The sequence below is a fragment of the Rattus norvegicus genome, chromosome 1 (genome assembly GCF_036323735.1).
Source record: "Rattus norvegicus strain BN/NHsdMcwi chromosome 1, GRCr8, whole genome shotgun sequence".
Taxonomy (NCBI): Eukaryota; Metazoa; Chordata; class Mammalia; order Rodentia; family Muridae; genus Rattus; species Rattus norvegicus.
In genome coordinates this window covers 27,824,019-27,968,197 of record NC_086019.1, presented here as the reverse complement: position 1 = coordinate 27,968,197, position 144,179 = coordinate 27,824,019, and the positions used below count along the sequence as shown (strand labels likewise).

The 144,179-nt window shown below is 41.6% G+C and overlaps 1 protein-coding gene and 1 long non-coding RNA gene across 2 annotated transcripts; both read right to left on the bottom strand.

Annotated features, from left to right (window-relative positions):
• Nucleotides 1-15,741: 15,741 nt before the first annotated feature.
• Nucleotides 15,742-21,405, bottom strand: LOC134484976 (uncharacterized). Its single transcript, XR_010062840.1, has 3 exons — nucleotides 20,293-21,405; nucleotides 16,805-19,702; nucleotides 15,742-16,614 (listed from the first exon to the last, which is right to left on the bottom strand). It is a non-coding gene; the product is annotated as an uncharacterized LOC134484976 (long non-coding RNA).
• An 18,987-nt stretch (nucleotides 21,406-40,392) lies between these two features.
• Nucleotides 40,393-132,457, bottom strand: Rnf217 (ring finger protein 217). The gene is made up of 6 exons (NM_001106204.1): nucleotides 132,036-132,457; nucleotides 69,583-69,816; nucleotides 56,114-56,278; nucleotides 44,995-45,196; nucleotides 42,306-42,377; nucleotides 40,393-41,227 (listed from the first exon to the last, which is right to left on the bottom strand). Exons 1-6 carry the CDS (start codon nucleotides 132,141-132,143, stop codon nucleotides 41,154-41,156), a joined length of 855 nt encoding a protein of 284 aa, NP_001099674.1. The 5' UTR covers nucleotides 132,144-132,457; the 3' UTR covers nucleotides 40,393-41,153.
• Nucleotides 132,458-144,179: the final 11,722 nt, after the last annotated feature.

Below are 144,179 nucleotides of genomic sequence, written 5' to 3'. Positions count from 1 at the left end.
AAGACCAAACCCAAGGATAATATCTATAGAAAAGGGTGAAGATTCCCAACTTAAGGGGCCCGTAGAGATCTTCAACAAAATTATAGAAAAAAAACTTCCCTAACCTAAAGAAAGAGATGCCCATGAACATATAAGAAGCCTACAGAACTCTGAACATACTGGACCAGAAAAGAAATTCCTCCCATCGAGTCAAAACATCAAATGCACAAAGCAAAGAAAGAATATTAAAAGCAGTAAGAGAAAAAGGTCAAGTAACATATAAAGGCAGAATTACAAAAGACTTCTCAACAGAGACTATGAAAGCTAGAAGATTCTAGACATACGTCATATAGACAAGAGAAGACAAATGACAGCCAAAGCTACTATATCCAGCAAAAAAAGTCAATTACTGTAGATGGAGACACAAAGATATTCTAAAAAAAACCCCAAATTTACACAATATCTTCCCACAAATTCAGCTCTACAAAGGATAATAGATGGAAAACTCCAACACAAGGAGGAAAACTACACCTTAGAGAAAGCAAGAAATTAATCTTCTTTCAACAAACCCAAATGGAAACAACCACACAAACTTAATTTCACTTCTAACAATAAAAATAACAGGAAACAACAATCACTATTCCTTAATATCTCTTAACATCAATTGGCTCAATTCGCAAATAAAAACATACAGTAACAGACTGGATACTTTAACAGGACCCAGTATTTTGCTGCACACAGGAAATATGCCTCAGTGACAAAGACAGAGATTACCTCAGAGTAAAAGGGTGGGGGAAAATGTTTTCAAGCAAATGGTCCCAGGAAACAAGTTGGAGTAGCCATTCTAACATCGAATAAAATCAACTTTCAACCAAAAGTTATCAAAAAAGATAAGGGAGGACACTTCATATCATCAAGGAAAAAAAATCTATGCTCCAAATGCAAGGGCACCCACATTCATAAAAGAAACTTTATTAAAGCATACATTTCACCTTACACAATAATAGTAGGAGACTTCAACACCCCAATCTCATCAATGGATAGATCATGGAAACAGAAACTAAACAGAGACACAGTGAAACGAACAGTAGTTGTGAATCAAATGGATTTAACAGTTATCTGTAGAACATTTTATCCTAAAACAAAAGAATGTACCTTTTTCTCAGCACCTCGTGGTACCTTCTCCAAAATTAACACTGTAATCAGTCACAAAGCAGGCCTCAACAGCTACAGGAAGATAGAAATAATCCCATGCATTCTATCAGATCAACATGGACCAACACTGGTCTTTAATAACAACAAAAATGACAGAAATCCCATATACCCATGGAAGCTGAACAGTGCTCTACTCAATGGTAACTTGGTCAAGGAAGGAGTAAAGAAATTGAAGACTTTTTAGAACTTAATGAAAATGAAGGCACAACATACCCAAACTTATGGGATACAATGAAAGCAGTGCTAAGAGGAAAACTTATAACTGAGTGGCTCTGAAAAGAAACTGGTCAGAGCATACACTAGCAGCTTGACAGCACACCTGAAAGCTCTAGAACAAAAAGAAGCAGATACACACAAGAGGAGTAGATGGCAGGAAATAAACTCAGAGCTGAAATCAACCAAATAGAAACAAAAAGAACTATACAAAGAATCAAAACCAGGAGCTGGTTCTTTGACAAAATCAACAAGATAGAGAAATCCTTAAGCAGACTAACCAGTGGGGACAGAAACAGTACCCAAATTAACAAATTCAGACAGGAAAACAAAGATAAAACAACAGAACCTGAGGAAATTAAAAATTATCAGATCCTACTACAAAAGTCTATACTCAAGAAAACTGGAAAATCTGGATGAAATGGACAATTTTCTAGACAGATATTAGTTACTAAAGTTAAATCAGGATCAGATAAACCATCTAAACAGTCCCACGGCTCCTAAAGAAATAAAAGTAGTCATTAAAATCTCTCAACCAAAAAAGCCCAGGACCAGATGTCTTTAATGCTGAATTCTATCAGACCTTGAAAATAGACCTAATACTAATACTCTTCAAACTTTTCCACAAAATACAAATAGAAGGAAAACTATCCAATTCCTTTTTTGAAGCCACAATTACACTTATACCTAAACCACACAAAGATACTACAAAAAGAGAGAACTTCAGACCAATTTCTCTCAAGAATATCAATGAAAAAATACTCAATAAAATTTTTGCAAACCAAATCCAAGAAAACATCAAAATGATCATCTATCATGACAAAATAGGTTTTATCCCAGGGATGGAGGGATATTTCAATATATACAAATCCATCACCATATTCTGCTATATAAACAAACTCAAAGAAAAAGCCTACATGATTATCTCATTAGATGCTGAGAAAGCATTTGACATAATTCAACACCCCTTCATGATAAAAGTCTTGAAAAGATCAGGAATTCAAGGCCCATACCTAAATATAGTAATAGCAATATACTGCAAATCAGTAGCCAACATCAAACCAAATGTAGAGAAACTTGGAGCAATCCCTCTAAAATCAGGGACTACAGAAGGCTGTCCAGTTTCTTCCTGTCTATTCAATATAGTACTTGAAGACCTAGCGAGAGCAATTGCACACCAAAAGGAGGTCAAAAGGATACAAATTAAAAAGCAAGAAGTCAAAGCATCACTATTTGCAGATGATATTATAGTATACATACTGTGATCCCCAAAATTCCACCAGAGAACTCCTAATCCTGATTAAAAAAACTTCAGCAAAATAGCTGGCTATAAAATTAACTCAAACAAATCACTAGCCTTCCTTTACTCAAAGGATAAACAGGCTGAGAACGTAATTAGGGATATGACAACCTTCATAATATTCACAAAACATATAAATACTTTGGGGTGACTCTAACCACATGAGTGAAAGATCTGACAAGAACTTCAAGTCTCTGAAGAAAGAAATTGAAGATCTCAGAAGATGGAAAGATCTCCTATGCTCATTGGCAGCATTAATAGTAAATATGGCCATTTTGCCAAAAGCCATCTACAGATTTAATGCAATCACTATCAAAACCCCAACTAAATTCTTCATAGAGCTAGAAAGAGCAATCTGCAAATTCATTTGGAATAGCAAAAAAAAAAAAAAACAAAAAAACAGGATAGTGAAAAATAATCTCAATAATAAAAGAACTTTTGGGGGTTGGGGATTTAGCTCAGTGGTAGAACGCTTGCCTAGGAAGCTCTAAGGCCCTGGGTTTGGTCCCAGCTCCGAAAAAAAGAACCAAAAAAAAAAAAAAGAACTTATGGGGCAATCAGGATCCTTATACTTCAACTGTATTACAGAGCAGTAGTGATAAAAACTGTATGGTATTAGTACAGAGACAGACAGGTGGATCAGTGGAATAGAATTGAAGACCCAGAAATGAACCCACACACCTATGGTCACTTGATCTTTGACAAAGGAGCCAAAACCATCCAATGGAAAAAAGATAGCATTTTCAGCAAATGGTGCTGGTTCAACTGGAGGTCAACATGTAGAAGAATGCAGATCGATCCATTCTTATCGCTCTGTACAAAGCTCAAGTTCAAGTGGATCAAGGACTTCCACATAAAACCAGATACACTCAAACTAATAGAAGAAAAGGTGGGGAAAAGCCTTGAAAACATGGGCGTAGGGAAAAATTTCCTGAACAGAATACCAAAGGGTTATGCTCTAAGATCATTAATAGACAAATGGGACCTCATAAAACTGCAAAGCTGCTGTAAGGCAAAGGACACTGTCATTAGGATAAAATGGCAACCAATAGATTGGGAAAGATCTTTACCAATCAATCCTACAACAGATAGAGTGCTTATATCCAATATATACAAAGAACTCAAGAAGTTAGATTCCAGAGAATCAAATAACCTTATTTAAAAATGAGGTACAGAGCTATACAAAGAATTCTCAGCTGAGGAATATCGAATGACTGAAAAGTACCTAAAGAAATGTTCAACATTCTTAATCATCAGGGAAATGCAAATCAAAACAACCTTGAGATCCCACCTCACACCATTCAGAATGGCTAAGATCAAAAACTCAGGTGACAGCAGATTCTGGTGAGGATGTGAAGAAAGAGAAACACTCCTCCATTGTTGGTGGGATTGAAAGCTGGTACAACCATTCTGGAAATCAGTCTGGAGCTTCCTCAGAAAATTGGACATAGTACCACCCTAGGACCCAGCTATACCACTCCTGGGTATACCCAAAAGATGCTCCAACATATAACAAGGACACATGCTCCACTATGTTCATAGCAGCCTTATATATAAGAGCCAGAAGCTGGAAATATCCTTCAACAGAGGAAGAAAACTTGGTATATTTACACAATGGAGTACTACTCAGCTATTAAATACAACGACCACATGAACTTCTTAGGCATATCGATGGAACTAGAAAATTTCATCCTGAGTGAGGAAACCCAGTCACAAAAGAACACACATGCCATGCACTCTCTGATAAGTGAGTGTTAGTCCACAAGCTCGGAATACCTAAGAAACAATTCACAGACCATATGAAGCTCAAGAAGAAGGAAGACCAAAATATGGATGCTTCAATCCTTCTTAGAAGGGGGACCAAAAATTATCATGGGAGGAATTATAGGGACAAAGGGTGGAACAGGGACTGGAGGAAAGGACATCCAGAGACTGCCCCATCTGGGGATCCATCCCATATGCAGCCACCAAACCCAGTCTTTATTGCTGATGCTAAGAAGTGTTTGCTGACAGCAGCCTGATATGGATGATTCCTGAGAGGCTCTGCCAGAGCCTTACTTATACAGATAAGGAAGCTTACAGCTAACCACTGGACTGAGCATGGGGACCCCAATGGAGGTGTTGGAGAAAGGACTGAAGGAGCTGAGGGGTTTGTGGCCCCATACGAAGAGCAAAAATATCAACCAACCAGACACCCCAGAACTCCCAGGGACTGAACCATCAACTAAACAGTAAACACATGGAGTGGCTCATGGCTCTGTCTGCTTATGAAGCAGAGGATGATATTGTCTGGCACCAATAGGAGGAAAAGTTATTGGTCCTGTGAAGGCTCGTTTCCCAAGTGGAAGGGAATGCCAGGGTGTTGAGGTGGGAGTGGGTGGATGGGAGTGGGAGCATCTTCATAGAACCAGGGTGAGATGGGTGGGAGATGGGAGTGGAGCCAAAAAGGATAACAGTTGAACTGTAAATACATAAAATATCCAATAAAATTTTTAAAAATAAAAATAAAAATAAATCAGTTTTAATAGATATATTTAAAACTCACAGCTCATCGGGACATGGCAAAATTGTTTGTGAATGATATTTTGAAGAAGTTCAAACTAAGTTTATAAACCTTTTTTTTCTTCCAAACTCAGGTTTATTTTTTTTCTCATTGACACTGTGGCCACCGATGTAGAAGTTATCCATTGCCCACATCTTCAAGACCACACACATACTTTACTAATGCATAAGTCCTCACATGCTTTGCCCATGCATAAGTGCACTCATGTTTGCCAGTGCACTAGTAACACACATAAGCTTTTCCATCACACTAATGCATACACGCATGCTTTACCAAAACTGTGTCCACACATGGCTTACAAATGCACATGTTCACATAGGTTTGGACAATGCATGAGAACTCTTAAGTTTTGCCAATGTACAAGTACATACACGCTTTACCAATGCACAAAAATTTTCATGCTTTGCAAATCTTTTCCCACCGATAATTGTGTAAACTTTTTTCCTGATTTTATTTTTTATTTTTTTGAAAAAAAACCATGATTTTTATTTTAAAAATTATATTCATATGAGTGCTAAAATTTGAAAGATCTATTTTAAAAAATCTTTTTTTAAAAATTTTCCCCCACTTTATTAAATTGTGTATTTCTTATTTACATTTCAAATGTTATTCCCTTTCCCAGTTTCCAGGCCAACATCTCCTAACCCTTCCCCCTCGTCTTCTATATGGGCGTTCCCTTTCCCATCCTCCCCCCATTACTGCCCTCCCCACAACAATCCAGTTCACTGGGGATACAGCCTTGGCAGGGCCAAGGGCTTCCCCTTCCACTGGTGCCCTTACTAGGTTATTCATTGCTACCTATGAGGTATGTTCATATGGGGTCTCAAGCCCCTTCAAGCTCTTCCAGTCCTTTCTCTGATTCCTTCAACGGGGGTCCCGTTCTTAGTTCAGTGGTTTGCTGCTGTCATACGCCTATGTATTTGCCATATTCTGGCTGTGTCTCTCAGGAGAGATCTACATCCAGTTCCTGTCAGCCTGCACTTCTTTGCTTCATCCATCTTATCTAGTTTGGTGGCTGTGTATGTATGGGCCACATGTGGGGCAGGCTCTGAATGGGCATTACTTCAGTCTCTGTTCTAAACTTTGCCTCCATATCCCCTCCTAAGGGTATTCTTGTTCCCCTTTTAAAGAAGGAGTGAAGCATCCGCATTTTCATTATCCTTGAATTTCATGTGTTCTGTGCATCCTGGGTAATTCAAGCATTTGGTCTAATATCCACTTATCAATGAGTGCATACCATATGTGTTTTTCTGTGATTGGGTTAGCTCACTCAGGATGATATTTTCCAGTTCCAACCATCTGCCTACGAATTTCATAAATTCGTTGTTTTTGATAGCTGAGTAATATTCCATTGTGTAGATGTACCACATTTTCTGTATCCATTCCTCTGTTGAAGTGCATCTGGGTTCTTTCCAGCTTCTGGCTATTATAAATAAGGCTGCTATGAACATAGTGGAGCACGTGTCTTTTATATATGTTGGAGCATCTTTTGGGTATATGCCCAAGAGAGGTATAGCTGGATCCTCAAGTGGTTCAATGTCCAATTTTCTGAGGAACCCCCAGACTGATTTCCAGAATGGTTGTACCAGTCTGCAATCCCACCAACAATGGAGGAGTGTTCCTCTTTCTCCACATCCTCGCCAGCATCTGCTGTCACCTGAGTTTTTGATCTTAGCCATTCTCACTGGTGTGAGGTGAAATCTCAGGGTTGTTTTGATTTGCATTTCCCTTATGACTAAAGATGTTGAACATTTCTTTAGGTGTTTCTCAGCCATTCGGCATTCCTCGGCTGTGAATTCTTTGTTTAGCTCTGAACCCCATTTTTAATAGGGTTATTTGTCTCCCTGCAGTCTAAATATGGTACATGGTATTTGTCTAGGGAATTGTCCATTTCCTCCAGATTTTCAAGTTTTGTTGAATATAGGCTTTTGTAGTAGGATCTGATGATTTTTTTTAATTTCCTCTGAATCTGTAGTTATGTCTCCCTTTTCATTTCTGATTTTGTTAATTTGGACACACTCTCTGTGTCCTCTTGTTAGTCTGGCTAAGGGTTTATCTATCTTGTTGATTTTCTCAAAGAACCAACTTTTGGTTCTGTTGATTCTTTCTATGGTCCTTTTTGTTTCTACTTGGTTGATTTCAGCTCTGAGTTTGATTATTTCCTGCCTTCTACTCCTCCTGGGTGTATTTGCTTCTTTTTGTTCTAGAGCTTTTAGGTGTGCTGTCAAGCTGCTGATATATGCTCTCTCCTGTTTCTTTCTGCAGGCACTCAGAGCTGTGAGTTTTCCTCTTAGCACAGCTTTCATGTGTCCCATAAGTTTGGGTATGTTGTACCTTCATTTTCATTACATTCTAAGAATCTTTAATTTCTTTCTTTATTTCTTCTTGACCAGGTTATCATTGAGTAGAGCATTGTTCAGTTTCCATGTATATGTGGGCATTCTTCCCTTATTGTTATTGAAGACCAGCTTTAGCCCATGGTGGTCTGATAGCACGCATGGGATTATTTCTATCTTTCTGTATCTGTTGAGGCCTGTTTTATGACCAGTTATATGGTCAATTTTGGAGAAAGTACCATGAGGTGGTGAGAAGAAGGTATATCCTTTTATTTTAGGAAAGAATGTTCTATAAATATCTGTTAAGTCCATTTGGTTCATAACTTCTGGTAGTCTGTCTATGTCTCTGTTTAATTTCTGTTTCCATGATCTGTCCATTGATGAGAGTGGGGTGTTGAAATCTCCTACAGTATCGTGTGAGGTGCAATGTGTGTTTTGAGCTTTAGTAAGGTTTCTTTTACATATGTAGGTGCCCTTGTATTTGTAGCATAGATATTTAGGACTGAGAGTTCATCTTGGTGGATTTTTCCTTTGATGAATATGAAATGTCCTTCCTTATCTTTTTGATGACTTTTAGTTGAAAATCTATTTTATTTCATAGTAGAATGGCTACTCCAGCTTGCTCCTTCAGACCATTTGCTTGGGAAGATTTTTATCAGCCTTTTACTCTGAGGTAGTGTCTGTCTTTGTCACTGAGGTGTGTTTCCTGTAGGCGTCAAAATGCTGGGTCCTCTTTGGGTATCCAGTTTGTTAATCTATGTCTTTTTATTGGGGAGTTGAGGCCATTGATGTTGAGAGATATTAAGGAATAGTGATTGTTGCTTCCTGTTATCTTTGTATTTGGAGGCGAGATTATGTTTGTGTGCTTGTCTTCTCTTTGTTTTGTTTCAAAATGATTAGTTTCTTCCTCTTTCTAGGGTGTAGCTTGCTTCCTTGTGTTAGGCTTTACCATTTATTATCCTTTGTAAGTTTGGATTTGTAGAAAGATATTGTGTAAATTTGGTTTTGTCATGGATATTTGGTTTGCTGTATATAGGAACCTGGGCTGGCATTTGTGTTCTCTTAGGGTCTATATGACATCTGTCCAGGATCTTCTGGCTTTCAAAATCTCTGATGAAAAGTCTGGTGTAATTCTGATAGGTCTGCCTTTATATGTTACTTGACTTTTTTCCCTTACTGCTTTCAGTATTCTTTCTTTGTTTTGTGCATTTGGTGTTTTGACTATTATGTGACGGGAGGAGTTTCTTTTCTTTCTTTTTCTTTTTTTATTAACTTGAGTATTTCTTATATACATTTCGAGTGTTATTCCCTTTCCCGGTATCCGGGCAAACATCCCCCTCCCAGGAGTTTCTTTTCTGGTCCAATCTATTTGGCGTTCTGTAGGTTTCTTGTATGTTTATGGGCATCTCTTTCTTTAGGTTAGGGAAGTTTTCTTCTATGATTTTGTTGAAGATATTTACTGGTCCTTTGAGCTGGGAGTCTTCACCCTCTTCTATACCTATTATCCTTAGCTTTGATCTTCTCATGGAGTCCTGGATTTCCTGTATGTTTTGGACCAGTAGCTTTTTCCATTTTCCATTATCTTTGACAGTTGTGTCGATGATTTCTATGGAATCTTCTGCTCCTGAGATTCTCTCTTCTATCTCTTGTATTCTGTTCGTGATGCTTGTATCTACAGCTCCTTGTCTCTTCCTTTGGTTTTCTACATCCAGGGTTGTCTCTCTTTGTGTTTTCTTTATTGCTTCTATTTCTATTTTTAATTCCTTCACCTGTTTAATTGTGTTTTCCTGTCCTTCTTTCAGGGATTTTTGTGTTTCCTCTCTATAGGCTTCTACTTGTTTATTTGTGTTTTTTGCATTTCTCTAAGGGAGTTCTTCATGTCTTTCTTGAAGTCCTCCAGTATCATGATCAAATGTGATTTTAAATCTAGATTTTGCTTTTCTGGTGTGTTTGGATAGTCAGTGTTTGCTTTGGTGGGAGAATTGGGCTCTGATGATGCCAGGTAGTCTTGGTTTCTGTGGCTTCGGTTCCTCCTCTTGCCTCTTGCCATCAGGTTTTCTCTGGTGTTACCTTGTTCTGCTATTTCTGACAGTGGTTTGACCTTCCTATAGGCCTGTGTGTCAGGAGTGCTGTAGACCTGTTTTCCTGTTTTCTTTTAGCCAGTTATGGGAACACAGTGTTCTGCTCTCAGATGTGTAGTCATTCCTGTCCACTGGCTTTCAGCTGTCCCTGTTGGCAGGAACCAGAAGGGCCTACCCCTACTTCTCCTAGGTCCCTGCGTGCAGGGGTCCCAGATGGTTCTAGGTGTTTTCCTCTAGAGTCAGAAATGTGGGCAGAGAGTAGTCTCCTCTGGTTTCCCAGGCATATCTGCCCCTCTGAAGGTTTAGCTCTCCCTCCTATGGGATTTGGGTGCAGGGAGCTGTTTGACCGGGTCCTTTCAGATCCAGGCACAGTCTGGAGCACAGGGTTCCTGCAGCTTGACTGCTTCCATCTTCCCATGCCCAGAGGCACTATATAGTTTCCTCTTGGGCCAAGGATGTGGGCAAAGGTGGGCAGAAGTGGTGGTCTTTCCTGCCCACACTTCTGGGCGATCATCTCTCTCTCCCATGGGGTTTTGGAAGCAGGGGTTTTGTAAACCTTTAATGTTTACTAATAGATTCAAAAGTGTGTTTTCCAAAGTGAACGCTAGGGGCCGCCAAATCATAAGGATGCTAAAATAAACCTGTAAGCAAGCCCTAGTTGGAATGGAATTCCCAATGAGAATCAGAGCCAGCATTTCTTGATTATGTATTCCATTCTAAGCATTTTCCTAGTCAATTTTCTTATATAAGCTCATTTTTCCTCACAATACCCTTAAAATGAGATGTTATTATCTGTTTTGTAGATACGATATGTCAGATGATAAAAATGGTTTTGTTGTTTTGCTACAATTTGTGGCTAACATTGCATCTAACCCTATTCCTTGCATTGTCCTAGGGTCTGATATGGATTAGCTCAGCTATAATTTGCAATAACCGCATGATTCACGTTGCATTATACCCTTTGTTCTCAGTGTCTTGATTGAAAGCTAGGGAGATTCTTGAATTTCCTCCAAACTCATCTAAGGCGTAATGGTATAAACAGTCTATCTGAAGCTGTAGGCTCAGTTTTATTCAGTTGAATAAACTATAACAGATGCACAATGAAATCATTCTCCTTCCCTTACCCTGCTTTTTCTCATCGGACCCAGGTACATGTCTGGAATATTCATGATGTGTGCCATTTCCCAGTCTGGTATTAAGTTGGGTTTCAGTGGCAACATACAATCCAGCATGTGGCTCCAAACGTGTGACACTTATTCCATTTATTTGTTTTATGGTTCATATGTTTACATCCCTATGCACACTGTGGAAACAAGAGAATGAGTCAATGGACTAATTTCACCACTACAGAGGACACTCACACCATGTGTTCATTTCACAATGGGCCAGAGAGACTGCAACAAAGGGAGAAAAGTACGAAGAAAATGGCTTTGTAGGATTCTCAGTCTCTCTGGAAAGGGGATGGTTACATTTACCTGTATTGGCTCAAGAAAGCATCCTATAGAGGAAGGATGGAGGAGAGGAGGAAGAAGGAGAGAGGGGTAGGGAGAGAGAGAGATATGCAGAGAGACAAAGAGAATAGACAGAGACAGACAGAGAGACAGAGACAGACAGAGACAGAAAGATAGAGACAGACAGATTGAGAGGAGAAAAGAGGGAGGGAGAATAAAGAGAGATCCTAGACCACTGGTAATAATTGTGGCTTTAATTTGCATTTTGATTTTTCACAAAAGCATACATGTGTCCACTCAAAGAAACTTACATTAAAAAAACATGGGGGATTAAAAATGCCATGAACAAAATTTAAAGTTATAAAAATTTAAACATGATAGTAGTTCTTCCTTAGAATGTATTACACATTTATCCTCTTGGCGAGTTTGAGGTACAAAACTTTGAGCATGTTAGACAGTGCGATACCATAACCCTAGCCTTTGGAATGTTTCTTTTGCTAGTAAGTGTCTTGGGAAGAGTAAGCAGACAGGCATGATTTACAGCACTTGCCTTCTGAGATTGCTTGGCTTTCCTGCTCTGGGCTCCTGGGATGAGCTCCCCCATCCAGACCTGGATTTCTCCCTTCCTTTGGCAAGGCAGAGCTCAGCCTGCACTGGCTGAAGCTTGCTAGGGCTGCACATGCAGGGAATAAGATCCCATAGGTTTTAGAAAGTTATGAGCAATATGCTGGGTTCAGGAGCTGCAACTTAAGCCATAAAAGTGACTTATGAGTTCTAAAAGCACAGTTGTTAGTGTGGATTTGTTTTTCACGATTTATTTTATTTTTATTTTATGTATATGTGTATGTAGGTCGCCTGTGTGGGGCAGTGCCCAAGGAAGCCAGAGGAGGCCTTTGGATCCCCTTGAGCTGGAGTCACAGGCTGCCGTGAGCTGCCCCAGGAAATAAAACTCAGAGTAACAAGCACTGCTAAGGTCTGAGACATCTTTTCATCCCTAGTACAGTTTTCAATGGAGAACAAGGATGGGGAGCTACTTTTGCACTGTGCCGCCTTTCCTAAAACTCTCACCATCATTTTGACTTTCTGTTTGTGGCTGCTGAGAGAGAGAGTTCAAGGTAGATGGCCTGGCCTTTCCTCTGTTGTTCTTCTTCTCATTGGCAAGAAAAGGATGAGTCCTCAAAACCTCTCCTGCCATATGGCCTGCTCCTGTCCTTGCCCACTGTCCCTGTCTGGCATGGTTATCTGTTTCCAAGAACGTCACTTTGTGTCCTAAACAATGAGAAAGCTTAATTTTTTTCATGAGTCTGTACAGTCCGAGATCACAGGTAGAGGGCTGGGGTTGGCTCAGGTCTCTCTCTGCGAGTTGTGCTCCCCCCCCAACCCCCAAACCCACCACCGTTTTCATATTATCTTTTTTCTCTGAGCACCTCACCCCTCTCTTGTGACGATATCAGATAAGACTGAGTTAACATCTTCCCTAATGATGTCATCAGAGCTTAACTGTCTCCTTAAAGCAATGATTCATATATATATATATGAACCATATATATGTATATGAACCATATATATGTATATGAACCATATATATGTATATGAACCATATATATGTGAAATATATATATACACACACACACATATATATATATATCCTTGTTTTGTAGTCACCCCAACCATAAAATTATTTGTTGCTACTTCATAACTGTAATTTTCTACTGTTATGAATCATAATGTAAATATCCAATATGCAGGATTGCAGGATGCAGGATATCGGATATAGGACACCTGTGAAAAGGCTGTTCTACCCCTTGGAGTAGAACAACAGACTGGTTGAGAAACACTGCCTTAAAGACTTCATGTATACATGTAGTCACATCTGGGACAGTAGTAATTAGGGTATAGACTTGGAAAGAGAGGGCACAAATCCATCCAGTGGCAGGTCATTTTTATAATGTGAATATTTTACTGGTAAATGTTTTGTTTCCTTCCTAAATGATGTTTGGGCTGACAGGAATAGGCTGGAACACTTCCTCATGTTCTAGATCTCTTCCTTCACATCCAGGTTTCTGTGGAGAGTCTCATTTTTGGAGCTATAAAATACAAGGCCAGGTGGTGGTCACATTTAATCCCAGCTCCTAAGAGATATCTGAGTTCAAGCCCAGCCTGGTCTACAGAGTAAATTCCAGCGTAGTCAGGGTTACACAGAGAAAGCCCGCCTTAAAACAATAACAAAGCAACAACAACAACAACAAACTACAAAACAGCAAAATCAAAATGTGCATACTTTTAAATTTTCATTAATTTTGTCATTCATTGTACACAAATATATAAATGAATCATTTGTATTTGTGCATATTATGAATATATGCTCATAGTAGTGTTGGATTAGAAAACCAGGTCTCCACCACCTCCCAAAGTTTCCCCCTCCACTAAAATGTCCTCTGGTTTATAGTTTGCCGGATTTCTATAGTGTAAACATATAATTTCAAGATGATAGACAAAGCACATGTAAGGTGCATGTGTGGACATTTAGAGAATAATGTAATTTTTTTCTTGCTTAAAGTGTTTTTGGAATTACCTTAGTTCTCATTTTTGACATGTGTATCCCCCACCTTTCCTTGACCCATCTTTTCATTTTAACCCCACAGAAGCAATGTGCTTACAACAAACGTAACCTGGCAGGGACTTTCCTGGGATTTCCCTTTGGGATTCTTTGCCTCTCCTGTGTAGCATGTCTTGTACACATTGTAAAGTCCTTGAGTCTTTTATAGAGAAGCAGAATCTTTGACTAATGAAGACCTGAACTGGTGAATCAGCATCTTTTCTGTCTGAGGGGTGGACTGTCCCAAGGCACACTTTATGACTCTGCTAGGTGTCCTGTGGGATTGAGACATTGCTACTCATGGAGGCAACCATCTTGGCAATTTGTCCTTGATTAGTCTTCCCTCCTGTCCTGAGGCAAATTTTAGGACTCAGTTCCATTGTTCAGTTTCACATCTCAAAGTAAATTATTTCCTCTGTGCAAGATCTAATCTTGGACTCTGCCTTTCTGGGGAAAACTCTTTAGACTAGACTTGTTTCTGTGACTGTGTGATGATGTCAAGTTGGTGAGGTGTAATTTCAAGAAGCAGCACTGACCAGGGTTGTAATTAAACTTTGCCTACAGACACTTAAACTGCTTGCTCTTTGGTTGGATTCCAGATGAAGGCAAATTGGCTTAAATTGCAACTTCTAAGTAATCCAGTCTGTACGTTAAAATCCAGATGAAGTCAATTAAAAGAACAATTTTGAGAGAACGTAGTATGTAAAAATCCGTGATCTTGATACCCATTTTATACTTGCAGATTATGAACGACAGTTTCAAACACATCTATCAAGTAATTCGTTTCTTTTGCCCATGTTCTGAGGTCTTACCGTCACTTGGTAGAAATAACATATATAAGAACACACACACACACACACACACACACACACACACACACACACTTCTTGTTTCCATGTCGCAGCAAAGGGACTATGGAAACATTGTTCATCGCAGAAGCAAAATATTATGATTATGTTCATTTTTACATATGTAAGTACATTAAAGATCCCAGAAGTTGCTTAAATATTATTATTATTAGTAGTAGTAGTATTAGTATTATTGTATGATGTGCATACATGCATGCATGTCTCTCTCTCTCTCTCTCTCTCTCTCTCTCTCTCTCTCTGTATCACGGCAATCAGGAAATTTCAGTGTACACACGGGTTTTTCCACCTGTGCCCTAGTTTCTGAATAACGACTTAGAGGCTTATTTATTTATATATAAATGCCTAGACCATAAGCTTTGGGTAACTTCAACTAACTCACAACTTACATAACCCGTTTAAACTATTTGATGTCTTCCATAAGGCTAATTATCTCTCCTTAGTATCTTGCATCTGACTTCCTCAGAGTCCGGGAGGAATCTTCCCACCTCAGACTATCTCCCAGAGTTCTAATCTCTCTACCAGAACTGCCACCCCCTACTTCCTGCCTTTTGCTAATAGGTCATCCATTTTTTTTATTGACACGTGATGCTTCCGCACAGTGGACAAGAGATTCTCCCTTCACTTCAGAACAGAGTCCACTCCCTCCTGCAGCAGGTGGAGCTCATGTCAACAGGCTTGTGCTGTTTCCTTTGTCTGCTGAGTCCCCTCACTGGCACATAAGGGATTCTAATTCATATTTGTTCTGGGTATTAGTTGGACTTGTTATTTGGGGCTTCAAGTTGAACCACACATGTATTCCATGACAGCTAATTTTTGACGAGTATATTTCTGTTTTTCTTAAATTTCATACTTAAACAGAGCCATGTTTAGCTTGCCAACTTAAATGAAATATTACTGAAAGCACTTTTAAAACACATTTAAATAAAATCAATAAATATAAGAAACGCGAAATTTAAATCTTCTTTAAAATGTTGATGGGAATAACCCAAAGCATATAAGCATGTAGTTTACATATTTAGAAAAAAAATTAATTTCCTTACCTTAAAACAAAATCTGCACAGAAAGACACATATAATATAAATTCAAAGAAACAAACAAAATAAGAAAATAAAAACAATTCATTATTTGTATGGTGTAGAAGCATTTATTTTCTTTTGTGTGTGCATATACATTTTATAAATTTTAAATAATTTAATTGGGCTCTAGTTGAAACCAAGTTCGTATTTAATGTGTATCACAGGGCCAATCATTACTATAATTGATAACTTTATAGACAGTTCTATCTGAACTCTATTTTCTGTAGCCATTAGCACAGCAATGCAGACTAGGTAAGGGATAAAGAAAGGAGGTCTAATGTTGAGGGTTAGTCTTTTGCTTATATTGCAATGCTAAACATTGGCCCACAAGACCTGGTTGTCCCCAGGGACTAGAGAGTCCCCAGTACCCAAGTGAACACTAGGTAACCTTGTCCCACAAGTTATCCCTCACTGGTGAATATAGATGCCTACAGCCGATAGCTGGGAAGAAGACAGATTGGCATTCCTGGGTTCCCGGGCTTGGGATCTTAGGAGACTGGCAAGCAGTCCCTTATACAGCATTAGGTACAGCTGGCTGTTGTCAGGCAACTGTGGGGCAGAGCATACCTGGCTGTTGTTAGGTAGCTGTGGGGGTGGAGCTTAGACAGAATACCAACATTCCCCCATTTTGGTTTAGTTTAAAAAGATAAACTAGAGGTGATGGTGGAGCAGGAATAAGGTCGTTGTAATCTCTGACTACTTCCTGCTTGCTTTGGGGTGACATGTCTCTAGGGAACATAGAGAAGTGGGTATGGGATGTTTGTCCAGTCTTAAGAGTTGACTGTTTCCTTGTGGTCCAAGGTCTGTGTAACCATTTGAGGATAGGTCAGGTCCAATAGAAGCGTCTGTGTCTGTGAGAGGAGACTGAACATCTGGAGGTGGCTTCTCTGGAGCTCTCCCAGGTGTAATAAGTACCTGGACTTGACAGGATGCTGGAGCGCGTGTACACACACACACACACACACACACACACACACACACACACACACACACACTATAAGTAGAGCATAAGATTAAGTGCATTTGGGAGAAAAGAAATTTTTTTCTTAGATGTACATTTGAAACCCAGAGGAATCCCACCCTTTGGAATAGGTAGTAAGTGGGAACTTTAGGCAGACGTACTTATCTGGGTGGAGTCTATTTCGTCCATGAGAAGTAGGTCCGAGTGGGTTTCCTGTAGCTTATAAATTTACAAAAGAGATAACAACATGAGTTAAGAGCATGAACACTCTTTAAGATAACCTTTTGTGAAGCAGAAGGAAGAATTTGTCCTACAGAATGTTGTCCTGGATGTTTTAAAACAGTTTGACATGACAAAAAGACAGACAGATAAAGCAGTTTTCAGATCCTATTTGGAAAGACTGTTTAGCAATGGAGGGTTTCTGGACATCCCAGACTTGGGGGGTCTACCTGAAAAGCTGGTAAAGGAAGCAACATGTCCGTGTGAGTAGGTTGGTTGACTAGAAGGAGCAGAAGGGCTGCAGGCGAGCTTGAGTTTGGGAAAATGGGTGGAGCAAAACAGAGGCTCCGAACTTAGTTAGAAGATCCCTTCCCAATGAGGGAACTGGGAGTGTCATTACTACCAAAAAGGAATGGGTGAGAGGTACACCCCTAAAAGTGTAACTAAGCGGTGGGTTTGGTGAGGAAGGTAAGGTTATCCTCTTACCTCAATGATGGGGAAATGCGAGAGAGAAGTGGGTTCCCAAAACTCCGTTAGGACCAACTAAGTGGCCCCAGTACCCAAAAGGAAGGAGATGGGCCCACATTCCATGATAGTTACTCGGGGATCCCTGCTGGTGATGGCAGTGGTCAGGTCTAGGGAACTCAGGCTCCTTCTTTCATCCATAACCAAGCCTAGGAGATGCACTGGAGGGTTATCTGGACATGATGTCCCCCTGTCCTGTGCAACACAAGGGCAATCGACAGCGCAATGTCCCTCTTGATGGTACCTAGAACATAGCCCCCTTGGTTTGCAGGGATTAGGGAAAACCCTCCCCCAATGACCTTGTCAATCATATTTGTAGCAGGAGCTTGGTGGTTCCTTAGCCTTAGAAGACCAGGAGTCCGAGACAATAGCTGGGGCTGTTCGGACAGCCTTTGATAGCATATGGTATTTTTTGCCTGTGAGCCTTCTTATCTCTCCCATGGTACATTTTAAAGGCCAGTGCCAAAACTTCTGCCTGTGGAGTTAGGGGCCCCCTCTAGCTTTTTAAATTTGTCTTTTAGGTCGGGGTAGCTCTGGGAAAAGAAATATGTTATCAGAAGTTGCTTACCTTCTGAGTTTTCAGGGTCCAATTAGTGTATTGTAATAAAGCCTTCATAAGGCGCTCTAAAAATTGGGATGGGTTTTCCTGTTTTTCCTGGATGACCTCTTGTAGTTTTTCAAAATTCACTGGTTTTTAAGGCTGCCCTGTGGAGACTGGCCAGGAGACAGGTTATAAATCTATCTCTGGCTAAAATACCACCTGTGGGATTATAATTCCATTGGCGATCTTGGTCAGGAACTGCCTCAGATCTAATTGGGTGTGTTCCTTTGCATGTATTCTCGCCTGCTCCCAAACAAACAGCATTCCTCAGGAAACAGATTATTAGTAAGGATCCTATGTCAAAACAGGGTAGGAATGAAAAATCTGCAGAGCAAGGGAGAGGTGCGGGCACAGCTGAGGCACTGGCTCATGAGTGGCAGTGTGAGCATGTTGGAAAAGACAGTATAAAAGCTGTTTTTCTGGAGGCTGTGGTGGGCTGAGCAGAGGAGCAAAGCAAAATCCCGTACAGAACGAGAGAGCTCACTTGCACACCGGTCTTAGCAAGCAGAATCCCTGGCAGAACGCAAGGGGCAGGGCCAGGTTCACTTTTCCTGCTGCTTCAAACCAGGGGCTGCAGCAGCAGGCAGAGCACAGAAGCCCCTCAAGAGAGAGTGCGCCAAGTATAGGGGTCGCACGAGCATGGGAAAGCAGGTCTCACAGACAGAGTCCCTGGCAGACTCAAGGGACGGGGCCAGACCTGCTTTTCACAGGGTGGCAAAGACCGATAGACCCGTGGGTGAGACTAGGGATTATTAATTGTCCCTACCAGTGCTGGGGCTACACTCAGAGGTGGTACTCCTAAGCCAGAGAGCAGTTTATTCAGGCCTGGCCTACCATTTTAAACTGCTTCAAAAAAAGGGGGGGAGGGGAATCTCACCCAAGGGAAAAGGTCCTAGAACAAGGGTCAGTGAAAAAAAAATCCATCCCCAGGGGCAGCACAGGGGTAGCTCCAACCTCAAGAACACTCCCCTGAGACCATACGTACATCATGGAAAGTCAAACTCTGAGGTAAAGAGAGTGCACAGAGGTAGAGTAGGTCACCTCTCACCAGCACATGCTTGAAGAAGGCGCTTTCCTTGGCAGGCAGCTGCACGCAGGGTATCACGGTGATGGGGAGGCCTGCTGGACTGACCAGCCAGTATCCAGGACACGGGTTACCTCAGCGGGATGCCACAGGAAGCCAAACACAGAAAGGGGTTAGAGCGAAGGTATATGGATGTTTGGACATGAAGAACCTCCTTCCACTTACCAGACTGCCAGCAGTAATTGTGAAGATCCTGTAAAATTGAGGAATCTCTGGTAGCAGGAGAAGAGGGACCCTGTGGTTGGTGAGGGCCTAAGTGACCCATGTGGCAAGAACTGGCACCACGTGGTGAACCACGGAGGGCAGCACCAGCTGCAGCAGGAACTCACGTGCAGCCAGCTGGTGGTGTTGCCCAATGGCACAACAGATGTGGTGGGAACACATGGTAGTGGGCACTGTGGCGGGAATGTGTGGCTCCGTCCCTCCCAACTGCGGCTCCACAGCTCCTCGAGACTGAGACTGCGCTCTGAGGTCCCACAGCAGGCTGGGCAGAGTGACAGCAGCAGAGGTATGTGGTGGGAAGGGTCTGTTCTCCGCCCTGTGGTCTGCTTGACGGTGGGACGCTAGGCCATGTAGTCACGGGGAGATCAATCACTGTGTAAGAGCAGGGTTTAAATCTCGGCTTGCTTCCTGGACAGAATACACCAAACCAACGTGGTTCCATGTGGAGAGGTTTAATGAGAGAAGGAGAGTAGAAGGGGGGATAAGTAAAGGCCAGCCATGAGCATGTGGAGGGAAGGGGTGGAGAATGGGGAGAGAAGGTACAAAGGGAAGAGGGCAAGAGAGCGGAGAATAGAAGAGCAAAAAGAATGAGGACAGGGGCAAGCAGCCACTTATATAGCCTCAGGCACAGCTGACTGTTGCCAGGCAACTGTGGGGTTGAGCATACCGGGCTGTTGCCAGGTAGCTGTGGGGGTGGAGCTTAGACAGAACACCAACACCATGGATAAGGTGAGTCATAAAAATATGGCCATGAGGGCTAGCCAATTGAAGTTAAGAGCAGCCCAGACGGAACGTAGCAAATCATAAAATGGGATTAATGATAGGGAAATAGATTCTAATAGCATAGAGAGTAGATATCTGCCCGGCTGCAGTGCTGATTAAGACATAATATAATAATAAAGTTGTATGGTTTTTATCTGGAAATTTAATAATCAAAGGTGGGGTAAAAGCACCATTTGAGATGAAATAATTTTTACAGCAGTCTAATTCTTCTGTACCTGTAGATCGGTCTCACTAGCCTTCACCAGCAGTTTCCTCCTGAAGTAGATGGGAACCAATACAGAGACCCGTAGCTGGACAATGTGCGCAGACAGACCTTGGACCACTCAGTCCTAAATTGGATGTCTCCATTAAACTCCTCCCCTCAGGGCTCAGGGAACTCTGCAAAGGGAAAAGAGTGTCAGAATGAGGGCAGGATGAATGAAAGCAGAAAACAGTGTCCCCCAGAGACACCAGGGAAGATGCACCTTCACCCATCACAATTTCTCTATGCCCTTGGCTTCTCCACCCACTGATTTCCTGCTGTGTGGGAGTATAAAGCACCTAGGTACTCAAACTTTTGATATGGGGCCGGAGAGATGGCTCAGTGGTTAAGAGCACTGCCTGCTCTTCCAGAGGACCCAGCTTCAATTCCCAGCAACCACATGGCATCTGTAACTTTCTAATTCTGGGGGATCCAAGATCCTCGTACCAGTGCACATGAAATAAATTGTTTTAGAAGCATCGGACTGTGCAGAGTTTCAGTAGAATGCTACAGATGCTTAAGGCTCTATTTATTTTGCCTCTGTTTTCATTCTTTTCTTCTTTCTGTTTTTCAAGTTTTTTCCAAGTACTGTGTTACAGGCAGTTCCCACGAAGCCCAACTAGGGCAATGGGTTCTATTAATCTTAAAGCTGGCCAAGTCTCACACTCTGATCGCTGCTATATTATTGAGTCCATCCCATAGAAAGATAACTTCGGCCATTGCATTTTTTCAGTTTTCAAACCTGTATTCGACTCATTTTTAAACAGAGGTTTCTAGTCCCTGTTGAGATGTCCTCTGTTTCTTCCTGTTCAAGTCTCTTTCACCTGGGACTCCAACTTCATAGTTCACAAGTTTGCCCTGCCTGGTTTCTGCAATTGCAAAGGTGGGGAATGTAGCCCAGGTGCTACTGGGATTTTAGCGACTCTGCCAATCGCACTTACACCTCTGGCAAATTGCCTAGAGGCTAGCCCAGGTGGGCTTCTCCTCCACTTTGATGTATTAGATCAGCCTGGTTCTGCCCTTTGCTCCTTTCGGGCAGCTGTCTATTGCTTTGCAGTCAGTGGCAGGGATGAGCTGTAGAGAGGCTGCATCCCCTTATGCAGAGTCTTCTGTGCCTCCTCGGGGATGTTCAGATTAGTTTAATAAAACCGATTTTACATAAAAAGGATTGAAACTATTATGGAGGGATCTGGACTTTACCTGAAAAAACCTTCGTCTGGAATCTTAAATGCATTTGTTTAGTCTTAAAGAGAGTGGGCGTCTGAGAGGATTTGGGTATTAACAGCACAGCCCCAGTAGGGTTCAGTACATAGACCTATGACCACTGTGCTGGGAGGCTGAGGTAGAAGGATCTCATGTTCAAGGCAGCCTGGACCACCTAGTGAGTTGGAGACCATACAGCAAGACTCTGTCTCAAAACAAAGACCCAAAAACTGAGCATACAGAGAAGTATCATCACCAAGTTAAAACCCACGCAGAAGGCCATTAAGTCACCCATGTTACTACTCAGCTGTGTTCCTAGAGGTTTGTCTAATTAATCCTATTACGGGAATTCACAAATCTTTATTATTTCATCTGTAAAAAAGATAGTAATAGGAATAATGTCCTTAAAGGGCTTTAGAGAATATAGAAGTGATACTTGATGCTGCTTCTTAACAACATGACCATTGCATAAAATAAGGTGTGAAGTGTCCCCAAAGAAACCTCATTGTTTCTGGTGACCCTAAGGACTCAGGTCTTACCTTTTTTATTTTCATCAACATTGTTAGGCCAACCCTGGGCTAAGTGTAAAGTAACAGAAGGTAAGAACAATTTGACCCATCATTAAGCAACAACGCTTCTTTATTTAACCAACCCCCTTCCACAGCCAAGGTATAGATATTTAATAAATAATCACTGGGAAGCAAGTAGAAGAAGAGGATTCTGGGTGCCTCTCATGCTCACAGGCAGTTTTACAGTGTTGTGTGTGGTGTTTAGATCACAGATTTTTTTCCTTAAGGGAACTGAATGGTTCCAACAAGGCGCTAGTGACATGGCTCCAGAAGCTGTTTGAGTGGCCTTTATTCTTTTGCTCGGGATTCCAGCTTCTGGCCTCCTGGAGCTAATTGGTGTCACCAGCCTTTCCTGCAGAGCCAGCTGCCTTTCTTTTTAATGGTCAGAGGAGATAAACAGAGGCTCAATGGGAGATCTATTTCTGGGTATAGAAAGGGCCTCTGTGCTGCTGGTTGAGGGAGGAAATCACCCAACCTCCATCAAGGGATGCCTGGACTGTTTCTTATGGCTCTCCTCCACACTCTGGCACTTCCTGTCCTCAGTTTAACTAGGAGATAGTCTAAGAGAAATGGAGTTAAATCATAACAAGCCCTAAAGTATGAAATCGGGTCGAATTTGGCAAACAGACAATTTTAACTTGACAGAACAGTGTGTGTTCACTCAGCGTTGAATGCATGGCAGGTATAGAACCCATTATTGATTTGGGGTCACAATTACAACCCAGAGGTGGTCAATAGCATTCTCGGTTCTATAATGATTTGCTTGAAGGAAGGGACATGTAGCTTCTGTGTACAGAGAAGCACCCTGAGCCTCTTGTGTAAGCAGAACTCACTGCATATTTATTCACATTACACAGTTGACAAAGCCAAGCTTAATGTCAGATAATTATGATGGAGGTTGATTTATAATTGGTGCCATTTGAGTTTATTACACATTACTAATCAGATAGTACGCCACACCGTGTCAGAGTATTGGTTTTCCCCTGAACAAGAGAAGGAAACACTGCAACAAAGGACTGACCACTTGGTGTGTGGGAACTGGCAGAGGTCAGAGGTCATCCTCCTGGACCTAATTCCCTCCTTCTACTGCATGTACACAGGCTATAATGATGATGTTTCTGTATGAAATGACTTTGTCAGTAGACACCTTAAGATAATCGTCACCATTAACAATTGAGAAGAACACAAAAGATAGTATATGGAGCTGGGGAAATGTCTCAACAGTAAGAAAGGGTACTTGCTAAACAAAGACAAGGATCTAACTTTGAATCCCCAGCACACATGTCTTAGAAAAAAGTCAGGCATGGCTGTGCATGCCTGGAACCCCAGCACTGGGAAGTGCAGACAGAGAACTTGCTGGCTAGCCAGCCCCGCTGTCATTTCAGGGCAAAAAGGCAGAGAATGATAAAGGAGGAGCCTTGATACCTTGCCTTAGCCTTCACGTGTGTGCAAAGGCACACACACACACACACACACACACTCTCTCTCTCTCTCTCTCTCTCTCTCTCTCTCTCTCTCTCTGTGGGAAACTGCAATGAAAACTGTTTCCAGCACTAGGAAAAGAAATGTGCTGCTCAAATCATTGTTGAATTAAACAGAATTGTCTGTTAGAGGAGAGGGGAGCTCAACCCTACAAAAAGAACTATAGGCAACTAAGAAACGTTAAATCTAGGGAAATAGTCTTCCGTAGAGAAGGGCACACCAACTGACTTTCTAATACCAAATGCTCAGCCCTGAAAACATATATAAGTAACACTGTAGATATTGAGCGATTATATTTAGGAATATATACATATAGACATAAGCATTGGTGTACGAAACAATGACTAATGAAAAGAGACCATGAATTTGAAGAATTATGGACAGGGGTATATGGAAGAGTTCAAAGCAAGGAAAGGTAAAGGAGAAATGAAGTAATTATAGTATAGTCTCAAAAAAAGAGAGAAAAATGTATGTGTGCCTTTTGTCTGCATATATGCATATATATATGTATATGTATATATACCATGTCCATGTCTAGCTAGAAGAAGTCACTATATTTCTGAAACTGGAGTTACAGATGGTTATGAGTCAACATGTGGGTGCTGGGAATAGAATCTGAGTCTTCTGGAATTGCACTAGTGGCCTTCACTGCTGAGCCATCCCTCCAGGCCTCTATACTGCTTTCATAAGAACTAGAGTTATTTGTACAAGGCAGACTGTCCTTCCCAAATAGGAGAGTATTTCAAGTCCAATGCAATGCACGCAGCAGTAGGATCCATACCATTGATTTGAATTTTAATGTAAAATGTAACTAGCTTTGGACTGCAAAAGGACATCGCGGTTCTTAGAAGCAAGAGTGCTTCTAGTTGTAATTGGTCGTATCCCTCAGCATGCTCAAAATAGAGGATTCTGGGAAAGAGAATATTGAGGGAAATTTTCAACATGAGCACCTGGTTTCTCTGAGGATTCGCCCTGGCCTTTCTTGGGTCCTTTGGTATTAATGGGAATGATTGAACATCATGCCAGGTTTCCTAGGGAATTTTATATAGGAAACACCAGACAGTGTTCTAGGGTTCTTCCAAAAATGAACTGTAGGTTACTGTGCACCATATGTTGCTTTAGTTACTGAGAAATCAAATAGCCACATTTTGAACTCACAGTTCTTCCCTGGGACTCTACCAAGATGTTACAGATGAAGAGCTTAGAACAGCCCTTGTATGTGAAGGTAGAAAGCAAAGCATATATTTGGTACAAGAAATGTGTTTGTTCTTTCTATCATGCCCAAGTCTCTTCCATTCATCCTGTCTTTAAATACCTTATCTCCATATGCAGTCAAACTTTGATGTAACATAAGATTTCAATCAATAGCAAGATGCACTCCTTGAGATGGGGTCATACATACATCCAATGATAACACCAGTATCATTGTGAAGATGCTACCAGTCAATCAACTGGTACAGAGACATGCAGGCAGCACCAGAAACCAGGAGAAGCATGGGGGCAGACTCCATGCTGGTCTCCCCTGTGGAGACATTGACTTTAGATCTGTGAGAGAATACATGTCTGTTGCTTTTGAGTCACCTAGTCCTCTGACCCCAACAGAAGAGCCTTGCTCAGTAGTGACTTGTGCAGAGTGTTTAACTGAGAACTATGACAGTTATAGTGGCCTGTGTGGGTACAGGCAAGATGCTGGATCTGAAGAGGATAGAGAGGTTAACAGGGAAAGTTTGTCAAGTTGTGCCTCCAACTTGAGGTCAGAAAGTAAAAAATGGGTATTTACTTGTCCAACTTTTCTCTCCTAGCCTCTCCACTATGTAGGTTGATGTCATTATGCAGATGAAGGCAGGTACAGGATAGAATGAGGCCTGTCATCAGATGAGAAGGAAGGCTATGTGGGAGAAAAGTTTTAGAGGAGGAGACTGGAGGAGAGAAGAGCAGCAGAGAGAGAACATGGCAGCGGATGTTAAGATTTCTCTCTGCACATCTACAGGTTGTTTTGAATATTCTTAAGGGATGGATGTATACAGGGCTTTGTGTGTCTAGATGAGCAAATTATATCTTATCAATTGGATCAGAGGTTATTTTGTTGTGTGTTCTTTCATATGGCAATATGAGTTCTAGAAAGTGTGTTGTGGCTGGACACACTGGGCTGCCATGGAATTGGGATGTATATGTCTGGTATGGTGGCAGCCTGCCTTGGGTACTAGATGGGTAGAGAGATTGCTGCTGGGCTCAGAGGGTAATCATCAGCTGTGTGATATGGGATGGAGTTTAGCAGGTGAGACAGTTTGTTGACTGAGATGAAAATATCCAACAGATGCCACGTGGTCCTATGGTGCTGGCTCTAGTGTGGGATAAAAGAAACCTTTTTTTTTCTTTTTAATTTTACCGCAACACTACTAAGCCCAGGTTAGAGTCTTGTGTCTTTTAAAAGAGAAGCCATATGTTCAACAAAATATAGTGAATGGAATAAGTAAGAATGAATAAATTTTCAATGAATGAACATCATATAGTACACACCTAGTGCTATAAAATGCTTTCAAATACATGTTGTCATTTGATGGGAACAGTTCTATTCTTATTCCGTAACATAAATTATAGGACTTTGGGTATTGTGATGATTAATACCATCAACTCAACAGCTAGGACAATCACCTAGGACAAGCCTCTGACCATGCTTGCATGGGATCATCTAGTTCAGTAGTTCTCAACCTTCCTAATGTGGTGACTCTTTTTAATATAGTTTTTCATGTTGTCGTGACCCCACCCACAGAATTATTTGTTTCTATGTCATAACTGTAATTTTACTATTGTTATGAGTCATAATGTAAATATCTGATATGCAGGATATTTGATAGGTGATTCCCACAAAGGGTCATGGCCCACAGGTTGAGAACCACTGATCTAAATCGGTCATGACAGGAAGACCCACCTTGACTATAGTTGGCACCATTGTCTAAGCTGGGATCTTGTATTGAGTAAAAGGAAAAAAAAATACACCAAGTACAAGCATGAGCAAGTCTAAGTTTCTTGTCTGAAGACGCAATGTGACCAGCTGCTGTAAGCTTATGTCACTTCTGTGAGGGGCTGAACCCTGGAACCGTGGGCCCAAACCAAACTTTCTGAAGTTGTTTCTGCCAGATGTTTGATTACAACAATGAATAACTAATGTGGGGGCCCTGTTCTGTACTGCCAAGATCAGCTCTCTACTCTATCCTTTCCAAACTGTGTACAGAAAAGTTATTCATGAATAATGCAACAAGGCTAATTCCAGAATGTTAAACAAAGAACAAACAAACAAACAAACAAACAAACAGACAAATGTGAAAATAAGCTCTTGACGGTAATCACTGAATATGGTAGAGAGAATTCAGTTTACTATTGGGATAAGAACATCTCATGTTCTGGGGACTGAACAAAAACTGCTCAGGTTTATTCTGCCCTGTCCTTACTGTCATCTTACCTGTTTCATCAACCCCACTCATCTTGCCTACCCCACTTCAGGAGGGGTTTCCCTTTGCCGTTGAGAGTGCTGACAATGAACAACTTTTAGTGATCTTCTAGTGACCGCAGCGGAAGACTGCTGCCTCTTCTAAGTGTCACATTACATACATTTCCAGGAGCTCACACCCAGTGTCTGGTCTGTGTAGAGCCTGAAGTTCCTCTTGCTGTAATGCAGAACAGTCTTTGCTGGGCTTCTCCGGACTGGTGGCCTCTTGCTGACAGACTCACTCCATTGCAGCCTTTCATTCCTTTCCCGATCCTGCTTCCTGTATTCTCTCACAGACGTGGATGATGGTAACTCTGGGCAATAGCCATCTTAAATGCAAATCTTCATTTCTGCACCCACCCTACAGAGAACTGTGTCCCTTGAAAATAATAACACCAGACTGTGGTTTGTGTAGCATTATTCTGCAAACAGTTCACTGTAAGGGACTATCTGTCATTCGCCAAAGACACAGAGGGTAGTTCTTATGGGCCAACCACTGTCCTAGATATGAGGCAGGTGGAGAGGAAGGCAGGGGGCACATCCAACACTAAATGTGTTGCTCTGAAGGAGAACTGGGCATCCACCTACAGGAAAACTTGTGACTAAGGAAGTGTTTAGGTGTTGAGATAGATAGGGCCAAGTGACAGGCTAGAGGAGTTAGCTCAGTGAAAGACAGCACGTGAGATAAATACCAGATACCTTTTTTGGGCAACTTGGATATTCTGAAAAGAGACAACACTTCTCAGGTTTCCTGTGAATATGGAAACAAAACTAAACAAACAAAACAGCCAAATGGCCAATCAAAATATTTTGTCCAAAGACAAAAGTGCCATGAAACATTTTTTGGGACCATGTGCAAAATCTCCCCCTTACACTGTGGTTGTAGCCAGCCAATGCTTAAAGAGACTGCACTCAGCCTCCTATTCTTTCCCCTATGTATCTGTCGGCCCAGATTTGCCTTTATTTTCCTTTTGAGGATCTAGGAAATCAGACATCTTTGCACAGGTGCTCAATGGTTGTCTGCTGGATAAACAAGTAGCTGAGATTGGGGAATGTTGGGGACAGTGCATGAAAGATGAGACAGGTGAAGCTCGATAAAGCAACACTGGAGCACTTCGCACTTAGGACTGTCCTCTGACTGGTCGTTACTACCGCTTTTCCCATTGGGACAAGTTGGACCAATTGAGAACTCCATGGTCTTTCACTCTTATTTTTCTGAATTTTAAGAAAAATCACGTTTCTTGTTTCTCCCACTAAAATGTTTCCTGTTAAATATCCTGGTGCTGGCTCTCCAAGCACACCCCACTTCCAGAAAGTGCACACCAGGAGCAAGCTAAGGAGACACAGGAGTGTAGCCAGGCAACAGAGCTGTGGCTGTGGCTACTGGACTAGTTATGAATTTTGCAGGAGTTACACAATACACAATACTGTACGTGTACAGTGGGCTGCTGAGCCACCAGGTTCAGGCCGAAGACTGTAAAATGTGTTCTGGGGTGGTCAGACAGTCCAGGCATTGAAGTGTGACACTTGAAGTCCTCGAATGCACTGATATAGGGTCATCCTGCTATCAGAATGTCCAGGCTGGTTGAGGACTTGCTGTACTGAGGGCTGAGAGCAACTTGCTTCTCCATCACACTTGCAAATCCTGTTAGATCTACATTGGAATTTGACCAATTCTCATTTTATCTGCCCTCATTACCATCTATGCGCAAGTCATCCTTAGGTCCTGGTATCTATTCCAGCTGCTGTGGAGTCTTGTCTGGACCCTGGATACTACTGTCACTAGGCTCGTCTTACAGATGCCTTCAACTCAATTCCTTTAGCTTTGATCACACACTATAATCTCAGAAGCCTATATCCATGATGCCCATTTTTCTTCTGGGATTTAATTTTCCTCATCCCTATAATTTACATTTGTAACTTACTGGTCTAGTCCAGACAAGCATAAATATCATGAAGGCAGGAGTTTTTGTCTTGTTACCTGATATATCATAAGAACCTAGAATAATAGTCTGGCACATAGTAGGAACTCAAAAGGTAGGGGATGAGTGGACGAGTGGCAGGTATGCCCCCACGTCAGTCTCTCTAGCCAGGAGACTGGAGCAAGCCTCAGTGATGTGCTGCGACTGTTTGGGGATTCATCTGTGATGGATCAATTCATTGGCCAGGCCTTAAGAAAACGGTCGTCTTCTGCTTCCTGGCCAGTTGGAAATGTTTGCTCTCAGAACTCAGTTACCACACTGGTAGGAAGTCGAAGAGACTTACTGTATTATGGGAAAGAGAAGCACGGTTTGGGTCATATAATGCAACACTTTAGAAAAACAGCCAAACACTGAGGTCTTAGAGGCTAATGTACATCCTTGAGGATGTTGAAAAGTTCAGTTCTCAGCTTCATTTAGCAGCATCGTTCTAAACTGAGTGGGTCAGAAAAACAGAATCTTGTTTCGGAGTCCTGGAGGTCAAACTATTGGCACTGCCATACTCTTTCTGGAAGCCCTAGGTCAGGATTCTGCAAGTCCCTTGTGTTCGTTTGGCAATCACTGGCTGGTGGGAGCTTTACTCCAGCCATTTGATCATCTCTTCTAGACTACTGTGACAAATGTGTGACAAATGGCATCTGGAAGCTCACAGGCTACACTCCAGCTAAACTCTTAAAGGAGGAAGGGAAAAGCTTCCAGTGGAACTAAATTCAAAAAACTGTTGGGCTGGAAGACTGACTGGCTTAACTCAAGTGCCCCATCTCTGAACTACTTGGTTTTCTTGATATGGTGGAGTGTGAGAAGTAATGTTATCCTCCTACAGGAACCGCAATGTTAGGTGAGTGACACGGAATCTCTTAGGGTACAAAACAATGTGTGTTGAATGAAACGAGGTAACTGGACCCTTGAGCAAAATTATATATTTAGTCAATAGGAAAAGTCCAGAAATGTGTTAGATATTAATCACTAAAATAACTTGCTTCTTGGGACATTTCAAATGACATCCTGGACTCAATGTGTAATAATCAGAGTAAACTAGGTTTCTCTAGTGTTCATGCCTGTTATTAAAGATTCATCATGTGTTGGCTATGTTACAAATGAAAGTCATTAACTAAAGCTAATATTTACTGAACGTTTATGAAGAACAAGGTAATATGGTGTGCACGTAAATACATATTAACCTGGTTAAGCCTTAAGACTGCCTTCAGAAATGTATTATCTCCGTATAAAAAGGAAAACCTAACCACAGGAAAGTTAAGTACCACGCCCTGAACTCCGTAGCCGGGAAGTGTGTAATTCTGTTTGGGAATTGAGCCAAGCACTGAGATACGTACATACCATCTTCACAAGCCTAGCTCAACCGTGACCTGAGGGTTAAAACCTGCACCATGAGTAAATTTCTGAAGGACATAATCATTAACTTTTCAACAGGAAACTCCTAATGATCCTTGGTTGAAATATAAATTAATTATTAAATACATGGAACAGACAAATATGCAAAGACAGATAGGAATGCCCATAATGAGGTACCTACTGTGATGAACCTTTCAACCGTAAGCACACTATTCCCCACTCCAAACAACTTTAAAATATGGTGCCAAAATTGAGCAAAAATTAGAGGATATGAAGTTTAAAAAACACTACTACTAGGACACATGGTATCCGCTCAACACTGGTAAAGGCAGAACTAGAATTCTAGAAGAAATAGAATTTTACAATTCAAAGTGTTTGTTTAGCTTGGAGCATATGTTGCAAACATTTGTGGTATGTTGTGTAAATGAAATAAATTTCTACAGTGGTATGCATGTGTGTTGTTGGCAACTGTTGCTGTAGTGAGATGTAGTATCTGTTTTGAATTTAAATTTACAGCATGGGGCTTGGAGATGAGTGCTTACTAAAACTGGGTTATCAAATGCAATCCAAAACTCAGTGCAGTGTACATAACTAGCTTAGCTGTCATTTAAAAAGATCAGATGGGATTGATTCTTTTCACCCATCGGATAGCAAATACTGTTTTAACGTTTTGGCAAGGATTGAGCAGAAAGACTACTCTTTTAAGTGGGCGCCAGGAATAGAACTTGGCATCAACTTTGAACGGTGCCACCTGAATGTAACCCCCAAATCCATTAAGAATGTGTGTCAGAATTTGTGTTCAGGAACAGTCCCCTTGTTCTGCTGACAGTACTGAAGTACATATAGCTAAGACCCATGCTAGCTGAAAAGGCAGCTAAGGTTTACCTCTCAGCAGATGCCATAGCTAAGTCACCTTTGTCCATGTCTGGACTATGGATGACTTCTTTCTTCTGGAATGTTCCAAGTGATCTGCTTTTTCTCCCAGTGTGTGTGTGTGTGTGTGTGTGTGTGTGTGTGTGTGTGTGTGTGTGTGGTGTATTTGGTGTAATGGTTTCTATTTTCCTTTGTTCATCCATTTCCCTCAGTGAAAGCATAATCATTACACAAATAATTCCAAGTTAATTTATAATAGGTGGGTATTGATTGATCTTGCCTTTTAATTTATTTGGAATAAAAGTCTATTGGGAAAAACGACAGGAGTCTTCTCTGTTGACAACTTTTATTAGGTATCACTAGATGACGCTGCATGACATCTGCACACATCATGTGGTACACAGCACTCCACAGTAATCTACACTGTACACACAGAGACAACTGGAGCCATTCAACCCCGCTACTTTCATCCAAGCAGAGTGTCTCTTTACATTCTTCCAAGAGACCTACTATCATAATGAATATTATCCTCCCAACTTAAAACAATAAACCCAAAATAGTGGCTTTTTTTAAAGCCACAGTTAAAAGGCTATAGTGCCATTACTGAGTCTGCAACCAGACTCCGTCGTTCCAAAGCGTATCTCCACAGTTTGTGTGACCTGATACTTGGGTTGCAGCTCACAAGTGAGATAGTACTTACTCAGAAGGAACATGGTTGACATGACACATCCACTAAAACTTTTTTGAGGTAATGGATTTTTAAATTTCATTGTTTTAAAACACAGAAAAACAAAACCGAAAACAAAAAAAGCTCGTCATTTCCAGCAGGGCATGGAGGTTGGCAGGAAAATTTTTTCCCTTTTGTCAAATATGTGTACACTTCTTTATATATAGCCCATGTCTTTGTCTTTTCTCCACACCTAGTTTAAATTAATTTAATCATTTAATCATCATTATCGTATCTATTTAGACTTTTCATATATATGAAATACACACACATATGTGTGCATATCAGTCACAACAAAGCCAGCGTTTTATATAGCACAAGATAAAAGGCACAGAGCTAAAAGAGTACATAATGTACAGAATGGCTTCAAGTTGCTACAGTCTACTGTGAATGGATACTGTGTAAATTGTGACAACTACATTGTTTTGCATCTGTTAGAAACAATGATTGAATATTGTCAAAGTCAAGTTATAGATGAAGATACATTTATAATAAGTGCCACACTTATATTTACTTTGAATGATATCTGTAAAGTTTTGAGGCTTTACCCTCCTTGGAGCTGCAGACAAGCTCATCCATTGTTTCCAATTTATTCAGCCTGTGTGTGTGTGTGTGTGTGTGTGTGTGTGTGTGTGTGTGTGTGTGTGTTTAAAAATAAAAATTAATTCCAATAACTTTGATTTCTGGTATTTAATATTAATTTTCTTTCTTTAGCTTAAAAATAAACAACATACTTAAGAAAAATACAGCTAATTTATTATTCTAGAGACATTGTAGATTCAGTAGCAAATGCAGCCTAGGGACATCTATAAAGACACCTGATTAGCATGCTTTACATAGATCAAAGAACACTAACAGGAAATTTATGGCTCCTTTGATAAGAAATAAAGTCACGTAAAAGAAATAAGGCACTAATACCATACACAAATGTTACATCATCACACAAGCACCATGTGGAAGGTTTAGTGCTGCAAAGTAGCATTAGCATTACTGGGTAATGGAAACAATGTTGATCTCCCTTACTTTCTTCCGGAATTCTTTCTTTTCAATGATCAGAGCAGACACTTTGTTCAGTAAAAGGAACCAGCTGTACAGAGCACTTCTCTAGAAGGTGACCTCTTCAGCAGTGTGTGAAATCGGGGCTTTTTGAGAGATACCTTTGTTTTTCTACCTTTTAATTTTGGCAAAATTGGTTTTTCCCTTTTCCAACTTCTTTTCAGGGATTAATTAAGAATATCAAGGACTTCTATTTTGTTATTTCTACCTGCCTACTTATTAAAAATACATTCAAAATGGCTTCTTCCATGTAGTTTTATGAAGATCAAAATTAGCAGGACAACTACTGGAATGCAGAAACAGTTTAAAAAATTTTAAGAATCAAAGAAATATTTTCAACACAAAAACATTATTACATATTATTTGGAAAGGGGCTATAAAGTTTACAGAAAAATTTAAACTGTACAATAAAAAGAAGTGACAAGACTTTTTCCGAATATGTAGTAGCAACAGATGAAAGACCCAATATTTCTTTGTATCATTTTTAACACTGTGAAAAAAGAAGGCATGGATAATATAAGAGTCCTTAAAAGTTTACAAGGTAAGTAAATGACCTCTTTCATGAAAATCTCTTAACAATTTTGCCAACCACCCAGCGCTCCTGTACAGATCTTAACAAAGGATGGGTCTGCATGCTGCTAGTTTCTGTTTTGTTAGCACTTGTTTGTCTGTCTGTTTTTGAGACGGAGTCTGACTATGTAGCTCTGGCTGTCCTGGAATTCACTGTGTAGACCAGGCTGGCCTGGAACTTACAAATGCTAAGATAAAAGCGGTGTCCTGCTGCCATTTTAATTAGGTTTTTCTAACACTTAAAGATGTACTCCTCATTAGTATGGGAATAGTTGTTATAGTAAGCAAAGAGAGTGCCAATGTTTTTCTTTTTCCTCCTGTAAGGGCCTAAAAGAGTCTGTATTAGAAGGTGGCAGAGGTGATCCTAAAGAACAGGGTTTAAAGGCCTTAAATTTATTGTGTCATGGGAAGCCAGGGCTGGAGAGGGATATAAGGATGACGGTCACTGCAGACGCCTGCAGCAGTGACACATGTAATATGCTTTCTGCCTTTCAGCACAGCACAGAAGCAATTTTTAAAGGGCAGGGGAGAAGGAAACACTCGTTATTGATTATATATATATATATATATATATATATATATATATATATATATATGTAAGTGGAATGGCATGGCCTGTTTAAAGATTCCACTGTGAGCTGAGAGGAGTCAGAAGCAAAGCCAGCCAACCCCAGACCTAAGACCCTGGCTGGGTCACCCGCCAAGCATCCTACCTGGATGCCTGTCAGTTTTCATAAAAATCTGCACCAGATCGTTTCTGTTTTGACAGATGGTGCCTATCTATGCAGGTATTTATAACCAATTACTATTCTGAATCCCATATAAAAGTAAGGTTTTTCATAAGGTTTCTTTAAGTTTTCAAAACACTAGAGAAACATTTCAAAACATTAGAGAAAATTGATTGTGATGAAAATGGCCCATAATCAATATTAGCTATTGAGGAGTTACCCCATGTGACTTCAAAAATGGACATTAGGAAAAGGATCTGCGTTCAGCCAATAAACAGTAATGATAATAGATCTAGGATTTCTTTGTAAAGGAACATAAAACATGCCAATTTTCTAGAGGCTAAAAATCAGATAGGTGCATCAGATATTTAGATGTTACTTGTTTGAAACAATATATTTAGCTATGGAGGGAGTAATGCTAGTGCAAACTGGTATTTTTAAGAATTTAACTAGAATATTAAGACAATTTTCCTAGCTGTCCACGAGGTGACCCTGGACACTGAAATGGACCAGAAAGTGCAGCATGGCCTGCCAGTCACAAGGAAAACACCTGAAACGAACATTTCTGTGATTCCTAGAACCACTTAATGCTGACTCTGGCTCTCCGAATGTCTGTTACACAGTAAAACTACACTAAATACATTTTGAATGTGGCTGATGCATAAATCCAATTAATCAAGATCTTTGAGTATTTTTAAACGATAAATGGTTTCTCTAGAATGGGGCCAATCCTGGTTATAGATTGGCCTGATCTACTTTTAGATTAGGAAACTGTCTAATAATAACCAAAGAGTGCAAATCATCCCCTGCATCCTATGTACAATTGCTAGTGGGTTTATGTCCAACCTAAGTTCAAGCTAGAGGATGTGTTTACTTAAAGACCAGTGATAATAACTGTAACTTATTTTGGATGAAGGATAAAAGACTGTGCCAGGTTGTATGAATGCATATGTGCTTTTCGTCCATCAGATATGCAGACGCTGCACTAAGCTTCCAGTGATCATGAATTTCTCAAGTTTGGCTCTAGAGTATTGCTAACCCCTTGATCCAATTGGCATCTGGTTTGTCTGACTTAACCTGGCAGAAGGCTAGTTCCTCAACTCCTATCAAGAATCAGGAAAACTGATCCGGGCACTCTGGATCCATTTCAGTGAACAAACAAAAAAGATAAATGACACTTTTACTACTAGAGTCAAGTCACAGAGACCTTTTGGCATAATTTCATTCATTACAGTGGAAAGAGCTAATGGTTAAGACAATTTATTCCTCACTTGGCCAAGATGAGAAGGGGAGGGGACTGGGAAGTAAAAAGCAAGATAGTGTGGAAAGCTAAGGAAGGCAGTAGGTCTGTGGAGTTGAGATACAGGAGTATTGGTATACACAAGGAGAGGCAGAGTGGTAGCCTACGGCTCAGAGCTAAAAATACAAACATCATTTATGCTAATGAGTCTACGCAATCTAATAAATCAAAGAAGTATCTTTTAGAGACATAAAGAAATGACCCTCAAAGGGGCATTAGTAATATTTCATGTATTTTTCAAAGATGTTTTTTGCATTTTAAGTCATTATTCTCAAATGAAGAATGACTTAAGTCACTCTTTAGTCAAAAGAAAAAATATAATTTCTTTTTTTTTTTTTTTGGTTCTTTTTTTTCGGAGCTGGGGACCGAACCCAGGGCCTTGCGCTTCCTAGGTAAGCGCTCTACCACTGTGCTAAATCCCCAGCCCCAAAAATATAATTTCTAATATGCAAGATTACATGCTTGCACAACGGACAACATGCATAAGGATGTATAAGGTATATATAAAGGTATGTTTTAACGAATCAGCAGACAGACGGTTACAATAGTCTCACACTACTGGCACTCTGTCTGTTGAGTCTGGATAATATCAACTAAAACTGTAGACTCACAGAGTGATGCATAGAAGTCCTGCACAGCACATGGCTTTGGAATCAGTCTTAGTTGTCTACTCAAAGGAGGAGTTACAATGGAGTCCTATCCATTGATTTGCTTTCAAAAAGTAACATCACACCATCTTAAATACCTTTTCAAGTTTGGAGTGCTCGTTTTGACAATACTGTTTCTGTATAAGTATCTTAGTTTTATTGATATGATGATCACTGTAGAGACACACTGTAATATGTCATCTTGGAAGTTAGTGTCTATAGCTGTAGGAAAGTGTACAATTAAATTATAATTTGAAAAAAATGTGCTCCAGCGATTTTTATTTATTGTGTTTCTAGTAAGAAAAATTCTTGTATAGAATTCATGGACTATGAAATACAGTTAAATACAATTAAAACTTTCACTAGGAATTAATATTTTAAACAAAGATTCAAGTGAAATTATTATGTAGCAGCATTATTTGCTATGAGTTCTAAACATAGCAAAATTGTTACAAAAAATTCCAGGGTTACTAAAATTTTAGTAGCAGTTCTATATTTGAGTGTTTTATATTCAAACCATACTTAAAACTATTTACATAAAGTACTCAGCTTCTGGTTCCTCACGTTTGAAGAATTTAGACATATTTGCTGGCACGAATCCACTCTTGCTGCTGAAAAACACATTTCTGTCACTTCTATTTTACCAGTTTATTATTTAAATGGCACAGACACTGGGAAAAAGTGCATCCATTTTAAGGCTAGCAATTTTAGCAGACATTAGCATAAAACAATAGTGGAGACAGACTTTAACCACTGACATGGAAGGGCTCCTGTTAAGGCTTGTTTGCAGCTTGTTTATAAAACTAACATCCAAAGTGGTTTGTGACATAGATTTTCTTGATTTTGTACTTACATGCCACCAAATATTATTTAGACCACTTTTTTTGTATAATCAGAACAATGGGCATCATAAGTCTCTGATGCTAAAACAGTTTCATCTGTTGGGGAGGGGAGATGTGTTAGCAGATGCAGTGAAATCTGAGAGAAGCCAGGAGAAGCACTGAGGCCACACAGACCAGGCTGAGGTGCTGCCCCTAACTTGCCTCTCCTCTTCTCTGAGGGTGGCTGAAGTGTGGATAGAGAATGACTGCCGAGGTGTAGCGTATTGCGGAACACTGGGGCATGTTTCTGGGCAGTGAAATGAAAAGATAAAAGACTCAAGCAGGGTCCTGGGATTCCGGATGATGCTACGGAGTTGGGCATTTCCCAAGAAGTCCCACGGAATCCCGATCCCACAGCAGAGACACAGATACCATGTTGCAACACGTTTGGTGTCTAACTCTTCTTTAGTTGCTTTCCAATCTGTTCTTGTATGAGATGGTAAGTGACTAAGAGCTGGACCATAAACGTGGGAAGAGGATGTTGCTGTGTTACAGGGTTTGATGCCTTTTCTTTCTCTCCTACCTTTCATAAATGAGACACATGAAGATGGGCAGTGTTCCAGACCTTCGTCCATTTAACTGGAGCACTCAAGTTAAAAGGAAGCAATCTGAAAACCAATTCCTCTTTTTCACACTGTCAAAAAGACAGCTCACTATGTTTTAGCTTCACTGGGAACAGATTAACTTCCTCCTTTAAATTCTGGTAAGGTATCTGGCTAATCTTTTAAGGAGAAAGCCTCTCAAAAGATGCTCTGCTTTAAAATTAGGCACTCTCCACTGTTTACTTACAAATAGGATCTTTAATATATCATTTCTATGGTCTCATTTTTCGGATTATATCTTAAAAATCTTTTTTACAAATATTGTGTAAAAATAAAATTCAAAATCCCATGGAAAGTCCCATAGTAGGTGATAAAATACATGGAGGCAGAAGATGCTTACTTTGTGACAAGTGAAAACTACCTTGTATCCCATTTAACTAACTAACTAACTAACTAACTAACTAACTAACTAACTAACTCAGTCAGTCAGTCAGTCAGTCAGTTAAAACATAGCTCTATGTTGAATTAGACAGTAATTTTCAAATGGATAGAAACACTAATCAAAGTTATTTTTCCAGTATTTCAAAACATGAAAAAGAGACAGAGCTAAGGATGTCAATCTATTTGCAGACAACTAACACACAAGGTTATGTAATCCACCAAAAGGATGCACACTTATTTGTATATTGGAAGGAAGGAAGGAAGGAAGGAAGGAAGGAAGGAAGGAAGGAAGCAAGCAAGCATTTGGAAGGACAGTTGTCAGATCATTGATAGTCACCCCCAGGAAAATAAGGGGTAGGTAATCAGAGGACCTTGTATTTTATAGTTCTATATGGTTTGGTTCTTTTTAGGAACACGTATACATTTACAATGGTAACATATAAGGACAAGCCACAGATAAAGACACGCAACACGTATACTTCATTTTGTAAAGGAGTTTTCAGAATAGACTCTAAAGGTTACTATTGTTCTACCTTCAAACTTGGCACTGACATAGAAACACGTTTTTTCATTTTCTGACTCTGCTCGAGATTTTTAAGATATTCACAAATGATTACTTTTACGTTACTACCATGGAAAGGACACACATCTGTGTGTATGTGGTTGCACATTCTTTAAAAAGACAAAGATGCACACAATTACTTTACGAATGTATGCACTTGCGAATGAGATGTCAGTTCAGCACTGTGCAGTCTCCCAGCCTCTGATGGAACAAACTTTCCTGGTAACAAATACCGCTTTGTAACTCATGTATTGGGAAAAATTCAAATCATATAAAAATACCTGTAAAAGGTAAGTTATTTAAAGACTAGAATAAAAATCCCTGAGTAGGCCAAAGACAACAGGCACGATAACCCAAGAATACAAACTGTCTCAGACCCCAGAGTCTCTGTTCACTCAGGGGGTGTACAAACACGGTATGGTTACTGTGACATACAGATATGTGCACACATCAATACACAGACACATCCATCCACTCACATCAGGCCAAGCTGATGACCAAGTCCAGGAAAGGTGCATTTCTAGAAATGAAGCAATCTTACAGCAGAGACATGTATTTGGTCTAGACGTTCTCATTCTTCTGGTCTACGACCAGCACACCTAAAGCGGACAGTAAACACTTGCCAGACGGATGGCTGAAGGCACGGGAAGATGAATCTGTGCAACCAGAGACCGCTGCTCCTTACCTCATACCACAGTCTAGAACATGTGGCCAGCAGCGCCGCGTGCTCCCCTCACCAGACTCTCCCCTTAGCGGAAAGCTGTCCAACTCTTTGCTATTGGTCGGAAGGAACACCAGCACGCTAGCCTAAACTTGGACTGTCCTTCCCAGATAGGGACTTTTTCGGTGTGAAACAGGAGGGTATAAAGTTCTTACACTCTGGCTTCCGAAACCATGAAAAACCATGGCAGTGAGAGTGTCTACTTCAAGTCAAACACGGTTACCTATCCAGTAACCACTACTTCTGAGAACTCAGGGGCGAATGGGAAGCTCAGGCCTCTTCACATCTCGTCTTTGTTGTGGTAAACTTAATGAGAAAGCAAGGGGACAGAGCTGTGCTGTTAAATTCCATTTTCTTACTCAAAGGAAGTTTCTGAAAATATTTTCATTTGCTTCCTTTTCCAAAAGCCTTTTATGTTGTGAAGGAACTATGCACATAAAAAGCTGTTTCCAAGTTGTCTCTGTATAAGGAGATATTGACATAATAAACCCACATAGTAAACACGGGCAAAATCCTCCAAAACTAGTATTTATTTTTGTAAAAAAAAAAAAAACTTGGGGACAAATAAAAAAAAAAAGACAGAATAGGGAAGGAGTAGAACATTCAAGAAATTTTAAAAACATGACCTAAAGCAGAAATCTCTACGATTATAAGGTGGTAATAAATAATGAGCAGAATGGGAATTAAATTAGAAGTTTAACCAATTTTCTTCAAAGCAAAAGATTTGTTTTTATTAAATAACCCCAGGACAGGCTAAAGTATGTGTGTCAAAATCCAAGGAATCTGAAAAGAGCAAGTGTCGGGAACTTGGGGACTTTCTGAAACCATCCGTTCAGTTTTGTCAGTTTACAAAGTTTAGTGTATGTCTCAGAGTGACATTACATACATCACCGTGTGTGCATGGGACCATAGGAAGGGCAAGAAACAGACATTTACCATGGAAACAACCTGTTGTTGACACTGGCTTTAATTCAGTACATTACCAAGTTAGGCCCACGGAAATAACCATCATGGCTGAAAGGCTGTATGAGAACAGACACGGAAATGGACGAGCACACGGTTACGGAGCCTGGTTTAATACGTGTTTATATACACACATTCACATCCTTACATACACGCACCAGGAACTCAGGTTCTTCTCATTAATTTAGTTTCATTAATTCCCTTCTGGGTGCTGAGATTTTTTTTTAAAGCAATTACAGTATCCAAAGAACAAAATGACTATACCATTTGGGTTACAGATGACAACAGGTGCATTTGATGAACTTTGATTTATCTTCTGAAAAGTGGCTTTGTTTGTTGAGACGGGCAGGATTCAGCTATGCATACCAAGTCTCAGAGACAGCCTGGGGAAGCACAAGGTTCAGACAATCCAAATAACACTCCTGTGAGGTGTCCTCAAAACACATCTGAGGATACCCTGTTCTCAAAGTATTTTCTTCCGAGAGCCACAAAGGCCAGAGTTACTATGTAAATGTCTATAGTTAACGAAAGTGACCGTTTCATTTTTCAGAGCAGCAATTGTTTAGGGAAAGGACAGGATACCATGGGAGTGCACCGTAGCTAGAGCACTGTGGCCTGCAGAGAACCACAGGACACGAGATGGCACAGGTTCCTCTTGGTGGTTTGAAGGATCCAACTCACAGACAGGTGCACAACCCTGCACGGCTCCTCCTGGTACCAGCTGACGTCATGTGAAGTCCTCTGTGGATTACCAGTGCATACCTGTCCGTGATCGCTTTCTCTGTTTTTTACAAAGGCAATATATAGGAAATACAAATAAACCTAGAAATTGAAAAAATGAAGGCAATTAGGTAGGAAAGCACTGAGGGGTGTGTGTGTGTGTATACATACATACATACATATATATATATGTGTGTGTGTGTGTGTGTATATACATATATATTTAAATTTTCCTAATTTTACTTATATACAAACTAATTACAACAATCACTATCAATAGTTCACAACATAAAAATACATGGGATGTGTTTTTTGTAAGACTTCATTCTTTCTAGTTTCCTGTAGTCCTCTGTCCCCTTTATCACCCTCAGTCATACAAGTCTAATTAAAAACAACAACAAAAAACAATGTTTTCTAGTGAACCATATAGCTTTATGTCCATGTCTTTACTGTCACAATCCTATAATTTGCACACTATAATATTCATTCCATTACTTGTTGTTATAATATTGCATTTAAGAACACACAGTTCCCTGTTCTAACAAGTTTGAGATTTTAATGAGACCGGAGTCCCTCTACTTATAGAACAGATAGTAACATCTGTTCTATAAAGTCCCAACTGACTACAATGACTTAAATGTGAGATACTTTGTAATTCTCTCTGCCCCACACATTCATTATCTGGAAGGAGAAGTTTACATGTGGAAAATCATTCAATTCAGCAAAAGCATCCCATTTTCTATAGGGAATAATGATCAAAGTAGCTTTTATCTAGAATGTTTAAGTTGAAATTTTTTAAAGCAATGCTTCTCAAAGTGTGCCCATGGGCTAACAGCATTAGTAGCATCTGGGACCTTTTTAGAAATGTGAACTCCTGAGTCCAGCTAGCACACTGTGCTAGAAACTGACAGTAGGATCTAGCAATGTGTGTTTTCAACAGCTCTACAGGCTAGCTATACCATGCTAAGCTTGAGAACTAGTCCTTTATATGTTCCTATATTACAGCCTCATAAACACATTCTATAGGAAACATGACTTACACATCCCAAGCTGTATGGCTGTTTGAAGCAAGGTAGAGCAGAAACCACACACACACTGACTGATTCACGCTACTCTATGTACACTCACACTGTCCCTACTGCCATGGAGAAGTCTAATTTGAAATATGCCATGTTCTTACCAATTACAACTGCTATGGCCCCTAGTGCCAATCCCAAAACCAGGATAAGAGGCGCAATGAAGAGCTTTCCAGCTGGAAAACAAAAGGATAAAGATGAAAGGTTCTCACTGCTGAGTTACCGAGCAGTTACAGTAATCCTTACAGCAGCACAGGTACAAGTAAGGGCACATGTAGAACTGACACACAGAACGCAGTGCCACAAAGCCATGGGCATATGCTGACCACCCACAGGCCCCTTATTGTTTATAACCAAAATAAGATTATAATCTTTTACGTTGACACATTTCATTCTTTGTGCTTTTTCTTTTAGATTCCTCCTACTTTCAATATTCAAAATGTTGAATGATTAAGGATGGAGTGATTCAGCAAACAATCTATTAAGCTCACCAAGTTAGAGGAGCTGGTAGGGACCAATGAGGGTGTCTGACCAGGCCGGTGTCTAAGAAAAACGCTGTATTGACTTGCTAGATAAAGAGGGAAGTCATATGAATGTCTAGCAGACTGAAGACAGCTGCTGAGTAAGTGATGGGCTGGAAGTGACCCAAGTGAATCACTGAGACAAATGTTAACAGGAAGCATTGTAAGACAGCTCCGTGCTGGCAGGCACGGCGTGCTTGGCAGGACCAGCGGCTTCTGTGCTGAATGAATAATTGATTGGTGATAATAATCACCACTGTTACGTGTAACTGTGGCCCAGAAGCCACCAGTGGAATCCCTGACTCTGGAAGGCAGCAACGCAGACAAAACCCCAACAGCTACTTATGTCTTGTTCCTGTGCTGCGACTTTTGACATAACTGTACAAACGAAATGTCACAAAAGTGTGAAGGGAACAGGAAGCCTGCAGTGGACACACAGTTACTTAAGAATCACACAGCAATACCATCTGTGTTATGGTCATTGACCAATGAATGAAAGACAACAGCCATTTGCTGGGAATTGGTCAGGAAAAAACTAACTTTTTTAATTCATAGAAAAAAGTTTTGGAATTCAATGTCTAGCTATTGAAAAAACACAGCTTTAAATATCAATTTAACAACATTGCTTAATATTTAGTAAATTTAGAAATGAATCATTGTTCGTTTAACATAATACCTAGACATACTCTTTTTTTTTTTTCTTTACATCAATGACAAAACTCAGTGCTTGTACATCCAATGAGCTGTAGGGAAGAATCTAGAATATAGTACCAAGGTTTACATATTTTAAGAGTCTGCTTTTCTTTCCTTGGCCCTGGCTTAGACTCTTTAGTAGTATATCTTCTTAAAGTACCCGCTAAGACATTTTCTTCACAGCAACAGAATACAGCCGTCAAGTAACAAGAGCACTGACTTTCCCAACCGTCACTGAGTTCAAGGAGCACATGCCTGCCTTTAGGAGGAATAACTTGACAGTATAGGACATGGTTAGGTCTACTTTAAAGATGATTTTGACTTGGGTAAGCAAGTTTATTCTTATTCCAAGAATAATTCTCTTAGGACCTCATTTTTAATCATCAAATATAATTTTTCACAGTCATAAATTATCTTATTTAAAGATTTTTAATTTAAAATTTTATTTAACTTCTGCTCTTACAATAAACCATTGATTGTATCTCTAGATTTACTGTTTTATTTGTTCATTGCTTTGGTGTGTGTGTGTGTGTGTGTGTGTATGTGTGTGTGTGTGTGTCTGTGTATATATGTGTGTATGTGTGTGTATGTGTATGTGTGTATAAGTGTATGTGTGTATGTATGTATGTATGTATGTGTGTGTCTGTGTATATATGTGTGTATGTGTGTGTATGTGTATGTGTGTATAAGTGTATGTGTGTATGTATGTATGTATGTATGTATGTGTCTGTGTATATATGTGTGTATGTGTGTGTATGTGTATGTGTGTATAAGTGTATGTGTGTATGTATGTATGTATGTGTGTGTATGTGTATGTGTGTGTGTATGTGTGTGTATGTGTGTATGTGTGTGTGTATGTGTGTGTATGTGTGTATGTGTGTGTGTGTCCGTGTATGTATGTGTGTGTGTCTGTGTATGTGTGTATGTGTGTATGTGTGTGTGTGTCCGTGTATGTATGTGTGTGTGTCTGTGTATGTGTGTATGTGTGTGTGTCTGTGTGTCTGTGTGTATGTATGTATGTGTGTGTATGTGTATGTGTGTATAAGTGTATGTGTGTATGTATGTATGTATGTATGTATGTGTGTGTATGTGTATGTGTGTGTATGTGTGTGTATGTGTGTATGTGTGTGTGTGTCTATGTGTGTATGTGTGTGTATGTGTGTGTATGTGTGTATGTGTGTGTGTGTCTATGTATGTATGTGTGTGTATGTGTGTGTGTTTATTCATCATTGTCTGTTTCATGCTGTACTGTACATATTTAGAAAGAGTCAATGGCAATCCTTGTGTTGAGATACCAGCTAAGTCCATACAAAAATTAATATGATATTCTTGTTTTCACCACTTGACTTTCACTCAGTGTTCCAGATGTGCTGATCATGGAAGAGTGTCATATTAACAATCTTAACTTTCCAATTTTGTTCACAAAGGGAGTGATTCTCTTCTTCCTCTATGGTAAGGACCTACTAGAATCTCTGGCACATAGCAAGCCCTCGGGATTCTCATGCCTGGGACCCTGCTGCTCACTGTCCTTCCTCGGATGCTGAGGAAGCAGGGAAGAGCAAGCGTGTGTGCTACTCACCACAGACTGACCCTCGAACTAATCTTCTTAAGTGAGGTCTCTCTGGGAGGTAGCGATATTTGCATCCAAATATACTGAGGTTTGATGTATGGTCTCCGAAAAACCGGAGCTGGCGGTATCTCTCTCCACATCGATAGCAAAAATTAGTGTTACACTGTGAACAAGTCATATGGTCACACCCTTCTGTCCTCTGGATATGGATCTGGATAAAGGGACAAACAGAGGGAAACACAATGTCTTTAAAAAGTAAAATATGTCAAGAAGTAAAATATATCAGTTTTATGAAATTAAAAGTCTTATGAGTATCCCAGAGTGACATTTTCAACTTGTTTATATTAATATTTATAAGTTTTCCAATATTAATTTTACCATTATGAACTTGTAATGTAGCTTTAGGAAATGCACACTGGGGAATATTTTAATGTAGCTGGGAATTTTATAGTTAAAACAAGAGTTGAACCTGCCAGAGTTTGTTGTTTGACTCTTAGCAGGTATGTTGCTGCCAGAGTCTACAACTTTACGTATTTCACTTATGACTCTACTCTTTTTCCTCAAGTACACAGAGTTAGCATGTGGTCAAGGGCATATGAGCAGTTACATTTTTTTGGGGTCCCTACTAACCCAAAGCTGATGATCCTTGCTACTGGTCACCTCCCCCTTCACAGCTATACAGTTTTCTCTTTGTCTATGCTGGTCCATAGACTTTGTCTATGCAGGCTTTGTATGGCCTATCAATTATCTGAGGGTCCCTCATTAAGGACAGATGTAAATTGTCAATAAAAACCTGGATACAAGGCCTCCTAGTCTCAGCTGCTGGCCCAGTGACCACGCTTCTTGTGCCTATTTGTGAATAAGAAGGAGATCACAGCCATGCATCCCAGGTGGCACTAAGATGGCGCTCAGACCGGGACTGGGAGTACAGCGAATAGGCCTGATCCAATCAATTGCACCTCATGAACTGAGCACAGGCCTGTACTGCCAACACGCAGGGGACTGGGAGGTGAGAGAACCGGAAGTTCAAGATCTTTCTCCACCACTAGGAGAGAAATCAAGGCTAACTTGACCTGCACGAGGCCTTCTCTTAAAAAAAAAAAAAAAAGTAAAGAAAGAAAGAAAGAAAAAAGAAAGAAAACAACAAAACAAAAGCAAACAACAACAACAACAACAACAACAACAACAAAAAACTCCAGTAGTATAGGCCAAGGCACTTGTGAACCATTTCTAAGCCTTCACACTCCAAGGTCCTAGAAGGCATGTGAGAAATCCACCCTAAGCACTCAGCACCCACCGTCAACCTTTGGACTGACTGATCCATTGAGACAGAGATAACAAACAGTCTGTGGTGTTTGTGAGAAGGTGGCCGCATCACTGGTGACCTACAGAGACTGCTCCTGCCACTTCTAACCACACAGTGTGACCATCGTTCTTATTCCTACCCGAGCTCTGAAAAGTATTTGGACTACAGAACCTTGGGAAGTGGGACGAGCTGAGAGGGTCTTTGAAGGTTACAGCCCAGGCCTTGGTTCTGGTTGTACTCTCTGCTTTCTGGTATGTTATGATTTAGACACGTTCCTGCCACCATAGATGCGACTACTTGACCACACCTTCCAGTTACAACAGACTGAACCCCCTACAACCACGAGTCAAAACAAATCTTAGAGCTTGTACCAACTGGTTTGATCCCAGTTGTGCAAAAGTGATGAATATGATTATATAAATTCTTTATGACAGCCTGGAAGACATGGCCACCATTACAATAGTGGAATGGATGTCATGAGAGTAAACAAGGACTTTCTGGTTGAATTTAAATCCTGCATGACAGGATGAAACCCATACCTGGCACCATTATTGGGCTCAAGAACCTGTGGCTTGACAGTTCATAGACCACCCCATAGGAGAACCTTGTATTATCCTTCAGCCAGTTTTCTTAAAAATGTTCACTTGTCAAGGGGGTAGCACCACCAACAGTGGGCTCAACTTCCCCACATCAATCAATAACCAAGAAAACATCCCAAAGATATGCCCACAGGCCAATCTGGTCAAAACAGTTCCCCAACTGAGATGCCCACAAATAACGCTGTACTCAAACTGACAACTGTAGCTAACGAGATCTCCTCAACAGTCAGTCAAAGGAAAACATACTAATTAGTGATAGACTCCTGTAATCCAGTGCTTGGAAGTGTGAGGCATGAGGATGGCCTTGGTTACACTGTAAGATCCTGTCTTAAAAAGCAATATAAAATAAAAGACAAAATAAATATAATGGGAGTTTAGTTGCCATCAAGGAGTCAATGCCAAGGGGGAATAGGTAAGAGCTTATTACTGTCAGGCAATTACTAGAAGTTAAAGACCAAATGAGTGAAAAGCAGTTGCTTTTCCTGTCAGACATAGTTCCTAAAAATAAATAGGATGTTGGTTTCATGGTTGTTTGGTCTCTCCCATTGTGATGTTAGCTTTTTAACATCGTCAGCACCAATGATCCCTTGTCTCCATTGGATTTGTTTTCAGTAAACGGCAGAAGGCTTTATGCATGCTTCTGTCTTCGTTTATGAGGAAGGGAAGAGTCTGAAGTAGGTATGAACACTGTGTAATTTCTATAGAGCTTCGGAACTGATTAGCCCCTCACTACCATCTTCCTCCTTTACCACAGTACCTCTCATCCTCAGAAAACACTGACTTCCATTTCCTCATCTTCACATTCACTCTCAACCTTTCCCTCTGCTCTGGACTCCTCAAGCATCCATTAATTCCCCATGGTTGTCTAGCCAGAGATTACTCTCATTTTCCTGAAGCCCTTGTTCCTCTGAGTCATGTCTCTGTTCTTCCTCACCAGAACTCATGTTCTGGAAACATCCAGCTGTCTTCTACTTAGTCCTTTGCCCAACAAGCAATTACCTTCTTGCTGATAAAAGCCATCTTTCATGGCTTCTACTCTTAAAGGACTGTGTAATTTAAAGTGTAGACAGATAATCAATTGTACAAAAAGCATGTCTCCTAAGCCGTAAAAAACTCTATGAAGAGAAGGAGTGTGTGGGGGAAGAACGGTTAATGGAGGAGGAGCCTGATCTGGTGTTAAGGGCAAGAGGAGGTTTATCTGAGGAGGTGACATTTAATCTAGGAGATGAAAAGCAAGAGCAGTGTACTCGCTGAGTGGAGTTCCAGGGCGGAACACTGTTCTCAGCACCAGACTTCTGAATGCACCAGCCAAGTGCTGCTTATTCTACAGCCTAATTATCTGCATCCCCGTGCCTAAGCCCTGGCGGATAAAGTCTATGTTAGCCCAGATACATACTTTTATTTATCTATTCATTCATGTATTTACTTTTGTTAGTATTGTATTTGCATCTCTCTCTCTCTCTCTCTCTCTATCTCTCTCTCTGTGTGTGTGTGTGTGTGTGTGTGTGTGTGTGTGTGTGAGCGTGTGTGTGTGCATGCATGGGGCTGAGGGGTAGTGCATACATTTCTTTGTATGAGAGCAGAGGGCATGAGAGACATGTGTCCTCCTCAACCCTTCTGTGCTGTCCTTTGAGTCAGGAAGTCTTCTTTTGAACCCAGTGCTTTCATTTTTCTTGGTTAAGCTGGAAGCCAGCAAGCAGCAGCAACCTGTAACGCAAGAGCTAGGGTTACAGGGGAGGATGGGGTTGTTGCGTGGTTGTAGGAATGTGAACTCTGGTCCTCAGGTTTGCAGTGAAGTGCTGAGCCACATCTCCTGCCTTCTGTGCATCACTTTGTTTTTGTGTTAAGGAGCTTACACATCCTCGCACACACTCATTCTCCAAGAATACTTATGAAGCGGCAGATGAGTGGTACCCACGATGTTACACACAATGGTTGAACCCAGTGAACGAGTTTTAAATGGTTATCTTCTTTTTTTTTAAGATTTATTTTATTTATTTTTAGTATTCAGACACACCAGAAGAGGGTATCAGATCCTATTACAGATGGTTGTGAGCCATCAGGACCTCTGGAAGAGCCATCTCTCCAGCCCCTCAGCGGTTATCTTCTTGTATCACTTGGTGTCATTAGTCAGCCCGTTACTACCTCCTGTCTCACCATCGGCAAGTCACCTCTCTTCTTTCATCCTCTGAACTCTCTTGGGTTTGCACTGCTTCACCTGGCCCTCGTGCTCCCAATACTTCATACGAGATCTTTGGGTGAGCTCTTTCCACACGTCAGTCACTCTTCCTCCACTCTATTTCATTTCTTTATCTCATTTGTGGGCCTGGCCTTTAGCCTTTAGGTCTGCACAACTATCTGTTGTCATTTACATAGGACTTTTAGTCACTTCCAACCCAAATAAGCAAAACTCAAGTCACCATCCCTCTAGAGCACTTTCTCTTACAATAGCAAGATAAAGCTGTATCTTGTCTCCATGTGCAAGTGAGCTGACAGCTTCCTCACAAGTTTACGTACACAACTAAATGTCAACGGTGACACATTAACCTCCTTTAACTGCCTATGTCAGACTAATCATGAAGTTCACGGAGATGTAGGTCTAGGTGATTTGTTTGATCCTTCTCTTCTCAGCCTTGGGACAGCTAGCCTAGCTCATACCATCATCTCTTTCTAGAGGTGTCAATAGACACCTACTAGAAGCAACTCTCAATGGCCATTTCCACTCCCTGTTAGAGAGGTCAGAATTCTTCTTTTATTTGGCAGGAGACACCTGGCTATCACAAATGAGGCCGATGCTGCCTTGGGGTCTCCTGGAAGAATAAGACGCTTGCCATATAATTTTTAAGTGCATTAGATATTCATACAGATAAAATCTACTTATAATGTCTGAACTTAGACCCTAACTATTTTATGTATAAACACAAAGCTATTTATATAGTTTTCAAAGAGCATGTTTTCTTAATTTATACTACTATTATGTGACTGAAGATATTGATTGTATATGAACTTAGAGCCTTACTCCATTCTATATTAAAGGCCAAAACATGGTTGCATAGCTTTAAAATTAGTGACTGTTCTCATGGTATAACTGCACATACACATAAGCTTTTATATACATATACATATATGTATATACACATGTAAGCATGTTTAGACATATGTATACACCTTTTTGCCTTCATTTAATACTATTAAAGGACAGATATTGATATCTTAATTGCAAAGTTTATTAAGTAGTAATACATGTATGTATCTGCCTGCTTCCTTATCTCTTTTAATATCATAATACATATTTACATATTATAGTGTATGTTGTTGTATTAGCATAGTGTCACTTGCTTCTATTTTATAATTAGATCAATTCACAATTTAAAAATGGAGGGCAGGAAAGAAAAACAGAAAGAAAAAAATTTAAAAATGAATGTAATATGTATTTAGCAAGTTCTTTTTTCTCATAGAACTCTAGTTGTGGTTGGGTTTGTCTGCACATGCTCAGAATCCCAGCATGTGGCAGCCGCTGTGGGGTGACTGTAAGATAACTACCTACCACAAAGACTGGAGTGTGGTAGCAAATGTCAACATACAGCACCGTTATTGTTATTAACGTGTTAACAGTATAAGGGGGAAATAAAGACTGCGTATCAGAAGTTAGCATTACCTATCAGTATTTTAGCTTGTGTGTGTATGTACGAGTATGTTATAACTCAGAGCACCCCTGACTATAGCCCTGACAATTCCTTTAAAAGCAGAAAAGTAACTGTCTTTTCATTCTGAAACAATGTGTTGGCTTAGAATAAGTTACTTAGCTACCATTGTTTCATATTTCATATTATTTCACAAATCCTGTTACACATTAGCCTTAGAACTCATGTGGTTCCCAGGTAATTAGTTCTTCCCTATGTCTTATAAAATGGCTCAAACAGAGGCACAAGTTCATTTCTGTAGCAGGAGGATGGCAGTTGTCAGCTATAAATCACCTGGTTGGGTCACGTGACTAATGTCTATTACATGCCATAATGACTAAGCAAACAGCTTTTCAATTCAACACTAAGGAAGAAAGTAGCTCAGGAGGAGGTGGGTACATGAAATCCCTTTTAACTCCTGCCTCCCGCACGCACTGCCAAAAAAGATTCCTCAATAATTTTGGAAGCAACACAACTTTGGTTTAGTAAGCTCTGAACTCTGAGCAAAACTTGGCCTTCACCCAAAGAAGGAAACATAAAAAGTAGGCAAACTAAACCAAGAGACATTCTAAGTCCCTAAAGGATATACAGTGTACAAATTACAGGAGAGGGTTGTCTGTGAGCTAACCAACGCCACAGGACATGACACTACAGGGCTCCTGATGCCTGGCTGAATTTTATTTTTAATTATGAGCAAGTCTGAATAGTTTAAGTATTACCAATGATGATTTAATGACTGTATGTGGACTCACTGTCCACATTTAACAGAGAAGGAACAGTTCAGCCTTTGCTTTACAAGGGTGAAAAGAGATGCTGTCTTGGCTGATTGCTTTCTTCATATAATTATGTGTGATTGACTCAACTTCCCGCTTGCTTTGCACTTTCCTCAAAGTATGATGTAAAACAAAGGTATGTGCTACTGTGTTTTCCAAGATCCTAAGTGGGAAAGGCATGTTTGGGGGGAGGGCAGGAGTCCTGCCTTAGAAACAATCGGGTTCGTCTCTGCCTTCTGATTGGAGACCGCAGGCATGTAACAATTACTCCTGGGTGAGGACAATAAAATAAAATATAAAAATTTTTGCTTGTTTTAGATCATGGTCTTAAAGAAGCAGTCGCGATTGAGAATCAAATGCCTTGTTTCAAAACCTAAATACTCGCCAGCAGCTACCAACTTCCCTGATGGTTTAATGTTGAAGAAGATGTGGCTGTGAAACCTCTAACAACAGTGATTTTATTTAGTTTTATATTGTTGACATGTGCTTATTATTTATAAATATGCACCTCAACTTTAATTTTATTTAATTTATCAAATCTTAACTCACTTTAGAATCACATACATTCGGTCAAGATGAACTTTCAGGCACTCACACAACATTTAATTTCTTTACTTGTGTTACATTTAATTTAAAGGTCAGTTCATTGTGAAATATGTTTTGTTGTGTTGTGACTAAGCTGAAGGGGAAGCCGACAAAATAAGCTCGTGCTTTCTTTGGAGTTGAACTTAGACAAAAAGAAAACTCATTTTTATAAGAATGCTGTGTCATAATTTACTAAATAAATCTCTGCCTTCAAAGTAGAAATGGGAGGGTGGCTGCTTCACATATTTATCTAGCACTCAGAAGGCAGGGGGACAGAGGCAGGTGGAGGTCTGTGAGTCTCAGGTTAGTCTGCTCTACAACCAAGATATGGGCCACCAGGAGCCACGTGGTGAGAAAGAATACTGTCTCGAGAGAAGAAGAAAAGGAGGAGGAGGAGGAAGAAGAAGGAAGAAGGAAAAGAAGAAAGGAAGAAGAAAGGTGAAAGAAGGAAGAAGGAAGAAGGTGGGAGGAAGAGGAGGAAGAGGAAGAAAGAAGGCAATGATGTGACTAGAAAGGTGGCTCAGTAATGAAGAGCACTTACTGCTCTGGAACAGGACCCAGGATCGAGTCCTAGCACCCACACTGAGACTCCCACCCATCTTTAACTCTAGTTCCAGGGTATCTGATGCCTTCTCTGAACTCTGTGAGCTCCTGCCTATATTTGTATATATTAATTAATTAATTACAAAGTGGTAATGACATTCATCAAAATGGTTACACAAATTCACTCTGAATAAGACATTTCTACAATCTCATAAAATAATTAATGAGTAACCTATGGAATTGTATTTGTATGTTTACCCCAATACACAATAATTGGACTTATGAGTAAATATCTTGATCATAAATGATAGGAAAGAGCTTCCAATGCTTATTTGTAATATATATTAGATTCAATTATACTTTTTAATATATTTTATTCTTATACATGTGTGCATGCACGCCACGTCTACCTATGAGCATGCCATAGCATATGTATGGAGGTTGTACCACAAGACCGAGGAGTCTGGTCTCTCCTTCAACCACATGAGTTTTGAGACTGAGCTCAGTTTAACAGTTTTGATGGCAAGTGCCTTGAATTTATTGATTCATCTTGCTGGCCCCCAAAATCAATTATAAATACTAATTTTGATTTATTTACATAAGTCAAATTTTTCACAGTAGCATGAAACTGTGATTTCCACCCGAGGCAAAGGCATCTCACAGTGGGAGAGGAGCTTTGCTGAGTGAAGGAGAGGAAGAACCTGCTGTACTTAACACACTTCCCACAAGGTTCACATATGATTCACGCAGGGACAGCCACATTCTAATGCTGCTTGAACGATGCTTCACTTAGGCGTAATCATTGGACCTCATTTGTCTACTCATCAGCCACACGATTGGAGATCCCAGCGAAGACAGTATTATGTATTATAAGATGACACTCACTGGCTTAGCAAGAATTAGAAATTAATTGGTAGGGCAGAATTATTTGACAAATACAGTTGAACCAACATGATTCAATTGGGGAAAATCATTTTAAGTGTCTGATTAATAATAAACACTAAATAAGTTATGGTTAGATTAAAATTTGAAAGTTAAAATATTGGTATGTCAAAAGCTAAAAGGAAAGAAAGAAAATAAACACTTGTATTAAACTTTTATATCAAACTTTTGGATGATAAGCGACTTTTTAAGCTTACAAGCAAATGCATGAGGAAAACATGTAAATAAAAATATATGTGTGCATGATATTTGTGTGTGCTTGTATGTATGTACAAAGAAAGAATTCAGACAAATAAAACTTTTAAAAATGTGTGCAAGTCAATTAAGTAAAAGAAAAAAAGAAAAAACAAGCAGAGAAAATATTCTATAAAAGGAGTTAAATTTTTGAAATGGAGAGCTCATAGAATTTGATGCAAACAAGAACGCCTCAGCCTAGCCCACTCAAACGGTCAACTGATACAAACGGAAAATGTAAGAGTTCGTGACGAACACCAAAGAACGTGAATACTTATTTAGCTTATAAGCAAGTAAGGAAATGCCAGTATGAGGATGTATGTCACAATTACTAAATTTGCAAATGAGTAACAGTATTCTTGAACTCTGAATAGGAAAGAAAAGCTCACCAGAAATCTGCAGACATTTCTGGGAATTAAGCTGTTTCAGTGCTTTTAGAATTCAGTAATGGGACATTATCCACCAAATATGGAGAGCCTGCGTCCCTACACTCGGTAGCTCACAATAGCACATGCCACCGGTTAAACGGGAACGAAGATGTATCCATGCACACACTGCTCATGTCCTGTGTGTAGTATGGCAAACGAAAGCAAACATCAGGGAAAGGACACTTAAGCGGAGAGGACACAGGTTCCAGAAATGTTTACTGATATTAGAAATGTCTGAGTGGTTACATCGGGAACTAAGGCCCGTCATAAAAGTGAATTCAGAAGGCCATGGGCTGTGGAGATAGCGGATATGGTGGTGCAGTAGGGTGCTTTCCCTCTCACCCCAAATCCTATCAAGTTTATGAGTTTAGAAATGAACACAAAATACAAATTACTATTAGTACTATAAAATTAACTTAAAACACAACAACAGAATGCAAAAATATAAGTAAGTTTGGTAAAAACAAAATTCAAATACATTTTGTTACAAGTATTGAGTCTATTTACATGAAAATGAATTGTTCATTTGGAAGCATTGTATATGAAAAATCTTTGAAAAAACCTCTTTCAGATGGTTTCCTTTTTCATATTTGTAAATTTTAATGGATATTTTGTGAAAAGTGCTCTTAGAGTATAAAACACTAACTCACCAAACCTCTCTCCTTAATTCCTAGTAGGAAAAAAGAAAAAGAGGGGTAGTGATTTCAAGAACAAAACAAAACAAAATCAGAAAATATAGAGCTTTAAAGTCACATATGGAAGGAAATAAACAGGTTTGCAGTCAAAACAAGTCATAAAAATGACTTACACTGACCTACGCTTTATGGTAGTTTTCAGGCGTCATGTGGGTGGCCCCATGCCTCCTTCCTTTGGGCTGTTTAAAGGGCGGTCCTTTTGAAAGCCTCTTTACCTGCTTTATGGGCTACCGCCCTCCCCACGGTCTCTGAGCTATTTATCTGTATTCGTGGAAACTGCAGCCATTGTTAGAGCCCGCGGTTAGTAACCAGCTGCTTTTCCTCCGTCCTTCCGCTCACTGTTAGGTTAGGATACGGATGGTACCCTCCTCTGTATGTCACGGGGCCATGTGTTCGGGGTACAGTTTGAGAGCCATACTAAGTGGAAATTGCTTTTATGACTATTTAAGATGGGAGGTAGACTCCTGAGGAAAGTGTTCCATAGAGTGAGTAGCTCCCCAGCACCTACTGGCCTGGCCTGGGTTTGAAACTGAGAAGTTCTCTGAATGGAGTGCTAGGCAAGAGAAGGGCGAGCCGTCTCATCTCATACCTGCTCTACAGTGGGGCAAACACTGATGTACGCAGAGCCATTGGCTCAGCACAGACATAAAGACTGGAATGGGACCAACCTCAAGAATTAAGTCAGGCTAGTCTGGAGGTCCCAGCTATGGAGGCTGAGACAAGACAACCACTGGAACCCAGGAGTTCCAGTTCAGCCTGAGTAACACTGAAAGGACTTCTCTCAAAGAGTTCTTCTTGTCACTAAGTATACAGCACAAATGTCACACTACACTACTTACTGCCTATATGTATAAGACTGGATATAAATTTGGCACAGCGAAACATTACATGCTCAATAATTTATTAGTTTATAAAATGCTATTGCTACAATTTGAATTCACCATTATTATTTTTTATAATAATTTAAATTTCATTTATCTAGTGCTAGATATCAAGGAAGTAACTAAAAAAATTATTCTTAAAGAAAATAAGGCCCAATATGGTTGCCTAAGAGTAAATTTGTTGGAAGACAGCACAAATTCTTTTCAATCACACACATAACTTTCTAAAGTAAATCTTAAGATAAAAATGTCAGGCTGCGATGGATGCTAATGGCACTAATAGTCGCCATTTATGTGACTGTATGTTCAGTTTGATACGCAGTCCAATTACTCTTTAAGAACGAAATGGCAGAGCCCCCTCACACCTGATCACAGTTATGCACATGATCCACGTCCATGCTGCAAGTACTGTCCCTTTAAATGCGGACGCCACTCCCTTCTTGCTAAGGCTTCTCTCACCTTGCACTTTGGACACTTCTGGGCATTTCTCTGCCCGTGCTCAATCTCACTGGCCCAGTGACGCAATAACTTGTCTCCTTTTCTGTACTCCTTGCAGTTAACACCTTCATGCCAAGGAGAGTGGCACTTAAAACACCAGATGAATTGGCAAGTGGGACACTGGATCTGTGCAAGAGAAACAGTCATTAGTACCCATGAGGCATACTGAGTATTTTCTATCACTGTGATAAACACTGTAAACAAAAGCAGCTTCGGTAGGAAAGGGGTTGTTTGGCTTACACATTCCAATCACAGTCCGTCATGGAGGGAAGAAAAGGGAGTGCAGCTGGACCTGAAGCAGAGACCACAGGGGAAAACACGCTTGCTGGCTTGCTCAGCCTGCTCTTATATAACCCAGGACCGTCTACCTAGGGTAGCACTGCCCAGAGTGGGCTGGGCCCTGCTTTATCAATCATTATTGAAGACAATGCCCTCCTGATGGAGAAATTTTCTTAGTGAAGGTTTCTTCTTCTCAGACAGCCTGAACCTGTGTCAAGTTGACAAAAAAATTAACCAGCATAGTGCCTCAAAGATAAGAATGTCAGTGCTTTGGGAAATTAACCAAAAGCTTATTATTTGACATATTTTTCCCAAAACCAGAAAAGCTTCCCACTAAAATAGAAACACTCTGCTACTGAAAGAGGAAAACATCGTTTTGAAAGGATAGTTTGTTGTTCAGAGACTACTCAGGCATTAACTAAGCATGAGGCGTTTTCATTTTGAAAACAATTTGGTTGTTGAAATCTCCCCCCACTGAAGCACAGAATGAATCCTGAAGGCACCACATCTGATCTCTTTGACCATTTGTCAATTCACCTGTCCCCCGAGCCAACTTTCTAGTCTTTCCATTGCTTTTCTCGCCGAAGGCTTGCTTAACGCACAAGTGGAAAGCACAGTGCTGGTGCCACGCTGCTGAGCCAGCACTGAGGGTCCTGTTAGAGAGGTGCAGTATGTGGACTTGCTGGTGGCACTAGGACACCATCAGAAGGAAGCCTTTGTGGTGAATGCCGATGTATGGATATGCTCATTGGGAACATCTGACGTCCACTCAGCATGGAAGTTATCTTTTTAGAATGGCAGTGCTGTGTTCTGCTTCATGCAGTATTCTTCATTCTCGTTATGGTGTGATAAACGCACCATCGAATCCCTGAACTCCAGCGCCAAATTCTAGCATCATCAGATGAGAAGATGTAAGATCTCTTGTAAAGGAAATAAAACAACAAGCCTGAGGATCTGAGTTCAATCCCCAGAACCCATGTTTAGCAAGAGCCAGACATAGAGGTTGGTCACACTTGTAACTGTAACTCCGGGACCAAGTGGCCGTCCAGTATAGCCTAGCTCAGTGAGTAAGATGTAGTACACGGCCAAGCAAAAACGCTCAAGGAGGATGGTGCTTAACGTTGAACTCTGCATGAACATACTTGTACGCACGGATACTCAGACACAGACAAACATACACTGCTGTCTCCTTCCCCTGCAGGGTTTTAAATCAGATTTATATTGTATTTATTAGTGAATAGAAGAAGTAATGTATAGTTACTTTGAGACCAGGAAACACTTCACAAAGGTGGGACACTACAATGGCTCAAGGATTCTTATAGACAAAAGTTGAATTACATCTACAGCTTTTGAACAATGATAATTAGAAATATTCAATTATATTAAGGTATCATAGTGAAGGAGTCAGGCACCTGGTGCCTACACCAGAGAATGTGGTACAAAACAAAAAGTCCTACTAATTCTTACCAACACAGATTTGGAGACAAACTGAGAGAGCCACTGTGAAGCAAGATCTGAAGTAACTATGAATAATAAAAATTCATACTGAGCTAAAATAATATAGGACGATAGCAACTTTGACCTCAGAGAATATACCTGAATAGTTATAGACCTGGTTTTTGTCTGAAGATGCCACGATGCCTTATTCATTATGACATTAACCACACTCAAAATCAGCCTTATATCAATGCAGATACCAACGCTGCCTCGTGTTCAGCTATTGCCCTCAGGAGATGCCAGTTCACAACCACAGGCCCACCACATGGAGTTTGCCTTCTGGAATAAAATTATCTTCACACAGATGCATCATAGTTCCTCCTTCCCACCGGGACTGGTTTGAATGTGAGATGTGATACCTGCTCTCCAGCTGGGGGCACTGGAACATAGCCTCTCTGTGCTCCCAGAAAACACTTCCTAGAAGATTTCCCCTCAGTGATGCTGGTCTCTTCTTGATCTCCACTGATTTCTTAGCTCCAGCTGACCAGCATCAACAGTCCCAGTAACGCAAAGGTTCGCTTTAGGAGTTCTGGTGTCTTGTTAATCACAGCCCCAGCTAACCAAACCACAGAATCTTCACAACTAAAACAACCTGACAAGTGGCCCTGACAAGTCTTTAATCTTCCCTCTGAAACGTTACAAGCCAGGATGGATCCTTTGCACTGTTCTCAACATTAGCTTCCAAGCGCCCACAGAACATCCCACAGAGCTCTTAACACCCAATGGTTCTTCTAGCCCAAAGCTCCAAAGTCCTTCCACAGTCCTCCCCAAAACATGGTCAGGTTGTCATAGGAACACCCCACTTTGGTACCAACTTCTATATTATTCAGGGTTCTCTAGAGTCACAGAAGTTATGGATAGTTTCTATATAGTAAGGGAATTTGTTATGTTGACTTATAGTTTGTAATCCAATTCCCCAACAATGGTTAGCTGCGAATGGGAAGTCCAAGGACGCAGAAGTCGCTCAGTCCCACACGGATGGTTTTTCAGATGGCCTTCTGTAGAAGTAGAGTCCTACAGATGTGCTGGCAAGTAATTGCAAGCAGGCAAAGAAGAGTAAATCTTTTTTCTTCCAATGTCCTTATGCAGGTCTCCAGCAGAAGGTGTGGCCCAGACCACGCCTGGATCTGGGACTTGTTTTGTTCCAGGCTGATCTTGAACTCAGAGATCTTGCCTTACTCTCCTGGGATTAAAGGCGTGTACTACCTTGCTGAGCCCTAAGCTTTTTATAGCCACTGTGCTTCAAGATCTCCATGTCAAGATCCAGGTCAGAAACTTGTGTCTCCCAGCCTCAAGATCTGGATCACAGGTGATTATAGTTCATTCCAGATATAGTCAAGTTGACAACAAGGAATAGTCCTTACACATACCCATGCTAAAGTTTCAAAAGGACCAATCTATTCCCTTCATCTCTTTGACTACTGGGCCCAGAACTTCTCCCAAATACATGTAGTTACTGGTTGACCTGGTTGACAAGCTGCCTAAGGATTAGCTGACATTTGTTGTGGCACAGAGGTTATTCCCTCTTTAATGAAAAGAAGCAAACTGTCTCTTCTCTTCTTAGGTGCAAGATGGGATTCACATACATCAGGCCTTCACTGTGGCAGCAGACAAGAAGACTGTAGGTGCACATCCATGAAGAAGACAGCTGACATTGGCCTGTTTGCTCCTGCTCCCAGGACTGTCTGCTTCTCCCTGAGCCTGCTCTCGTCCTTCCCAATCCTGTGTGTGTGTGTGTGTGTGTGTGTGTGTGTGTGTGTGTGTGTGTGTGTGTGTGTGTGTGTAGGGGACATGCTTAGGAAACCTCATTGGGGTGGCCTGAGAAAGATCGCCTCTTTGCTTCCTCTGAAATGGATCTAATTAACAAGATGTTTCCATTGATGTATCCTGAGGAAGCTTATTGCTTCAAAATGTCTTCTCTGTGCTTCCCAACCATATTTAGGACCTTTACCAGGAAATTTATATTAGGTGTACAGATATCCAATCTCTCCAAGAGTCTACAAATTCTCTGAGGCTAAAGTCCTCATCTGCCTCCTGGGTGCTCGAAGCTAATAGCATAAACCACAGGCAATTAGTAAGTTTTCTGTAAAAGGAATCTGACTAAACCCAGGAGCTGACGTAACACTGATGTGGCACTGCCACAGCACCAGGTGACATTTTCTAAACATTTTATCTTCTTGACACTTTAGTATCATCTTGAATAAGGTGTAAACCCTTCTGCATGAACTAACTTCATGTTTCTGACACTACAAATCCATCTCCTTTTGCGGGAATCCTTGCCATACCGACACTTAAACTCAACTGCCCTAAGCAAGCGATGCTTTCCTGTAAACTCATCAAGCCTCTCCTCCCCAAAACACTCAAGAATAAGAATTTAAAATAAAGAAAACTGCAGATAAGTTTTCACTAAATTCCCATATTCCTATATATGATTTTAGCAATTTATTTGTGTATATGTATGGCATGTGTATGTGTGGGTTCATGTGGGTTTCTGCACTTGTGTGTGGAGGTCAGAGGTCAATGTTTGATGTTTTCTTCTCTTGCCCTTTCTTTTATTTTCGAGACAGGGTTTCTCAGTGAACCTGGAGCTCACCACTTGGCTATGCTGCTTGGCCAGAGGTCCTTGGCATCAGTCTTTCTCCAAGCCTCCCCAAGGCTGGGGATTACAGATGCATATTGTGTCTTCAACTTTTATGTAGGTGTGGAAATCTGAACCCAGGTTCTCCAGTTTGCACATCAAGCACTTAACCCAGTGAGCCAATGCCCAGCCTATAATTTTAAATAAATCACAAAAATCATTACATATTACGCTCAAGATGTCAGACAACATCCATGCGTACATAAATCCCTCTGAAGATGAGAGCTACCTCAGTTTCCCATGATGGACTTAATTCTAGCATCAGCTTAGACATATTCTCAATAGCGAAACAATTCATTTGCAGCAAAGTCATATAGTACCTGAGTGACAGGTACTAACATACTGGTTTGTTTTTTAACGTTTCTGACATAGAATAAAATGAGAATATCTTGTCCGTAATGAACTTACTAGAAGCAGACAGGCATGAAGCCGGGCAGTCATATAATCATAGTCTGCAGAATCTGCCGAGATAGAAGCTTGGACAGGTCAGGGCCTGGAAAAGATGTTTCAAGGAAGACTGGAGTCTTGCACAACGGGCAGAATGCTGCTGTAACATGTGCTATAGCCCTCTGTTAGCCACAGTCCACCTGGAGTACTAGATTGGGCCCTGAAAGCACTCACAGAAACAGGTTATTCTAACAGCCAGAACTGAGAGGGCATTCAGCTAGCTTACCCTGAACCGTGCTGCTTTTCCAATCAACAGACTCTATAAATCCCTATAATCCAAGAGGGCTGCAGGTCTGGGTTCAGGGCAGTCAAGATGGAATATAGGTTTTAGTAAGTAATAATTTAGGAATATCGGAGGGGAGAATGTTAGCCACATAAAGATTTGGAAGTGGCCCAGCCATTGAGCTGTTTAAGACATATTAAAATATAAAGGCTGTGTGTGTGTGTGTGTGTGTGTGTGTGTGTGTGTGTGTGTGTGTGTGCGCGCGCGCGCGCGCACTCGTGTATGCATGTGTGTCTTTCATTCGGGAACCCAAAACATTGGGGTGGGTAGCAAGGAGCAGCACTGCGGTCTCCGTCACCTCCTCCACCCCGCAGCAGTGATTAGTGGTGATCAGTGTAGCATTAAGTGGGAAATGCAACAGGGGATTGCTCCAAAGAGCCCCCTTTCCCTCATGCAAGATCACAGTTTCACTACTCACCTGGAAATACTCTGTAGACTCCTTCTGAGGTCAGACAGCAAGGCCTAGGGAAGTGCCTGAGTCCCAGGCCCACTTTTCATTAATGTTTAAAGGGGAGAGGATAGGAAAATTCTGTCTTGAGTTACCTCATCTCTAGGCCACTGTGGCACCTCACTGGGTCTATGCAAATGGGAGAGTAAACGAGAGAAGGCAGGTTTACAGAGGGTAAAAGAGAAGAAAGGCATGGTCCTAACCCTTCCTGTTCCTGAGCATCTTCTGAGCAGTGTACACCAGCCCTAGATGTGCTGGTCAACCCCGAAATCGGGTTTGTTCTAAAACCAGAGGCGATGTGGTGAAGGGAAAACAAACAAACTCACTTGTAAACACTACTGAGGTCAGTTTATGTCAGCTGGAGGTCCGGATGATGATGATGATGATGATTGTAAAATATGATGATATTTATGATAAACTATCAGGTGAATTTCAATATTTGACTGTTAGAAGTAAAGGGCAGGAAATTTTTCTAAAACTTTAGCTGTTTTCTGGAATCAAGAAAGAAAGACAGGTAAGTATGGCAAGGGCCCTCATAAAAAAACAAAGGGAGAAAGAAATGTGTTCATAAAATCTAGCCAGCTTGCATCACCACCGCGCACCAATAAACACTTCAAGGTTAACATATGCGACATACCCTTTGTTTAAGTAGCTTCCTTAAACCTGGCTGGACAACTTCATTTTTCTCTCTCTTGTGCAACAATGTTTAAAAAGCTACCTTTGTTTTCTGCCATCTGCTAACACTGACTATGCGTCAGTCAAGTTAGTCCATGTGAGGAGCTACATTGACCCTGGTGGCTGACTGGCAGCCTGCTTCTCATTTGTAAGCAGTCAGTTTGAAGAGATGATGTGTTGGGGGTGGGGGGAGGTGGAGGAAGGCAGGGGTGGGGGGGAATGTAGAAAGGAGAACAGAGAATACTAATTTCACATTCATGGGGAAGCCTGGAATATTTTTGCACATAGATAGCTATCCTCTTGTCGTTTCAATCAGAAGGAACACTAAGCACATTTTATCCTACCCTTCTGAAAGCCCTTAGGAAATTATTTTCACCACATACTGAAATAGCATATGTGTGCAGCTTTAAGGACTGTGATTACCCAGAGGCCTATGACTATTACAGAAGGCTGGAAAAGTCCTAGAGCTGTAAGATTTTCTCCAGGACATCCTTTTATCTGATGGTGAGTCACAGTACCATTGTGCAAATCACCCCGGTTGAGCTTAATAAGCATTGTGATGAGTGAAGGGCTGTTATTAGTTTTACCTTCAGGAGCCACATAGGTGCGGTTGACATGTTCCCCGTGTTGATATGCACGGCCTTCAACTCAAACTGAGTCAGAATGAAAAGTGGCTCATTCTTCGTCTTCACTTGGGAGGAGAGGGGAGTTTGGAGCCTCAATAAACTATGAGTAGCTGCTTCTGACCGTTGGTGATAAACTGTTCCTCTCTACTTGTCTACCCGAAACAGAACTCTCACTCTTTTCACTACAATGAGTTTAGTTATTATGATGGCTGTTCTTGATTGGTCACGAGTGGAATCAATTAAAACCCAAGTGAATGTGTATACCAATAAGAGATTTTCCTTAGTTAAATCATTTGAAGTGAGAAGACACACTTTTAATCTGGATCTTTCAAGGTTAGGAAATCCACCCTTAATCTGGCCTCATCTTTAGATGTCAGCCTACACACAGAACATGGAGGAAGGAAGGTCTCTGCTTCTTGCCTGCTTGCTCTCGCTCTCACTGACTGTCAGTAGAGCCTTCTTTGGGATTCCGGTGTATACTGAAAACCAGCTGAGACAGTCAGCCTCCAGTGGACTGAATAACTACTGGATTCTTGGACTTCCTATTGGGTGACAGCTAATGTTGCTGTATCTGGGCCACAACCTATAAGCCACTCCAGTAAATTCCCTTTCCTTTTTCCTTTATATCTTCTTCCTTCCTTTTATCTACCTCTTTCTCATATATATTATATATTTATACAGATAGATTGATATGTGGTAAATAGATGATAAATAAATTCTATCAGTTCTTCTCTAGAGAAAGAACCATGACTAATATAAAGTTAGAAATCTCTCTTCCTACAACCCCCTACAACTGATGACCTGTATAAATCACTTCTGACTCTGATGTCCCAAGGGGTCTTTACGTCATCAACATACTTCTAACTCAAGTGATTTACTATGACCTAAACAACCTAGCCTGTTGCCCTTCTTCAAGCCAAGCGGCCCATCTCACCCTCTCCTATTCCTACCATCCATTTCTTGCCCTATCCATGCCTCCACCTCTGCTCTTGTTGACTCTCCTCCTTTCTTGACTCAGGGCTGCTGACCTTGCTCCCTTGCCTAACAGTAGTGAGCACAGAGGTGGCTGGTGTGTGTGGAACATGACGATATGTTAGTCACGGTGCTAGTCCTTTCTATGTGTGGTTTCACTCAATCCTCACCACACCCTTAGAGCAGAGGTGCTATTTACCCCCAGGTAAAGATGCATAAACTAAACTCAAGGTATTAGAGAAAGCGTGACAGGCTGAGACTACAAATCACGCTTACCTATGTTGGCAAACTCAACATTAAAATATTTAATAACCTTTCTAATCGCTTCTGCCTTTTCCTTCTCCCATATTCCCAAAACTTTCTATCCAGATGTATTCTAGGACATTTATTATTATTTACATGTTGGACACTTATTAGTTCCTGTAGCAAGCAGAATTCATAAGAATGCTTGTAGGATGGTGTCATTATACAGGTGGAAGGCAGGTACAAGATAGAACGAGGCCTGTCACTGGACGAGAAGGAAGGATGGGCGGGAGAAAGGTTTTAGAGAGGGGAGGAGACTGGAACAAGAAGGAGAAGCAGTGGAGAGAACATGGAGTCAGATGTTAAGATTCCCCTCTACACATTTACAGGTTGTTGTGAGTGTTCTTAAGGGATGGAATGTTCAGGGCTTTGTGTGTTTAGGTGGGCAATGATATCTTATCAATTGGATCAAAGGTTATTGTGTTGTGTGTTCTTTCCTGCGTCAATTTAAGTTCAAGAGAGTGTGTGGTGGTTAGACACGCTAGCCCACCATGAAATTGGGATGTGTATGATTGACATGGTGGCAACCTACCTTGGGAACTAGACGGGTAGACAGATTGCTGCCAGGCTCAGAGAGAAGCCATTGACAGTGTGATATGGGATGGAGCAGAGCGGGTGAGACGCTTTGCTGACTGAGATGAAGAGATCTAACAGATGTCTTGGGGCACTACAGTGCTGGACCTAGTGCAGGGTAAAAGACAGCATTTTATTTAATTTTACAGCAACAAATACTGGCAAGTCTGTAGCTGCTTAATAGCAATGAATGAAGCCGACCTAGACCTGGACCCCTAGACACCAGGTGGAAAGACAGGTTCTAACCAGATGACTACACAAATGTTCTATAAAATCCCAAATGACAGTCTCCATGGAGACACACTTCAGGTGCGGGTGATATATTCGTCTCTAGCTGTCATGTGAGTACATTTAAGCCACATTAACTTTCTCATTGCGAACACGCTTGCAACTTGATGGGCATTAAGTATGACATCGGGGCATTAAAGGGATGGTTTAGGCAAGAAATTGTATTTTTACTCAGAAACTGAAGTCAGTCTTATAGAAATGGAATTGTATAAATTGAAGGAAAAAATAAAATTGACTTGACAAGGTTGTCTTGGTATATATTTCTCAACCCAGGAAAGCACTTATTCAATGTGATATGAATTTGACATGTTTAGAATACATCGAATTTTATTCAAATTATTGCCAGATGTAAGCTGTTACCTGGAGACCAGGAGATACAAAGGAGTGCCCAAGAGTTCTGATTACCTGAAAATGCTACATTTCATCTGTCCTGCTGGCATTTGTTAAAATAAATATTTAACAATGGTCTTTACAGAAAACATAAAGACGAAAAGCCCAGATACGGCAGTTTTGATCTTTATGTGAGAAGCATCATTCAGCTGGAAAATGACTGAGACATTTTAGATCAGTTTTAGCCTGCTCCCTTAAGTGCTTCCGACTTGATAGCCAAAGCCATGGTAAATGCTCAGAGTGACTGACGTCTTAGAATGATGCTGTAACTTAGTGATTCAAGAACAGTATTACTGAAATAAATAAATGTGAAGAAGGACTTGTTGATAGGCACAAAACCTGTGTACAGCTATAAATAATGTCATAAAGAGATACTATATTATTTGGAAACGTTAGGAATTACCAGCAGTCTTTTTTGTTTGTTCATTTACGTCATAGTTTGAGTGTTAGTGTTTTGTCTAAGCTCTGCCCTATGGTATCAGGTATGCCTGATACTGTAAACAGGGCTGCTTGCCCCCTCCTCACTCTTTTACTCTTTCCTTCTTGCTCTCGCTCTCTCCCCATTCCCTTCCCCCTTTCTCTCCATGTGCTCATGGCCAGCTTCTACTTCTCTACCTCTTCTCTTCTCTTCTCTTCTCTTCTCTTCTCTTCTCTTCTCTTCTCTTCTCTTCTCTTCTCTTCTCTTCTCTCCTCTCCTCTCCTCTTCTCTTCTCCTTTCCCTCTCCCTCCCCCCACTTTTCTCTTTCTTTATTACCCTCTTAACTCTCCTCCCCATGCCCTGAATAAACTCTGTTCTATCCTATACCATGTGACTGGTCCCTCAGGGGGAAGGGATGGCCTCAGCATAGGCCCGCTGACTACTCCTCCATAGAACATATCCCCCCTTATCTTTTCTTTATAAGCATATCATTGAGTACTTTACTAAATTGGAAGTGAATTTAGTTATCGAGATAGATGATTAAAATACATCAAAATGGAGGGGAAAAACATCCATTTGCTCACTTCAAGTACCAAAATTATAGTGTCAATTTACAGTGCTACCCTAAGAGCATGTATGCCACGGGGCTTGCTGGTATGACCATGTCAGCACCATCCTTACCTCAATATCAAGACACTTTTGGGCATGTAAATTGGGGAGTGTTAATTAATGTGTAGCCTGGGTTTTAGTGATGGGAGCTGTTATGTGAACACCACACTAACATAGTAAGAAGTACTGCTTCAGGAATTACTTGAATCCTGCCTCAAAATAAGGCCAGCATAGAACAGGAAGAATCAATATCTCTTGACTGCTGGGGTTTTCTCTTCTAAGAGAATAAACGGGGGCAACAAAAGCAGTCAAACCTACAGCCAGCCAGCGGCAGCCTTGCTCTTGCTGAGATCTGAGTCATGCTGCAGTTTGGCTCTGTAATGTTCTAAAGGCTCATGGCTGCTGGTGAAGGCTGGGTTGCTACCTATATGAACTCTATACCTGACGTGAACTCTATAGGGGTGGCATTTAGGGACTGAAGCTGGTCTTGTGGGTATGCCCCTAAGGACATACTGAGCCTCATACCCTCCCTTCTTTGGCTTCCTCTGCCACTCTCCAGTTTCCTGTTATCATGCACCCCAAGGCAATACAGATAACAAACCACTGAGCGAAGCCGAGAGGCAATCTTCTCCCCCTGTAAAATGCACTTTGTTACGGTGACATAAAGCTGCCTGGCACAGACTTAGCTTGTGATCCTTATGCCAACCCTGAAGATTTAAACTGCTTTATCTGAACAACATTTCTTTTGTTCTAAATTTCTGCTTTCCTCCCGGTCCATTTGTCCTTTGCTCCTCTGCTCACCTACAACCCAGTTGAGAGACATTGAAAGAACACTATTTATTGGGATATGTTATCCAAGTACCTGTGGTTCACTCAAAACTACACACAGCTAAATAGATATGCAAGCTGACAAAGTATGCTTATCCTGACATGGTTTTAATAAAACAAGACATTTTATTCCTATAATAATTGTACCTGAAATTATAGTACTTGTTGCCCATTTAGTAATAACATCACATTTTAAATTACTCAATTATTTTTATTTTGATTCAATTATGCATTCATGTTTTAATTTCAAAACTCCATAGCTGAGTATTGCTTCATATGTATATATAATTCTGAAAGTAATTTAGAGAAAAGTACAATATTCTATGTTATGGAAAGACATAGCTTAGTTCTAAAAATTAAACACTAGTTCCAAAACTAATCTTTTCTTTTTTTTTTTTTCGGAGCTGGGGATCGAACCCAGGGCCTTGCGCTTCCTAGGCAAGCGCTCTACCACTGAGCTAAATCCCCAACCCTAATCTTTTCTTGATAACACTAATAAAACACAACTGGACTGATTCCTCAACCTAAGACCGCTCATCATCCAACAAAAATGTTCTATTAAGATCACACATCCTCAGGGCATGATTTTAGTCACATGGCTTCATAAGCTCAGGATGGCATGTCTTACAGAAGATGGACAAAAGACTTTCTTGGTAGTTATGTGCTAAAGAGACTAGAGAACATAGCAACAGGACAAATAAAAATACTAAGAGTCAAGCAGCTTCCAAGGCCAGCTGGTCATGAAGAGACTTGGACTCAGCTCACCAGGACCACAGAGGATCAGAGGAAATCACTCACTAACCAGTCTCCTTGAGGCTACAGGACCAATAATGGTGTGACCACTGCTTCAAAGACAGCACGTGGGCAGGAACTGCCCCTAAATAAAGGGGACTTGAGACAGTCAGTTGCTTCCTGGTCAGGAAGGACAGAGGACACACTGTAGCAGCCTTACTGCCCCATCCTAAAAGTCCTCGGCTCTGCTGCTGGTCAGGCTCCTAGTGAGCTGAGACATGTTGCAAGACATTGTTCTGGGCAGGACTGATACACGCTATGTCTTGACAGCTCCCTAGGCTTCATCCCACAACAGAGGCTGCCCTACCATGGCAACTTTCGACTACTACAGTTCCGATTTCTCTCAGATGCCTACAGAATTAAATTCAAACCTGTGAAGACTTCCTACAAGACTCAGCCTGCCCTGCTCTTATCTCCACACTGCCTCTCCCTTCCCTGGGCCTAGGCAATGACTCAGGCTTTCTCTGAGTTGCTCGCCTCTGTGTCAGCCAGAACAATTCCTTCTCAATCAGGCTATTCTTAACGTTAGTGTCTACCCAGGTACTACTTACATACGCATTGCATATGTCTCTTTCTGCAACAGACTGACTCTTAAGCATCCCCCATCCCTACGCCTGTAAGATAAAGAAAGGGTTGTTCTCAATGAGAGGTGTCAGAGTTTTAACAGGCAAGGCCTAAAGGCAAACCTTCTGGTCACCCCTCTCCCTCTCTCTTGCCATACGACCACATGATGAGTAGTTTTACTCAGCTGGTTCTCCTACACAGGCGCAAAATGACCAAGTGAAGGACCCTGGACTAAAGTGTCTCAAACAGGCCAGCAGATAACAGGAGCATTACCCTCTATACGCTGATTATCAAGGTGTTTGTCACAGTCACAGAGAACTGGCAAGCATACCCTTATGAGAGCTTTGAAGCAGAGACTGTGTCACATTTGTTTGTCACCTATTGCATGTAAAGGCCAAGCACATGACAACATCCTGCACTTGGCGAATAGTGAATGAATGTTTTATACACGTTTACTCATTATATGTAGATAGAGGCTGAGAAAAAGGAAATTGAGACCACGGAAAAAGTCAAGCTCATTACTGAGAAAGAAACAAGGTCCTGGCATTTATGTAGCACTTGGTACTAACGATGACTGCCACTCTAAAGCTTGGCCTTTCCATTAAGTCATAGAGAAAACTTCAGTTAAATTCTCCAGTGATCTCTTAACATGGGTCGCCCCAGGCTACATGTCAGAATCACGGGGAACACCCACTTACCTAGGGCCCAGACAAGGGAGTAAGAGAAGAAAGCCCACATAATGCCCACTACAGGTCAGCCTATCATGGCCTTTAACCCACCAGTTTGGAGAGCATGCTTACTTTGTATCTGCTTTCTGATCTGGAAGGAGTGGGGATATGTCCTTTTTTCTTAAAGGTTGTGAAGTGTTTGCATTGAGGACACGGCTTGGTGCTGGAGTCAATCCGGCCAAGTTCCAAGAAGTACTTATACTTGATGGAGTCCTCATGGGTTAAGTTGTAGACAACAGTTGTTTCCTCCAGGAACTCGAAACACTCTGTGACTGGGCATTTGATTTCTACTTGGCCAAGTTGTACCTGTGTAAGAAACAGACAGAAAAGAAAAAGACCACTGGTTTTTTAAGGTTTTCGTATTTGCAAACAATGTCTTTGTATACAGAGTATATAATTATCTCGTACTTTCAAGAAAAGATTATCAACTACCTTTCCAGATAGCATAAGGAATACTGGTCATTTTGAAACCTATATTAAGTATCAAACCTAATCAGAATCTATAAAACGTTTAAGCGTTCTGTGACGAGTAGGTTTGCGAACTTATTTGACGATCCACAGGCTCATTAAGGAAGCGGTGGTCTATCATACTCTTTGGAAACTTCAGGGTGAGAGAGCGTCCGGCAGAGAGCCAGCTGAACAGTGCGCAGACGACTCAGGGCCCCGGGCCCTGCCAACCAAGAAGTACTCAGAGATTTCAACTGCACTGCTGTCTTCAGTCTTATGCTTCGGGCAGTTTTAGAAAGAGAGATGCTATAAAGTGCTAAAGTTTAATAGCTACTAGTCTATAACAGTCATGACCCAAATTAAAGTTTTCTGTGGCCCTGCCATGACAAGCACATAAATAGCTCCAATTTTATCACAATCTTGGAAATACGAAAAGAAACCAAACCCCTTCTTTGGTATAGGAAAAATAAGAAAAGTCCTGGTTGTCATCAACCTAAGGATGTGGGTTCAATCCCCAAGACCTACAAAATAGAAGAGGCCCGACTTCCAAAAGTTGCCCTCTGACCCCATATGCATGGCACAAGCAAGTCTCCTCTTCTATGCACACATACACCAAATGAAAAAAATACAAAACAGCTGAAAATACAGTGGTGTTATTATGACATTTTAAGTGCAATGATAAAATCTTGTAACGGTGAGAAAACTTATCAACAAATAAATGTTATGGGAGATATTTTAAAAATAAAATTGTGACACATTTTATACAACTTTCATGTAAAATTATAGGGTAATTTATACTTTAACAGTCTACTAATATACAGTCAAGGGCATTCACTTAAAGCTAGCCAGACTCTTCTACATAATCAGGTTAGATCATCACTTCTCGTGGTATTTGCAAGTCCTCCCAGCTTTCTGTTACCTTTAACTCTTTTTTTTTTTTTGGTTCTTTTTTCCGGAGCTGGGGACCGAACCCAGGGCCTTGCGCTTCCTAGGTAAGCGCTCTACCACTGAGCTAAATCCCCAGCCCCTACCTTTAACTCTTACACGAGTTCTCTCAAGTTTGTGAGAGGTGAACAGCGATGTCAAAAGTGAGTGTGAGTTTAAGGTTTTTATTTGTAGTTGTTCTTAACAGCTATCTTTTTCCTCTCTCCAGACCCATTTTCACCTCACTCTTCCTACATTCTTTTCTCTTGTGCGTGAGTGTGTTGTTTCTCAGAATGTCGGAATAGCTTGCCAAAATCAGAGTTGTAATTGTTTGTCATGTAGGCTTCTATTGTCAGTCTTCCTCTCACAGTGTGTGTGTGTGTGTGTGTGTGTGTGTGTGTGGTGTGTGTGTGTGTGTGTGTGTGTGTGTGTGTGTGTGAAGGCGATTATGGTGTCAGACGACCGTCTAGACGCACCACTACTCTAGAAAACATCCCAGTTCCCCTTTACTCTAAGTTTACTTTCTTGAAGTTACTACTCTAAAAGTGAGTTGTACTAACGTCTCCTGTTTTAGTCATTTTCTGTCATGTTTAATGTGTCTGTCACCTAGTTTCCAATCCAAATGTGAACAGTGACATTCTTGGTATCACTTCTCTCCCAGTTCAGCTCTGTGGTCTTCTGGATAAATTAGCATTGTAAGATATCAGGACTAAACCAGATTTTCAGACAGTTTCACTTTACAACCCAGGTTGGTCTCCCTTGCTCAGCAACCTGACTGTTTAGATATCCTCCAATCACTGGCTTTCCAACTATTTTTTCTAGTAAATTATTTTGAATTATACTTCAAGAAAGAGGTCTTTATAGCTTTTCATATTGACAAAAGTACCCATGGACCAGTAAGTGTTTGGGTTTATGACACTGGTAACAAATCCTTAAAAATGACAAAATGTTCATTTTGCATACTCTGTGGACATCTATGAAGCCCTGCTTAGAACTAGGCACTGAGTTAAGTGATGACGCTCGGCAGGTCCCTATCAGGAATGATGCATGCATCTGGACCCGGACTGAAGCTATGTCGGCCTGACAGGGTGGTGTCGCCGAAAGGTGTGGGAAGCTTGGTCACTTCAGACGTGAACGGATCAGACCAGCCTTCTCAGAATAAGTGTAGCTTCCAGTGAGAGCTTAGAATCATCAGGACTTAGCCAGTAAGGATGAAGCTGTTCCAAGCACACAAAACCAACACCCTCTGTGAAAGGCCTGGAGGTAAATGCAGAGCTCTCTGGGGCAGGGCTGCCATGTTCCATTCACCCCAGCTGCATTGACTTACACAGGAAGCATTCGTGTGAACTGATGATCACACCCGTAAAAGAGGGTAGGAAAATTGGATTGAACCCCAAAATATCAGTAAAGAAGAGGTTGTAAACAAATGAGCTTGCATCAGAGCACAAGGGCAGGGTGTCACACTATCTGAGGTCCCTGGACATTTTCCTCTATAAAAATAACACCAGTTCCTAGCACATGGAAGCAGAATTTCTTTCATTTAACAGGTAACGGCCCATTTTAGTGCTTTCCTGCCTGATGCTTGGAGTTAACCTCCATCTTCCTCTGTTTGCATTTACTTATTTCAGCCGTGTAAGTGGTAGGGATGGACGCAGCACTTTTCTAGCTATCTGGACCAGTCGGGTCTTAAGGAAATGCCATGCACTGAGGAGAGTAGAAGCATCCCAGGCCTCCGCAGGACAGGGCTATCTTGTTACTCTTTGAGCGGTGGGTGTTTATTACCTGACCACACTCGGATGCCATCCAGCATCCGGTCAGGCATCTGCTCTTGTTCAGTGGTTCTTGGCTTTCTGAGAACCTATTCCATTTCCGTGGGCACCTTATTTCCTTTAGTTTTCGCTCTATTCTTTCTCAAAGCTCCCAAATCCTTACCCTACAACACTGAACTGGCGACTACACACAGCACTCTACCCAGCCCGGGGAGACGACCTCAGGCACATATGCCTCAGCTGCTCACTGGCAATTCCATCGTCTTCCTGCACCCAGCACTCTCTCCTCTGGCTTTCGTAGTATGAGACAAACATACACGCACACAAAAGTCCCTGGATAAGTTTTTTGAGATTTTAAGTTTCCTAGCCTACTCTAGGTTAACATATTCAGAATTACACATTCAGAATTTGAATTATTTTCAGGAAGCCAGTAATTGGCAGTTGGAACAATGACTCAAGCCTTTCAATTAATGCACACTTCCTCCCCAGAGCCACACCCCTTCGCAGGCAGAGTGTGACTCATGACCTGTCTGACTCTTGACAGCTACATGTATATCGTTTTCAGACAATTCTCTCAAAAGATTATCTGACAAGTGTCTTAACTAAGCAATGTGTATTCATTTATTTACCCAGCAATATATATCCTATTAATTCAGGGATACACTTAAATTAAAAAACCCTTTAACACCTCAAAAGTAAAATTTGTCTTACAAGCAAGAACTGGTTAGCATTAAGTTGAAGTTTTTAATAGTTTTACTCTTGGATGGTGCATGGCGTAACAGTGTGTCCCACAACTAGTCACCTGTCAGATTTCAGCAAACTGTGGGCTTCACAGGGCAAAGAACACGAAGACTTCTAGAGAGATGGGAAGAGACGGCTATGCTGGGCTTACTGGAAGAAAAGAATTTTAAGTGCAGATTGCTATCTTTGCCACGATGGAGAAGTGACAGCTTCCCACAGGGCCTGAAGAACTGTGATACAGGGAAAGTCTCCACAGGCAGAGGAACCAAGGACTGTGGGTCCCTCCCCAGACAGGAACCTGATGTGCCTATGTTCAGAACACAGTCCAGTGGATAAAGTTTACTGTGTGTAGCCTAGGACAGAAATATGTGGAATGAAGCTGCTGTGTCAGGTAAATGTGATCATATAGGCTTTCCTAATCATATTAAGAATTCTGGATTAAATTAAAATTCAATTTGAGTCACTTCCAGGTTTTAAAACAAGGTATAACATATCACATTAATAAGTAAATAAACCGTTCAAGCGCTTCTTGGAGAATGCACCTACCATACAGGAGCCAAAGTGCAGGCTAAGAAAATAGTAGCTCTCGATAAAATCTGGGTCTACCAGATGTTCAGGGAGCAGGCTGCTGCTGGCTGAGTTTGGGTGCCTAGCGGCAGCCAGTATACAGCAAATTTTGTAAGTAAGACCAATGAGGCCTTTTTTTAATTGACAAAGTTATCTGTGTTTACACTGTGCAACGTGATGCTTTAAAATATGGATCCACTGTGGACTGGCTACAGCTCATTTCAATATTTATTATTTTGGAGCGGGAACACTGAAATCCTTAGCAACCTTCAAGCTTCTCATTATTAACCACAGTGACCACATTGGACAATAGCACCTTGAACTTATTCCTTCTAATTGAAGTTTTGTATTCTTTGATGAACATTCACCAAATACCCCCATGTCTCTCACCGCTGCTACCAGCCAGCTCTGGATAGTTAGCTACTCTCTGCTTCTCCAACTTCATCGTTTTCGGATTCTAACTTGAGTAAGATTATCTAGCAGTTATCTTTCCGTGTGTGCCTTCCTCACTCAACATTGTAATGCTGTGGTAGATGACAGAATTTCCTCTTTTTAAAAGACTAAGTAGTACTCCAATGTGTGTGTGTGTATTCATAAGTATGACAATGTAAAGCATAGTTTCTCCGTCTACTAACAGATACTTAGGTTAATTTTGCCTGTTAGCTCTTATGAAAAACGATGCAATACACATGGAAGTGGAGATAACGCTTTACATGTATATATTACACACACACACACACACACACACACACACACACGAGTATATATTTTTGTAGTGAGTATTTGAGAGGAGCCATTCTTTCATTGCACATAATAGCTGTAGTAAATTATTTTATTTACTTTAAAATTAATTCACAGGGGGTGGGTTAGCACTTGTGACACATGTGAAGGTCATAGGACAATGTAGAGGGGTTAGTTCTCTTTTTACACCATATGGTTCCTGGGGATTCAACTCAGATGGTCAGGCTTACGGGCAAGCACCCTTCCCCCAGCCATCTCACCAGTCTGGCTGTGGAAATTTACATTCCCACCCACATGTACTCCACCATTTATCCTTTTTACAGTTTATAGTAACATTTGTGTAGTGATAGTGACAAAAATGATGGGTACATAGAGTAGATTAATCATGAAGCCTTCCTTCATGGCCTTGACAACAGTGATCAGTGCTGGCAGATTTTGTAACTTGGGTTTGATGTTACTACTTCAATTACTATCTTCCCAGTGTTTTATAAAAGCCTTCACTAGGAATAATTACAATCATATGTGAAACGGTAGATAGGCGCTAGGAATCCTCATGTGCTCATTCTCTCATTTAAGCAATTGTCAACTTATGACCAATACAGACTCTTTGGGGACTTGACTTACTTAGAGCTTGCATCTCGTTTTGAAGTAAACACCCAACATCATGTCATTTCACTCATACATATTTTCATATGGTTCCAAGAATTAAGACATTCCTCTGCTACTATAACTGTCATGCCAAACATTTCCCCAAATGTCTCTTAATATCAAACCAACGTTTGCAAAGTGCCAGCCGACATCTGTCTACAGTACAGCGACGTTCTGAGTACACATAACTGACTTTGCATTTTGTTGTGTTCAATGCTGATGCTACTACTTACCTCACTGAAAAATATGTTCTCTGCTTCTTCTGAACAAGTTCAATCTTGTAAGAAGAAAATTACTTAACTGTAAAACAATCTCCAAGGTGTCAGCAGGAAGCATAATTATCCACTTAACACCTGAGCTAGATGGATAATTTGCCACATGAGAAAACTCAAAAGTAATTTAGTGGCTAAGGTAAGAGAGACCTCTGAAGTGGTGGATTAATTAACTAAATTCTCCAAAGAAAAGGACGGAAAAAGGTACAATCTGGGGCCTCAAAATCAATTTATCAAATGATTTGGACCTTGGTTTTAAGTTGGACATGAGACTTTACAAGGTGTTTACAGCCTTTTGCTCCCCTGATACCAAAGGATCGCGTTGTCTGTATCCTGAACAGTGAGCAGCAGCATCAGGACGCCTTCAGCATCCACTGTGCAAACGGCTTCCCAGCTCGCTGCTTTCCAGCATCAGCAGCCATGAAGAGGTGGATGCTCTGGGATATTTTTGTGTTTGCTTTTTGGCATATGTAGACATGTTAATGGATGGACATGCATCTATGTGCACGCACACAGGCATGGAGACAGGTGTTTTCACAGACTGCTTTCTTTATTTACTGAGGCAGGGTCTCTCACTAAACCCAGAGCTTCTAAGTCTGGCTAGCCAACTTGCCAACTTGTCTCCTCTCCTGAGTGCTGGGAATACAGGCAGCTGCCATGCCCACCGGCTTTTTATATGAGTGCTCAGGATTCAAACTCTAGTCCTCATGCTTGCACAAGTGCTTTATCTCCTGAGCCAGCTGCGTAGGAGTTTTTAGTTTCCTCAGCAGCTTCCACGATGTCCTATGGTAACACCTTAAGATGCTTTCCTTTTTATTGCTCTACCAGGTACGAGCAGCATGAGTGCAAAGAACACCGTATTTAGGAGCCTGAAGCAAAACCACTAAACACACACATAAAATAATAAATGCAACCGTGAAAAGGAAGCGTATCACAAAACGGGAAAACTTCAGCCCTAGGTGCCTTATAGGTGAATCCACTAGCAGTCAAGGATAAAATAACATTAACATTACACCATAATTTCGCAAAAAAGGGGGAAAGAAGCCATTGTTGTTAATTCTTATGGAGTTAGCATAACCCTGATGACAAAACCTGCAACAGAAGTTGCTAGGAAAAAAATATTGGGCAATCTCTTCTATAGACATTGATGCAAAAACCCTGAGAAAGTATTCACAAACTAAACTGACCAACACAGGAGCTATATCATGATAAAACTGGTCCTATTGTAAAAAATGCAAGCAGGATTATCAACTGAGGCTTCTCACACATTAATGGTACAAAGATGCCTTACTGGCCCTCTGGAGAGCACCATGGTGTTTGTCAAAAACAAGCACCTAAGGAAAGATGGCAGAGGGGAGCCAAGAAGAAAGTGGTTCATCCATATTCTAAGGTAGATCTGTCAGACAGGAAAGCTCTAGATAGATAAATATCGGCCATTATAGAGACCCAGCACTGCATCCCATAGCCTCAGGACTGTGTGTATGAAGTGAACCTTGCTGATCTGCAGATCGATTTTGGAGCTTTATCCTAACTACTGAGGATGTGTGGAGCGAGCCTGCCTGGTCAGTTTTCATGGAAATGAGCTAAACTGGAACAAAATGTATTCTACGGTCAAAAGTGGAGTTGGTCAGTAAGGAAGACCACCCTGAAACATCACAGCCTATTGCCACTGCTTTTTGGTGGCCCTCCAGGACCTGCGTTAAGACTCTGTTGCTGTGAGTCAAAGGATATGGGGAAATCAAGCTGCTACCATCATGAAAGTTTCATCCCTACTGGCTAGCTTCCACAGTGCAGGAAGCCTCTCTCGTGATACTGGGGGAGAAAGGTAACCAGCAGTCTTATCCAGTTGTGATCCCTGGAAGCTACTTTATAGCAATGCCTAGATTGACACAACAGGCTCTCCACTGCAGTAGTGGCAGCGGGAATGCTATGGGATTAACCAACCACTTTCTGATAGGATTTAAGGTCCATTACTATTGACATGGAAATCATGCTTGGTACTACTAACTGGGCCAAAGAACTGAATGTGGCTAAGTCATTGACCTTTGGGAATAACATAATGTTACCGTCAAATGGACACAGTATTAAATTGCACCACTTCCTCCGGGTTCTTATCGTTATGCTTATAGATCATGCCTTTTCCAACCCTCATCAGAGAAGCTCCGTTTTGAAACAGATGGAGGTTAATATAGACACCTATAACTTCTGATATACAGAGCGAGTCTATGGAATGTTCTGTTCTAATTTGGACATCTACATCACAGCCCATCCCTCAAGTCTCAGAGATCACCTCAGAAGAGGGGATAGTGAAAATTTAAGAGTCAGAGACAGTAACTGTCTGCAGTGAAACAGTAGTTGCAGGCCATAGCAGAGCTGCTGCACACATGAACTTACAGCATCTGTGACTACATGACCACGACTCGGATAAGGCCACGCCAGCCAAAATCCCAGCATGGATGGGGAAAGCTCATTATGTTACACCCCTAGCTAAGGATCTATTGTCAACTGATGACTTCCAGTGTGGAATGGAGTTTTCCTAGGACCTCTGAAAGGCTAGTTATATTTCAGTAGACAGTCCTACATCCTTGCACAGGAACTCAGTTGTTGTTTTTTGTTTTATGGTTTTAAAGAGCATATAGCATTAGGAAGGAAAAATGGTTGAGGGAATAGTGGTGGAGTTGGAGGGGAAGGTATGGGGGTGGATTTAATCAAAACACACACATGCATATATGACATTTTCAACAACAAAAGGCAGGTTGTGATTACAGCAATGGTAACGTGAAGCCTACTGGCAGTTATTGGCTTCATCTATTTTGCATTGGTTTTACAAAAACACAAGAACCAGTAAGCAAGAGCTTCATTACCAACACATCTGCCATTCCCAGAAGATGATGAGAAAAATCATGGTCCAAGAGGACACACAGATGTCTTGAAAGAAGAGGATAATCCATTGCTTCTGGCTGGCATTGGGGAAGACACAAAAAGGCTTGCCTGTCAGTAGGTCCCCTTTCTTAAAAAAGAAGAAATGCTGAAGGCAGCCAGGTTTGAACTAGGAAAGAGTTGTATGATTAAGATAATTGGTTTGGAAAGGCTGCAGGTAAAGGGACAGGTGCCAAGGCTCCACAGGGAACACCAGTCAAAAGATCTGCTTAAAATTCAAAGTTTTAATAGTGACAAATTTTAAAAATCTTATTTTTAAGAAAATAAAGTTTAAAACACCATAAAGGAGAAAGATCTTTTGCTCATCACACATCAGGAAACATTTGATATATTCAACATCTATTCAAGAGAAAATCATTCTGAATATCAGCAATATGAAAGTGTCCTTAGTGTGATCAGGAATAGCTACAAGAACATCCAAAACTAGGGTTATATGACAGTGACCTTAGTGTGATGAGGAATAGCTACAAGAACATCCACAGAAAATACCAAAAGTGTGAAACACTGACAGTTTCTTCTCAACGTTGTACTAGGGGCAGTGATCCCCAATGTCACTATTATTCAACACCCAGTAGAGTGTCTGACCAAAGCAAGATGACAAAAAAAGGAAATGAGAGTTGAACACATTGGAAATGAGGAACTCAATCCCTCATGACTTGCAGATTTCATGATCATACACGTAGAGACTTTGAGTTCTAACCAATAAACTATTAGAATTAAATGTAAATCTAGCAAGTGCAAAATGTTGCACAGGTTGGTCTTGGAATCTAGACTCTAGTTGGTGAAAGGAATAAGAAAGGACAGACACATAGATACATGTACAGAGAACCTGGGGCCCAATGGAGATGCACCATCCACAGAGCAACAGTAACCAGAACCCCAGCGTTCGTCTTCTGTATCTAAAGCAGAGGCAGGTTTACTATATCCAGATGAACACGGCCTCTGTAGTGTGGCTATCTTCAGCTGCAGTCATCTGACAGAAGGAAGCTGTGGTTGATAGTTTTTGAGTAGGCTGTCAACATTCACACTTAGACCAGAGGAAGGCTATGTGGACTTCTGAGCTTCACCACAGGAAGGATTTGCTGTCCCGACATCTGAGGCACTGGGTTGTTGACATAGCTGTGCTCATGTAAAACAAATTTCCTCAGAACTTCATCCACTCTGCATATTCATTCAAGGCTTTCTTTGCTTCATATAAGCAAGGGCACTAAATAGGTTAGTAATGCACAAGCTTACATATTTCTGTATAGTGGTTATGAGAAATCAAAGATAATCTTCAAGAACCAATGACATTTTGGATGATAAAAATATTTCCAACAGAGGTAAATATAACAAATTATCTTCTCAAACAACGTCAAAAAGCAACTAATGACTAAAAGAACACACTGCATTCTAGAACTGGAAGAATACACTGCATTCTAGAACTGGAAGAATACACTGCATTCTAGAACTGGGAGAACACACTGCATTCTGGGACTGGAAGAACACACTACATTCTGGGACTGGAAGAACACACTGCATTCTGGGACTGGGAGAACACACTGCATTCTGGGACTGGGAGAACACACTGCATTCTGGGACTGGGAGAACACACTGCATTCTGGGACTGGAAGAACACACTGCATTCTGGGACTGGGAGAACACACTGCATTCTGGGACTGGAAGAACACACTGCATTCTGGGACTGGGAGAACACGCTGCATTCTGGGACTGGAAGAACACACTGCATTCTGGGACTGGGAGAACACACTGCATTCTGGGACTGGAAGAACACACTGCATTCTGGGACTGGGAGAAAACGCTGCATTCTGGGACTGGGAGAACACGCTGCATTCTGGGACTGGGAGAACACACTGCATTCTGGGACTGGGAGAACACACTGCATTCTGGGACTGGGAGAACACACTGCATTCTGGGACTGGGAGAACACACTGCATTCTGGGACTGGAAGAACACGCTGCATTCTGGGACTGGAAGAACACGCTGCATTCTGGGACTGGGAGAACACACTGCATTCTGGGACTGGAAGAACACACTGCATTCTGGGACTGGGAGAACACACTGCATTCTGGGACTGGAAGAACACACTGCATTCTGGGACTGGGAGAACACGCTGCATTCTGGGACTGGGAGAACACACTGCATTCTGGGACTGGGAGATTCAACACTGACAAGTGTAAAACCAATCTGGAAGCAGCTACTATTTCAAGTTAAGTGAAATTTCTAGCAGTTTTCCTTTTCTTATTTTTGGGGAAAGTGGACTCAATATTATGAGGTAATTTGAAAACATACACACACACACATATACATATATATATATACATATATATATTCATAATCATGACACTTTCCACTGTTTGAGCTCCCCAGAGCCTATAAGTGACATGTAACGACCATTGTTAAATATCAGGAGAGAGGGCCTTTGGAAGGAGATTGACTCATGAAAGTGGAGCCCCTGCAAGTGGGATTATGAAACCGACCCCAGAGAGCTCTGTCTCTCCTTCTATGTTGAGAGACACACTGGAAAAAAAAAAGCTGTCTACAAACACAGACATTCTCAGGGCTCAGTTTCAAAAGTTCCAGTTCATGCTCACTGTGGGTCCGCAGTGGTGCATGTGGCAGGAACATGTGGCAGAAGAGGCAAGCTTACTTCATGCCATCTAGAAAGTAAGGAGCAACAGAAGGGAGCTCTTCAATACATGTCCCCAATGACCTACCTTTCTTCCATTAGCTCCCATCTCCCAAAGGAACCCCCAATGTCCTATAGTGCCTCTGGGTGGGAACCAGTCTCCACATGTAAAGCCTTGGGAGGCTTTCAATATCTAAAGTTGAACAGCTCCCTAGCTTATAATATTTGATTATAAAGGCATGAATGGACTAAGTCAATACTTGATCAAGGAAAGAACAGCAGTAAAACTTGTTCTGCAAGATTTAAAACTAATCTGGGAGCTCCAGGATTACGATACAATGGTGCTGGCTTGAGGGCAGATCTTGCAACAGTGGACCAGGCGTACAGAACAAAAAGCAGTCCACAGGGAAGCTAAACACACCGATGGTACACAGTAACGTGGCAGACAGCTGTTTCAGTAACTCATCCGGGTTCCTTAAATCTCATGGCCGTTAGTCTTAGATGTCCCCTTTGCACGAGGTGGGTTATGGTTATGTAAGTAAAAAAGAAGCTTCTAAAGGCACCCGAGAACAGTTTTGTACCAGAAAGTACTTCTTACACACGATGGGAAAGCATTCATTATACAAACAGTTCAATTCACACCTACACTAACCAGAAAATGTAGAAGAGTCGAGACTCATAATTATGAAATAAAATTCACAAAACAGAAATGACAAGTCTCATAACCAGAAAGTATAAAAAGTGAAAAAATACGACCAACACAGTTTTTAAAAAAATGGTTAAAGGACAGATGGGATTTCAGAAAAGATGATATCCACATAACCACAAAGAACATCGGAGGGGACTCAGATTTGTGAGCACTCAGAGAAGAGCCCAGGGCAGGTGCCTCAGAATTAACAACCTGAATGCTCACCTCACTTGAAGGGTCAATAGATTGGCTAGGGAGAGATGGCTTAGTGGGTAAGGGGCTTGCCAGGCAAGCAATGAGGATCTACGTTTGAATTTCCAGAACCCACAGACAGCCACATGCAGCAGTACATGTTTGATCCTGTGTCCCAATGTCTCTATGCTGAGATGAGAGGCAGAGACAGGAGAACCTAGAAGCTCATGGGCCAGGTAGCCTGGCACATAGAACAATGGAATTAAAGATTGTAGCTCAAGACAGAAGCCAGACTGAACACCTGAGACTATGACAAGCACATGCTCAGATAGCGCGCGCGCGCGCGCGCGCACACACACACACACACACACACACACATGCAGAGGGAGAAGGGGAAGAAAGAAAGATTAAACATTAAATATTTAAAATAACTGTAGACTTAATGGATTATTGGATTTTACATAGCCAGTTCTAGGTATTTTCTTTCAAGTAATCATGCTCCTGTATTACTCAAACGTTTCCCCTTCACTCTCTGGATTTTATAACCACCTTTAAAGTAAATGTAAATATTCAACTCATGAGTTTTAAGGTTGTAAATTCTCATGGTTCTTCGATAAAGAAGTAGGACGCAAACCCAATGGACAAGCCTGGGTCTCAGCCAGGCCCTGTTTCCTCACAGACACAGAAGGCTGGGGTTTCCTTCCAGAGACTTTGCAGGGTGGCTGCAAAATGCAAGGATCTCCGCTATCCTCCCGAATACAAATGTCTATGAATAATCCTTGTCGTACTCTCTTTATCAGGTGATGTGTCCCAGAGCTATGCTTATATTAATTTGAGTAGGTTTTACTGATTCTTCATAATTCCTAGTACAGCATACCATTTTATTATAACCAGTCATAATGCCTATCCTGATATCTATATTATTCTTAGTACTTTGTTGTATCAAACAATGCTGGAATATCTAATATTTTACATGCATTATTCAACTCTACACAATTACCTAAGAAAGATGAGTGCCTTAGATCAGAACCGTTGGGTCTAAAGAAAATGCTTGCATTTAATAGACAGAATTAGCCTGTTCTCCAGGGGACAGTTAGAGTCGGTGTGGTGGCTCACATTTGTAACTCCAGTACTCTGGAGGCAGAAAAAGGAGGACCATGAAGTTAGGGTCCAGCCGAACCAACAGAGTAAAACTGTATTTTAAAACAAACAAAAGAGAAAACTTCGTGACCAAATAAAGCTTTGACCAATTAAGTATGTAGAATGTTTAGATTCTGGAATTTATAGGGCAACAAGTTCTTTTTCTTTATTTATTATTGTAAAGTCATAAGTCCAACATAATTTCCCTTTTTGAGAAGCACACTGAGATGTAATGTCAGATACTAAGCAATTTTTAGATGTCCCTAACTTACCTTGATTCTTTGAGAAGATAGCTCCCTACTTCTCATCAATACTTGGCAAATATTGCCAGAAAGGGCCTTTGTCTCCTCCTAAATCCAAGTTACTGAACAAGCATTTAGGCGAAGGGAAACCTGAGGTGTCACATGTGTGTAAATGTCCAACTTTTATAACTTCCTGTTTAAGTGAAACAGTTAAGTTCACTAGTTTTACAGTTGCTGTGCTGTCATCTTACCTGAGGTCACTGGCATCCTTTGCCTCTCCCTAGTCCCTCTTGTCCCAGACCCTCTTATTCCACTCTAATCTTTACTGCTTGTGCTTTTGGATTTGATGCTTAGGTGAAGTCGTGTGGTAAATGGTTTTGTGCACGCTTATCCCAGTCCAAACAGTGTCCTCTGGGTTATAGCAAAGGGCAGAGCACCCTCCGCTTTATCCGTTCCACTGCACACATGGACTCTCTTACTCATCCATCCACTGGTGGACTTGTGGGCTGTTCCCACGGCATAGGTAGACAAGGACTGCAGTGGGTATGGAAACATAGTTATTATATCCTCTAATGGGGTCACTGGATTATATGGTAATTCCGCTGTACTGTTTCCTATGGCAGCTGTGCTAACGTCGCCACCAACAGTACACAGGATTCTTTCTCCAGAGCACTGTTTTTTTTTTGTTTGTTTGTTTTTGTTTTTTTATTAACTTGAGTATTTCTTATATACATTTCGAGTGTTATTCCCTTTCCCGGTTTCCGGGCAAACATCCCCCTCCCCCCTCCCCTTCTTTATGGGTGTTCCCCTCCCCATCCTCCCCCCATTGCCGCCCTCCCCCCGACAATCTAGTTCACTGGGGGTTCAGTCTTAGCAGGACCCAGGGCTTCCCCTTCCACTGGCAGAGCACTGTTTTTAAGATACAATTCTGATCATCATATCTCATAACTTAGTATATGTGCTACTGAAGTGAGCACAGAGTCTCATAAATTATAAAGTATCCAATGCCCTTACATTGAAATAAAGTGAAGATTTCTCATTATGTGAAGCCAGCCCTGACTCACGATTGTCCACTTTGGGGGCCCCCTGTTCCCCCTCACAGGCTGTTTCCATCATATTTGCTTTCCTCTGGACTCTTACACATGCTAGGGCGCATTTTACATCATTTAGGACATATTTTTGAACATTTACTTATATAAATTCTTCAGATCTTAGTACAGAAGGCAAATACTACTAAAAGACATTGATCTATCAAAACTGTACCTGGTGATCTTAAAACAGCGTGTGTGCCTTCGGCAAATGATGCTTACTCAAGTAGTGTGGTCTGTATTATGTTTTCCTGTTGTCTCATAAGTCCTTAAAGATAGCACTGTGGTGCGCTTGTTCCTGTAGCTCCCACACCTGCTGATGACCTGGCACAGAGTGTGTACCTAACAAACATGCGTTGAAATTTGAAAAGAGGCTAAGACAGCTTTGCATGGGCTCTGGTATGTAATGATCAGGTGTCACTAATAATAGGGGGAGTAGGTGAGAAAATGACCCTGTTATAGAATAGATGGTATATGATTCTGGACTATTTTAACGAGGGTGAGGAGGCATGAAAAATGGCCTCACTCCGTGACAAAGAGGATAAAAATGGCCAGGTCTAAGTGCCAGAGCAGACTTATTCAGGCTGTATGGCCGGCCAGTCTCTTAAGAATCGCCCATACTCACAGCTTGCTATGGTTTTAGATTTGCTGTGATCCTTGAAAAAGGGCGTTTCCGTGGCTCTCTCCGACAGCTTCTGTCTGCAGGTGTTCCTAAGCAGCTCAGAAGAAAAGGTAGTACTATGGTTCAGAGATTAAGTGTCCCTGCAGAGTGTCAGATAATGAAGGGCTAATCTCACACTCTACCTTCTTCAATGGATTAGTCTATTGCTTCATTCAAACTCTCCATAGAAAATTAGGAGGTAATAAAACCCAAAGGCAGGGTATACTTGAGCAGTGTACCCCAGAAAGGTAAACCTGGTACTTGGCCCCATCCTGCCAATTCTCCTTGCTTCCTGGAAACTAGAGACAAGGACTTCTCCTCCAGACGTTCATACATCCTAGCAGGAAAGATCAGATCCAGTCAACCACAGGCTGTATCCTCTGATACTATGAGCCAAAATGGATCCCACTGGATGGTCTCTTCCCTTTTTTTTTTGTCTTAGTGACCAAAAGCTAAATAACGCACACATTTGCTACTGACGTTTATTAATGCATTAGTTATTGAACTTCCACTAGCTGACTAAAACATTAAGAGACTTCTACTAAAGGTGACAGAACTATACAAATTATATCTGATGGTTAAATAATCTCACTATTTCATATGAGAGATCTGAAATATCTATTTTTTATTCCTAAACAAAAAGCTATAATTTCAGTCTCACTGGATAGACGTATAAGGGAAAAATGGACCGATTGTTAGGTCAAGTGTGTGATGACTATAAGTCTCTTAAGACATACTTTCAAACAGACTTGCAAATGCTGTATTGATTTACTTCGTAGCTGTGGCCAGTGCACTTCTCTTTTCTCTCGTAAGGACATATTGGGGACTTGGAGCACATGGGGTAATATCTGACAACAGCTTTGGTCAGTGAATGGCCTTGTTTACTGAAGGATATAATACCTTATTTTCCTAGTTGTTTTGATCATATAGGGAAAATGAGATGACCTGTGTTTGTGTAACTAATAAATGGTTTTATAAAAGAGATTTGGAAAATGGGAGTAGAAAAATCAGGCCCTGGTTTATCATCTAAATACTACCATTTTAAACAAGTTCTTTTATTTTTTATTTTCTGGACATTCTCTCTCTCTCTCTCTCTCTCTCTCTCTCTCTCTCACACACACACACACACACACACACACACACACACACACTCACTCACACACACACACGCGCACACACACACATGCGTGCGCGCATGCATATCATATCATAGTCTACATGTAACTCACTTTAGTATCCTACCTGCCCACATCTATGCAGTGTGAGCCCCTCTTATGTTATTACTGTGTGTGATCACTTTCTGATATCCAGGAAACTGAGAATATACTGACCATTTTGCAACCTGTCAGCAAGCAGCAATAGTCCACCTCTATGTGGACACTCCATTCAGTAATGCACGTCACTTCGCTGGACTGAATACCTCAGGGCAAAAAGGCCTCTGTATTAGAGGCTATTTTCTTAGGCTAGATTCCCAGAACTGAAATTACTAGGTCAAAGGAAATGATTAGTCTAAAATTTTTCAAAACATACTGTTGAAATGATTCTCGAGGGCTGTATTAATGCTATACAATATCAACCTTTTCTCTATTGTAGACTACCACCTTAAAAAAAAGCATGCAAACACATACATACGTGCACTCACTCACCCACATATATACCTCAATATTTTGTCAAATAAAGTAACAATGCTATTATATTAATATATGTCAGTCCTTTTCCTCCTTGCTGTGAGATGCCTAGCCATGTACAGCCTATTACAGTCTGATCTTTCTCCCACACTTGCAGTATTCATGGAGATTATCTAATATTCTATGTGAAGCATGAATAGTTTCCAGCAAGTGCAGCCAAAGGAGAGCCTTTATCCAGAATTCAGCCCTGAGCAGATGTGTACTTGGCAGCCTGACTGCACTAATTAGCATCAGAAAGCAGGGCAATTTAAAAAATAGACAACCAGATCTCAGGTCCGTGAATCACGGTTCTGTAAAGGGCCCAAACCATCTGGGCCCAGTCCTCCATTTTGAGAAAAGGAAGCACGACAGTAGAGAAAGTCAAGGGACCTCAGAATACCAGGCGCTCACAGCATAATGTCCTCATAGTGTGCCCTCTTAAACCCCAGCCATTCTCTATCTCACAGAAGCTGGTTTACAGTCTTAAGCCCTCTTTCTGTGGATTACCTACATCTCAGACGGACATGTGGCAGTTTCTGTTAAATCTTAGTTTCCTACATAGCACAAGCAGGACTTAGTATTTACTTATCGACATAAATTGAAACAGAATAATCAAAATCTTGGCAGACATATGTCCCCAGGCCAAAGACAGGGGATGACTATCTCTGTCTAAAGTCCTGTTGTAGGGCACAGGACATTCACTGCAGCCCACCGCACCAGAGAACCCACAGAAAGGAGGAGCAGCAGGTGGAGATCTCAGGACCCGCAAAGCCTCTCGCCAAGATCTGTTGTGCTGCCCTCCACAAAGCTGGCCTTTCAGAAAGCAAGATGAGACTTTGATCTCATAAGCAAAACTAGCAATGTATGATTGTCATGGAGATAATTTTAACACCAGTTTGCTTTTTTCCTGTTGTTCATTTTCTCAAGAAACATGTTTACAGGTGATTTTTTTTTTAAACAGGAAAGTACTTTTCAAAGGATCTACACTAACAGGACAACTAAGGAGAGTTTTATTTTGAAGTCTCAAAATGATGTGACTACTTCCAAAATATTTCAGAGCTAACACACATTTAGGGAACTACAATGTTGCCTTCTGTTCCAATCTAACTTGTTTGCAAATTTAAATATGTCAAATTCCTTTACTGGCAAAGCATTATTAATGTATCTTTTTAAAAGGAATAAAGTATAGACTAGGCTATAATCTATCCACTAAGTGATTTATTTCTAGTTTTCTATTTTGATACATTTGATATCTTCTCTCTTACACACATATTTTTCATTGTGCTTAAGCATTTAAAAATATTTAATCAAAGTATAACCTTGTGATGAAGACAGATCCCACATGAAGTATTTTTATCTAATATAAATGCCATATTCACGTTTCCTCAATTTCCCCTCCAATGATCTTCACAGTTGCTTTTTAAAAAACAATTTAAGATTGATCAAGGAGCCCAGAGTCCATTCAGCTGCCCTAGTGGTTCAGCTGGTTCAGCCCTTCACCTGAAGAAAATGCTGTCATTAAATGTGAGAAATTCGGGTCAGTTATTTTGAAGAATGTCTCACAATGTGGATGTGTTGATTACCTCATCCTAAGAGAACCAGGTGAGCATTTTTCTGGTGCGGTGTCTTGACAAACAGCAGGCCAGGAGGCCTACAGCTCAGTTCCCCACAGCTGCTGGCAAGTGTGCTCTCTTAGCTCCAGTGATGACTGCCAGGGCACTCCCCACAGCACTGCCTCGTCCTTCTGTGAGTAACGTATAGGTTGGTACTTGGTCACGGAGCCGTATTTGGTTCCCCTAAGAATGTTTTACTCAGTGGCTGCTTTTCCATCTGTTCATGATCTGTTCCTGAATCAGACACTGAAGTAGGGTTCCAGAATGTAGCTTTTTCTAGTTCTATTATTCCTTCTACTTCTATTAGCTGTAACTCTGAGTAAGAGAGGACTTTGCATCTCTCTCTCTCTCTCTCTCTCTCTCTCTCTCTCTCTCTCTCTCTCTCTCTGTGTGTGTGTGTGTGTGTGTGTGTGTGTGTGTGTGTGTTATGTGTGTTGCGTGTGTGTGTATCCTCAGTATTTCCTTTTTAAATCATCATGTTACAATCCATTACCATCTTTCTAATTGGCCCACGCTTGGCCAGAAGAGACTCAGTAAGTCAGCCCCTTTCGGCAGGTCTGCATTAGTCTTGAGTAATTCCTTGTCATGGAGCTAGAATCAGCAGATTCTCCAGAGCACTGCATCTTGAATGAGGAGTTAAATCTATTTGGAACCCAGGATCGGGGCTTTAGAGGTGCACCCGTTTCTACTAAAGCATCACCTAAAGCTGCAGCACCTGTCTATCCAGTCCTTACTCCACACTCTGGTTATACAGTCATGCCTCCAGTTCTAGCCCCACTCTGCTTGTAGCTCTTTTCTGCAGTGAGACAAACTATTGCAAACAGTTCCCCTCCCCCCAGCCCTCCCCCCAACCCTCTCTCCTCCCCCCCCCCCCCCCCCAGAGAATATTTCTCTGAGTAAGTGTCACGGCAAGGCGTCTGTAACTTTTCTGAGTTAATTCTTTAGCCTGGTTATTCAGTCAGTCTGGTAAACAGTTAAGTGCCTTTGTTCATTTCGTATTCTATTTTTAGGTTTGCTTTTTAACGTTTTCTATTTTATTTATTTTTGGTAAGTAAAACAATGTGATTCAAAAATCAAAACTATGTGAAAAATACACTTAGGCTCTCAGAGGGTTTATACTTCAAGATGATGGTCACATACCAGCCCTTCCACTCCATTTCCTCCCCACCTCTATCCAGTTTATGGTTTCTAACAAAGTTCTTTTGACACAAATAAATACGTTTTGGTTCTTTTTCACTGTCTTGCCCCAACATATTCTTAACCTCCCTGCATTAGGGAATTTTTGTATCAGAACTTAACAGGTGAACACAAGGCAGACCTCTAGTTTCAAAATGATAGAGAAAAGCCAGTCAGGGCTATTCTATGTTTCTAAGACCTTCACGTCAGTGAAGACCAGCGATGCAATTAAGAAGTATCCAGAGACAGAATTTGGTGAGCAAATCATTGTGCACTGAATTTAAATGCCACACTCATGCAAAGCGTTGCATTTCCAGATACACGTCACAGTGAAAACAGACTTTTTCCCCACTAACTAAATGTGCTTTTAAGGGACTTGCAGACATACAGTATATACATCTCTAACTGTGCCCTACATGGGACAAAAAGAACAGCCAGCACAGCAGGAATACCAGAACCCTGAAAATGCATCTTAGAAGTGAATATAAGGTATTTAGTGATGCCGTTAGATGTGAGCCAAAAGCTTCCTTGACTATAGTGACTACACAAGCCCATAATCTTCTGAAACAAACGTAAGCTGGGTATTTCTACAAAACGAGTGCTGATCAGTCTTACAAGTGTTCATTTTATTCACTGTGTGATCTTCAACTGAAAAGGCATTAAATATTCAATCTCTTTCTCACATACAAACAGACATACACAGACAGACAGACACACACTCAGTGAAATACAGGAAACTGAAGCTAGAATTCTGTGCATGCTAGGCAAATGCTGCATACACATTTGACCCTCTTTCTGCTATTTTGAGGCATTGTCTAATTAAGTTACCCAGGGCAGCCTTGACCTGGTTTTGAACTTGGGACCCTCTAGTCATAGCTTCTGAGTAGCTACAACACCAAGCCATCGTCACTTCTTACTTTAGAGATAATAAATTACAGGCAAGTATGGTCCAGATATAATTTGAATTCTCCTGGCTAAACAAAAATACAATGGATTTGAAAGTCAAATGCAGTTATGACAAAATATTAAAATAAAATTCAACCACATATATGCACCTAACAAAGGAGCCCTATCAAAGGGCTCTGTACGCATCATTTTTCTCTTTGTAATAATCATGGGAACTTATTTTTTATTAGAATTACTATAATTATTGACATTTTATAAAGGATGAGACTATGGATTTCTATGGTGTAAGTATCTTCATTAGTCACAAAGCAACACAACCCTGTCTAGGAAACTTAGAGAGTGTCGCACCATTTTGTTTTGCCGCTTCATGCTCTGACCAGGTGCTGCCCACTGTCTGAGTAGTTAGCCACCCCTAGGGATCTGCATCTGACCCAGTGTGGCTCGGGGGGGGGGGGATTTACTTTTCATCTGATGGCACAAGGATGACATTTCACCTTATATTGTTACAGGGCGACACATTCTTAGACCTTAACTTTTTCCTCGTTTTTGTTTTTCTGGGTTGGTTGGTTTTCTCGGTCTGTATTGCTATTACTCTGGAAGGAGCGGGACTGCCTGTCAACCTGTTCAAAGGCAGACAAAAGCATGCACTTCAGAAGGTGGGACATTCCTCATCTTTATTCAGATTTCCAAGTAAGTCGACCATTTTCACACCCAGAATTCACCACATCTTCTACGTACTCAGACACGATCTACACTAGGGGTTCTCCCCCTTCCTAATGCTCTGACCCGTTAATTCAGTTCTTTATGCTGTGGTGAAACTATAAAGTTATTTTTGTTGCTACTTCATAACTGTAATTTGCCACTGCCATGAATTATAGTGTAACCATCTGTGTTTTCTGATGGCCTTAGGCATCCCCTGTGAAAGGGGGTCAATTCTAAGGGGGTCGTGACCTACTGGTTGAGAACCACTGGCATACACCAAAAGACCTTCTGAGATTCTATGGTATGAACTAGCATATTTCTTCCTGATATTTCTTTTATAGTCATCTAAGGCTCAAATAGCTCTCTTAATTCTATCATTCCTCCAACAGTCTCTCTTCTAAAATAAACAAAAAACAAAAACAAAACAAAACAAAAAACCAGTCTGGATTTCTGGTCCACTTCCGTCTGCCCCTTTGTTCTCATTGTCCCAGTAAGCTAAAACTCAAGTTTTGTGAATGCTAATGTGTTTGGAAAGCCTTTAACAAAAACAAACAAGATATTATGTTTCCAGTGAAAACTCTTATGTTGAAGGGGATCTGTCCCTGAAAACACAATGAGCTCCTTCTATGGCATACAAAGAAGAATACTGCAAATAACCCACATCCCTTTACTCTGAGGCCCCCCAGATTCACAGCAAGTCACTTGACTTAATAAAAATAAAATATAATTGTTACTCTTTCCAATGTAACACAGGAGGCTTAACTAGAAGTCAAAACTATTTACCACAACTATACAACTCTAAGCCTCACATGGTCTACACTATAATATATGCCAATTCCGAAGGAGCCCTTGCACTGTCTCCCATGGACGAAAAGCCTTTCCTAATACATCCATGCTCTTTCCTCACAAGCTATCAGGGAGTCACCTTTACAAACGGCCAGTGTTTGTCCTTAAACAATTCCAACCCAACAGATTCTCCCGTTAGAGGGTGGGTGTAAGCACAAGTGTTTTAAATGCTTCAGAAGAGTCTGGTAAATGAAATACATAGTAACCTTTTCTGTAAATTCAGAGTCATGGCAGCCATTTTATACAGTGATTGGCTGCTTTCCTACCTCACTGCTTTGTAACTATAGATGTTCTAGCTCAATTTCTCAATATTGAATGTGTTCATTCATCTTAATACAATGCTTGTGCCCAAACAGCCACTGAACACAATTTGAATAGAAGGATTAAAGAGACTGTTGCCCACAGAACCTTCCCAGCAAAAACTCAGTGATGTTTGAATATACACAAATAAAGATTAGATTCAATCTCTATTTTAAATATAGGGTTACATTCCTTTGAGCTTAAAGGCCTATACAAATCTTAATACAATGGAGAGAATATAGGCACAGCTGATAGTAACATTTGGGCATTCATGTGGTACTTTATCTATATATCTAACTTATAACTTGACAAAAGAGCCTTAAAATGGGTTATAATAGGAGAGATAAAGCTGCAAAGCAGTAACAGAGCCCCTGCATGTTGTTGGAAGAGTTAGAACCTTCACTATGAAACCCTGCTAAAGGCAATTCCAGTAATTCCCAACTTAACTGAAGACTTTCTAGTTGTAAAGACAAATGGAAAACAAATGCAGTGTATAAACATTAATATGGTATTGCCATAATGCAGTCAGTCATTCCCACAGTGAAGCAGACATCTGCTTCCATCCAGTGGAGAAAACTATTTGAAGTCAATGGGATACAAAAACGAAAGTCTAAGAAAACGGTGATTCTTCATGTAATGTACGTCAAATGTCAAAATTCTATATCATGTCCCACTTTAAACAAAAGTTTATTAGCTCACCATGTTAGTGTTAAACTTGGAGGCTGTTTCCAATTGTTTCTAATTTTAAAAAATAATACAGAATACTCTAAATCCCTATACAGGCTGTGTGTGTGTGTGTGTGTGTGTGTGTGTGTGTGTGTGTGTGTGTGTGTGTGTGTGATAGAGAAAGCAAGAACAAGACAGAATGAGAGAGTAGGGAGGAAGGAGAAAGAGAAGGAGGGTAAGAGGGAGAAGGAGGGCATGACATCAACAGGAGAGAGAGCTGGAGTCTCTGAAGGGAAGCAACCAAACACACGACTTAATCCCCAACAGCACTAAAATGAAGTACATAGCAGATGACCTTGGCAGGAATGATATCCACTTTCAATTTAAAAAGTAACTTTTCTTTATTACAATAATGGCTTCTTCAGAAAAAGTATGCCCTACATACAGGAATGAGTCACTGGAAGAACCAAGACTTTGATAATGTCAAATTCAGCGTTGGTGTTCGGTGTTGAATAGCTTCTGACTGTAAATGGCTGAAAGATCTGGTCACCTCCCGAGGCTAATAATTCTGTCCTGTTAGATTTTTGTCAGCATTGAAGTGGAATCATACCCCACTTCCTGAATAAGAAAGAAAGACATACTGCTTGACTGAACGATGTATCAAGTGATTAATCATAACACGAAACGGCAAGGAAGCAGCAGCTTATATCAGTTATCAATGGATTCTCCTGTGTGCCTTGGTTTCCTTGTCTATGGTTACCAGTGATGCCTCTCCAAAGCTCAGAGGGTGCGCAGGGCTTTAGAGCGCAGTGTGGAGAGCAGTCCCCCTACTATCTACGAGTCACGGCTATCCCTGCTCAGAATCTCTCCCTGCCTGTTGTGCAGTTGACACTTGATAGAGTGCAGACAAGTTCCCCACCAGTCCTGAACCACTGATTTAAGTCAGGACTCACCGCTGTGCCCAGCTCCATGAACAAAGGCACAAACAGTGCTGCCTGGGACTGCCCAGGAAGGCAGTGCCCTCTTCATCCGTGTCCACACCAGCCTCGGGATTAGACAACAAGAAGCAGGAAAGTGTAAGTTTTACCTGAAATAATTACTTTTGCAAATACTGACAAACTAACAGTCTTTTCACATATAGCCAATGAGACAATATATGTAGGAGTCATGTTAACCCCTTACTCAATTAATAAGAACACCAGTTACTTACAGTACAGTTATATTTAATTTACCCAAAAAATATCACTCGATAATGGTCAAGTGGGAATTTGCTGGTAGGTCTAAAGGTACGGTCTACTTCCTGTAACTCAGTCATGCAACACAGTGGATCATTAGGACTAAATAAATAAATCAATAAATGTGGACTATTTTTCTGTCTCTCTTGAAGAGCTTAGACATTTTCCTACCATATTATTTATTATGCTTATTAGATATGATAGGTGAGGAAGAACTGTATAATGTATACATCTCTGTGTTTTAAAACAATGAAAGCTCTCGTTTTGTAACAGAAAGCTATCACCTATCAGTCCTTCCGCAATCATATTGAGATCAGCATGTGGACATGAATGGTGCCTGCCCTCGTATCACCCCGTGTCTCCTTAACTTGTCACTGTCCTGCTCCATATTTATATAAAGATACCATTTTGGGTAACTGGCTTAGCTCTAGAACGATAGAACCTCTGTGGCATACGTAGTGGATGCTCTGTCAACATCCAGTTGACTTGATAAAGAAGTCAAATCACATATCAATTAGTTCAAATATTTTTCAGTACTATTCAAAAGCTTTAAGAAAAATGTGGCAGTAGTAGTTTTTAGGAAATATTTAATATTCTATTTCACATTTAAAACCTACCCATGAAAAAGATGTACTGTGTAATGACATTTTACTTTCAGTACTGAACAGATACTTTGAATTTGAAGACTGCAGTCAACAAACATAAAGCACAAATAAATATTTCAAAAATGATTATAGACTTGCCAATAAAGTGAAAAGCAAATTAATCAGAGAGTCTTATATCCCATAATCCGACATCTGCGGATAAGCACGTTAGAGAGATAAAATGAATCGCACTCCCACAAGCTGTCTATCGCCGTAGTGTGCTATGTGCCAGCGGAAGAGAGCAACGGATTCACGAGGACTTGGAACAGAGCAAACTTCTGTAAAGGAACACAACTCATGCTCTCTTGGAATATGCATAATATTGTAGTGGTGAAGGCTTGTATCAAATGACAATGATTATGAAATGATTTAAATAGAATCCCAAAGGGATTATAAAAATGTCTGAACCATTACCCATAATGGCTACAGGCAGCATTGATAGAACTTTCTTTACTTTCTTCTAAGTATGTTTTCTCTTTCAGATGACTAGACATCAAACCATTTCTGACTGCCTCTTTCCTCTAGACTATTCAGTCAGATTCAAAGCATACTTGTCCAATGATAAAGTGAACTGGGATATTCAAATGGTATTTGGTTAGCCTCATGATATAACCTCTTAAATTTACACGAAGTGCTTATAAAGGCAAAGAAAAAAGTGCAAGGCTCAGAACCCAAAAGGAGATACTAGTTAATTTAGTCTGCTGGGTGTGGTGGCTCTCATCTCTATTCCCAGAATTGGGGAGGCTTAAAAGAATAGATCACCGTGAATTCAAGATCAGCATAGGCTAAAGTGAGAATGTATCTTTAAAAAAAAGAAAAATCCCTTATACAGAACCAGTAATGAAAGTGTACACAGAGATGGAATAAGGGAAAGAAAAAACCCAAACAATGAAGAGAAAAAGTAAACTGAAACATCATGAAACAATGCATTATGTTCCTACTAAATGCCTTTAAGGGACTGGAAAATTGTCTCAGTGGTTAAAGAACTCTGCCCTTGCAGAAAACCTGAGTTTGGATCCCAGAGCCCGTAACTCCAGCTCCATGGAATCTAAGGCCATTTTTTTTTCAGTCTCTGCAGGCATGTATATATGTGTACGTATATATCATGTCGCAGGGCCTCTGAGGGTGAAGTGCATTAGTCTCTTTGGGGTTGGTGGGCCTATGGACAGCTGGCTAGAGTACATATACATACATACATACATACATACATACATACATACATACATACATATAGAAATAAAAACACAGCTTGTTTATAAAAGTCATTTGCAGGGGTTGGGGATTTAGCTCAGTGGTAGAGCGCTTGCCTAGGAAGCGCAAGGCCCTGGGTTCGGTCCCCAGCTCCGAAAAAAAAGAAAAGAAAAAAAAAAGTCATTTGCTAAGTAAGACACAAGGTGACACTTTTGGAACCCGACGTTTCTTTCTTCTTGAAATGTGACCAGTGCCAATCAGGTAAATGGTGAATTTACACTCATGTTGGCCTACCTTTGAGACAGGCAGAGAGACTTCAGAGTTAGTGAAAATCCTGACAAGGCTAAAATAGTAGATCAAGAAATTTAAAATCCCGAAGTGAGATGAACCATGGTGGGTCTAAAGACCTCAGTTATTATGGCTCAGAAAGCGATGGCTTAACCTGTGCTAAATGTCGCTCCCTCTGTGTGGCACTAAGTGACCGCCCGATTGCCCCGCGCTGCTTTGCTCTGCTTCCTTACATGTTAACCTCACACTCACACTTGTGAAATTCTTAGTTCCTTCTACAATGTCACCTTCAAAATTGCTGCTGTCTAAAGTGACTTAACAGATCTGAAGAAGGGGGGCTAATTAATGTGTCAATCACACCCTTAAATGGCCTCATGCCTCAGTAATGGCTCAATCTCACCTCTTGTCTGTTTGGGTGCACATATGAACTGAACCTGAGAGGAACGGCTGAGGGCTGGAGCCTGGAGCCAGTTCCTGGTAATGGCTGAGTCTAGCCACTGTCCACAGGCCATCCACCCTGAAGGGGCCAAGGCACTTCACCCGCAGAGGCCCTGCGACGTGACAGGCTCCTTTTTCAAGGACTGAAGTGAGGTGATGCTTAGTGGCCTTTCCGTGAATCTTGCCACAGTTTGAGTAAGAAGTAGTTTATATAACCAAAGTGACACATTAGGAGATAAAAGTGTCCATATAATTTTTTTCCTGACATCTTCAAAAGCAATTTCCATCCCATGGATAAGAACTGGTAAAGACAGCAAACCTTCAGTCACCATTCCCATGAACTGCTCGCTTTGGAGACAGTTAGAATAACGCAGATACGCAGACGGTGCTCTCAGTATAAATCTGGGATTTTGTTTTACGTGTGTGGGGTTTTTGCCCATACGTATTTCCGTGCGCCGTGAGAACATAGTGTGCACAGGAGTTTCAGTCAGTTGCTTAACAGCCATGTAGGTGGATCCTACGAACCTAACCCAAATCTTACTCTTAGCTGCTAAGTCGGATTTCCAGGCCTTTCCTCCTTACTTTCCTTTCATCCTTAAAAACCATTATTTTTAAATAGAAGGGTTAGGCAGTTCCATTCTGTATCTAAGGTTCATAGCCTGATTAACAGTTGATGTGGGGCAGCCAGGCATCGTGGCTGGTGCCGTGTCTCATCAAGTGGCACTGAGTTACCTAAGAGAGCAGGCAGAGCTAGACATGGGAGCAAACCGGTACGCAGCGCTCTTCTGCGGTCCCTGCTTCAGTTCCTGGTACGCAGCGCTCTTCCGCAGTCCCTGCTTCAGTTCCTGGCCTTGGAGCATTCAAACTCCAAACTCTGACACCCCGCAAAAGCAAAGGCTTCTCTTTAGCTCTGGTTATACATAAACATCATTCCAAAAGGTAGCACATCCAGGCCCACACAGAGTGTATACTCGGTGCTGGGACCCCAAGCAGGACGAAGCCATGACCAGGTCGGAATGAGTAATACTCATCGTCTCCGTCAGTCTGGCTCTTTGGCCCAGAGAGTAAGGGATATATGGGGATAGTAAACGTGAAAGTTCACACACAAACCTATGTACACATGCACCAGACACACATCAACACAGCACCTGCACTTCAAGCACTGGGGACAAAAGAGACTTGAAAATATGAAGGGTTTACAAGTCCAAACAGTGAGAGAAAAAGAAACTATTAGTCAAGAAAGTAACTTCATGGAAAAAATGCAGTAAAATAACATAAATCCTTGACAAAAGGAGAATCATTCAAATAATTCAATCGACAAACTGATTTATAGTCAGGCAGGAATTTAAAACTCAGGAATTAAAAACATCAGCAAATTGAAATATGGGCTTCAAAAAATTATCGAGAACTTTATACTAAGCCTTGACTATAAATATATTAAATAAGCCAGTTGTGGAAGCACAAATCTTTAATCTCAGCACTATGGAGGCAGAGGCAGAGGCAGAGGCAGAGGCAGAGGCAGAGGCAGAGGCAGAGGCAGAGGCAGAGGCAGAGGCAGAGAGGCAGAGAGGCAGAGAGGCAGAGAGGCAGAGAGGCAGAGAGGCAGAGAGGCAGAGAGAGGCAGAGAGGCAGAGAGAGGCAGAGAGGCAGAGAGAGGCAGAGAGGCAGAGAGGCAGAGGCAGAGGCAGAGGCAGAGGCAGAGAGGCAGAGGCAGAGAGGCAGAGGCAGAAAGGCAGAGGCAGAGAGGCAGAGGCAGAGAGGCAGAGGCGCAGAGGCAGAGGCAGAGGCAGAGGCAGAGAGGCAGAGAGGCAGAGAGGCAGAGAGGCAGAGAGGCAGAGAGGCAGAGCGGCAGAGAGGCAGAGAGGCAGAGAGGCAGAGAGGCAGAGAGAGGCAGAGAGGCAGAGAGAGGCAGAGAGGCAGAGAGGCAGAGAGGCAGAGGCAGAGGCAGAGGCAGAGAGGCAGAGGCAGAGAGGCAGAGGCAGAGAGAGGCAGAGGCAGAGAGGCAGAGGCAGAGAGGCAGAGGCAGAGAGGCAGAGGCAGAGGCAGAGGCAGAGGCAGAGGCAGAGGCAGAGGCAGAGGCTAGGCAGAGGCAGAGGCAGAGGCAGAGGCAGAGGCAGAGGCAGAGGCAGAGGCAGAGGCAGAGGCAGAGGCAGAGGCAGAGGCAGAGGCAGAGGGTTTTCTGAGACTGAGGCTCATTATTCTACTAAGTGAGCTCCAAGACAGCCAGAGCTACAGAGAAACCCTGTCTCAACTCTTGTCAGTAGTTAAGGACTGTGTGTGTGTGTGTGTGTGTGTGTGTGTGTGTGTGTGTGTGTGTATGTCTGTGTATCTGTGTGTGTGTCTGTGTGTATGTCTGTGTATCTGTGTGTGTATCTCTGTGTGTGTGTATCTGTGTGTGTATATCTGTGTGTGTATCTGTGTGTGTGTATCTCTGTGTATCTGTGTATCTGTGTGTGTGTATATCTGTGTGTGTATCTGTGTGTGTGTATATCTGTGTGTGTATCTGTGTGTCTGTGTGTGTGTGTGTGTCTGTGTGTGTGTATCTGTGTATGTGTGTCTGGGTGTTTTTCTGTGTGTGTGTGTGTGTGTGTGTGTTTGCAAACATATATCTAATAGTTATACAAAAATAAACCTAAAATATTGACAACATGTGTACAGATATTCTTCTTGAGTCAATTTTAATGATAAAATTCAAAGCCAAAAACAATTGTAATGTCTGCTGATTCAGACTATTAGGTTATTCCAGTTCATCTGGTGCAGCAGCACATCTTGATTATAGTTAAGGACAAAGTCTGTGACGAGGCCAGCCCAGATAAATCTGCTTCTACCGTGGCTTTCCAGCTGACAGCAAGTTTATACCATTGCCTGAAAAACAGAATATCTTTCTGCTTTCTCACCACTGTGAGACCTTCTCACCTTGAACCCTTATGTTATGTGAGACACATCTGTCTTTAAACTGCAGTGTCAACATGTTCACAATATGCTGATATTCAAGTGTCAGACAGCATAGACACGGCTCCCCTGCATGGTCCACACCAGAGACCAAGATCCCAGAATCCACCGTTCCTTCTGCTGTTCTAACTCCCACCCAAGGGCCTTAGAAAGGAGCTTTTTATTTCTTTATGGCACAGTTCACACAATCTAAACGAAGACTCTGCATGGCTGTAGAGTAGGGAGGCCGGTTTTTTAAGAAACAGAAAGAATTGACATGAGTCGTGGTCCTTAATATTTGTGCATATTAATCCATTCATAATTTCTTTCTTCCCTTCCCATAAAGCATCTCTAGTTTTAAAAGGTACAGACCTCCACAGAGCATCTGAGAACCTTGACTTCTTCCAAGGACGGCGTCATAATGAAGAAGGCTTCGTTCTCACTGCCTTGCACTTGGCAGACATTTATTCTCCCATGGCTAGGGCTTCTCTGCTCTAGTTATCTCGATTCAGCTTCCACTCTAGTTTAAGGGTAAGATTCTTGGGGTAGGAACCTGGCCTGGCTGGAGGCTGGCAGGTATCAGTGGAGGGGAAGGTTCCTATCCAGAGCTGAAAGGCTCAGGCACAGGAGGGGAGATACTAGTGTCTGATGAGGCGCATTTCTGGGATAGCCATGGTTCCATGTGCTGTAGGGACAGGGTAAGGTACAGACTGCATGCCCTTTATCAAGACATAAATGGTATAATTGGCAAGGCCCCAGATGTTGACTAACACTTTCTGACAAGGTTCAGTTCTCAAAATCACATCTAAGAAAGGCAACCTTGACTACCAAATTTGGGAAGAGAACAAAAGAAATTTATTGCACCATATAAAGGAAAGATCAAAATCAAAAATCTAATCTAAAAACATGTATTGAAAGTAGAATTTTTCCCAGGGCATTGCTTGGCTATTGCACAATGAGATTAAGCATAAATGTTGACATTGACTACTTTGGGTTTCCATCACGGGCTTTTCTCAAGTTTCCTTAATCTAAACTTCTCTTGCAGAACTCATCCACCTCGCCAGATGTTAAAGACAAGGACTTTTCATAAAGTAAAACTGCCCAGTGCCAGCTGCAATAACAGGGAAACAAAATGCCCAAAATACATCTGCCTTTCCTCTGATGAAGATAGCTTTGTTTTTTGACACTTATTTCTGTGTGCGTGAGTGTGAATGCCTGTGTGTGCATGTGTGTGTGTGTGTGTGTGTGTGTGTGTGTGTGTGTTTACATGTACAGACATGTTTGTAAAATGGTGATGAGCACATGGTAGTTAGAGGACTACTTGTATGAGCTGACTCACTCCTCCATAGGATCCTGGAATTGAACTTCATGGAAAGTTCTTGTGCCTGCTAAGCAATCTTGCTGGCTTTGTTTTTTAAACATAATAATCATATAGATTATGATGGTCTGAGTATACAGTGTATAGAGAGTGATTAATTCAAGCTAATTAATATATCTACCACCTTGTCTGCTTATGTTTATTTAGTAGACTATTTTAGATGTAAGTGATTTAGAAATATCTGACACATTGTCGTCATGGTGTAATCTCCTTTTACACATTTATTTATTACAGCATTTGTGTGTGCATGCAAGCATCTCCATGCCAAGGCACCCATATAAAGCTCAGAGAACAGCTCTCAGGAATCAGTGTTCTCATGCTGCAGTGTAGACACCAGGGATCCGACTCGGGTCATAAGCACATTGTTCAGTGCTCGGAAGTAGGTACTGGCTAAATCCCTCAGAGGTCAAGCAGGCTCCTGATCGCTCAGCACCAGACCTGACAGAAAGGCACTGCCTACTTAGCAGCCACCAACTCGGTGTCCTGATGGCACAAGTCAAAGTGGAGAGTAATAGTCTCCCTGGTCATCTCCCTTCTAACAGAAAATAATCCAGACTATCTATAGGAGTTTGGAGTGCACAAAAATGTCTGTAACTACATCTCATTTCACACTGAGAATCTAAAGGTAGCTAAAATCTACGTGCAGAAATGACTTGCCCTCGCCTTCCCCACCTGGATGGAAACAGTAACTCTAGAGGCCTGCTCAGTCGGGATAACTGATGCGGGCCTCTTGGTTGCTTTTGGCTACTGTGCAGTTTTTCACTTATCACTGCCTGGAATCCTTTAGTCAGCATAAGAAAACCATTTTGTTTCCCTCTCTCAGCACAAAACGTACAAACCCCACGCAGTGACGCACGGGGAGTCCTCTAACACAATGGAGTCCTATCGCACAGGAGAAATCCTATCTTTGACTCAAAACTGGGAACAGAAAACAGAAAACAAAGCGAAGTATATAAATTTTGAATAAACAATGACTCCTAATTTTAACAATTATGATTTAAATTTCAACTTAGTAATTTAATAGAAGACTACAACTCTGAATCAGCAGAAAGAAATCTACTCGATTATTTCAATTTAATCCTATTGTCATTTTAATTACTAGTTAACAAAACATATTACATCTTATCAGCCATGTTGCATAAAATAATAGGTGTGGGACTCTTCACTGGGCATTCCCTGGACCCTTTATTCTAGAACTTTCAGATGCAATCCAGCAAACCTGAAAGTTAAACTCACTTTAGACACTAAGATCCAGTAGCAAGGTAGAACAGGGAGGAGAATAAACACAAAAGGATTGATGACAAAAACATGTGACGGGCCTCATGCGGCTGCTCACATCTGCAATCTCGACACGCAGGAGGCTGCAGCCAGCTGGGGCTCCAGTAAGTAACAGCCTAGCAGGCCCCTGGAGATTGAGTCCTGCTAAAAACTAGACTGAAAAGGAGTGACATAAGAAGATAAGAAAACTTACATAGAACTGCACAGCTGTAACAGCTCGAGCCTCTTAAAATACTTTTCCCTTCTTTTATTTCCTGTTGGGAAAAATCTTCTAAGTCAGCAGCTGGAGAGAATATCTAATCAATAAAGAAACTGAAGGAAGACATAAAAATGAATGTTTTTCAAAATGTCAAATCAATAAGTACAAGATGATCTTTGGGTTGGTTAGAAAGTTGAGACTGCCTACCAATGGCAGTAGTGGGCATGCCTTTAATCCCAGCACCGGGGAAGATGGAAAGGTCAAGGCTAGCCTGGTCTACAGAGCAAGTTCCAGGACAGCCACAGCTACATAGATAAACCTCATCTCAAAAAATTTTTTTAATTTTATGTCATGGACACTTCTAACTCCTGTTACAAATTCATCCAACATTTATGAAAATGTGAGAAGGATAAAGAAAAGGCTTCACTCCTTTTCTTGACATGCCAGTTGAACAAATAAGTTTTTTCTCACCAAGCAATCACATGCCATCCCATCACATATATTGCAATGGCTATCTCCATGAGGCAATTTTACATAATGGGGAGTTGCTCTTATCCCCAAAACATCTCATCATGTTGTCCTGGAGTGATCAAGTACCTGTTATCTTGGGCATATTTATCATAAGATTCTCACAAAATTTGTAATACAAAGAGCAAATGTATGAACACTTAGAAGATGATACAGAAAGGAATGTAAATATAGATATTAGAAAAATGTCAACAAGAATGTTAGCCAATAAAAGAATACTCTCTCCCATGATGAGAAAACAAATATAAATGAATGATCTCTCCAAATATTGTAAAAGCAAATAAAAATAAAAATTAATGAATTTGTGTCTAAAAAAATTTATGTCATGGAAACATGTTTCTCTTATGTTGTGCTGCTAATGAATACTACTGTTTGTAAACTAATGTATGGAATAAAATGTAAAATAAAGAGTGAAAGGGAGGTAAGCAGGCCACTCTTGTGGTCTAAGAACTTATGGTTATTCTAAAATCATATACAAATCTTTTGGTCAGAATAATTCACTCAGGACCAGACATTTCATTAATACAGAATACTGCTGGACTGTAATTATAGTTCAAGCTAGAACGTGGATACGTTCTTAAGACACAGGCATGCAAGTATTCGTGTATTGTAAGTGGGTGTACTCAGATTAAATATACTCTAGTGTGTCTACTTTTCCACCACGCATTCAGATCTGAAAGGCATATGACCTTAGGAAAGATATTTCCTTAGGGATTCTTAAAATGGATATTTTATAATAAAGTACCAGTATTTTTAAAGTTTTCTTTACACCACTTTGGATTCATATAAAAAAAGATAATAAATAAGTCATACCTGCAATTGGATGTCTATAAACCCCTGTATCTGCGCACTACTAATAGATTATGATGTATCACACATGTGCCAGGGGTTTCCAGAGGAGATTCTAATATACATGATAGGCCCAAAAGGTTTGGGGTTTGTGGGGTTTGTTTTGTTTTTAAACCAGTTTTAATTCATTTTTAATTTTGTGCGTGTGCATGAGTGTGAGTGAGTGTGAGTGTGTGTGTATGTGTTGTGTGTGTGCTAGTGCAAGTGACTATGGAGGCCACGATAGGGTATCGGACTCCTTGGAGATGGAGCTACAGGAAGTTGAGAGCGATCCTGTGTTAGGAACCTGCAAATTCAGGTTAGAGCAGAAAATGCTCTTGACTGCTGATCCATTTCCCCAATCCAGGTTTTAAAGACAAAACTTCTTTTCAGGGCACTATTCATGTCTTCATACCAAATAGCACGTATCTTTAGTTTATAGAGTCCCACATACATTAAAACTATAATGTAAGGACACAGTAACAGCATCGTGTGGCGGGATTCTGTGCATCTCGCTGCCGAGCAACCAAAAGGAAGAGAGATCTGAACTGTACATATGAACAACGAAGCCACCACTGAAACCCAGGCTTCTCAGTGCTCAGAAGAGATAAGGCATGGGGGAACTGAGCCATCACGTGACCAACGGCTGCACTCCGTACAGCAGCATCTGCACTGATTGTTTAGGTATTGGGGTAGGGAGAGAAACCATAATTCCACTCGAGTCAGTGATCTGAAGTGCCACTGGTTTGATGTGAGCTCTCCCGTGCTTTGCATGTTTGTTACAGTTTTGTAGCTGTTTAACTGTATGGGGGGAGAAGTGTGAACTCTGTGGAATGTACTCATTTATAGTAACGTTGCTATAGAAATATTGTAGCTGCACTCACCCAGGATGCCTGTCTCTGCTGCCCCACCGCCCTTGTGTGTGCTGTAATCGCTCAGGGATGACAGGGCCTTTTTCAGGTTTACTTAAGGGCACATTAACTTTGAACTTGGAGGACGATTCTGCATGTCCCTAGTCACATGGGGCTGTACAGTTAGGTAAATGGTTGAGCACTAGTATGGGAATGACTCTCCGGAAGATCTTACTGGGGCAGCACTGACTTAGCTGAGTGTTCAAAGTACAGACTCTGAGAGATACAAAGTCTGAAACGTGAAGACATACTTTCCCCTAACATTAATCACAAAACGATAAATAGTAGGTTTTGTTCCCTGTGTTTGTTCAGAACCAGTTTTCTTGTTAGTTTAATAAGAAACATTGTACCCACCCCCCCAAAAAAAGAAAATAAACTCTCTTCTGCTAGCAATATTTTTTTAAAGCAGAATCTAGAGCCATTCCCATTTGAGGATTAGAACCCTGTACAAACACTACAAACAAGTTTTCCTGAGACTGTGTATAAATCTTATAAATCTTGATGGCTGATTCTGAAGCCACATCACAATTACATGAGTGATGTGAGGATCTTAATAGTCTACTTTTTGAGACTAGATTAGACTTTGCTCTGGGGTGAACAGTATTTTTACCACTCCTGAAGTCCTGGGTAGAGGAAAGTCTAGTAGCAGAAAAACAAACAAGGAAACAGACAAACAAACAAAAGAGCATTACACACTCAAATAGAACAGAAAAGAGGAAGACAAGCTGGAAGGAGATTTTCAAGGCATCTAAACAACCAAGAATTTAGTATTCAAGATGCAACTGAACTCTTAAGTCAAGAGACAAACGGTTAAAGTACATGACAAAGTACAATACAGAAAACATAAATAACCTGTAATTTACAGAAGCAAAAAGCTCAACTTCACCGTAAACCCCAGTAACTACATATATAAACCATGGTTCTTTTTCATATCCAGAATGTTGACCAAACAAAATACAATGTGCAGAGCAATCCAAAGGTAACCGACCCAGCAGAGCTAAAGACGCACAGGGTTGTAAAGCAGTTATTCCTCTCCTAGGTAACATACCTGTCTATAAAAGCAACACTGAACAAGAAAAAGTCCACAAGTTGTTTGACACTAATGTACATTGTGTGGATGTGTGCGTATGGACAAAGGAGAACTGGCACTGTGGATTAACTGAAGGGAAAGACCATGGTGATCCTCTCTAGCACAGTCACAGTGTAAGGCAGAGACAAGGATGACATACATCAAATGACAACGTAAGAACATAGGGAGAGTAGCAGACTTGAGAAAGAAGTGGAGAGCTAACCCAGGTGCCCTTCAACAGAGGAATGGATATAGAAAATGTACATGTACACAATGATGTACGACTCAGCTATTAAAACAATGACCTCATGAAATTCATAGGTAAATGGGTGGAACTAGAAAATATCATCCTGAATGAGGTAACCCAATCACAAAACAAAAACAACAAAAAAACCACACACATGGTATGCACTCCCTGCTAAGTGGATATTAGCCCAAAAGCTTGAATTACCCAAGATACAATCCACAGACCACATGAAGCTCAAGAAGAAGGACGACCAAAGTGCAGATGCTTCAGTCCTTCTTAGAAGGGGGGACAAAAATACTCATAGGACAAGATATGGAGACAAAGTTTGGAGCAGAGACTGAAGGAATGGATATTCAGAGCCTGCCCAACATTGGGATCCAGCCCATGTTTATACAACCACCAAAACTAAACAATATTGATGAAGCCAAGAAGTGCATGCTGACAGGAGCCTGATAGAGCTGCCTCCTGAGAGGCTCAGCCAGAGCCTGAGAAATACAGAGGCAGATGCTCACAGCCAACCATTGAACTGAGAACGGGGTTCCCATTGGAGGAGTTAGTGATAGGATTGAAGGAGCTGAAAGGGTTTGCAACCCCATAAGAACAACAATACCAACCAACCAGAGCTCCCAGGGACTAAACCACCATCCAAAGACTACACATGGACAGACCCATGGCTCCAGCTGCATGTGTAGCAGAGGATGGTCTTGCTGGGCACCAGAGGGAGGAGAAGCCCTTAGTCCTGCCAAGGCTGGAGCCCCCAATATAGGGGAATGTCAGGATGGGGAGGCGGGACGGGGTAGGTTGTTGGGTGGGGGAAAGGGGATAACATTTAAAATATAAATAAAAAATCCGAAAAAGAAGAAGAAGAAGAGGAGGAGGAGGAGGAAGAGGAAGAGGAAGAAGAAGAAGAAGAAGAAGAAGAAGAAGAAGAAGAAGAAGAAGAAGAAGAAGAAGAAGAAGAAGAAGAAGAAGAAGAAGAAGAAGAAGAAGAAGAAGAGCAACAGCAACAGCAACAAGTGGAGAGTTGCAATAAAGGCAGCAGCCAGAGCCACTATAACCCACACCCTGCCTGGCTCCTGTTCCTTAAAAGAGCAGCAAGAGCCGGTTTGTATGCAAATGGAAAGATCTAGTACAGGGAAAACAGACACGGGACACAATTCATTTTGCCATTTGACCAATCTGTATAGAGCATAACCCAAGAATGTTTTCTACCTTTCCTAGTGGTTGGAAAACGATTCCACAATATGAAAGTCATAGTTTACTCATATGTCCATGTTCACAGGAGCTTTGCTGGGGACCATAGTTGTGCTGCAGATCTATCATTGTCCCTGGCTGCTTCTGTGCAACAAGAGCAGAACTCAGCTGCGACATACACAGCACAGAGCAGTCCAAGTGCTGCTCAGATCACCAGGAACTGGAGATGTCCCATAAGTCGACGGAGTTTTGAAGGACTTGCATAATCCTCTGGCAACTGTGTTTTCTTTTCAATGACTTTTTAAAGATTTACATTTATATCTTTTCTGTGTGTATGTGGGCCATATGTGTACAGGTGCCCAGGAAGGGTGCTGGACTTCCTGAAGTTGGAGTTATAGGAGGTTATAATTGGCCAGACATGGGAAATTAGAACTAAATTCAGGTCTTCTAGAAGAGCATCAAGTGTTCTTTCTTAGCAGTCATCCCTCCAGCCCCCTACTGTAGCACTTTATTGTTGTTGTTGTTTATTTATTTACTTATTCTATATATCAAAAGAAGAGAAAAGATAGACGTTAGGTTCCATACTTTGAAGACAGGCTCAGTGAAGTATGGATTAGACAGGAAAGCGCTGTTTATTCTGCACTGACACCATGGCTAAGAGAATACTAGGAAAGTCTTGAGAGGCATGAACATCCCGCGTGAGCTACTGGACTGACACAGCATGTGACACTGCCTGTGTAAAAAGCCGTTCAAGGGTGAAATGCATAAAATCTTAGTACAGGAAAACATATCAATGCTGACACAATCAACACTGATAACTTTGGACTCTCATCAAGCAAACTGTTTCTGAAACAAAAATTTTTATAGCAGTTAATGAGCATTATACATTTTAAGTTTCTTTTTAGTATCACAACTACTACGTTATTATTTTTAAGTTTTCATCTAGAATAGGTGCAAATCTCTTACACTTTTTCACTAGTACTTAAAAGTAACTGCATAAAATTCTTGATTTTTATCTTTTGACCTGGAAAATCTAAAATATGTCCAGTCTTGCCCTTCACAGAAGGCAGGCATTGGCCTACCCTTGGCACATGAAGGAAGCAGGAGTAAGTGTTGGGGAATTGCCTTGCACAGGTGACTGTGACGGCTGAATGAAGATAGTACCATATTAGCAGGCCTTTTGGGTTGGTATACTTACTGCACACAAGCAAGACTCTCATACACAAAGTAAGTATTTCCTTAAAATGACTGTAAGAGTCTACTCTACAGTGACAGCCCAATGCTAGCATGGAGCTAGGTTACACAGTAATCAGGATACATTAGCATGGAGAATAAGGGGTCAAAGACAGACTGGCAGAGAGAGCCTCAGTAAGAGAGGATGTTTCACACCTGTCTGTGACACTATCAAAAGAGGAAGTCTGTTGGCCGGCAGTTCTTGCCCTCCCTCCATTATAAAACTGCAACTTTCTCAACACAGAGAGAAAAGGCCAGCCTGGCACTAACTAACAAGAGAGGGCACAGTGCCGGCAGGAACAGTGATCTTTAGCTTTGCACATCAAAACAGTTAAAAGTTCAAGAACCCTGTCAACTCCGAGGGAAAAGGGGAATAGCAGAGCAATGGGAATGCACTCCTTCAATGAAGATGTTTCCCACTTTTGCGACTTACCGAAAATTCACTTGGAGAGGACAATCATGAAGACCAGGGTACGTAATGAACAGGCTGTAATGAAGTCCATTGCTTTGTGTGCTAATTTGAATGTAAAAGCATGATGGATGATTACAAACTGGCATTTACACCCTATCAGAGTTCCCAGTGTGTGGATAGAACAGCCAGTCTGAAAAGGGGACTTTAAGGGGCTGGAGAGATGTCTCAGCGGTTAAGAGCATGGACTGCTCTTCCAGAGGTCCTGAGTTCAATTCCCAGCAACCACCTGGCCGCTCACAACCATTGGTAATGGGATCTGGTGCCCTCTTCTGGTGCATCTCAAGACAGCTACACTGTACTCATATAAATAAAAATTAATAAAAAAAAATGAAAAGGGGACTTTAAATCCAGCTACCTCTGCTGTCATCTGCTACTGTTACATACTGTGTCACACACTGTAGGATGATGACAGAATCTATGGGGCTAGAACGAATCGCAAAGGTGGCAGTGCTCTTGCGTCTGACTTTACACGGATACTTCTGAGTGTTTAAAATGAACATAGAAAATACCAAAGATCTTGTCTGAGGCTGTTTAGACTGCTATAACAAAATTTCCTATAGTTGTCAATGCATAAACAGTGGGCAAGCACATCTTTTAGACTCGAGGTACACAAAGAGCAAGCAGCCAGGAGACTGTATCCAGAAAGGTCCTGTTTTTCACAGACGCAGCTTCTCCATGGCCTCAAGCACTGGGCACAAGTCTCATCCATGAGGCCTTATGACCTTGTGAAGCCGGTCCATGAATTGACTGATTGGCTGTTTCAGGTGGTGTTGGGAGTAGAAAATGCAGCAGTCCCCCGTAACCAGGCTTTGCTTTCCATGATTTCAGTTCCTAGTGGCCACTTTAGATTGAACAAGTGAATGAAAACAAAGACAGATAATCCATGTTGTGAGTATGATAAGCTCTTGCACTGTCTCAGGGGGGTCCTGGTGACACATGAATAAGCACTTTAACCAGCATTTCTGTCCCATGTACATACTTCCTTATGCATGCTTTATCCGTTTGTGTCAGAACATCAGCCGTCAGTACATCTGGTGCTTGTATTTCAGTAACCTGCACATACTAGTCTAATACTGTACCATGCTGTGACCGTTAGAACACCTAAGAGTGTCAATAAGGGACTGTAGAGATCATCTTGATCTGTAGGCACATCTGAGGGAGCTGGGCTGTCTTGATTATGTCACTGGATGTGGGAAGACTCAGCCTGGATTTGGATCCTGAACTTCGTGAGGATAGAGTGGGAGAGCTAAGCAGTAAAGGTGTATGTATCCACTCTTCCCCTGCTCTGGCCTGTGGATGGGACCAGCTTGACCTCTCTAAAGGGACTGTAACCTTCCCTAAGACAAACCCCCACTGCCCTACGTTGTTTTATGTTGGTATTTTTTGTTTTGTTTTTAATCACAACAACAGAAATAAATGCAGGAGCCTCACGATTGTGACCATGCACAATGTGTGCTAGCATCTCACACCACCATCATAAAATGACAAGCATGGTGCAAACACAATAAGGAATGCTGAGAAAGTGCACTGTTATTACAGTATTAAGCCATTATCACTATTTCATCTAATTATTGACAAAGCTACCAATCTTATTATGGTTAATCTTATTGTGCCTAATTTGATAAACTAGTATATGTATGGATGTACCTATAGGAAAACCTTAGCACAGTACACAGGTTCAGTGCCATCCTCAGTTGTGGCCACCCACTAGTGTCTTTAGAATGTGTTTCCCATCCCCCCTGGTACCTGGCAGCAGTCAGGTGTGCCAGACTCACTATAAAAGGGGCTGCTTGCCCCCTCCTCACTCTTGTCTTCTTGTTCTTGCTCTCTCCCCTTGTTCCTGCTCCCCCTCTCTCCCCATTCCTCTCCCCCTCTCTCTTCATATGCTCATGGCCGGTCAATACTCTTCTATTCCCTCTTTTGCCTTTCTCCCTACTCCCTCAACTTCCCTCCCCATGCCCTGAATAAATTCTAATCTATACTATACCTTCCTGTGGCTGGTCCCTCAGGGGTTAGGGATGCCTCAGCATGGCCTGGCAGAGGCACCCCCTTTCCCTTCCCCAACACCTGACTGCATATCCCCCAGACATATTCCTTCTCCCTATCTTTTTATAAAACACAAGAATACAGATATTAAAAACTGTTCCAGATTAAATTTGTGAGCATGGCTATATTATCAGGAATCTATTGAGTCTATGTAGTCCTCATCAAACTTCTAACTCTTCACAAAAATAGAAGGAGAAATAAAGGTTTTAAATGAAGCAATCCAAAGTCACAAGACCTAATTTTAAATTTACTACAAAACAGTAACTGTAGGCAAAACCAAAACAAACATAGATCAGTGGATCAGAATAAAAAACTCAGAAGTAAATGTGCACCAAACAACCACCAAGGTTTCCACAAAAATCTAAGCATATACCGGAGAAAAGACACCTCCCTCGACAAGTGGCACAGGAAAAACTAGCTTTGCACATGTTGAAGGGTAAAACGAATCCCTGTCTTTCACCCACACAACTCAAAATGGATCAAGGAACTCCATGGAAGACCTGAAGCTCTGAAACCATAAGAGGAAAAGGGAAAACTTCTCAAGTACAGACACACGAAGGCTGATATTGTCAGGTTGAAAGGTCTGGAATCATCTAGTAACAAGGCTCTGGCTATGCCCATAAGAGATTATCTAGATTACATGAACAGACATAGGGAAGATTCACCTTAACTATGAGTGGACGAACTCCATAGGGTGGAGTTCTGCACTGACTGAAGGACAAATGGCTAAACAGTAACATTCAGCTCCCTTGCTTCCTGACAAGGGTTGCAATGGAACCAGTTTCTTTAGTTTCTTGCTGCCCTTAATTCCCTGACAACTGTTAGGCAAAATAAATCCTTCCTCTCTTAAACTGCCTTTGTCAGGATATTTTGTCAAATCAACTAAACAATAATACTATAATACATAAACAAGGAATTTTTCAAAAGTGTTCCCACATCTGAGGAAATAACAGTGAGAACTAAGGGAAGGTAGTCCGTGAAACAGTGAAGGTTTTAACCAAGGTCACAAAACAAGGTGAGCATACAGAATGAGAAACGGTGACAACCCAAATCAAGTCATGCCGTTAATAAGAACATAAATGAAACCACTAGACACTTTTCAAAACATAAGTATAAATGAACAATAAGAAAATGAGAAATGTTCAAATGTCCTTAGTCATCACAGAAATGCACATCAAAACTAGTGTTCCATCAACCCTAAAGCAGATGCTGGGGAGGGTGTGAGGGAAGAAACTCTGGACACTGCTGTAAGAGCATAAATAAGACAACCACTGTAGTAACCAGTAGGAAAGCTCCCCCCCCGACTAGAAACAATTATTATATAGTTCAGGAGTCTTCACCTGGAAGTATATCCAAAGGAGTTTAAGGCAGCATTCCTGAGGTACCCACATATCTGTTTAGTATAGCATAAATATATAGCTAAACCATATGACCAGGTTAAACTATGAAATCAACAAATTTCACAAAAAAGAAAATGTGTTTATTAGACATATATATTCATTCACATACATGACATAAAAGTGTAAGGAAACACACCTGAGGAAGAGCAAAGGAGGGCTACAGGGAAACAAATATGGCCAAAGGACATGATACAGTTGAGTAAAATGAATTTATGAAATTCACCATTGTTTACAACGAATATGGCCAAAGAAGGGTAGAAAAGCTGGAGAGATGGCTCTGTAGTTAAGAGTGCACGTTATGGACGCACCTATGGTCACTTGATCTTTGACAAAGGAGCTAAAAATCATACAGTGGAGAAAAGAGAGCATTTTCAACAAATGGTGCTGGTTCAACTGGAGTTCAGCATGTAGAAGAATGCAAACGGATCCACTTTTATCACCTTGTAAAAAGCTCAAGTCCAAGTGGATCAAAGACCTCCAGATAAAACCAGATACACTCAAACTAATAGAAGAAAAAGTGGGAAAGAGTCTCGATCACATGGGCACTGGGAAAAATTTCCTGAATAGAATACCAATGGTTTATGCTCTAAGATCAGGAATTGACAAATGGGACCTCATAAAATTGTAAAGCTTTTTTTTAAGGCAAAGGGCACTGTCATTAGGACAAAACAGCAACCAACAGATTGGGAAAAGATCTTTACCAATCCTAATCCCATAGAGGGCTAATATCCAATATATAAAAAGAACTCAAGAATTAGACTCCAGAAAATCAAATAAGCCTATTAAAAATGGGGTACAGAGGTAAACGAAGAATTCTCTGCTGAGGAATATCAAATGACTGAGAAGTACATAAAGAAATGTTCAATATCCTTAGTCATTGGAAATACAAATCAAAACAACCCTGAGATCCCACCTCACACCAGTCAGAATGGCTAAGATCAAAACTCAGGTGACAGCAGATGCTGGCGAGGATGTGGAGAAAGAGGAACACTCCTCCATTGTTGGTGGGATTGAAAGCTGGTACAACTACTCTGGAAATCAGTCTGGTGGCTTCTCAGAAAATTGGACATAGTATTACCTGAGGACCCAGCTATACCACTCCTGGGGATATACCCAAAAGATGCTCCAACATCTAACAAGGACACATGCTCCACTATGTTCATAGCAGCCTTATATATAATAGCCAGAAGCTGGAAAGAACCCAAATGTCCCTCAACAGAGGAATGGATACAGAAAATGTGATACATCTACACAATGGAATACTACTCTGCTATTAACAAAAATGACTTCATGAAATTCATAGGCAAATGGATGGAACTAGAAAATATCATCCGGAGTGAGGTAACCTAATCACAAAGAAACACACATGGTATGCACTCACTGATAGTGGGTATTAGCCTCAAAGCTTGGACACAATCCACAGACCACATGAAGCTCAAGAAGGACAACCAGAGTGTGGATGCTTCAGTCCTTCTTAAAAGGGGGAACAGAAATATTCATAGGAGGAGATATGGAGGCAAAGTTTGGAGCAGAGACTGAAGGAATGGCCATTCAGAGCCTGCCCCACCTGGGGATCCAGCCCACCAAATGCAGACACATGGACAGACCCATGGCTCCAGCTGCATGTGTAGCAGAGGATGGCCTTGTTGGGCACCAATGGAGGAGAAGCCCTTGGTCCTGGCAAGGCTGGAGCCCCCAGTGTAGGGGAATTTCAGGGTGGGGAGGTGGGGAGGTGGGGAGGGGTGGGTAGATGTGTGGGGAAACACCCTCATAGAAGAAAGGTGAGGGGGATGGGATAGGGGATTTATGGACAGGAAACCAGGAAAGGGGATAACATTTGAATTGTAAATAAAAAAAATCCAATAAAAAATATTTTAAAAAAACCAAAAAAACAAAAGAAACAAACAAACAAAAGAATGAACGTTAAAAGCTGGAGAAATGGCTTGGCACGAAAGGGGGCAATTGGTCTTGTTAAAGGAGTCAGGTTCAATTCTCAGCACCCCCATGGTAGCTCACAACAGTCTACAGCTCTAGTTCAAGGGATCTTACACTATCATCTGGTCTCTACGGACACTGAGCACACAGGTGATACACATACATAGGTGCAGGCAAAACACAAAACAACCATACACATAAAATAAATAATGCTAAAAAATGTTTTCTACAGTGCATGCTATTCTTCCAAATGGACCAAGTTCAGTTCTAAGCACCCATATGGAGTGGCTCACAACTGTGTATAACTCCAGCTCCAGAGGATCTAATGTCGTCTTCTAATGTCTGTGGGCACCCACACTTACATCACACACACACACACACACACACACACACACACACACACACACACACGAATGCAAAGAAGTATTTTATTTTATTTTTCCTTTAAAAAGCTGAGCATAGCAGTGGTGGTACTCCCCTTTAATCCTGGCACTCTGGAAGCAGAGGCAGGTGGATTTCGAGTAGTTCAAGGCCAGGACAAGCAGGGCTGCACAGAGAAGCCCTGTCTCAGAACAGCTGATGTTCCTTATTGCTCCTGTGTGCTCTGGGCAGTGAGCAGGCGACTTGCCTGGGACTCTATGAAAAGGACACCCTTGGGGAAAAAGAAGTAGTATAAAATAAGCAAAAAGAGTCCAAGTTTCTGTAGTTTGAAACATTCTGTTAACATAAAATACAGTGAAACTATTCAGTTTTCCGAAATTATTTTATAAATACTTAAATTACTGAAATATTCACTATACAGTACCTTTCATTATCACACTATCTACTTTGAAAATGTCTGACATTTAGCAAACACTACTCAGTAAATTGATTTCTTCTGCGGTAAGTCACACAGAGTAAGCTGAACTGATGGTGGAACGTGTTTATGCTCTTCTGAAATTCATGCAAACATATTAGAGCACAGATCTATGTTAAAGGTAAACACAAGGTATTTTTCATACATGGAAAAACACCACACTGGCATTAACATCCATTCAAATGCTACTGGTCTTATAATAAACATAGAATGTATCAGAGGAAATCCTAGGGCACTGTGGGAAATAAATCAGTGTGTGGGAGGGAGGAGAGCTCGGTTACTCAGCATAGACCCAACAGAGCCGTCCTTTGTTTAAGCAGCCACTTTATCATTAGACACTTACTGAAAACAAAGAACAGGACAGCCACATCAAAACAGCAAGCCTGTGGATGGCGAAGCTGTGACCCCAGAGTCTGTGCCATTACATGCAGAGGAAGTGGAACTTAGAAAAGAACAGTGTTAGAAAAATAAGAATCGGGAAGAGGAATACAAGTAAACACGATTAGGTGGTGAAGCAGGGCGCAGTTACAACCAACTCATCCAACAAGGGCACTCGAGGGATAGAACTACCAGTGCCGCTGTCGCTCTAGCGCCTCTGCTATCTACAGGAGGAGGGGAAGATGGAGCTCTTGTTTGCTTCCCGGGGTGGCAGGGGCTAAGTACTGAGCATCAGATTAAGCAGAGAATTCCTTTCAAGAAAAACAAAAGGGCACTTAAAGGAGTTGAGACACAAAACTGGCTCTAATAATCGGTAAGGTAACAACAGACAGTAAAATATAAGACAGATATGTGCACCTATATTTTAGGGCAGTGACTTTTTACATAGTGTCCCCAAACCACACAAAAGCAAGCAAACGAACAGAACGCCACCCTAGACGGCTGAAATCTGGCAGGAGAATTAAGTTAAGGAGACATTTGTCTGTGTTGCCCAGGAGATAAGACTGCAGCTGGTGTACAGGGTTGCACAATCTCTAGGCCTTTCAACAGAGTGGCTGCAGGCACTGGCCAGGTCTACAGCTGCAGCAGGAGCACCCCCAACACCTTTGAAAGGCAAAAGGCAAGGAAGACGTAATGCAGACAAGCCATCTGCAGCAGCTGCATGACAGTGCAGAGCCACTGCCCCCTTTGCTGTCACAGCAACAGTCTCCTAGTCACCTCCCTGCTGTTATTCTCTCCTCTAAACACAGTTTATGCTCCACAAGGAAGGGAGAATCTTTGTAAAACATTAATGACATCGCTACAGCTGTTCCAAATGGTCTAGTGACTTTTCATCACACTTGGAATAAAGTCGATTCCGTGGAGGAGCTACAGAGTCTGACCCATAACCAGTCTGTGCACCCTCCTCCACCGCTGCACCCACGCTGCCTCCTTCCCTTCCTGAGAAAGGCCAGGCCTGGCCCTCTTTGGTGCCCTCTGAATCCTGGGCTCCAGCCTAGGCTCCACTCTGTGGGAGGTCTTAGTTCTGCTCACCACCTCTCACCCGCTCTCAGCTCTTCTTCTGTAGCTGCTACATACTGATCCAGTCCCCTCTCCAACCATGATCACCTACACATTTGCACAAATGTGTTTTGATTGTGTGTGTGTGTGTGTGTGTGTGTGTGTGTTTGCTTACTCTAACTTACAACTGCCCAGCTCTTAAACCACCTCCAAAGGCAACAGCCACTTTTCAGATACCAGCCAAGTTCCAACTTTCACTACTGAAAACACAGCTTTCTCTTCCTAGAACTACTGTCCCAGCAATCAATAACATACAATTTCATCTCATAGATCTCACCCTAATCTTTTCTTGGGGAACTTATTTTTCACCTGTTGATTTTTTTAAATGTACTGAGAAAACTGATAACGGACTACTGTGTAAAGACCCACCTGTCTCAAAATATGAGTATGTGCTCCCAAACCTTCTGTGCTCTGAAATCATTTTAATAGAATACGAACACTCGAATTGAGCTCCTCCTTCCCATGCTCCTCTTACGCCCACTGTGTACTGAAGAACAGTCTCTATAAGCTTGACTCTAGTAAAGGAAAAGCAAGCTCGGACAGTGAGATTCCTTTCTGGAGAAGTTCTGGAACTCTTGGCTGCCTATTCAGTCTGTGATTTGTTTGTCCAAAAAAAGGTGACAAAATTAATTATTCCCCCACCTTGCCAGAGCTCTGGTCTTATGATCAGCAGCAGGCAGGTCCTTTCATGACTGTGCAGGGTTAAGGATGTGGCCACTGATCAACAAGTTGCCTGTGAGAAGCCTGCCCACTTGACCTTGGCCTCATTAGCTGATGCTCTGCGTAAACCTACTGGGTCCATCTAGACTGTAGCAAACCAAGAGGATACTGAAATGGAACGAGGCACAAGATTCCGGGACTTTGTTTTCTAACATATTAAGTTTAATGAATTAATTAACCATGTAAAACCAATGCCATAGAACTGCCTTAGTTAGTTTTGAAAATCTGGTCAGCTGTTGGTGATTCTGGGTTTGTAAAGTCTGCATTCTGGTCCTTTTGACACTGATGACAATGTATCTGAGACAGTACCTCTTCCAAGGACAGATGAAAATATTGCATTGTTGCCTATGCTTGATAAATTTTAGACTCACTTTTGCCTCCCATGTGCAGCTTAAGGGAAAATTGCTACTGCTAAATATAGCACACAACCAACCACTCCTGCAGCTCAACACTACACTAAATTAGTCTTTAAGACAAGTAGACCAAATCGCTCTGAAAACTTTCATTTACATAGACACAAGCTACAAATCAGGAAAGACTTGCTATCCTTTCTGAGTTCCCAACTCAGCCTGCCCTCTGAGTATTTCCTGCTTATTAAGACTGAGACACAGGTAATGTCAGAACTCAGGACAACACAAAAAGTAAATGTTAGAATTATCTATTTCGATCCAAAACTATCCAAACTACACTTGAAACAAGATTAACTAGGAAAGAGTAAGCTTGGGTTTTTTTCAAAATCAGCAAATATTCTTATGACAGAAATATGTAACTCTGAGGTTAACAAGTAGCATACACACACATTCACACACACACATACACACACATTCACACACACATCACACACACATTCACACACACACACACTCACACACATATTCACACACACATCACACACACATACACACATTCACATACACACATTCTCACACACACATACATTCATACAACACATTCACACACACATACACACACTCACATACACACACTCACACACACATTCACATACACATTCACACACACATACACACACTCACACACACATATACACATTCACACACACACATACACACATTCACACAGTATATACGTGTGCATGCAAGCATACACATGCATACATACACACGCAGGATAAGTACATATGTGAGCATACAAGCACCCACACACATAATTTAAACTTAAATATACCAAAATATTATTCCTTTCTTAAGTTTTGGGAATCTATCATTAGGTGTGTCTTGAGAAGAGAACAATGGCAGTACATAGGGAGAAAAGCCACTCAAAGACATCAGTGGTTATGTAGGACCAAATGGGGACGCTCCACATCCAGGGCATGTCTGGAGGTGGGATGAAACTGGCCTTCTTGCCAAGGTCACATATTCAAGCAGAAAGTGTAGAACAATACCGCCACATCAAAGTCGCTTCTGAATTTACCAGACAGCTGTTCTTAGATAGATATCAACTAATTAAACTGTAACTATCGGGGAAAATACCTTATAGTCAATTGTTCCCCTGCTGTTTTTAATTGTTCAGCAACTAGGAGAAAAGGCTGTGGTGACTGTACCTGCCGCACACAAGCCAGAGCTAATCGGCCTCTCTGACACTAAGAATGGCCAAAGATCACATGAGGGAACATGGCCAGCATGAATACCACAAAGGGAAATGATTTCCAGGTAGCCTGTAATTAGCGACTCGTTCTACAGTGGAGAATGGTGCTGAGGCAGTAGATTAGGAAGAATTTAAGAGGGATTAGTCATTCATGTGAAGAACTAATCCCTGAATTAAGTTACCTGAGCCAGGGGAAAGGGCTACATCATGCAAGCGATACACCCCTCTACCGGAGATCCCCTCCATTAGAGACACCTCTATTGAAAGATACTTCTCATTAGAGATCCCTGTATTGTAGATACGCTACAGATGCCCTCTTTCACAGACCCCTCCATTACAGGTCCCCTCCATTACAGGTCCCCCTCCATTAGAGGTCCCTCTATTGTAAATCCCCCTTCCTTAGAGATCCTCCTCAATTGCAGATCCCCTCTATTGCAGATCCCTCTATTATAGGTCCTCTTTAACAGTCCCCTACATTATAGATCTCCTCTTCTTCAATGACAAGGAAGAAACTTCTGAGTATAGCACACTTGTTTCGGGAAATTTCAAGTTACTTCTTCAAGGACATTAAGTAAACAATACAATCATCTGCACATACTAGGACTACAATAAACAATGAAACTCTAATAGTGAGCTCATAAGGATTAAGTAGGAGGGGTAATTCTAAAGTATTCTTAGATACAATACCACTTCATACAGAGTCGACATGATAAAAGATCTGCTGTATCAGAAAGCTTAGAAATTTCAAGGGAAACTTTTGACTTCCACTGTGACTAAAATTCTGATACAATGAAAGGAAGCTGTACTAGCGACAATGCTTTTAAGCAATACTAATTAGAATAGTTAAGTTGAGCTTGACCCCAGAATATTTCAGTTATGGTAAAATTAAATAATTCTGAGAAGGAATAGCTTTCATAGGAGCCCTTATAAAATTATTCAAACACAAAGCACAAGTATCCAAGATTAAATTTTATTAACTGATGTAATGATATATTAGAAATGTGCGAATGGTGGGGAAAACATAAACATTAAACAAAGTAAAACTGGAAGGTGGTGGCACATGCCTTTCTTTAATCCCAGCACTTGGGAGGTAGAAGCAGGGGGATTTCTGTGAGTTTGAGGCCAGCCTGGTCTACAGAGTGAGTTGCAGAACAGCCAAGGCTACACAGAGAAACCTTGTCTTGAAAAACAACAGTAAAATATACACTCCAAAAACGTTACCACCTAAATTAACAATGTTTCTGGATTTTATCTGAAACTGTGCAGTAGCTACTAAAATAGGTCTCTAAAGTCCTTGAAGGAGTAGGGTAAACACCCCTGCCCACTGAGTGTGGGTGGGCATGTGACTGCTTTGCTCAGGTGGTGCTGAGGACTTGCACGATTAGCTGACATTAGCCTGGTTGGTCACAGGCTTTAGGGAGAGCCATCTCTGCGGCAGAACCCTGGGACAAGCAGGCGCTTTGGTAGACAGCCACAGCTGAACTCCCTGACAACAGCTGCGAGCCCAGTGAGCATGACATCGGACTACCACACACGAGAAACTCCAAGAGTGAAGTAGCCATCTGAGCAGTTCCCAAATTCCTGACCTACCGTGTCATGGTCAAAATAAAATGGTCATCTTAAGCCCCTGGGTTCTGGAAGAATTCATTAAGCAGCAGGCACAGTTTCCAGAGCAAGGGCTGTAACCAGAGAAGAAACTCTTCACTGATTGGCAGGCCAGTAGAAGACATACTTCAGCCATGGCAACAAGTCACATTCATATTTTAAATATATTGTACAATAGTATGTCAAAGATTCAAATATTTACCTTTCCAACCTAAGCTTACCCTATTTTCCACCATGCCCTTCAGTATGTATTAACTGAACACTTATCTATCCTGGATGTCAATCCAAGGTGCTGGTTATGACAACAGCGAAGGTACTGAGGAGAGTCCCACATATTCCAGAATCAGACAGCAGTCATCCTACAAGCATGTGGGAGGACATGCTGACAGAATAGAGAGGACTCTGAGAACACTGACAAGAAAGGGTCACATGGGTCTTGGCAGAGATCTGAAGGCTGAGGGGAGCTGACCACAGAGAGGACATTATGCCGTGAGAGAAGATGCTTGGTGACAGTAGGGACTAAAACCATAGGTGGGCGCGTCCTCCCATCGATGTTAGGAACCAACATGTTTGTGGGAGGTGTTGGAAGAAAAGTTCTGCAGGTTCTCAAGCAAGATGAGGAGATAGTGAGTGTTTCATTTCACAGGACCATTGTGGCTGCTAGGTTTATTTCAGTGTGGCGCCATACCTGCGATTGTCAACTAATAAGAAACAAAAGGCTCGGTTGGTCACAGCCTGCAGTCCCTGGTCACTGGTACTGGTGCACTGAGACTGTAGCAGCATCGTGCCCCTCGACGGGAGTCCATAGCTCAGAAGGCCGCTGCCTCAAGGCTCCAGAAAGTAGAAAACAGAGAGAGGCCAGGACCCCAATATCTCCTCCAAACCACGTCCACAATGTTTCCACTTCCTTATCCTAGTCCCTACTACTTAAAAATTGTATCAGTTCAGAAAACAGTCACAGCAGAAGAGCAAGGCTTCCACATCTGGTCCCTTGGGAAGACCTTCGCTGTCTAAACTATAGAATTATCCAGCACAATTCTACGTACATTGACAACACCATTGTAAATGTGTTAAATATAATGAAATAAACTTTACATGCACTATTTCCATGCCTATAACACACAGAAGAAAACCAGTATGTGTACATGTGTGAACCACATGTGTGCACGTTAGCTGCACCTAAGCTGGGTTTGCTGCATGCTGTCACACCTAGCTTTTTACCTGGGCTCCCATGCTTGTCCAGCAAGATGCTATGGAAGTGCCGAAACAAAACAGAACTAATCTCTTTATCTGCATGCTCTTTTATCATCTAATGGAAACACTAAGCAGGAAAGGGTCAATTTAGATAGAATGGAATAAGTAGAATCTACCAGAAAGAGTCTTTCATTGTTTTATAGCCATAAAAGAATAGAACGCTACTCCATATGTTGGTGGTCAGAAACAACCACCACAGAATAATATCTAACTCAAGACTGGAAGAATGCAGAGAAACAGAAGGAACAGAGAGGAGAAAATGTAGGCTCTCCTTAGCCAGGCTCCATGCTACCAAAGGCAAAGACACACACACACTCACACACACACACACATACACACACACACACAGTCTAACACGACTCTAGGCTTGGGGCTACTTGAGGCCAAAGCTCGGAAAGCACAGGAGTCATGTCACTTAGGGACATGGACACACAAAGCTCACACTCTACTAGAAAAGCAAGAGGCCACCAGTGGCCAACTGAGAAGGAGAAAGCCAAAAATGGCAATGCCTTTTAAAGAACCCTCTGACTTCGGTGTTGAGAAATAGATTGGAGATAAGATTAGAGTACAGGAATGGAGTCACCAGAATCCAGGAGGGAGACACTGAGGAGACAGCTCCACAGTTAAGAGTGCTTGTTCCCATGCTCTTCCAGAGGACCCAAGGCTCACAACTGTAACTCCAGTTCTAGGGGATACAAACACTTCTCTGCCCCTTATACACACCTACATATATGTGACATACACTCACATGCATAAACACACACACACACACACACACACACACACACACACACACACACACCAATAAAGATAAAGATAAAATGTTAAAGATGATCGGGGTGGGGAGTGAAAGGCTGGCGCAGAGGAAATGGCAGCAGAAATGAAGAGATTTATAGAACAACAGAAAACACCTTAGGGCATGGGGAGGAAAGATCCACACGCAGGGGAGACAGAAGAGCCCAGGCACACACTGAACTGGTATGAGGGATGCAAGCAGGGACTCCTGAGGCAGAAAACAGGCTCTGGGAGGGCGGAGATCAGAACAGGAGTCCGTGTTGAAAATGTAAGATGAACTGTCTACAGGTACGTGTGGGTGGGGCATTCCGCTAGAAGTGGGCAAACGATAGAGCCTTATCAAGACAGGAGGTTGGGATAATATTTTGAGGCAAAAGCATATGGAGGACCCCTAAGCAAACGCTGTGGGATGGCTTGAGGGCCATCCAGACACCATCACTAAAAGATGGTAAAGAGCAGGTTTAAATAAAGAGTGATAACCCGAAGGAAGAAAACGGGAGCACAGTCAGCAAAAGTGAGCAGCAGGTCAAGTCCCTGTTTCCTAAAGCGAGTTCCCATCGGTTGGTCACTCAGAGCCCAGGGGCCTTCTCTACTCAGTCCGGTGGGAAGTTCCCACTTTCTTAAACTGTGTAACTATGTTTCTGTTCTGTCTTCAGTTGGGAGAATTTGATTCTGTGTGATATCAACATTTCCTCCCTGGAATACTCCCTTCCTCATTTAATCTGCTTTTTACTTCACTCCATGCCTACAGTGTGATCTCAACACAGACATTAAACCCTTCCAAAGGATGCGCCCACCTCACAACTCCTCACTCCATACATCCCTCATCCCTCTCAGAGAAAATGAAAATCATTTACAATATAATGCCCCCAGTTTTGCCCAGGCCTTTGGTCAACATTGCCTTTTTGATTAGTTAACAAATTTAAAAGCTAATAAAAGGGCTGTTGGCTCCAGAGCCAAACAGGTCTGCACTTAAATCCCATGTCAACATTTGCTAACTCAGTGACTTTGAGAAAGTTATTGACTAATCGTCAGTGTTCTCGTAGAATGTCCTACTGTATTTATTCTCAACCTGGGGGGCTCAAACAACCCTTTCACGGGGGTTGCATATCGGATACCTTGCATATCAGATATTGACATTATAATTCACAACAGTAGCAAGATTACAGTTAGGAAGGATCAATAAAATAACTTTATAGTTGGGGGTCATCACAACATGAGGAACTGTAGTAAAGGGTCACACCATCAGGAAGGCTGAGAACTGCTGTCCTACTAACTATGCCTTGAATCTGAAGGCCAACAACTGACTGAGAAATGAAAGATCCGTTCACGGTTGACAACCATACAACCATCTCCTTGTTGGGAAAGATGACGGTCACTTTCAGTTATTGGCCTGCTGGCACTCAGATGCTTCAGACAGAAGATTACTCCTTCTTTCGTGTGTGTGTGTGTGTGTGTGTGTGTGTGTGTACACATGGGGGGTGTGCACACATGGACTTGCTGGTATATACTAGTGTGGAAACTAGAAGTCCAGATCAAGTACTTTCCACCTTGATTTTTTTTTGTTTGTTTTTTGTTTGTTTTACAGGATCTCTTAATAAACCAGGAACCCATCTAGCTCTGCCTTCCTGGCACTGCAGTTATAGACGAGTGCCACAGTTCCCAGCTTTTATGTGGGTTCTTGGGCTCCAAGCTCAGGAACTCACGCTTGTCCAGCAAGCACTTCTGCCCTGGCCCATGTCACCAGCCCGCCCTCCCTTTTCAAGGCATCTTTACCCACCTCTGTTTTTGACAAACTGGCTTCTCCCTCCCAAATTCTGGTTCTTTCCCGGGACCCGCACTCTATATCTGTGCAAATCAACAGGACCAGAGTCAATGCTCAGTTTCCTTCTCTATCTGTTATCACTCTCAAGGTGACCTCTGGGCTCTAGACATAAAATATTACCTAAGTGTTATCAATGGCCCAATACGTATGTACTGCTGGGACCTCTCCTCTGGTGCCTGTATCGGTCCTTCATGACCATCTCAACAGCACTTACACTCAGCCTTCCCAACTGCTCCTTTTTCCAAGCCTGGTCCTCCTATTGAGTTTCCTCATCTTTCTAAATGTTCTGACTCAGATACTGAATCACCCTCAATTGGTTTACTCTTATGTCACATGCCATCAGTAAACCCAGTAAATTGTCAGCTATATCAGTAAAATATATTCAAAATTCAAACAGTTCAAACCATACATCTCTCTCCCTTTAGTCTAAACTCTACCTTTCCTGCTTGGAATAATACCGTCATCATCAAACTGACCTTTTTACTTCTACTTCATCTTTTCAACACTTTCTCCACAGTGACTCAAAGGAACACACTTATGGCTACACTTCTGTTCAGTGCTTTCCTGTAGTTTCCATCGTATGCAGATGAAAGGCAAGCCTGCCTATGGCCTTAAATGTCTGCTTTCTGTCATCCTACCACACCCACCAGTCCTGCCACGTATCAAGCACATGGCCTCCTTGCCATTCCTGGCACACCTCTGAAATGCTATTGCCATTTTCTGTTGTGCATATGGCCTGTTCAACTGCTGGCTTACAAAGGCCTTAACTAGAACGGGACTTTGTAAGAGAAACCACTTGTAACGATGTCCCCCAAATGATGAATTTAGCAACAATCCCCTCTTTGGTATTTACCACCTTTTCCTTGTTTCTTTCTTCTCCACAGTACTCCTTACCTCTAATACAGTAAATAATTTCCATGTTATCTTCTTCATAGCCTGGCATATAAACCCCACCAAACTAGAGATTTCACTATCTTCTTTCCTTTCATCTGGAGAGAAGACAACCCTGTCTATAATCCAGAGGGTACTAACATAAAATGATGAACTGCAGATAGGAATGATTAGAGATTAGCTTTGAATGGATGGTTGTTATCAATAATTATGAACATGTACACAGCTTTAAAGCACAATTATATCAACAGAGATGACGTAAAGGGGTTGGTTGGAAGTTACAGAGAATGGGAGATATTGAACATCATATTCCTATAGACAGTGAGTTGTCACTTTAGGACGGAACCTAATTTGAGAATTTTCATTTTAGTTCAGTATGTAAAAATCCTTGTAACAAAATAAGTGTAAAGAAAAAAGAAAAACACTTTGTTTTAACTTCAGGGTTTGAGAGTGAAGCTTCCTCGCCAATCATGTGATGAGCATATTACAGCCCTGGGTTCGATCAACAGCACAAAAGAAAGTCCTTTCTTTAAACATCAGGCAAACTGTCATTAAAGAACCAAAGCAAAATTAGCTAAAATCATGTTATCTCTTAAGTTAGTGGTGTAAATATTTTAAATAAAGAGGATGGTTACAAATATTCTATTTCTAACAAATGCAATGTATTCTGAAACATACATGTTTGTGTGTGTATATACATATATATAAATATACATATACACATGAACGAGTATATACGGATTTATTATTTTCTATGAACACAGTTACAGAAATGATACATTAATTAATTAAAGGTTAGTAGGTTCCTATAATGGTCTTAAAGAAAACTACCAGAGAATGAGAAAAGGAGGAACAAGTACCTAATTACTTTAAAAAGAGCTTTTAACTGGAAACAAAAATACAAGGTTGTAAGATGGTTTCTTGAGACCATTTAACATGTCTACAGAGTAATACAAAACTAGAACGCTAGTTAGCAAATAGGGTAACTGTAAGAAACGATGTCAGCTGACTATCTTTCTTAACAAAATGCTGAGGACTCAATCTCTACAGAATACTGTTTGTCCAGCATAGCTCGTCTGGACTATGGAGTGTTTCAGGGCTAAACAATGAGTCCCAGCCACTCCAGAAGGAGAATAAAAGTCACATCTAGCCAGGTGGCAGGAGCACACGCCTTTAATCCCAGCCTTGGGGGGGTGGGCAAAAGGGAGGCAGGTCTCTCGGAGTCTGGGGCCAGCCTGTTCTACAGAGTGAGTTCCAAGACAGTCAAGGCTATCCTGACAAACCTGAGAATCCCCGTCTCAGAATAAATAAATAAATAATGAAAATCACATCGGTGTCAGCTGATACAGAGTGTCAGTAGTACTCGTAGCATTCCCTGAGATCTTTAACAGGGGAGCATGGTATAGGACTGCTCGACAGAGCCTCTCTTCCAGCCAGCTGTAAAGAAGGGAAGCAGCCAAAGGGCAGGAGGCCCAGGGTTTGCGGGCCCCAGAGCTCAGTTGGAAGAGCTCTGGATGGAAGACTGCCCTGCAGAAATTAAGTGCCAGATAAAAACAGGCTTCAAAATGAAAAAGAAAAACAGAAACAATTGGCAAGGCAAAATGGTGCAGAAAGAGAAGACAATAAGGGTACGAGTCAGAAAGGTGTGCAGACAAATGTTATCACACCCCCCAAATATGCTGGAACACACACACACACACACACACACACACACACACACACACACACACACGTGAGAGGGGCGGGGCATACAGAGGCCTTAATTCTCATTTTGGAAATCTGAAAAGTGACTCCAGAATAGACTTCATGCTCATATTACTCTCCACACTTTCAGGATCACCAAAACATTTGGCCTGGTAGGATCTGTAACTTTACCTATGTGAAGACAGTGATATTCAAACTCCACGTTCGATAAGATAGAATCGTTTATCTGCTTTAAGGAAGAGAATTTAAGCTAAACTTCTTTACCTATAAAGACTGGGTGACTTGGATTGACTAATGAGAGCTTTTTCCTTTGAGGCCTAGGTCACTTTTCTCAGATGACTACAGTAGCAGTCATGGCAGGGCATTGCCATGTAGCAGCTGTTTTCCACACACTGTGGAGAAGCAATGTGTGTCTTGCTGCTATTAATACCCAGTGGACAGGTGTATACATTCCAAGTCATACAAACCTTCCAGTATCCTGCTCTTCTCAGCGGTGTGCTAATAGCCACAGCAGCTGCACCCTGAGCCAGCCTGCTGGTCAGCTCAGGGTACTAAATGTTAATATTTCATGTTTACAAGATATTGTTCTGACTAAATCAAAATCATGAAGGAAAGACATTTGTGGATGGCTTCTGTGAAGTCAAGGCGGCAAGAGATCATCTTTCTTCCTAAAAGAATGTGGCAAAGGCCAAAGGAGTTGAGAAGATCGAAACCTGGCAGAACCTGGAACACTGGGAGACATTGCTGGCATCCTGGGGACTGTGTTGGCCGTGTGTGACACTGGGAGATGCACTTCTAAAACTGTCTGTACAAAACAGGCATAATCCTAAGCAACAAGAACCAAGGTGAGGTCCGCTCTCTGTCTTGGTGCAGCACGACATCTAAATCAGCCAGTGCAGTGACTGATGCTCTCGTCTACGGTTTAATCAAAAGGTTCAAAGAACTTAACGCACTGTAAAGTCACCCCTCTCATAGCACTGAGACACTGTAGTCCTCTCATAGCACTGTCACTGTCTTAAGAGCTGCGGCCTGTTCTGAAATGCTGCTGATACCAATTCATCACCCTTGGCCACAGCTTCTGTCCCTGAAAGAGTCTTTGCTGCCCCAAATCTGAAAGCATTTCTGGGTCCCAAATCCCTGTCTTCTTTCAAAGAACACAGCAGTGTTCCTCAGAAGAGTCCACTTAACCAGGCATGAGTCCAACTTGCAATTAATATGCATTTTTAATGTTTGTATAAAATGTTTAATACTCATTTGCTTTATGCTCTTAAGTGTTGTTAAATAGTGCACTGCACTGAGCACGCGGCACAAACTCAAAGACAGAAGTGTCGCTAATAGGTCTTTAAATACATCCTTTCCCCCCACACGTCTTAAGAAGCCTTAAAGTCAAGGCTTGCCACATTTGCTTAAGACAAAAATCTTATCAGATGAGAAAAAGAAAACATGCAACGTCTCCTCCGCCCATTTTTCCTATGTTTTTGCTGTTGTTTTGTTTTGGGCATTGTGAATCAAACATAAAGTCACACACCAGCTAAGTAAGCACTCCCCCACTGAGCTATATATAATTTAACCTCCTGCCACTCACTGCCCCCAACACACACACACACACACACACACACACACACACACACACACACACCTTCTTTAAAATCTAGAGACAAGATCTCACTACATTGCTCAGGGAAGCTTTGAACTCACAAAGTTGCCCAGGCAAGCCTTGAACTTGTGATCTCTCTGCCTCAATCTCCTAAGCAGCTGGGATTACACATCTGTACCATCAAGCCTGGCTGCAACCACACATTAAGACACAGTTTCACTCAGACACTGGTGGGTTCTCCCCAGATCACTGTCTACAGTTAAATTTCACTAATGAGAACATTTGGGCATGGATGACTGTAACACAGAGACACTTGAATATAAAGATGATGAAATCTTAAAACGCAGGATCATATCAGAAATATTACAACCATGATCTTGTATTTTACCCAACGGAAAAAGATTTGTTTGTATAAACTAAAGTTTGCTTAAACTCTTTTAGATCTAATAGTAAATGTAGCCTATTTCATTTATCTGCCTTAAGCATTTGTCTTTTAAATACAAAAACGTTCAGAGCAAAATTTCAGCACCTAAGTTTTCTGAGGTGACCTTAGGGTCTTTACAACTTCATTAACTACTGAACAAATATTTCAATAGAAATAACAAAACCGTATAGAAACTCCTGTCTTCACAGAAGCTATCTACTTAGGTACAAGATAGATTAGTGCTGTAGAGAAAAGCTAAAACCCAGGAAGAGACATAGTCTTGAGGATCTGAGTTCAAATGTCCAGCGTCCACATAAAATATGAACATGCATGCAACCCCAACATCAGGGAGCAGAGCCAGGCGGGTTCCAGGAATGCCGCCAGACAGCCTATGTGAAACACCACACTTAAGGTTCAGTAAGAGACTCTCAAAGGGAGGACAGAGATAGAGCAGGACATCCAATATCCTCCTCTGGTCTCTGTGCAAGTGAACCACTGTGCAAAAGCCACGCACATACGCATGCACATGCACGCCTACGAAGACACTCGGTGAAGACCACAAGGATGGTGTGTGAGTACAGAACCGCAGGTGCAATAGTAGACGGAACAAGCCAAGGAACAGGGAGGCAGACACCTAGAAACAGACAATATTGAAGCACCCTGAAGTGGAAGCATGCCTGCCATTCTGGGCTTAATTTGTGCTGTGACTGCTTGAAATATTGTCTATTTCTTGCTGCTAAGATTCCTGCCAGTTGCTTTGGGAGGTCAGGAACACCTGATGTCAAAGGTGGCAGACACAGTTCAGAAAGCGCTGTCACTTCCAAGGAGTCTGTTGTCTGTATGTGCTATGTGGACTTCACCCTCAACCTGTTCCTTCTCCCCCTTCTCAACGCAACTCAAAACACCAACTTCCTAAAACCAACTTATGCTGAAAAAAAATGTAAAGAAAATTGCTTCGGAGAACAGGGCCTATTGTAAAATAATCAAACTGTTAGGCAGGGTATCGACCCACCAGAAATACCGACCTTGAACACAAGGTTGTAAGGAGCACTTAACAGTTAAAGCCTGGAGTTGGGCATAATAGGACAAAGTTAATTCCAGAGCTCAGGAAGTAGAGGCAGTAGCTCAATGGTTCAAGGCCAATCTGGGGGTACTTAGCCAGTTAAAAGGCCACACTGGGCCACACAGCAACCTCCTGCCTATGAATGAATGAATGAATGAATGAATGAATGAATGAATAAGTGAACGACTAAATAAACAAATAAAAGCTAAGTACTCCTTGGTATTGGTGTTTACACTTCATTAGATGCTACTCTGTGCTACATATTTGAGTGCATTTGTTCTCACCATGACTTCTCTGGAGCAAGGTCCATTTCTTGGGAATGTCTGGATCCCACCACAAGGCTGTATATACGGACAGCAGCCTTATCCGTACAAGGATGATGTCATAGAAACAACCGCAAACAAACAGCAGACATTCCTGTCTTAAGTCCCCACTAGTGGATACATTCTAGAACAGACACCATACTCTCTCAGGGCATGTGGGTAATCTCAGCCACTTGGGCCAGGCTCCTGTGAGTGTAACATTCCATTCTGTGTAAGTTTGCCTTTGCACTTCCAGTTGGGCACACTACACCCTTTCAGACCAGACCCCATCAATGGAGCTGCCCACAAAAATACACAGGAACCACTGTTCAGACCCCTGTTCAAACTGCCTTCAGCCAATACAGGCAAACACTATCATTTGAAACTATCCGATTCGGACTATAAATCGGCGTCCAGACAGTCTGTCGGGACAAACAGGCAGGCCGAGAACCATTTCAGTGCAGGAAAGATTGGAAGACGCATTTTAAAAATATCTGAGCAGGGGCCTGGAGGATGAGGTAAAGCAGCGTCACAGAGAAGCTGGCACCTGAACAGACGAGGTTTTGAAAGATGAATGGGCCTAGGACAATCAGACACGGGATCAAAGGGCATTGGGGATTGTGCAAATTGGTGGCAGAAACACCACTGACTGGAAACCATGAAGAGGGCTGCAGTGTTTCTCAAGCTTTCCAAGAAAAAAACCAAGCCCTTTACAGGAGGGTGGAGGGAAGTTCGGTGGCTGCCTGTTTGGTTAAACCTCTGGTCTCTCTGCTTTGTTTGCCTCTTTCTGTTTTGTTTCTCTTTTAAAGAACTAAAAGTACTGTGACGGCTTAAAATTTCTGTGGAGAAAGGTATTTTACCTTCAATATAGAGGAGTGGGCAAGAGCTTTTCGTGGTATTATTATTATTATTATTATTATTATTATTATTATTTTACATTTCTCTGGCTATACAAAGGCAAGGAATTTACAATGCAGGTTATCACAGCCCTGACACACTAAATCCAAACCTTCTCTTCACCAGCTCCACAAATATTTATTTTATGCTCACTGTCTGTTAGTTTCTGGGATGCCAGGCCTGTGAGGCAGTCTTTCTCCTCTCCTCGGAACAAGCTCTTGCATGCAATCCACAGACAAAATAATCAGAGGGCAATCCACCTCATTCCTCCTGTAGCTGCCAAGCAAAACCTGAACCTCAGAGCAGAGTTAACCAGCCAATAAACCAGTGTGGGTAAAACGCACCCAGTAACAACTAGGACGCTAGCAATTGCTGAAGGCCCCGGGTAAGGGGACTTGGTCACCTCTTCCTTGCTAGGAAGCTTAATGCTTTGCCATGGTGATCAGGGCTGAGGGTGGACAGAGAGTAGTGGGGAGTTACCTGAGAGCTCAGGTAGATTTTGAGGCACTCCTCGCACACCGCCTTCTTGCAGCAGGGCAGGGGCTTGATGGGCTTGTCTTCCAGGCACACCCGGCACATCAGCACCATGAGGGGCGCATAGGGGTCCCCTACCCCGCCCAGGCCAGAGTAGGGTGGAGCTCCTAATAGGCCAGGCACGGAGAAGGGCTCCGGAGCCAGGTAGAACTCCAGCTCGATGCTGCCGCCGTCGGGGGATAGGGGGTCAGCCGGGAGCGACAGCGGGGAGCTTGGAAAGGAGGCAGGCGGACTGGCGGGAATCGGCCCCGGCGGTGCTTGAGGTGGGGACTCCGGAGGCGACGGGGACTCGGCGGAGGGGGCCTCGGGCAGGTCGCTCTCCACGCAGTACACAGAGCAGAGGACTTGCGGCTTGGCGGGGGGCGGGTGTCGCTGGGCCAGCACGTCCAGGAGCAGCCCGTCGCGGGGCTGCTGGCCGGGGGACGCCTCTGGCCCCGTTCTCTCCTCCTCGCGCTCCAGCTGTAGTTCCAGACTCTGGGGGTCCAGGGGCCCGGTGAGTGGCAGTCGCGCGGGCTGCCCCGCAGGGGCCCGGTTGCTCGCAGGCTCCGGAGCGCTCGCGTCCACGCAGCCCGGGTCTCTGCCGTCGCCGCCGCCGTTCGGTCGTGAGGAGGAGGAGGAGGAGGCGGCGGCGCGCGGCCCGGTATCCCCGGCGCGGTCCCCTCGCGGCCTGGGGGACTCGGACTGGCCCGCCGAGCCTCCGCCAGGGGCCCGCGCCTCCCGCGGCCGGCCGCTGCCGCTCACCGTGCTCTGCTCCTCGCCCATCGCCGCCCGCGGCCCGCGCCGCCGCCGCCCATCCAGCCGCCGGGACCCCCAGCCGGCGCCGGGCAGCGCGGGCAAGCGGCTCGGCTCCACTCGCGGCGGCGCTTCTGCTTCCGGGTCCCTCCTCCGGGGCCGGGACGCCCCTAGCGCCCTCCGGGGAGCCCGTGCTCCCGGGCCGCAGCGCGCGGGCAGCCGGCTCCTCCTCCTCCACCTCCTCGCTGTCGTCGTCCTCCGGTGCGGCCGGGCACCGCCTCGGGGACGCCGAGGGCCTCAGGCTGCGGGGGCCCGGCCCGCGTGCAGGTCGGGGCGGTGCCGCGGTCCCGAGAGCCCCGGGTGGGGCGGAGGAGTTCCCGGGAGGGGGGAGGAGACCGTCAGTCCCGCGCCATCCCTGTCCCCACGGCTGGGCGCGCAGCCGGCGATCCCGAGGGTCGCGGGACCAGTGGCGTCACCGAGAGGTGGCCGAGCCCGCTGGCGATGGCCGGTGCCCCCGGGGGAGAGGCGGGAGCCGGAGACCTCCCGCCCCTCACGCAGCACCTGGGGCTCTGCTCCCTCCCCCTTTCCCCACCCCTTTGGCACACACCTCCCACACCCACACACATACATACGTGCACACACACACACACACACACACACACACACACACCACGGGTGCCCGCGCACACACTTGCACACACACACACACACACACACACACACACACACACACACACACCACGGGTGCCCGCGCACACACTTGCACGCACACCGGAATGAGGGTGATCTAAGCTGAGCTGCACTCTAACCCCTAAGAGTTCACCACGCTGTGCTCTGCTTTAAGTAGAACTTCCTACAAAAAGGGCTGCAACCTAGGCTCTGGACAGAGAACACACTGGGATGTCACGCTGAAGAAGTAGAGGCGATGGTGTGCCTTCTGCCCAGTTCCCTGTTTTCTGCCTGGTGCAACAGGAAGGATCTTTGAAAACCACAAATAACCCAAAAAGCACTTGTCGCCTACTCCTCCAACTAGAATACTTACAAGCACTAACTAATCTGAGATTTACCGCTTTTCCTCTGCTCAGTTGTTCTCTCGGGAATTGTTTTTGTGGGCTTTTTGTTTTATGTTTTGTTTTCTTTCTTAACCCCTGTAAGTGGGTAGCCTGGCCTAATTAATCAGCTGCATCATCATTAGGAATCTGGGAGACTTTCATTAACATAACCATATCCATACCCAAAAACTGTTTCCAAGACAACAATTATATCTCAGCCAGAACATAATTATGTGTTGATCTATCTTTATTTTACAGGAAGTATTAGTCACCCAAACACTGGTGTGTTTTAGTTTTCTAAAGCCAATGAAAACATTTTTGGGAAACCAACCTTTTTTATTTTTTAAAACTTGGTAGGGAATTCAATTTACACATTCATGTCGAAGGAAAAAGCTGTTAAGTTTGTAGTTTTTTTTTCTTTTTTTGCATTGAAGTTGTTATTGATTTGTTCTAAAATATTTTCCGAGGGAAACACAGATGCTACAGGGGAACTAAGAATTCAGTATTGCCCAAGTGGGTTTCCGTCAGGAGCGGTTGAAGCTCAGGTACACATGAGCATGGTAAAATGCCTCCAAGATGCCCTATCACTCATTTGTCTGACCGGAGAATGAAGAATAATTATTTGGATGATTAAATGGGGCTCAAGCAGCCTGGAGAGATAGCTCATTCAATCAAACATGGCGATCTGAAGTCAATCCTCACTGCGAAAGCACAAACCCACTGTCAAGCCCAGACAGGTACCTGGGTGTGGAAGTCCAGAAGACTGGCCATCTTCCTGTGCAAGGACTACCTGCCTTTTTCGTACCAGGACTTCCTCCTGCTACATGCTACTGGCATTTCTAAACATAGGAGCATGTTATTCCCATCGTCCTCTAGGGAAATCCTCACTTGCCTGAATCCTGGGCCTGGCACCCCTAACATTTGGTCTAGGACCCACAAGTCCCCAACAGCACAAAAGAGGAATCATAATGCAATCCCACAATGGTGGTTCTTTACTCAGTTTCTCCCAGACTCATGAAGCACCAATAATAATTGTGCTGATGGAACTTCTTTTTCTTTCTTTAAAAAAAAATGGTTGAAAATATAGTTACTAGCTGGGCGGTGGTGGTGCACACCTTTACTCCCAGCACTTGGGAAGCAGAGGTAAGGTGGATCTCTCAGTTGAAGGGCACTTTTGTTCTATAGAGTGAGAGTTCTAGGACAACCAGGGCTACAATAGAAAAACTCAGTCAAAAAACAAAACAAAACAAAAAAACAAAAACAAAAAAACCCCACAACAACAGCGAAACAGGAAAATATAGTTACTATTTATATAGCAAATGTTTCATGGACATACTATGAGGTTAATATTGTCCCTGCTCAGGCCATCAGCAGACAAGCTGAATATGGCACTTTCGACAACAAAGGTATTTTTAATGCACTGCCTGTACCACTTTCAACTCTCAGCATGTCCTAACCTGAACTGAACAACTCTGATAATCCTCCACCTTTAATATCTGAGCTCAAATTCAGAATTCATTCTCAATCCAGAACCTTAGGATTACTGCTCCCAAAGACTTTGTATTACTAATCATTTCTATTACTACCTTTTTTTATCCTGCCCTTTGCATATGGCTTGCTTGGGCCTTCCTTGAAAAATTTTAGCCAGATATTAGACTAATTAAAAACCTAAAATTAGCTAATTAGAAAGAAATGATGTGATAACTTAGACGCTGAATCACTTTAGTTGGGCATATAACAGCTAGAATAAAATTCTTCTGAACTGTCGTGGAGAAAAATGCATAATATTTAAATATCATGAAACAGTTATATGTAAAGTATTCAATTTCAGGGGTAGGCAGATCTCGGCGAGTTCATAGCCAGCCTAGACTACAGAGCAAGTTCCAGGGAAGCTAGGTCTCTCATACAGAGAAATCTTGTCTTGAAAAGCAACAACAACAACAACAACAAAAAGAAGAAAAGAAAAGAAAAGAAAGAAAAAAAAAAACCCTGCTCTGGGGGCTGAGGAAATGGCTAAGCAATTAAGAGTGCTGAATGTTCTTTCAGTGGACTGGGTTCAATTCCCAGCACTGACATAGCACCTTACAACTGACTGTAGCTATTAGTTCCAGAGACTCAAACATACATGCAGGCAAAATACCAATACACATGAAATAAGATAAATTTATATCAAGGCCCATACCTAAACATAGTAAAAGCAATATACAGCAAACCAATAGCCAACATCAAACTAAATGGAGAGAATCTTGAAGCAATCCCACTAAAATCAGGGATTAGACAAGGCTGCCCACTCTCTCCTTTCCTATTCAATATAGTACTTGAAGTCCTTGCCAGAGCAATCAGACAACAAAACAATCTCAAAGGGACACAAATTGGAAAGAAGTCAAAAAATCACTATTTGCAGCTGATATGATAGTATACTAAAGTGATCCCAAAAATTCCATCAGAGAACTCCTAAACCGGATAAACAACTTCAGCAAAGTGGCTAGGTATAAAATTAACTCAAACAAATCAGTAGCCTTCCTCTACTCAAAGGATAAACTGGCTGAGAAAGAAATTAGGGGAATGACACCCTTCACAATAGTCACAAATGATATGAAATACCATAGTGTGAATCTAACCAAGCAAGTGATAGATCTGTATGACAAGAACTTCAAATCCCTGAAGAAAGAAATTGAGGAAGATCTCAGAAGATGGAAAGATCTCCCATGCTCATGGATTGGCAGGATAAATATAGTAAAAACGGCTATCTTGCCAAAAGCAATTTACAGATTCAGTGTACTCTCCATCAAAATTACAACTCACCTCTTAGAAAGATCAATATGCAAATTCATTTGGAATAACAAAAAACCCAGGAGAGTGAAAAGTATCTTCAAAAATAAAAGAAGTTCTGGGGGGATCACCATCCCTGACCTCAACCTGTATTACAGATCAATAGTGATAAAAAGAGTATGGTATTGGTATAGAGTCAGGCAGGTAGATCAATGGAATAAAATTGAAGACCCAGAAATGAACCCACACACTTATGATGATCTTTAACAAAGAAGCTTAAACCATCCAGTGGGAAAAAAGATAGCATTTTCAACAACTGGTGCTGGTTCAACTGGAGGTCAGCAAGTAGAAGAATGCAAATCGATCCATTCTTATGGCTCTGTGCAAAGCTCAAATCCAAGTGAATCATGGACCTCCACATAAAACCAGACACACTCAAACTATTAGAAGAAAAAGTGGAAAAGAGCCTGGAACACATGGGCACTGGGAAAAATTTCATGAACAGAACACCAATGGCTTATGCTCTAAGATCAAGAATTGACAAATGAGACTTCATAAAACTGCAAAGCTTCCATAAGGCAAAGAACACTGCCATTAGGACAAGACAGCAACCAACAGATTGGGAAAAGATCTTTACCAATTCTTCATCCAATAGAGGGCTAATATCCAATATATATAAAGAACTCAAGAAGTTAGATGCCAGAAAACCAAATCACCCTATTAAAAATGGGGTACAGAACTAAATGAAGAATTCTCAGCTGAAGAATATCGAATGGCTGAGAGGTACCTAAAGAAATGTTCAGCATCCTTAGTCATCAGGGAAATGAAAATCAAAACAACCCTGAGATTCCACCTCACACCAGTCACAATGGCTAAGATCAAACCTGCTGGTGAGATTGTGGAGAAAGAGGAACACTCCTCCATTGTTGGTGGTTCAACCAACTCTGGAAATCAGTCTGGAGATTCCTCAGGGAATTGGACATGAGGATCCATCTGTACCACTTGTGGACATATACCCAAAAGATCCTCTAACATATAACAAGGACCCATGCTCTACTATATTCATAGCAGCCTTATTTATAATAGCCAGAAGCAGGAAAGAGCTCAGATGTCCCTCAACAGAAGAATGGATACAGAAAATGTGGTACATTTACACAATGGAGTACTACTTAGCTATTAAAAATGATGACTTCATAGGCAAATGGATGGAACTAGACAATATCATCCTGAGTGAGGTAACCCAATCACAAAATTCACACATGGTATGCACTCACTGAAAAATGGATATTAGCCCAAAAGCTTGGAATACCTAAGATACAATCCACAGACCACATGAAGCTCAAGAAGAAGGAGGACCAAAGTGCGGATGCTTCAGTCCTTCCTAGAAGGGGAAACAAAAATAGTCATAGGAGGAGATATAGAGACAAAATTTGGAGCAGAGACTAAAGAAATGGCCATTCAAAGTCTGCCTCACCTGGGGATCCAGCCCATATACATACAGTCACCAAACCCAGTAAATATTGGGGATGCCATAAGTGCATATTGATAGGAACCTGATATAGCTGTCTCCTGAGAGGCTTTGCAAGAGCATGACAAATACAGAAGTGAATGCTCGCAGCCAATCATTGAACTGAGAATAGGGTCCCCACTGGTGAAGTTAGAGAAAGGATTGAAGGATCTGAAGGGGTTGGACAGACTCATGGCTCCAGCTGCATATGTTACAGAGGATGGTCTTGACGGGCACCAATGGGAGAAGAAGCCCTTGGTCCTGCCAAGGCTGGACTCCTCAGTGTAAGGAATGTCAGGACGGGGAGTTGGGAAGAGGTGGGTGGATAGATGGGGAAACACCCTCATAGAAACAGGGGGAGGAGAGATGGGATAGGGAAATTATGGACTGGAAATCAGGAAAGGGGATAACATTTGAAATGTAAATAAATAAAAAATATCCTGTAAAAATAATTTTACAAAAAGAATCTTAAATACTAGATTTGTGTGTTCACAGGACAGTCCTGTAAGTATTTAAAGGGGCACAAAGAAACCAATTATTTAACTAAACTGTGAAGTACCTAAGGAACAGTCTCTGGTCTCTGCTCAGCCACACAGTGGACTCTGGGCCTCACCCCGATGCTACTAAGAGAACTTAGAATTATGAAGAAAATGGGTACTGCGTGCTTAAGAGAAATACTAACAGCTTTGTCTTCCTTTTTCACCTAAACGCCTTAAGAAAACTTCAAGGAAGAAAATTTATGAAAACGTTAACAAGAACACCAAACATTGTCTTCTCTTCAAGTCAAAATAACACAATGTATGCTGAAAACAGAGGAAGCCGAGAAGTGGGAGAAAGAGGAGAAGAAAGAAGTTAGGGAGAGAGACAGAGGGTAGAGAAAGGATATGGTGGGAGAAGCTGGTTACCAGTTAGTTGAAGTCCAAACAACCACTTCAGGAAGGAACACATTGGGACGCATTGTTCTTTTATTTGAAAAATATACTGGGGAAAGGGGAGCACTAGAGAGATGGCTCAGTAGCTAAGAATACTGGCTGCTAGTGAAGAAGGCCTAGATTCAGCTTCAGCTCACAACTGACTGGTACGACCTCACTTTCACTCTCCACTGGCTTTGGTGCTCACACTCGGCATGCTTGGTGCACATTTATATGTGCAGGGAAAGCACCCATGCATATATAAAATCTCGATATATGTGAAATTGTAGGGCTTTTGTTACATTTTATTGGGTTTGTTTTTGTTTTTTACTCCTGTGCCTTTATTACTTAAGGATCTGTCCTGAACACAAGTTTTAGGGCTGCCTCTAAGTCATATGATTTGTGACCAGTTAATACCTTTCTCTGTGTATTTTATGTCATTTGTTTCAAATAGATAATCTGTAATCTCAGTAAATATGTCATGATTATATTATTAGTATCATGTTAACATTTAATGGAGCTTTTATATAATTCCTAACATAATATACCACAAATTCCTAGGAATTAAATTGCTACTGAGAACACTAAATATATTTTAAAGGCTTTTGGCACACATTATCAAAAATACTTAGAATCAATTTCTAGTCTCATCAACGTGGTAGGTACAAGATAATCTCCTTCTTTAATCAACCTAAGAATAGTTTTCTATAATGGGGGGGATGGGGAGGGGAACACCTATATAGAAGGGGAGGGAGAGGGGTTAGGGGGATGTTGGCCTGAAAACCGGGAAAGGGAATAACAATTTAAATGTAAATAAGAAATACCCAAGTTAATAAAGATGGGGAAAAAAGAATAGTTTTCTATTTACCATCAAAAATTTAATGCAGGGCTATGTTTTTTTATTTTTAATTAGAAAAAAGAGAGAGAGAAATCTCTTAGTAACTGTCAAGCCCCCTCTAGCTATGAATCATTGCATCTGCACATTCTCCGTCCCATTCCAGAGGTTAGGGTTCTGATAGTGTTGTGGTCACTGTTCTGTTACTGTGGAGAGACACCATTAGCAAAGCAACGCTCATAAAAAAAAGCACAGGCTGCTCTGACAAGTTCTGTGTCCGTCCAGAGAATGATTTATCTCAAGGATTCTCTTAGGAACCTTCTGGATTTCAATACTGCAAAAAAGCAGCCCATTGGCTTTTATAGGTTTTCATTTCACCTTTTTAATCCCGAGCAGAAAGGTGTCTGTGGGAAGATAGGGTACTTGTCATTTCAAGATAAAGACAGGAGACTATGAGGGGAATGAAAAGAAAGTTCATTTTCCTGGATGGCCTAGATAAGAAATTCCTTCATTCCCGATGGATTGACTACTTGAAATTAGCTATGATCCTTCTCTTGACAAAATCTAGCAAGAGGATTAAATGGTTCTGAAAGTTTTTAAACCAATCACTTAAGCCATCCGGCTAAATTTATTTTAAAATTATGGCAAATAATGATAGCTGTTTATCTCTTAACACACTGCTACCAAGTTGGAATGGGAAAAAGCCAGCTGCCTTTGGGGGATGTTAAATGCCACAAGCTGTTTCTCAAACACTGTGGCATCAATATAGCTCAAAATATTTTTCTCAAATACTTTTATTTAAATTTCTCAATATGCAAGTATCAAAAACAGCTTTTTATTCACACATTCATGACTCATTTACATTTTTGGGTATTTATATGACTCTGATGAGGCTCTGATGAACTTTGGGGGAATCATTTATGTTCCATAATCCTGTGGGAAAAGAACCAAAATAAGTAGGTTTGTCTCTAAGCCAGTCCTGTTTTCTATTGATGGTCAAGTTGCTTGCACTCTGTAGGCCTAAGTTTTTGCTTTTGCAAAGCATGGCAGACCTTACTGAATGGTTCTAGAGTTCATCTCATTACTAAAATTATAATTTCCTATCCAACCACCATGCTTATATGTCTTTTGTGCATAACATCTTGGTATGCATACATAGAACATATCTGAGAACTCTTGCAATTCAGTAGAGAAGACATAGATAATAGAGACATCAGACGGATCTTGTGGGTGTGATCTATAGACTCAGTTCTGTGGGAGCTTCTGTCATGGCAAACTCTATGTAGTTGGAGAAGATGGAAAAGGCAGTTTTCTATTGAGAAATGAGACTGTATGGGTGAACTCCCAGTGGCAGGTAATAAGATACCTTGAATGGCAGCTAGCAGCAGCCCTAGGTACTAATCATTTTTTTTTTTGTACAACATACAGATGACCCAAAGGTATATAGAGCCTCTAGGGGGTATAGATCCCATTTCCTCTCTGTTTTTTCTAAATACTGGCCCTTAGCCTCTGACAGGTCAGAAAGGTTCCTTATCATCTGTCTTCTGATTCATCCAAGGGAAATGACTGACAAGTGAGGAGAGGGCTGGCAGGGTGGGGTGTGTGCGTTACTTTTCTAGATCCTAATCTGACAAATTCTTGTCTGATATCTATGTCTTCTGACCAAGACCAAGCTACCGCTTCTGTATTCTAAGACATCTTCCTAGAACTGTCATGATAACAATGAACATTAAGTGCTACAATAAGCAAAATGCATCAAAGTGGTGGTTCTGAGGCTACAAGTCTGAAACTATGATGTTGGATGAAGCCCAAGTACGGGAGGGCATATTTGCTTTCTTCTCCTGACCTTTGGTGATGCTGTTTCTTGATGTTCTTTCCTGTGTTGGTTTGAATGATAATGGCCCCTACAGGCTTATATATTTGAATGCTTGGCGAAGGGGAATAGCACTACTTGAGAGGAATTGGGAGCTGCACCCTTGCTAGAGTAGGTGTAGCCTTGTTGGAGAAGTGTGTCTCTGGGGATGGGGTTGAAAGACTTTAGAGCCCAAGTCATGGGGTTGAGGAGATGGCTCAGTAGTTAAAAGTACTGTCTGCTCTTCTAGAGGACCCTAGTTTGATTCCCAGAATCTACATTACACCTTACAATTGTCTGTAACTCTTGATCAAGGGGATCTGACACCCTCACGTAGACACACATGAAGGTGAAACATCAATGTGCATAAAATAAGAATAAGTAATTTTTTAAAAAGGGGGCTCAAGTCAGGCCAAGTGTCTTCTTCCTGCTGCCTGCAGATCCTGTTGTACTCCAGTTACTTCTCCAGCACCATGTCTGTCTGCAAGCTGCATGCTTCGCACCATGATGATAATGGACTAAACCTCTGAAACTGTAAGCAAGCTCTAATTAAACGCTTTACTTTGTAAGAATTGCAGTGGTCATGGTGTGTCTTTAGAGCAATAGAATATTGACTAAGCACTTGCCTTATTGATGGCTGACTCCCATCTCTGCCGCTGGCATCATATGGCCATCTGTCTATCCGTGTCTCTTTCTCCTCGTAAGGACTCTAGTCAGTTTAGATTAAAATCCTACTTTACTGCAGTGTGGCCTTATCTGAACTAATTCCATTCTGAAGTGTTTGGGATCTGTGCTTTGTAGATCTTCTGAGATAACATAGCTTAATTCACATCAAGAGAAATCCCAGGATACTGAATTATCTCTTGCAGAAAACTTACTTCTGTCTAGTTTTTGTGATTGGTACCATCAATAAGTTCTCTGAGAATCATTGTTTATATTATCTGCATTCTTTAGAGTTTCTCCCTATATGGGTTTGATTAGTTTGGAAGTGATCTGACTACATGTTTTGTTGTGGGGTTAGTTTGGGTACTTTGGGGTAGTCTAGGTTTAGGGAAACAAGTTATATTGGTAAATAGAATCCCAGAGGGGCATGAAGAAACGGCCTCTTGCTTCTCTGTTGTTAAGTGGAGTGGAATGTGAGAAAGGTCTCCTGTCTCAGATACAATCCAAAGTCTTCCTCTGGCACTTTGCATAGTATACATTTCTTACCACCCCTTTGTCCATTCTTCCTTAATTGCCCCACATACCTTCATTAACTTCTTGTTTTCCTTTACATTTCCCATCATGTCCTGTGCACCAACATTAGCTCCTCACCTTGTGATGGTTAATAGTCATTGTCAGCATGACAGAATTTAGATTTTCATAAGAGCTCTTTCTAAGGAAGCAAGAACCACCCTAAATGTGGGTGGCACTATCCCACACTCAGGAACTCAGAGCAGAATAAAGAAGAGAATATCTGTCTCTCTCTATCTCTCTCTGTCTCTGTCTCTCTCTGTCTCTCTCTGTCTCTCTCTGTCTCTGTCTCTCTCTCTCTCTCTCTCTCTCTCTCTCTCTCTCTCTCTCTCTCTCTCTCTCTCTCTCTCTCTCTCTCTCTCCTTCATGCTGTAACAGTGGACTATAGCCTCAACCTGTGACCCAAAGGAAGCACTTCCTTCCTTCCATTGTTTCTATCATGTATTTCTCACAACAGTGAGCCACATAACTAACAAACCAGCAGACTGTTCTTCTTCTCAGGTCAAAAGCCCCTTTGTCAGAGAAGCATTCCTAAACCGTCCTAGGTCACACAGCACCACCACCCTCTCCCTCATCCCATCTCCCTCTCTCTGTATTTTATTCCCCAAGGATCTACCCATCCAAAGTCAGCATGTAATTATTCTCCTTTTTGATATCTCCTTTATAATATGTTTGTAAGTCCATTAGAAAAGTACTCTCTTGTTTACAGTTGATGAGAATTCACCCAGCATAAAGAATGTGCTCAATAAATACTCATTAATTGATAGACAACATTCAAAGTAGAAGCTACAGCAAATGATAATAGTATGATGTAGTCATGAGTGACAGAAGTAGAAGGATGAGGAAGAAGAAGGAGGAGGAGGAAGAAGAAGGAGAAGAAGAAGAAGAAGAAGAAGAAGAAGAAGAAGAAGAAGAAGAAGAAGAAGAAGAAGAAGAAGAATTAATTATGAGCTTAAGACTTGTTCCACCCCAACTTAGGAAATCCTGTTATCATACAAATACTTTTTAATGACTTTCTTACAAGGCTGTCAAAGAGATTTTCTAGAAAGGTTTAGTTTTCAATGTTACATTTTAAAGGATAGTTTGGAATATTATTTTTAAAATCCTGATGTTAGTCATAGGCATTAGCAATTCCTATGAGAGTGCCAGTAGGTTGTGTGACGCAGAACACATTTCTAATATTGTGCTTCTGATTT

Bases quoted from the DNA above. Each gene is read 5' to 3' on its own strand.
- Rnf217 (NM_001106204.1), bottom strand. From the start codon at position 132,143: ATGGTGCTGATGTGCCGGGTGTGCCTGGAAGACAAGCCCATCAAGCCC. The intron at 56,279-69,582 runs GTAAGCATGCTC...TCTCTTGCACAG, and splicing joins GATCAGAAAGCAGATACAAA to ATCCAGTGTCCCACTTGCCA. The intron at 45,197-56,113 runs GTGAGAGAAGCC...CCCTTTATCCAG, and splicing joins AGAAGTGTCCAAAGTGCAAG to ATCCATATCCAGAGGACAGA.